The sequence below is a fragment of the Camellia sinensis genome, chromosome 15 (genome assembly GCF_055761805.1).
Source record: "Camellia sinensis isolate YWXY chromosome 15, ASM5576180v1, whole genome shotgun sequence".
NCBI lineage: Eukaryota > Viridiplantae > Streptophyta > Magnoliopsida > Ericales > Theaceae > Camellia > Camellia sinensis.
Window position 1 is genome coordinate 77,607,494 of NC_138975.1, and position 144,179 is coordinate 77,751,672.

The 144,179-nt window shown below is 39.5% G+C and overlaps 1 protein-coding gene, 1 long non-coding RNA gene and 2 pseudogenes across 4 annotated transcripts; 1 reads left to right on the forward strand and 3 right to left on the reverse strand.

Annotated features, from left to right (window-relative positions):
- Positions 1-26,390: 26,390 nt before the first annotated feature.
- On the reverse strand, positions 26,391-46,623 carry LOC145813747 (conserved oligomeric Golgi complex subunit 2-like; annotated as a pseudogene). Its single transcript, XR_014356989.1, has 12 exons — positions 46,005-46,623; positions 42,237-42,450; positions 38,098-38,437; positions 36,615-36,776; positions 36,290-36,389; positions 35,913-36,128; positions 35,711-35,819; positions 32,299-32,493; positions 31,981-32,085; positions 27,322-27,447; positions 27,077-27,211; positions 26,391-26,857 (listed from the first exon to the last, which is right to left on the reverse strand). The product of XR_014356989.1 is annotated as a conserved oligomeric Golgi complex subunit 2-like (transcript).
- Positions 46,624-62,619: 15,996 nt separating this feature from the next.
- LOC114261547 (uncharacterized) lies at positions 62,620-65,559 on the forward strand. Its single transcript, XR_014357307.1, has 5 exons — positions 62,620-62,977; positions 63,129-63,214; positions 63,328-63,373; positions 64,019-64,728; positions 64,815-65,559. It is a non-coding gene; the product is annotated as an uncharacterized LOC114261547 (long non-coding RNA).
- Positions 65,560-84,179: 18,620 nt separating this feature from the next.
- On the reverse strand, positions 84,180-112,568 carry LOC145813077 (uncharacterized). The gene is made up of 23 exons (XM_082908340.1): positions 112,563-112,568; positions 112,439-112,445; positions 112,378-112,400; positions 112,177-112,268; positions 103,675-103,826; positions 103,508-103,578; positions 103,226-103,399; positions 102,201-102,272; positions 97,864-97,962; positions 97,695-97,784; positions 96,993-97,068; positions 96,791-96,884; positions 96,644-96,713; positions 96,316-96,495; positions 95,544-95,666; positions 95,362-95,445; positions 94,918-95,102; positions 94,677-94,815; positions 94,513-94,572; positions 94,204-94,308; positions 86,422-86,519; positions 85,484-85,548; positions 84,180-84,450 (listed from the first exon to the last, which is right to left on the reverse strand). Exons 1-22 carry the CDS (start codon positions 112,566-112,568, stop codon positions 85,485-85,487), a joined length of 2,064 nt encoding a protein of 687 aa, XP_082764466.1. The 3' UTR covers positions 84,180-84,450; position 85,484.
- Positions 112,569-112,952: 384 nt separating this feature from the next.
- On the reverse strand, positions 112,953-113,808 carry LOC145813898 (vesicle-associated membrane protein 721 pseudogene; annotated as a pseudogene). Its single transcript, XR_014357308.1, has one exon. The product of XR_014357308.1 is annotated as a vesicle-associated membrane protein 721 pseudogene (transcript).
- Between the last annotated feature and the right edge of the window lie 30,371 nt (positions 113,809-144,179).

Genomic DNA, 144,179 nt, shown 5'->3' on the forward strand with positions numbered 1-144,179 from the left:
AGTTAAAATGATTTATTTATTCGAACCAAACTATTTATTGTTTAGCCTAAATAATTAACCATGGTGATTTGTATACCCTTATGCTCTTAGTATAATATTTCTTACTCTGCCATGTGCTTATAACTATTAAACCCTTTCAGGTAAAGAAACTTAAGAAGGAATTGTTTTACCCCATTAATTAGGACCCAGACTTGAGATAATTGTGTTTTTTTTTTTTTTTTTGGGTTATTTGTAATTATTGTCTGACTCATGTTAAATAAATTAATGTTCCAAAGTATGCTTTAAATATTTATGTGTACCTTTTATTTTATCCTGCTACATTATTTAATTTGTTTAATCTAGAATTAATCCTTGGTAACTTTAGAAATCAACTAGTTGTGACATCCAGCCCTAAGCACCAAGGTTAGGTCATGACACTCAGATTGTCTGCCGGTTTGAGGATGATAGGCGGCACTAAAAGTCAATTGGGTATCCATAACACTCTGCAAATTCTGCCACAACCGTGCGGTAAAATGAGGGTCCCTATCCGAGACAATACTTGCTGAAACCTCGTGAAGCCGAACGATCTCTCCAATATAAAGCGCAGCTAAGAAATCAACCGAATCCCCCCACATATGTAGGAAGGAAATGAGCTGACTTAGTCAATCCACAACCATCCAAACCCCATATGTGTTCTAGGATGGCTAGAAACAAAGTCCATAGTGATGTGTTCCCACTTCCACTCTGCTATAGGTAAGGGTTGTTGGCAAGTTAGACACTTAGACACAAACAACACTACATCTCATTTCATACTCCTCCACTAAAATTGACGGCTAAGATTATGGTACATTTTTTTACCTCTCGGATGCAACGCAAGGCGTAAATGATGGAATTCCCGAAGAACTTCATCTGTACAGAATTCTGGTACAAAAAGACATTCTGAAAATAGAACACTTGAATCAAAATGTACCCCCAAGCCCTTCTCTTCCTTGCCTTGGGAGGTCTTCCCTTGGATTACCTCCACTTCTGAATCACCCTATTGAGCTTCTATAACTTGTGTGACGAGTGTAAGTTGTGCAAGAACTATAAACAAATTGGCGTGCTTAGGAGACTCGCCAAATGCAAGTCAAATTCACCTAGATCACCCAACATTTCCCACTCTATAATAGCAAGAATAGCAATGGTACTCACGGATTTTCTACTCAAGGCATCTACCACCACATTGGTCTTTCCCGAAAGATAATGCAATATAAAGTCGTAATCTTCCATAAATTCCATCCACCTCCTCTAATGTAGGTTCAATCTTTTTGAGAGAATAGATACTTAAGGCATTTATGGTCTGAGAATACATCAAACTTCTTTGTACAGATAGTGCCTCCACGGTTTTAAGGCAAAGATAACTGTTGTTAACTCTAGGTCGTGAGTTGGGTAGTTTCTATCATGAGTCTTCAACTGACACAAACCATACACCACAACCTTACCCTCTTGCATTAAGACACACCCCAAACCTTCCCTAGAAGCATCGCAGTAAATGGTGTAGCCCAACCCTCTCTCCAGAATAATCAAAATAGGTGGAGTAGTCTACCTAGACTTCAACTCTAGGAAAGATTTCTCACATGACTCACTCCAAACGAACTTGACACATTTTCTGGTTAGTGTAGTCAGTGGAGAAGTTAGGGTAGAAAAGTCTTTCACAAACTGCTTATAATAACTAGCTAGACCTAAAAGGCTACGAATCTCAAAGGCATTCTTTGGTCGCTCCCAATTTTGCATAGCCTCTATTTTTGAAGAATCCACTATGACCGCATTCCCAAAAACTACATGACCGAAGAGCTTCACCTTGAAAAGCCAAAATTCACATTTCTCATACTTAGCATATAACCAATGTTCCCTAAGCAATTATAAAACAATACAAAGGTGTCCCTCATGCTCTTCCTCGGAAGTTGAATAAATAAGGATGTCATCCACGAAAACCACTACAAATTTATCGAGATATACTTGGAAGACTCGATTCATTAAGTCCATAAAAGTGGCAGGGGCATTGGTTAAGCCAAAAGGCATTACAAGAAATTCATAGTGGCCATATCGAGTACGAAAAGTCGTTTTCGGAATAGCCTCTTGCTTCACTCGCAACTGATGATAACCTAACCTTTGGTCTATCTTTAAAAAACACTTGGAACCTTTAAATTGGTCAAAAAGATCATCTATTCTAGGCAACGCATATTTGTTCTTAATAGTGATCCTATTCAACTTGTGATAATCAATGCATAACCACAATGAACCGTCATTCTTCTTGGCAAAGAGAGCCGGTACTCGCCATGGAGAAGTATTGGGGCGTATAAAGCCCTTGTCGAATAACTCTTGTAGCTACTCCTTCAAAACGAACAATTCTGTCAGCATGAATCTATAGGGTGACATGGAGATGGGTGTCGTGCCAGGCACTAAGTCTATAGAAAACTCAACCTCATGATGAAATGGTAAATCGGTAAGGTCCTTAAAAAAGACATTAGAATATTCACAAACCACTCTAGGGAATACACCTCGAATCCTATTATTCTCATCATCGAATAAGGTTGCAAGAAGAGAGCTAAGTTCACCTCGACCATGTGGGTCATACAATGGCTGTAACAATCTATCAGTTCTATTCCCTAGAAAAGAGAAACAATCACCACCCGGTGTGCACACAGTGACTCTCCTATGATAACAGTTTATAACGGCACGATAGGAGGACAACCAATTCATGCCAAGGATGACATCAAAACCCAACATATCTAATAACACAAAACTGAAAAGGAGTCGGTGATCAGCGACTTCAATCACACACCCGTAATATCCCTGATACAAGACAACTTTACCCCCAGCAGGTGACTCTACCATGAGCTGAGATTCTAGTTGTTCACTTTCTAACCCTAAAATGGATGCGAATGCAGATGCTATGAATTAGTGTGATGCTCTACTATTTATCAACACATTGGCCCAAGTATTGAAAATAAGGTATGTACCTCTTACTGCCAACAGCCCAGATGATTGCTCGGATGGGGCAATGGCATGAAGTCGCCCTTCTGGTCCCTGCTTGCTCCGATCTCCCCTCTGGATGTAGGCCGGTTGGACTGATTGTGTGGAAGTGGCCCTTTGTACCGCCCTAGATGCCTATCCAAACTGAACTGGCTGATGAGTTTGCCTTTGACTCTACTTGACTGAAAACCTCACACTAGTCGAAACCCTAAAGCACTAGTCGTCTTGGCTATCCGTGGACCACACCCCTTTGTATGACCAAACTAGCCACACTAATAGCAGATGCATGATTGACCTCTACCTAGTGTTTGGCTCTAAGAACAAGTCGAAGTTTGGCGTTGTTGACTACCCCTTTGGGGACGTGCAATGGACTTATGGCCTTGCTCACCACACTGATAACAAGTAACTCCACTTTGCCCCGTACTATCCGTACTCTTCCCTAGCCTAGGAATCGATGACACGACCTGTAGAGGTGGTGACTGAAAAGACGACAAACCCCTTGACTTTTTGGATGATTTAGTATCCCCCCAAGACTTTGAAAACCCTTGCCTCTCATGCCATCACCTCATTTCTTCAGCCTTCAACATTACTTCCACATATGCTATAGACTCTACCAACCTATCATAATCATGAATCATATTTCACATTACTTTCATCAAGATCCCTGGCCTCAATCTTTTCTCAAACTTTAGGCATTGGCGCCCCTTCATTGTAACTAGGTCAGGTGCAAAACGAGATGGACTAGTAAAGGTAGCATCAAACTCTGCTACAGCAGATTCAAATTGTTCAAGCTCCTCAAATTCCCTCTTTAGATGCTCATTCACAGTAGGAGAAAGGTATTTCTCATAGAAGGCATGTTCAAATGCCTCCCAAGTATGCTCAATTCAACTCTTGGTATACTTCCAGCATTGGCTTGCGTTCCCCTTCAACTGGTAGGTGGAAAGCGTTACTCGAAGTTCACCCTCACGGATATCCAAAATCTTGAAAGACTTGGTGATTTGATGTAGCCATTCGTCGGCCTTCAATGGTTCAGTGCCGCCGTAAAATTTGGTAGGGTTAGAGTGGAAAAACTCCTTTAAAAATGAAGTCCTAGACTCTCTTTCAATAATCCTAGCCACTTTCTTGGCTCTAAGAATATCCATGGACTCTCTAAGAGCCCCGACCATCTCTCGAGCTAACACCCCCATAGCGTCTTGGGATGATGGAGTGACCATATTAGTTTGACCCACTTATTCTTCCAGATGAGGGATTTCCAATTGGGATGGAATGTCCCGACTGCCTCAGCGACGTCTACCACGACCTCTGCCACATCCAGACATCCTATGTAAGATTAGATGTAAAATAGAATTAATTCATAGTTCACATACTAACACAGCACCTCAGACATTACTTCCAATTAAGTCTTGATTTCACTCTAGACACATGGGCACACAAATAATTAGAGCACATTCAAGTCATCCTCCTAAGATATCAACTCGTTCCATGACACTCAAAGATTTCCAAGTGGAAGAGGTATTGATCAAGTGCCTTTCCAACGGGACTTTGATGGTTGTAATGGACACCAGTTATATCCTAGAAACTTGACCCCATACCCAAATAGCACATAAGCACGTAAATAGCCAAACATGTAAGGCAAATAACATCCCATCCTAACATGATAAACCCATTATGGCATGAGCCACATCCCACGAGCTTCAGGTATTCAAACTCGGTTAGCTCTGATACCAATTTGTAATGCCCCCAAATCTGAAACTATAAATTATCCAACACAGCCGAGATGTACATATAATATTCAACTCAAATTCACAATAAATCCCAAATTTTCTCTTTCTCAATGAACTATAATTCCAAGGTTACAAAATACATATTCAAGCTTTCACGGTTCAAGAAGATAGAGAAAAGTTAAACAAATGCCCCACAACGGCTTACAATATTAAATACATGGCCTTTAATGAACAAAAGAGGCCCTTGATCTCAAAACTATATAAAAGTTCGACAATTACATTGCAAATTCAAAATATCATTGACTTTTAAACAAAAGAGTTGGTCAGCTTCTTTTTCAATGGGGTAGTTGCTGTTCAACAAGTCCTGAAATTTGTTAGATAGAAATGAGCAATTTCCTAATAGAGAATATATTTAACCACGTATATAAACATTTGATTTAAATTATGCATAACAATGTTCCTTTACTTATGGACATTAATTTCCTAACCTCATAACCTAATACACATCATTCCATTTAACTCCACATTTCTTGGTCCTCACACGGATGGCCAGTAGACACCTCAAATATTCCACATTTATCATCCTCACACAATCAGGCATGTGGACACCTCAACATTTCCATATTTGTCGCCCTCACACGACCGGGCAAGTGGGCACCTCAATGCCCCACATAGGTAAAACCATATCACACAACACGCAACAATCTAAAAACTCAAATTTCATCTCAACATAAGGGATCTAAACACATATCCAATTTACCCATTAATTCCTCTCTTATTACTCACCAAAATCCATGAACAACAATTAGGGTTTCTCAAGAAATTTAGGGTTTTTCTTTCCATTCCTTAGTTTTCCAAAATTATTGATATATACATTATTTTTTCCTAAGAAATAACCAAATCTCCCACAAATCTTAGGACAAAACTTGTTATCACCATTAGAGTATATATATATATATCACCCATTCCAAATCACATCTTCGTATCATGAGATTAACACATATTCAAACCAAAGCATAGATATACATGGGTATAAATATTCCTACCTCAAAGGTTGTGAGAGATGAGATGAAGACCCAAGGAGTGAGCTTGCTAAATAACACGATCCAATCGGTTCAATGTGTAACTTATGGTGAGATTAACAACTTTGATAAAAGGACAATGATGGATTCTTGCTAAAAATGAGTGAAATATATTGCTTTGATGCTAGGGCTTCCAGAAATAGGTGTTTGCAAGATCGAAAATCCGATATACTCGTAATCATCTCTTATGCCACAAATGACAATTATCCAAAATTTAATTTAATTTATGCGCAAAATATTAGTTTTCGAGAGTAAATTTACAAAGATTTCTCTCAAATGAACAACCTTCCACTAACTATGGTGGGTCTAAAGCTTAATAATATATTAATTCCACATAACAGCATCACAATGTGAATTCATATAAAAAAAAAAAGCTAGATTAATTTAATAATGAAAAAAATTCACTAATATAAATAAATCATGCTATTTAAAATAACAACATACTACAAGTTCTAAATATTTAACATGCTGTATACAGTATTTAAATAATGACATAATAGATTTCTATAATTTTTGGAATTTTCTAAAAAATTACAAGTAATTAATAATCACGCAAAAAATTAGAAATAAATATTATAGCATCTGAAACAGTACAAAAATCATACCGACAAATTGATCTACATCACAGTAGTCTACTACAAAAATTTCAAGTTCAGAATCCCAATCACACTCCCCCAAGAGCAATTTAACATAAAAATATTGAATTATTCATTAATGAAAAATATTTTATTTTTCAAAAAAATATGAACCTTTAACATATTGAGTCTAACGGTATAAGCTATGCTTCAATTAGAATTATAACGAATAATATAGAAGCAACAAATATAGTTTTCAAATTAAAAACAACCAAACAAAGCCTTAACTGTCCTAACGCCTGCATCTACAAATGATGTCATTGTAGACAACCTATTTTGTGCTAGCCTTGAGACTTCTGTGCTCTTTTTTGAGTTCCCGATGATGAAGACGAGATGTGTTAATCTTACAAGTTCTACAACAAGAAGCCTAAGGGTCAAACTTTAAACATTCAAATGTTTGTTTTGGACAAAGTGTTTTTCGACCAAAATGGAAACCTTATTTCAAAATGAGTTTAGTGGTGCAATTCCGAACATTACCATAGTGTTCTGAGGCTCTTATTTTCAAAATCAAAGCATTGTATTCTTTCAAATAAATTGAATAAAGAATATAGTAAGAATGAATGGAAGCAATTAAATCCTTTGAATTACCTATTTCTTCTTTCAATTCAAGCTAAACTTCTCTTGTTGGTCTGACGATGTGCTTTCTAACTAGTCGGACACCATATGTTGGCTGGTCAAAAACACACACCAAGAAGAACAATCGGCTAAATGTTCCAGGTACAAAGCATCAGAAATTTCAGCTTGTTCAACACATTTTCCACAAATATCTTAGATATTTACACCCTAAGCTCTATAAATAGAGCTTGGCAACTCATTTTAAAGGGTTGAAAGTTTGGCCCAAAGCTCATAAGAGCCTCTTGACCCTTCTCTCTTGACTGCATCTCCTACATACCACCATTTAGCTTTGGACATCCAAGCCCCATTAAAGCCTGATCCTAAGCACCTTGCTAAGATTCTTGGACATTAAACAATACAGCTAAAGTGGCTTGGGGGAATTAAAATGGAGTTTGTGAATCAAAAGGACTTATCCTTTTAAAGGTGATTTTCTTACACTTTTAATCATTTTTCTCTCTTTCTTTCTTCATTTCAAGCTTTGTTTTCACTATGTAACTATTGTAGGGATGGAACAAGTCAGCATGGATGTGGAGGGAGTAGATTTAGCCACTCATCCATTGAGTTGATAGCTTTTTATTTATTTTTTTTCTTTTCTTGGCTTTAACTCTTAGTTCTTATGCACCTTGGACCCTTGTAGATGTGTTTGGGAGTAGTTATTAGCCATCCATTCACAAGTTCAATAAGTAGAGTAGTTTTTCTAGTTGTTACACTTCTCTCCTTCACTTATCCTATCTCTCAATACATCAATTCATGTGTTTCAACTCCTTACTCAATGTCAATGAGTGCTAGGGGTTTGTCTCATAGGATTGCTTGGGTGATCCATGGAATTTGATGTTGGAAAAGTTGTCTCATGCCCTTTTCCTTGAGCATTTTGGAAGTAAAACAAGATATTTTGGGTCAAAGGAAGTTGGAAATCCTTTCTCAATCATTTGTGAACATAGAAAAGGGTGTAACAATCCTTGTTAAATGACTAGATAAGAAGTTTTCAATAAATTTGATGAATCCCTTATTTTTTTGGGCTTGAATTGGTTCTTGATTTTGATTCATTTAATTGTTAATTTGTTGCAAAATATCTATTGTATATATTTATTCATATTATTGTTAAGGGTTATAGCTCATCCACCTCTCCCCCAAATGATCCCTGTTAGTAGAGGAGGTAGAAATGATGAGTAACCCCCCTCCAGAAAGTGTCTTTTTCCTGCTGTCCTGGAATTCTGCACTGACCTAAATCCTAGCCGAAAGAAGAATTCACGACCAATTCCCCATTTGGTCGGCCCATTTTGTGTCTGGCCAAACATCTCTTTCCAAAGACAGAGCAAACGGTTTCTAGAAAGTGCTATCCTAGATGGTTCTAGAACTACTGGATGATTTATTTAGTATGATTTGTTAGATTCAATAGTAATTTGGCTGAATCGATTCATTATTGTAATAATTTATTCACCCCCCTGTTTCTCTTATTATTTGTTCGATGTTGTAATAATCTCTCTCCCTTTCTCTTTCTCTATCCTCCTTTCTCATTCAAATTGTTGTAATAATCTTTTAACCCCACATCTTCCTAACTTTTTTATTTACATGCTTTTAGTAATGCAACATGTTTCATTGATCATACCTGTATATTGTATCCATTTTTCATGTATTCAAATCTGGTTCATCCACATTTGTGGAATTTATTAGTTTCAAAAGCTGAATACGTGTGTTGTTCCATGTCTTGAGATGATATTCATGTCATATCTTAGTATCTGGTCTTCTAGGTTCATTTCGTGTATGTATTCCATTAGTCGGTTGTATATAAGTTCATCCATATAAGTGTATATATCTAAACATTTCTTGGGACCCACCTCAGAGTACTAGATGAGGAATTTTGGCTTTAGCATGTTGCATGTGCATGTTCCTTCTCATATTTGTTGCTACATCATGAGGCTAAGTGCTTAAATGAGATATCTGTTTAATACTAGTGGATGAAGGTTGTGTTGTTCATATTGGAATATAGTTGATTCTTAGGCTCTTGAGTTTGTACAAAAATACTTTTCAAAAATGCATGAAATCAAAGAATAACCAAAATTAATGGCATAATCTATACTTGCATGCCTTAGATAGTAATGGTAGTATTATTAATAACCGGAATACAAATATATATTGATTATTAAAACCACATCATGACATAGGAGAGGCCAATCTTCCGATCGGGTGGAGGGGTGCTAAATTAATGACCTTTCTCTCTCATACTTAAGTCCCTGAGCCGAAACACTTTCGTTACGATGGACGGTAACCTTTAGCACGAGTCACAGATTTCCTAATTTTCGTAAAAGATTAGATGGCGACTCTGACTGATGATGTAGTCCATTCCTGGCAAACATTTTGCAATCAAATGGATTTTCTCTAAAAATTAATAGATTTGGATTCTGTAGACGCGCCTATGGGCCTCACACTAAAAATTAATAGATTTGGATTCTGTAGACGCGCCTATGGGCCTCACGCTACAGTTCGAACTCCAATTGTCACGGTTTTGAATCTAGTCTTTCAAAATGCAATACAAGACTGATAAATCACCAAAGAGTCCAAATCTGGCAAATCATTTTGGAAAGCAGATTTTTGTAAAGAAGTGCCAAGCATGGACTGCTTTGCCAGATACAACGTCGCCACCTAAATATTTTGTTTTGGGAGAATTTAGGAAACCCTAACTCGTTGCCTAAGGCCACATGTCCGCCATCACCAAAGTTGCCTCGGCTTGGGAACTTGGGTACGATTGGGGAAGGTCATCTATGAGCACCCCCGTTCGCCCGATCCGAAGATCGGTCTCTACTAACCATGATATCTCATTTTGAAAACATTATGTGTCCCTATTCCAGGTTATTAGCTAGTCTTTAACTACATGATGCGCACAGCAAAACAAGTATAGACTAGATCGCCTAATTTGGAACAATGCATCGCATATCCGTTTGTTTGGAAAATGGTTTGAGGTTTGCTACTCGCAAGTAGACTAAAACACAGATTTCAATGAATTTGATCCAATTCAAGCAACCCAACCTTCACCTACAGGCATTCAGGCAATTATAGCACATAAGCAATTAGCCTCATGGCAAGCATGCCGTCATGTTAACACTCACATACATGCAAGATGCTAAACCATAAACACTTACAGTGTACTCCGAGCCAAAACAAGGAACATGTTAGTAATCAAATGCATGATCCAAGTCCATGTCAAAATGGCTAATGCAACGCATACAAAATGCAGCTAGAATAGGCTCGGCTAATCTACAATGGCATATGAAATGCAACAATTCAACACGTATTCAAGTTGGAATTGAAATACTTATGCAATTAGTATGATGCGTTGAGCCCGGTGCATGCAATATAGATGAATGATGCAAACATGCATAGTGTAAGGTTGTTGATTGAAACGTGCCCTAGAACTAACCATTGAAAGCAGGTAAGTAAAAGGGAGAAAAAAGTGGGGGTTGGAAGACATGCATCACACACACGCACGCTTATTACAAAAGTTCGCCCTCTCGCGGAGGGACCGAAAGAATAGTACAAACCAAATAAATAATTAACTACTCCAGCTAATTAATTATTACAGACCACTTAACTAGTTAAGCAAATTAACTAAGCTAATAAAGCGGTAAAACAGCCTCGGGAAGAGGAATGAATGCGTGCACGCTCGGCTCCGCTCGAAAATCCACCACCATACTCTTGTTGCCTCTGCTTGCACTCTTTTTCTTCTCTGGAGATTGCACACAAGTCCCAAGGATGCTTCTGAAATACTCCCTGAGGGTTGTGGGATGCCACCGACCAAGAGGAATGGTCATCGGCCATGGAAAAATGGTCATCGACCATTAATGTAGCTCTCAGCCAGAGATTTGTGGTCGGCCAGCACTCAATGTGGTCGGTCAGCCATCTATGCCTGTAGAAACCTGTTTTTGCAGCAGCAAAGGGCAAACAAGACATGGCAATGCATTTCAAAGCAAATGTCTGCACAACCAACCTCCCTATCATGTCATGAACTCAAGGGAGTTTGGCTCTCGACCTTCGGGCCAACAATCCTGCATTTCAATGCATGATGGTCCAAGGTGTTAAGTTGTGCATTTGATGTCAAATGAAATGCATACAAACACACAAGGGACCCAACCTCTATCATGCTCGATCAAGAGGCAAGGCATGCATGCTCAATGCAATGCAACCTAGGCATGGAAGCTAAGTATGCACCATGAAAATGTGAACAAGCATGCAAACATGCAAGAACGTGACAACATACAAACATGTAACAACATGTTATGTGACTAAAAAAGAGAATGCATGCCAAATGCATTACAACCTAAGCATGCAACAACATGTCATGGATTAAGTACACAACGGGGCACAATTGAACTAGCATGCTACAACATGTAATTCACTAAACATGCAACAAGTATGTGACAACATACTAGGCAAGCATGCAACAACATGCAGGGATGGTCTTAAACTAATATGGGCAGCTCTCAAATAAACCCAAAATCAGTGGCCAAAATGCTATGGAAATGAGGTCCAAAACACATACAAACATGCATATGTGAAGGCCTAAAGACTAAGGCATAAGAGGGCAACTTTTAAGCACACTTAAAAGGGACAAACATGGACATATGGCAAGCATTTATAAACTCTGAAATCATGTTAAGAATGGTGCCAAACCAACCAAACCATGCAAATAAGGCATGCAACAAGGTCCAAAACTCAAGGCTAGCCAAGGGGCTCAAGCCATGACCATGTCAACCAAGCCTCAAAGGGCCAAAGGGACTCAAAATAGTCCCGAGGCAGACCAAAATAAGGCCAAAGACACACTTAGATGGCATCTAAATGGTCTAAGCATGGAAGCATACACAAAGGTCCAAACATGGAGCATAAAACACAAACTATCCAAAGCACGGAATAGGTGATAAATGCAAGTATTTGAGCATGCTATATGGACTGAAATATCATTATAAGTGATGCCAAACCACTGAAACGATGCAAATAGAGCATGCCAGGGAATCCAATACTCAAAGCCTACAAGCTAGATTGCATGGTAGCTATGTAAAGCAAGTCATGGATGACCCAAACAACCAAAATCAGACCTCAAGCACACCAAAACATGCATAAAAGCTTCACAAAGCTAGGCCAAAATCATGTTAAAAACACATGTTGCAACATGATGCATGTTAAGGCCAAAACATGGGATTACAAGACAAGTGTATGGAGCATACAAGGCATGTCTAAACCAACTTAAAACAGTGCTATATCATGGCAAGACAAAGCCTAATATGCATTGAAATGGAGCTAAAACAAGCTCGGTAAACATGCTACAACACAAGCCATTCATGCAAGCATTAAAGACAACATGGAGAGGGGATGACCCTCTCCCATTTAGGGCCTCAAAACTACCTCTCCACCACTGAAAATACTCTAGATTTTAGTGGTAGAGAGGTCATGCAAAGCTAAGAACAATGGCCAAAATGGATGGCCTAAAACAAGGCCTAACAAGGCCTTGGAGGGGGGGGAAACAACCCCAAACCTCAAAGAGACCTTAAACAAAGATCAAAAGCAAGTAAAAATAGAACTTTTCTTAGTTTATAGTCAAGCTCAAAACAATAAGCAAATAGGTCTAAAACCTTAAGCAAAAATGGGGAAACTAAAGCAAGAACACTCACCCTTGTAGACCTTCTTCAAGAACAATGGTCCAACAGGTTTTTTGAGTTCAAAGCAACCCAAGAACACCAAAATCAACCTCCAAGGATCTCAGCTCCAAGAAGATGGTGTAATGCTAGGTGTTTTTGTGCAAAAGTATGAACAAAACAACCTTATACACACACAGATATGTAAAGAGAGGGGGATATAGAGATAGATAGATATAAACTTCTAACCCTAATTTTCAGACCTCTGGAACTTTTTTGGAACCTTTGAGGAGGGAGGAGAAGCCCTCCCTTTATAGGAATTCCAATCTTGCAAAACTTACAAAACAAGCTAAGCAAGAGGGAAATCCTTCCATACACGTGTATGGAGGGGGTGCATTGTGGATGCCAGCTATCACAGCTGGCATAAAATATCTGCCAAAAGCAGATGAACAGTGGTCGGCCAGCCAAAAATGACAAATTGACCAAAACAATGGTCCATAAAGAGTGCCGACCGGCCATCACCAATGGCCGGTAGCAACAAAACAGGGCCGGTGGCCTTAAGCCATGGCCAGTGAGGTGTGGGGATGGCCAACAAGCCATTCCCTGCCCTCAGAAGCAAAATAACAAGTGTTTGGTGCAAAACCAAACACAAAACAAGCAAGTCGAGAGATCCTAAGGCAAGGCGCGTAGCCGAGACCTCCGAGAACTCAAAACGAACACGAACATGGATGATCACCGAGTGTTCAAACAGTGACGTCTAAGTCTTGAGGACGGTCAAAAATGGGGTGTCTACAAATTCCTACTCTCTGTTTCACATTACACTAGTGACATCAGATCAGAAATCGGGAGTCTGAACTGTTGGGCGCACTTGGTAACCCCAAAGGCATCCTACAGTTTCTGGCAACTCTGCTGGCGACACTAAGAGAGCTTGACTCAAAGCTCATGATATGGATTTTTATTTTCATGTATATTCATTGAATTTCATACATGGTGTGCTAAGTCAATGTATTTTCCATCTAACACCTTGGATGGCTTGTCGAACGTGGGCTTTGTTATGGTAGGAATACAAGCCTCAAATTTGGATCACCAATGTACTATTTGATCCTCCCTTCACTTATAGATGTTGGAAAGGGTAGGTATATTAGGTGTCTTAATGAGGTACCCTCTTTGACCAGATTGACCTAGTTTATATATTCAGCTTTAGAAACTTCCATAATTGTGACAAAATGCTTTCCTGTTTCTAAGATGCGGTGGTACCACTTGTTTGAATAGTGAAGCCCTAGTTCATCTCCAAAACTATAACAGGGTATCCTAAACCCCCATAGAGGTGTTTTGATTGCCTTACTTGCTATATGTTATGTGTGAGTTCAATGTAAGGGCGCGTTGTTCATATCAGTAGTTCAGATACATCAATGGTTGGATTGAGAATAGTTCAATGGGATATACAGTGGTCAGTGGTACAGATATAATGATTGAGCTAAAATGTTACCGGATTGATGTCTGATATATGTGTTGTGAGCCGAATTGCTACCAGATTTGTGTTTGATGTGTGTTTTGTTTTCTTTGTTTGTCTTTTTTTTGCTAGGTAGTTGGTTCATCATAGCTTCGAAAAGTTTTGACACCCCTAAAACCCTATGGACTCGTGTTGGTAGGCTCTACAAAACTACAGATTAGGTTTAAGGTCAGCCAATGTTAGTGTCACTTTCATCAATATCCAAAAAAAAAGTCAGACAAATACAATTGATTCAGAGTCTGCGTCAGTCACCTCTTAGATCTCCTTCACAGGTTTTAAATCAGTCACCCCTTAGATTTCCTCTGTTTAGTACCGCGATAAACGATTCTCTAATCTCTACAATGGCTTAGAATCTGCCAAACATAGTGGAAACGATTGCTAATCTTCAGCGGTCCATGGATGTTATTAATTGTATAGTAGCCATTCAAGGCGATGCCATCCCTGGGATGCAACAATCAGTCAAGGCAATTGCTGCCCATCCACTGCCAGTCAATCATCTAGATCTAGACCTACCTCTACCAATTAAGAATTTCCCAAGTTTTGGCTAACCAGAAGAACTAGCCTAGGCTTCTGATGCTAGAGCCCTGATACATCCATTGAAAGACTATTTTCCTTCGATATCGCCGAGTTTGATCCAACTATGTTAAAGATAGTTAAGTTAGAGAAATTGTTCAAGAAATCCCAGGGGATCAATTTCATTCTTGATATTGAGGACGGGTATACAGAAGTAGCTATTAAATTACCAAAAAGATTCAAGATGCCACATACTAACCGATTTGATGGACTAAAGGACCCTATGGTACATATTCACCTGTTCTCAGATATTTTAAAACCCATAGGTCTGACCCGTCCTCAGAAATTGTCTTTGTTTGAAAGGACTTTATCAAGAATTGCTGCTACTTGGTATGTTAAATTGGAGGATAAAGTGAAGCAAAGTTTGGAGGAATTGGCTGAGATATTCATCGCTCAGTACTCCTATAACACACAAATCGAAGTAACCACTCGGGATTTGGAAGCAACTCGCCAAGAACCAAATGGAAACTTTGTTGAATTCATAACAATGTAGAGGGCCAAGGCTGCCATGATGACTAATAGACCCTCAAAAACGGATCAAATCTAGATAGTGGTATGAAACCTTCACAACAACATGTTACAAAAGATGATAGTTCTCCCGCTCTTTACCTTGAAAGATTTACATGAGATAGGAGTCCAAATTGAAGATGCTATGAAACAGGGGATTATTGTAGATGAGAAAGAACCCATAAGAAAGACTTTCGTTCCCAGTTCCAATGTTGCTAGTAGTAGTAACACAGTTGCGAAGCCATAAGAAATTAGTATTGCCACCACATCAGCTAAAACAGCCAACCCCATTACTGATGCCACCCCACAGCCCTACAATCGAAACTGATTCCTGAACCATGACTTCTATCCACTTTATACGTTGGTGAAAAAGGCCAACTCAAACTTCCTGATCCTCGATGTCTTCCTGACCCACTTCCACCCAAGCATGATACATCCAAGTACTGTGCTTTCCACCAGTAACAAGGCCATGAAACTAACTGATGCATTTGTCTCCGTCACGAAATTTAGGATCTCATAGACCACAAAATCAAGCTCCACCTCAAAAGCCAAATGTCACCACCAACCCATTGCCTACCATGATCAAGTTCTGCCACCTCCATGTCTTAACCTTATCCATACACTATATCCGCCTTTAACCCCCAGCATATACATTACTCCTTTCCACTTACCCAAACTTGAGGTTCACGTTCTTGAGGACATTGATCTGTACATGGTAGATGCACCCCAATCTTAGTTGGAACCCAAATACTCTATTATGGCAGTATCTAAAATATGGGAGACAGTGATAGAGAAAGAAGAGGAGAAGGGCATAAAAGAAGGGACAAAACCTGAGTGATAAAGGTACCTGTGATTGAAATGGAGATATTACCGGATGAAGGATATAATCCCAATAGATGTATTGTGTCAACTGACCGCCCAAAGCCAAAGGTTATCTTACCTGATACATTCTCCATTGATGTCATCAGGGAAGATGTACATGAGCAGGGTTGGACGATTTGGCTGATTTGGAAGAAGACTTGGATAATCTCCATTTCTCCGAAGAGCAAAGCCTGAAGGATGTACAAATAGAGTGGCGGAGCCTGAATAATATGGCTAGTGTTCATGGATGGACAAGCAGTGATAGGGATTTAGAAATGAAGGAGGATGACTAGGAAATAAGAAGGAAAGCGCAAGCCAATAGAAAAACAAAGAGAAAGGGAAAGATAGACGAAAGTAGTAAAATCGGGAAAAGCAGTAGGTCAGAAAAATCCAAAACGGAAGAAATTGAGAAGGAAATGACAAAAGGGGTTGAGAAAGATGAAATTGAAGTGGAAACACTAGAACAAAAAATGTCACGACCCAAACCCGACCCTGTAGGTTTAGTGCCATGACCGGCCTGTAATCTTAGATTTCCTACAGTCTCTATTAACAAAATCAATCTTAGTATAATTTACGGGGCTTAGCAGAAGCAATTTATGACATAAAGATGATCCATTGAGCTGTGCTTATATGAAAACATCCTCATAGCATAATTATACGTCCATTCTTTGCATATGAGCATTCATTCATCACAATAGACTTTTAACATTTAATACACATTCCAAATATCCAAAGCTTTAAAATTTAAAAAACCCCCAGTAACAAAAACAAAAGTAGATCATAAAAAAAAGTGGTTTTGACTTGCTTGGCTCTGCTTAAGCCGCAGATTGCTTCATTCTGGAAGCTCAACAAAAGGCTGACAAAAGGGTAGACTCACGGCTTTCTCTCTAACCTTGATGTGCAATTCGCTCACCTACATACATATATAAATAGTGAGCTAGGGCTCAATGAGTAATAACATAATAAAGAGCTTATATGAATGAAGTTCAGTAACATATCAAATATCAATTCCAATTCTATTTGAATCTCGATATCAATAGCCATTTCAATAAATTTACATGGTACATCCATTAGAGTAACAATGCATCAATGACAATGGGACCATAAGGGTCAATCAATGGGACCACGATGCGTCATTCGATATTCCATATTCAATGTGACCACGTGGGTCTAACATCAGAGATCTCTTTGTTTCAATTACTCAATGAGCCATGGTATTACATCCCCAGGCAAGGGCTTATTAACAATGGGCCATGATATTGTTTCTCCTATGCATAGGCCTCACTAAAAGATGTCACGATTACAATTTCAAAATAGAACTACATTCATTATAAGGAAATAATGTTTCAATAAACCATCCAATCAATCATATATCAATTTTGAGAACAATAACAATTTCGAAAATAAAGATAATTTGAACATATCTTTATAAGTTACTACTCACAGTGGGTTAAATCGTCACTAGGCCTTGGGCGTCCACCTATACAAAATGCATAACAAAAACACATTGAGGTTCCATTTCGATTTAACGTGTAATCTCAATTCAATTCTCATCTTGAATGTCTCTACATCAATTCCTTATTATTGATGTCTTAATCAATGTCTAAGAATGCTTTAGTAAGCATGAGGATGTAATGATGCACTTATGAAAGCTTTTTGAAAGTTGCTGAAAACAGGGTGTTCGCTTGAGCGCACACTTGTCGCTCGAGCGATCCATCAAAATGTAAAGGGTTCGCTCGAGCGCACACTCGTTCGCTCGATCCGTGTGTAAAGACTGCAAATGTACTAGATGCTCAATTTTCACACTCAACGGTCGCTCGATAGTCGCTCGAGCCAAGTACTGAGTAAAAATGGGTTTGCTCGTGTGCACAATCGGTCACTCAAGTCATCATGCAATTGTCTGAAAAACTACTGGGAGCTTGACATGTACACTCGAGCAACACTTCCATCGTTCGAGCAAATTGCTCGAATTTTGGAATTTCCAAAATTGTGTTTAAAGCTCAAAACTCATCTTTTAGGTGTGAGACTTGCGTGGCTTGTTCCAAAAACATAGAAAAGCATTGTAAAACATGAAAACAAAACTAATTTTTAACCAATTGTCCAAAATCGTGGTCCATTTCTTAAATTTGAACTCAAACTTTAAGTTATAAACCATGCATTTCTTAACTTGAGTTCTCTTCCTTCCAAAACATAACAAGATGGCATGAAATCTATAAAACCGTGACAAACCCACAAGTTCTTGTCTTCTAGACCTCATGCATGTATGAAATTCAAGAAATCTTAACTCAAAAATGAAGAATCATGCATGCATGTATATAATTGAACTCAACTCTTCCATGGTAATTCTAGCCTCCATTGTAAACTTACACGCATATGAACATAAGAACTGGATGAAATCAACTTCTATATGTTTTATCTACAAAGATTAAGGGAGGATTTCATACCTAGAGTGTGAATTCAAGAGTCGATTAGCTCAATTCTCCAAGTCTTTCACCAATGCCCTTCAATTTCTCTTTTCTCTCTCTAGAGGTGTTGAGTTCTTCCTCTCCCTCTCTCAAAATCTCAGCCAAGTTATGTTTATGAGTTCATTTAAGCTTATGTAGCTCATATATATATGGGTAATTAGCTTAAGTTAATTAAGCTTACTTAGGACTAATTAATCACACTTAATTCTAATTAATTCCAATCAATTATTCTAATTATTTTGATTTGAATCAAATTTTGATTAAAGTTGCCATAAAATTCTAAATATTCTAATTAGCCTATAGGGCTAGTCAATTTCAATTTTTAAAGCCGTTAAGGCTCTGAATTTCTAATTCTAGGTCAGTTTTCAACAGATATTTTATGCATTAACAGATATACACACTTAAACATATAATTAAGCAATTGAACTCACACAAATAAATATATAAAAATAACGTACGCGTTGGGAATCGTCACATCTCTCTCCTTTAGAAAGTTTGGTCCTCCAAACTTAAGCTACCTCTATCGGAAAACAATTCTAGGTAGCGTTGTTTCATTTCCTCTTCTTTCTCTCACGTGGTTTCTTTTTCTTAATGCTCTTTCCACTCGACTTTTACCATAGGAATAGTTTTGTTCCTTAATCGCTTAACTTGCCTATCAATAATCTGAATTGGCTTCTCTTTATATATCATATCTTCATCTAAAGCAATCTGATGATAATCAATCACATGAAATGGATCTCTAAGATAAACTCGAAGCATAGACATATGAAATATGTTGTGCATCTGTTCCATTTTTGGTGGTAAGGCAATTTGGCAAGCCACGGGACCCATTCTCTCAAGGATCTGAAACGGTCCAATGTAGCGAGGAGTCAATTTTCCCTTTTTACTAAATCTCTATTGCCCTTTCATCGATGTCACTTTATTAAATACATGATCCCCTACTTCATACTTTGAGTCTCTCCTCCGTTGATCAGCATAATTTTTCTGTCGGCTCTGAGTAGTCTTGAGTCGTTGCTGAATAATCTTTATCTTCTCAGTTGTCTGCAGCACAAGTTTGGTTCCATATATAGCTCTGTCACCAACCTCTATCCAACAAATTAGAGATCTACACTTCCTACTATATAGTGCCTCATATGGCGCCATACCAATACTAGCGTGGAAACTGTTATTATAAACAAATTCAACCAATGGCAAATATGTTTCCCAGCTGCCTTGGAATCCTAACACACACATACGAAGCATGTCCTCAAGAGTCTGAATAGTTCTCTCTGTTTGTCCGTCAGTTTATGGATAAAAAGTTGTGCTAAACCTTAACTCTGTTCCCATTGCATTCTGTAGATTATGCCAAAATCTAAAAACAAATTTAGGATCCCTATCTAATATAATAAACACTGGAACCCTATGCAATCGAATAATCTCATCAATGTAGATAGTAGCAAGTCCATAAGCATTAAATGAGGTTTTCACAGCAAGAAAATGAGCAGACTTTGTCAATCTATCAACTATAACCCAAATAGCATTCATACCTTTAGATGTTCAAGGTAAACCGACAATGAAGTCCATGGTTATGTGCTCTCATTTCTAATCTGGAATAGGAAAGGACTGGAGCAAGCCTGGCAGTTTCTAACACTCTGCTTTCACTTGTTGACATTGTAGGCATTTAGAGTTGAATTCAGTATTTTCTCTTTTCATGTTGGGCCACCAATAAACTAACTTCAAATATTAATACATTTTGGTATTCCCCGGGTGCATAGCAAACATCAACTTGTGAGCTTCTTCTAGAATTCTTCATTGGGAATACAAAGTCTCCATTTAAATTTCAATACTGAGTCTTTAATTGTGAATCCCAGTTTAGGTTTAGCTTCAAACTCATCACAAATCTTCATCAGAAATTCATTATTCATTTTCTTTTGTTTGATCTCTTCGATAATTGTCGTTTTTGCGGACATTGCAACTATCTATCCATTTTGTTCAAAAGGTACCACTTCTATTTCAAGCTTTTCAAATTCTTTTAAAAGCTCTTTCTGATCTGTAAGTAAACAGGCTAAACCTCCCACGTTCTTTCTGCTAAGTGCATCTACTACGGTATTGGCCTTGCTCAGGTGGTAATGAATCTGTAGATCACAGTCCTTGATCAATTCAAGTCATCGCCTCTGTTGCATGTTTAATTCTTTCTGTGTGAAAAAGTACTTCAAGATTCTTTCTGTGTAGATCATACTCATTGGGTTTACCATCGTGGTCACCCTTTTTAGTCCTAGTTGTATCAAATGCAACTAGTTGAGGCTCTAACTCCCTCACACTTTTTCAAGTGATCAACGCTTGCACCTATTTATGGTGCTTTCCATTCCCACCCGACCCCTCTGCCCCATATTGACCCTTTGGGTTAGCCACAGTCTGACTCGGTAATTTTCCCTCCTCCCTCCTATTCATGTTGTTAGCCGTTTGACCTAATTGAGCCTCTAGCTTGGTAATGGAGTGAGTATGAGAGTGAACTATGGTGCTAACCCCTTAAGCTCTGAGAGAACTTCCAACACCTAAGTCTCAAAAGCTGACTTTCCTTGAGGAACAGGCGGGGCTTATGGTTTCCGGTAAGGTTGTGGTGGTCAGTAGGAAGATTGGTTGGCAAAATTATTAAAATTCTGCCTTGGTGGTGGAGGATTGTAAGAAGTGCCTTGTGAAGGAGGTCTCCATGAAAAATTAGGGTGATTTCTCCATCCCGAACTGTATGTGTTAGAATATGGGTCATTACTCGGGTTGGAGAATCCTTAAGCCGCATTCATATGTTATTGGACTAATTCTGGAAATTGTGATGCCGAAGGGCACTCATTCAAGTCATGAGCAGGGCCCGCACAAATAGCACACGTCTCATGAAATTGAGGTTGATCTTGCTGTGTAGGGGCATGTCCCGAAGCTAATAATTGGTTCATTTTGTAGGACAATGCCTCTACTTATTAGGCTAACTCTAGGTTTTGCCCTACCTCATAAATGCCCCCTCTTTTCGGGGGCTCCAACTACTAGTTGCCGGACTTGTCGAGCTACGGAGGCGTGGTGAAGGGAATTATCACTTAGGTTCTCAAATAATTGCCATGCCTCAACGTCATTTTTGGACATGAATGTCCCACCACAAGAAGAATCCACCATTTGGCGGTGAGGCTCAATTAAGCCATAGTAAAAGGTTTGAACAAGTTGCTAATCAAGCACTTGGTGGTGGGACACTGTTGGAGAAGGTCATGAAGTCTTTCCCATGTTTCACGAAATTGCTCGCCATCAATTTGAGCAAAATTGGTGATGACTCGCCTGAGTTGGTTGGTCTTACCAATGGGAAAGTACTTCTCCAAAAACTTATGTTGTAAATAGTCCCATGTTGTGATAGAATTAGCAAGTAAGGAGTGTAGCCAATATTTGGCTTTGTCCTTTAGTGAAAATGGGAACAATCGCAATATTAAGGCCTTATTGGTGAAATTTTAGATCCACACTATAGAGCAAATTTCCAAAAATTCATGCAAATGTTTGTAAGGGTCATCATGAGCTAGTCCATGAAACGATGGGAACATTTGGATAGTGCTGGACTTAATCTCATAATGAGCAGCAGTAGAGCCTGGTAACTGAATGTATGATGGTGATGTATATGCAATGGGTGTGACGAAATCCTTAAGAGTCCGGTTGGGCCCATTTAGGCCATTCGGGTTCGCCATCTCTATTGGTTCGAAGTATGAATATGGATATTCAAGCCTAGGAACACAAGAAAAGGCTCTAAGTTTCCTAAGAATCCTTTCTAGTTCAAGGTCCAAACTCCACAATTCAGGGCGACAAGAATGACGCCCGTGCATACACCACTCACACACACAGCAGTTTAATGAAAACGCTTTACTTGTCTTGCAGGTACTTGACGTGTAGACCGTTGTCTCCAACCTCCACTTGAGCTCTTTCTTTCTTTTTAGTACTTTGGAGCTTTGCTTATGAGTATATGCTTTTTTTTTCTTCTTTTGTTAAATCACTTTAGTGCTGCGGTTTGTTTTTAAAGCTCGATTGCGATCTGCTTGTACTTCGGTGATAGCTCTACTTGCAAAGACTCTGCACACTTAGCAACACTAAAATTTAAAATCCTAAACTAAAAATTAAAATAAGAATGTAACTTTAAATTAATTAATTTCGCCAAAAGTCCCCAGCAACGGCGCCAAAATTTGATGGGTCGTTTCACACACCAAAAATAAACACTAAACTATACCAAATTCCTTAAAATAACGGTAAGTCCAAGTATCGATCCACAGTGTCAAACGGGAAATTATACTAATTTAATTGTTAAATTCCTAAATTAATTTTGATAAAAATGATTAAAAGTAGGGTTTGAGATACTGATTTTTGGAAAAATCTTAGGGCAAAGAATTCACCACTAATCACATAAATAAGACTTAATATCGGCCATCAATTGCAATCCGGTTTGAACTACCCAATATTTCACAACTTCAAGTTTGAAACATTGAACAAGAGGATTGTCGCATTCAACGTACAGGCACGAATCATCCCAAGTAGCACGAGTCGTTTGCTCTAAACTATAGTAGCAACGTGACCCGTCTCTCGTGGCATGACTCGTCTCATATTTTGAACACAAACACTAAGAAAACTAATGTATGGAAAGCATTAAACAATCACAGAGAATAAAATACTTGAAGAGATTAAAAGAAAAATTATTATAAACTTCTAAAACATCCATACATTTATTCAAACCATTTCACAATCAAAGCCTAAGAAAATCTCTTTACATGGCTAGGTTCATCAAAACCCTAAAAATAGTAGCCTAGCCACTCATGGAAAAGTGGGAAGAGGTGGAAGAAAAAGAAGCCACCATGAGAGCCATTCTTCAAACTTAAAGTTCTTTTTCTTCCAAACCCTACCCTCTCTCTCCATTTTCTCTGAAATATTTTTGAACCTGATTATAGCCTCTTTTTTCTCCTTTTTATTCCCAGCAGAAAAGCCTTAAATTTTCACGCACCCTAGGTGGGCCGCTCGAATGGTGGTGGGCCGCACATGCGGTGAGGTGGTAGGTTGGGACTTTTGACTACTCGCACCAAGAATCTACTTTTACGCCATTTTTTGCTTGAATTTGCGTATTGACTGTCAAATCTGTACAAGTGCACAAAACATGTCATCTCCACCAAATAAATAAAATTCAAAGACTATAAATGTAACATAAGCGGCCTCAATGTCATACCTCTCAGCCTACATCAATACCCTAACCCCAAATCCAAAATCCAAACCCTAACCTTAACCTTAACCCTAATTCCATCCTCACCACCTCTGACAGTTACCACTACCTTCGACCGTCACCTCCAACAGTCATCTTCTTATTCTTGTTCTTCTTCTTCTTCTTCCGACAACTCCTAAACCAACCACCATTGTTACATCCTTCTCTCTGCCACCCTCTTCCTAGCCCAATTGATGAATCCATCGTGCGACCACCGTCATGGTTTCCCACTACTGGTGGACGTTCTCCCACCACTCAAATCTCCCATCTTTGTCACTAGTCTATCATAGCGCTTACTCGCAACCCTCACAGATTGCGAGAGACAAAGAGACAGAGAGCGAGTGAATAGGTAGGGATAGGCTGAGAAGTGGCTAAGAAGTGGAAGATGACGAGGCTGTGGAAATGGCAGTAGGGCAACGGAGATGACAGGGAGAGTCGCTATGGCAATGCAACGACAACGGCTCAAACCAGGTTCGATCTCAGTCGGTTTACCCATAAAAACAACTACATCGAAATTGTTTTCCGGTACCAACTCAGCTGGAGATCGGCAGAGAGCGCAAGTGGAGTAGAAGTGGTGGTTGTTGCGGTAAGAGGTGGTCGGAGATGGTGGTAACTACTAGAGATGATAACAGTTAGAGTTAGGGTTTGAAAAATTAAGGTTAGAAGGTTAGGAATTAGAGTAAAAGTGGAATTGTAGGTTGGCACAATTTTGGAATTACAAAAAAATTTAAAAAAAAATAGATGAGGTGGCAGTTTTAAGAAGAAAGGTAAGAATTAATAGCAATACTCTAAGGTCATGTTTGATTCACAAGATTAATAGTGAAGTATTAATAATCTTATTAAATTAGTGTGGTATTCACTATCCAATTGGATTAATATCCATTGGATTAATAATCCACCCCTACCCCATTACTAATAATCCTACAAATTTGTTGAATTAATTATCCATTGGATTAATAATCCTAAACTAAAATGTTAAAACAAACATAGGATAATTGGGCCTCCAGATTAATAATCTCAATCCCATACTCTAATCCACCCAATCAAACATGCCCTAAAAGAAAAGATAAAATAAAACATTTTCACATTTTTGCATACTCTCTCAACTGCTCTTTTGCTTAGACCTCTTTACTTTTTGCTTCTTTCCCTCTTACGATGGGCAATTTTAATAATTTCTATTTACACACCATATAAATTTTTAGTACACACCACATAGAGTGTTTAGATATAAATTTTTAAATGAGAGTCAAATATTCGGATATAAATTTATGAACATAAAGCAGTTGTTCCAATATAAATAATTGAACGGAATATATATTTGAACAATGTACTTTTGTTAATAATTTTAAATCCGAACATTTGACATTTGTTCAAAAAAAATTATATCTAAACATCATTTATAGTGTGTGCGGAGATTTCTTATGTTATGCAAATAGAATTTCCCTTTGATAATTGATTCAGATTGATAAGTTTAACTACAAACCAAGACCAATATATTATCTGTGGTTCTATTAAATTTGAAACCAAACCAATTTATGAAAATCTTAGAGCCAATCCGAACCAAACCTCTAAACTATGGTTCAATTTGGTTTAGAACCGCAAATTTTAAAAATATTATAAGTATTCATAATATAAATCACAAAATATTATTCACAACTTAAAAATTACTTATATGATTGTTTAAAAGTAATTCTATCACCATACAAAACTATACTTAATAGTAAAAAGTTATAATATATATATATATATATATTTGATACTAATAAAATATTTTAATATTTATATTCAATAACAAATTATATATATAATTTAAACAGTCCAATTCGATTTCAATTAAATTCATAACTATAAAATCACGAACCAAACCGTAAAATCTGGTTAGCCTATTTAAAAGGCCGAAACCAAACTATGAATTGAAAAAACCAAACCAAACCAAACCGTGCAATTTAATTTAGATCAAACACGTTTTATATTTTTTTTTTAATTTTTCTGCTCAGCCGTAATAACCGTGCAATTTAATTTAGATCAAACACGTTTTATATTTTTTTTTTAATTTTTCTGCTCAGCCGTAATAATTTGTACAAAAATTGCATAGTAATAACAATAATAATAATATAAAATAATTTTAGTGAGAATAGATGAAAGCAATATCTCATTAACGGCTCTGCTGCAAAGTAATCATTTGGTTTCAAAAAAATTGAATTTTTTATTTTTTATTTTTTATTTTTAATAAAAAAAATTTAATATTTTAAGAAAAAATTAATTTTTTAAATACACCTAACCTAACTACACTTAAAAATATAACATCTATGAAAAAATATTTTAAAATTCAATACATTTTCATATTTTTTTTTTTGCATATATTGAATTTTTAAATATTTTTTTACAAATATTTTACTTTTTAAATATATTTAGATTATGTACATTTAGAAAGTAAAAAATTTATCGTTCAAAATAAAAAGTAAAAAATTTACTTAAAATATTAAAAAATAAAAATTTTAATTTTAAAAAAATCAATCAAAACCTGAATAATATTCTATCCATGAAGGTTTGTTGAAAGAATGCTTAACTATTCTCATTTTTATTATTATTCGCAACCAACTAAGAATTATCTAAAATATACAGAACTCTGTATTTCACCCTGTAAGATGAGCTACTGGAAAAGCACGTATCTCAACATGCAACTACTGAAAATAAAAATAAAATAAAAAAATAAAAAAACTGTTACACAACAAAAAAACACCTACAATAGAATAAAAATTGAGCGAAAAAAATAAAAAATGGTATTTCTATGTTACTATGCCCACTTGCTGGCCGCTGCCAAAATGCCTTCTTTCCCCCATTGCGCAAGGTAAACAGCAGCCAAATGCATCCTTGGTGGTGGTATGCTGAAAGCCAAAAACTAGAAACTAATTGTATTTTGACTGTCTGTTGGGGCAACACACTGCCACAAGGAACGGTATGCAGGAATTTTTGCCGCTTCAACCCCAAGCGCAGAGAGGTTGCGCCCATATTCCTGTTCAATAAAACGAATAGCCAAAATATAATCACAACAGTCTTGAAAATAAAATAAAAAAAAAAATTTTAAAAAAAAAAGCAGAAAATAAAATCACAACTGTGAAAAATCTTCCAATCAACCACCCATTGATGACTCCAAGACTTGAACACAAACACGAACAGGAATGTGCATCCACACACAGCCACACACTAAGATTTGTACGAGGATGAGGCTAACCTGAATATCAAGAAATAATTGCATACAGATCTTATCAGTATTGGACACATTATTTTCAGAGACATCAGAGCTTGCTCCACCTCGCCTTTGTGCACCCTGACGAATTCTCTGAAGTGAAGAGTCCGTCTTCTTTGCCTGGTCAACATGTTTGAAAGCTTTTAAATCAAGACTGTCTAAGATAAAAGATTGCTGACAAAAAAAAGTAGAAATCTCAGAAGAGTAGATATTGTGATCTTCATACTAACCAAACTAACAAGATCCGCAACTGATTCATGATAATGACCAGTTATCTCAAAAGCAGCACCATGTAAGAGTTCATCCCTAATATCCCTCATCAAATACGTGTTAGCTCGCTCTCCGTCCAAAAACGCCTGGAAACAGGGAGTGTTTCAACACATGTTTCAATATCTCAAAGTAATCAAGTTGATAAATATGGCCACACAAGTGCACACTATATAGAGGGTTAAGATATCCGGAAACGGAATAAAAATTTCTTTTCTATAGCAAAAAGTTTCCAAACAGGGGCTGAACATGCAAAAAATTAATTAAAAGGAAGATCATGAGCATGTGAATAAGGGTGCACACACTGCGAGGGCTATAAAAAAAAATTACTACAGAACTTTTCATATGTTAATGAAAGGAAATCAATTGTTCAAAGAAGGGTGTCACGTCTGCAATGGGAACCCTTTTTGAAGAGTTTGTTTGTTAAAAACCAGACATGCGTAGTTTGGAAAACAACTTCAACTTAACTTCAATCAGATTTTTTCGGCAACCACGGATTACTTATCCTAAAAAAAATTGGGGCAAACTACACTGACCTCTACTGAAAATTGTCCAAATTACAGTTAACCTCAGTATGAAGAAACGAGACTCAGCTCACCAAATGGGTCTTAAACGTTCTCTATTAACGGGTAACATGAAATGGCAAAAATGTCCTTGGCCATACGAACCCCACTGCCAACTCCTTTCTCACTCTCCCTCTTCAATCTCTCAGACATCACTCTGTCTCTCTTTCTCTCCATTAAAATCGCAAACTCATAGATCCTCGATTTTAAAATCACAATCTCTTTCACCAATCAGCTTTCTGCTACCACTATGACCGTGACTACTATACATAGGCACCCCCATAGATCCTTAATTTTCAATGTGTTTCAAAGAAATGACACTGACCATCATTTGAAACCTAAACAAAATCCCCAAAATTCTAGCAATTTGGTGACTTTAATGATCTGCATTGGTTTGCACTTTCACAACATCAATGGATACAAGACTAGACGTTAATCGCAACAAGAGTATGAGCATCGATGGCGAAGGTGTTGATCCGGTAGTGGCAGGTTTGTATGTGATGGTGGCCATGTCGGTGGGTGGGTGAGATATGATAGAGGTGGAGAAGAAAGAGAGGGACGGTGGTAGTTGTAATACCACGAGTATTAGATTCTAGTTTAACACACAAACACGGGTTCATCGACACAGTTCAAGATCATTGATGCATTAAACTATGTCTTGTTATTGTTATTACTGTTGTAGAAATTGGGGACGTTTTACTCTTAAATGGATTTTGATTGTTGATGGTTGAATCCCGGGACACAAACTTGAGGCATAGAAACCTCCACAATTTTCTGAATCTAACAGGTGCCACTGCACATGCAGTGGGTATTCCCGCACGTGCAGATCCATGCAATGAAGGTGGAGAATTCTGGGAGAATTTCCACAGGTGCGACCTTGGGCCCCACATGTGCGGCAGGCACATTCCGCATGTGTGGCTTTGGGTCCCGCACATGCGGCAAAATGTGTTTTCAACTTTGAAAATTGACCCATTTTCATCAAATTTGACCCCAAAACTCCTTTCTCTCTCATTTCTTTTAACTCGCCTCTCTGCACCAAATCTTCTCTTCCTTTCTACACTCCCCCAAAACTTCTATCCAAGGTTAGATTTCATCTAGTTAGGGCAAGATTTTGAGCATAGTTCTTGAGGCAAATTGAAGAACAAATCAAGGGCTTCCTAGCTACCAAAGAAATCTTGATTTTGGGCAACCTAGCGCTCTAGGGCTTTCTTCTCTTCTCAAGATAGAGGTAGGTTTCTAGTTTTGGTTCAATATATGTTTATTTGTTGATGTGTGGTAAGAATTTGTGTTAAAATGTCAAAGGTTTTTCTCATATGCATGAGGGAGGGTTTTCTTGAAAACAAAATTGTGTCCTATCTCTACAATTCTTCAATAAATATTTGAGTGGTAAAGTAATAATGAAGTTGGCAAGGGGGAAAGAAAAGCCCCAAATTTTCTAGGAAAAAAAACCCTACGTCTTTCTCATATTGGTTTCAAAAGGTAAAAAACTTAGAACTCTTAATTGTTTGTAAGTATGGGGTTAGATTTGATCTTATTATTCTCTAAATATTGAAATGATTGTAAAAATGTTGGTATTGAAGATTTTCTTTAGTTAAGAAAATCATATAACTTTGATTTGGATGCCTTGTCTTTAAATTGTGAGACTGCTATTGAATGTTAAAAAAAAAAAATTAAGTTGAATGTTTGTGCAACGAGTTATTCTTGGGATTTATGGAGAAATTCATCTTGTTATTTATCTATTGATGATATTGAATTGGGGAATTATCTTTGGTTTGAATAATGAATCCGGGTAGTATGAATTTGAGAATTAAGGTGGCGAGAGTGTCCATGTGAAAGACTAAAAACCCGCGCGAGAATAGGTACTACGTGCCTCTGGCTAGCAACCGGTTAAATGGGGGAGTTTTGGTGGTTACTAGTTGAGTACCACTGGCAGAGACTAGCCTAGGATTCATTATGTATATGTTGATGGTTTAATTCAATGAAGATAATTGGTTGTGTTGAATTTCGAGAATGTTGTGTATGTTCAATTATGTTGTGTGTGCTAAACTCTCATTGAAACTATTATATGTATGACTTGCATCATGATCATGTTCAATATTTATGCATATTGCTCTAGTATAAAAATCTCTACTAGACTTTGGTTCACCCTTTGTAGACAAACTTTTCAGATTCAGATGGCATGCCACTATCTCGTTCATGACTTGAAGAGTCGTTGAGCTAGTGTAACCCTTGTTTTTGTGATTTTTGTGCAATCGGCTCAGGCCCTTTTGATGTAATTAATTTAGTATATACTTTCGAACACTTAATTGATGGAGGGAATACCCTCTTATTTTGTGTAAAGCCATAGGGCAGTTGACTTCTTTTGATGGTGTAGTTGATGTAGGATACATGTTCCATATTCATGTTATGTAGGAACATGAATATGGTGGCATGTGTACCTTTTCGTATCCTTTTATTGTGGGTGTGATAATGTATGAATTCGGAGCGCGAAACTCTTAGACTTCCATCGTGTAATTATCGACTTATCCTTCTTTCTTCCATTTCAATTTATGTTCTTATTTCTTGTATGCTTAAATGTCCAATCTTTGTCTATAATTTCAGGGTGTGACAGTGGGTTTGGCACTGGTGGTGCCATGGAGATAGCTATCGAGGTGGTGGAGCTGTTGAATGGTTGGGTGTGGTGCTGTGGCAGTGATGGAGGCAAAAGTAGTGGTGTTGTGTGGTAGTGGTGAGAGAAAAATGAGAGAATATAATGATATCCTATTTTTAAGGTGACGGTTTAGACAACTTAAAAATGGGTATCGAATTGTACCCACATGGATAATCAAGGGTAAATTGGGTATTTTATTGTTAAAAATAATGATTTCATCATTTTCCATCCATATGCTTAACAGCAAGGGGTAAAGTGTTGAGTGAATTTAAAAGAGGAGGCCAGTGTCATTTTCTCATATTAATGGGGTCAACTGTAATATAAGTAATTGACATTGTCCACAAATCTCACAAATCTGTAATTGTCAGAGAGAGTATCAATTTTGAAAAAGAAAAGTTTGATTTAAATTTGACAGCAAGATCCATTATGAATAAAATGAAGGAATTAATACAGTAATTATTTCTCTTGAAAGTTGTCTAAACCATCAACTAGTTCGCCCATATTTTGTACCCTCCATCACAGCTGTGTATCATGTGTTTCTTAGCACGATGAATCAAAATAAACAAATATGTGAGACATTATATATTTATGCCTTGGAACTATTATCCAAGTCAAGCAGCGCACTCCAAACTCTAGGCACTTGTCCACTTAACATAGTAATAAACAGCTTTTACTTCACAAAACCAAAAGGTGCTGGCCATTATCCAGTATCAGTATCATAAAATCCTACCCTCTAGACCATGACTCCAATAGCTATTAGCCCCGTTTGGTAACACTTACACTTCAACTTATTCAGCTTATTTTCTAAAAAACATAAACTACTGGTGTTTGGTTGCAATTTTAAAAAATAACTTATTTGGCCAAAAAAGTGAGCTTTTTTAAGCTACAACTCCTTGTTTTTTTAAACTAATGGCCCTGATTATAACTTTTGAAGGCATTCTGGATATTTTTACACAACCAAAAAGCTATGTGATAGCTTACTTATCCATACAGGTTCAACTTTTTAACAGATTATCAAAAGTTGTACTAAACAGATTTATTACTTATTTTAATTCTTTTAAGCTAATGATCTAAAAAGCTAGCTTATGGGTGATACCAAATGGGACCATTGTATAAGGGCATGACACCACAGTAATTGTATCCAAATTAAAGTGCCATGCTTCTATAACCAAGTAAATCACTTTATAATAAAACATTACAGAAGTCTGATATCAAGGTTGCATCATTTAAATTACAACAGTGCAGCTGACGGGAAGCAAAATGATGCTTTCCGATGGAAGGATCCATGCATTTGTAGAAAAATAAATGGTAACATCATTTGCCATTGAACCAGAGGCATCCACACAAATAAATCTTACATTCAAAACTGAGAAAAAAGTGATATAAAATATACAACGCAGACTACTTACCTTTAAAGGATGTAGTACACCTGACACGTATGGTGAATGCCTAACAGGAAGAGGCTTATTAGTCATCCTGTAAGTCGCAGTTATTCCCTTCAACTGTTTCAAGGCCTAAAATATTTTTGAACAAAATATATTAAAGACAAATTAGGGTGCAGAAACATGGATGATCAATGACAACTTTGGAAGAACCCAAGTAGAATTGCCAGGTCTTCACAGCATTCCCACATTTAACAAAAAGAATCAGATCTTCATAGCATGCCTCCATATATTTTTCATTGCATAATAATTAAAACAGAACCTTCTACAAAGTATGTAGCTTACCTCAACAGACTTCTTAACTACTGCTTCTATTATTGAATTCATCACAATAAGATCCTTTAGAGATTTTGCACCCTGTAAAATGCTTTGCTCTACAAGCTCAAGTACTTCAGTGGAGCATGAACTTAGAAGCCCAATTACATGTCGCAAGAAATCACTGCAAATCTCTGCTACTAGACAATTTAAATCATGAATTATCTGCAACACATGAAATCCATTAACATGCAGCTAAGCATAATTATCTACCGAATATGGCATCAATTAGGCTGCCAACATTTCTCGTCACAAAGATGCGTAAGACTTTTAAATAAGGCAGCAAATAAAATGGGGCTTGTCAAAGTATGCAAAAATAAGAGCTCTTATAGAACACCATAATCCAGGAGACAGTAAAAAATAAAATAAAATAATTGCATAAAATCTGGACATAAAAGTCAATGGAAATGAAAGTCGAGACAAGGATTTATGCCAATTATAACCCAATTAATCATAATTGTGTGGCTCAACCTAAGGCAAGCTTTTATTTGTGTGAATAAAATTAACAATAGTATTGTTGCCGAGAGGAGTAGATGGATCCATACTAACACTAGCACAAAACTGGGAAATATAAAGGTAACACCAAAATGCCATTAATTTGCATCCGCGACCTTGCAGCTCACAATATGGCAGTCAGGTTTAATTAGCAACAAGCAATGCCTATGAGGCAGCCGCATGTACAGGAATATTGAAGCACAGGACGTGATATAATATAAGGTGATTACAGTTGATTACCAAAAGGCAAACAGGGGTTTGACCATAACAAGAACACCTAAGGCAACGAGTAAAGACTAGTTGAAACACAGAATGCAATATAAGGTGACTACTACTTGTTCGCAAACAGAAATCAAGGGTTTGATCACCAAGAAACTATCACTACAAGGATACAACTGAGTATATTTAAAGTGTAATTGGACTAAAAAGCTAAAGATCAACTAACAAACTCAGAAGAGGCTATCATCTCAGAGAGAGAGAGAGCTCTTTTTGTACGTCCATCGTTGGCGGAGTTTACGTGATTGGATGGTGGATCATAAGATCCTACCGAAAAAAGAAAAGAAAAATTCATAATAATTACATCATGAATTAAATTTTTTTAGTAGACACAGAATGAGCCTAAATTACACACACACACACACACACACACACACACACACACACAAAGCAGAAAATATTATGGAAAAAAATAAACCAAATAAATATAAACATTATATAATACAGACCTTGATGTAAAAGTTTTACATTTCATGAAAAAAAAATTAGAGGTGGAGAAGAAGAGCTTTGTAATAGATTTTTTATGCTTTTTTTTGGGGTACATTTACATTGGAGGTCAATGGCACAAAAGAAAAGGTGAAAAATAAATAAACAGAGCTTGATTTAGAAATAGATTGACAATAGAGAGAAATAAAAGAAAAATAGACCTTTATACACAGTAAAAAAAAATCTGAGGTAATTGCATTTGGAAGTAGCAATAAATTAAACAAAGAACAACAAAGAAAAAACGAATTTTGTAAAAAAAAAGAAAAAATATTTTGATTCGTGAAAAGGAAAAAGGTAAAGAGCCGGAAAAGGCGTCAAACAAGAGGTTTGTCGTTAATGTACAATTGTGAAGAAAAAGAAGAAAAGCAAATATAAACATGAAAATGATACTCTAAGAAATCGAAGGGGGGGGGGGGAAAAAAAAAAAAAAAAAAAGAAAAGAAAAGAGAGAATTAAAAAAAAAATTAAATAGATCTAAGGCTATTTGATTAAATGGATAAAACAAAAAAAAGGCAGAGGAAAAGCAATGAAATGAAAGGTTATGCAAGATTATGGAATGAGAGAGAGAGAGAGAGAGGAGTAGGTTAGAGAGGGAGATGGAGATGATTGGATTGTATCCATGTTCCTTTAGCTCTTTAGTTTCCCGGATCGCAGTGACGTATGAATGCCAATTGCCCTAATTTGTTTTTGAGTCTATTTGATTTAACTTCACTTAATTTTTATTTTGTTTGGACCTAGTTTAAAATGAGTATTTAGGCCACAAACAAAAATAACAAAAAGCCAACAAAGTAAACAAGACAAGGCCTAAAAAATGGATAAGGTAAGAACAGGGCCCAAATTGGAATTGCAAGATCCATAATATCCAGCCACCAAAATTGTGTGATCCTACTGTGAGGCGAAGTCCCACATTGCCTAAGTACTAAAGTAATGTTAAGCATATAAGCGTGAGGGCACCCTCACCTCAATAGCTAGCTTTTGGGATTAAGTTCCACCCAATACCATGTAACACCTACCTCCAAGGGATTTTCTACACAATCAAAAATTATTTTTCTAAAACCGATCGTAACAGTTTGGGATTGTAACAACCATATAAAGAACATATAATCATATGCATCACGGCCCCTCGTATATTTCCATTTGTAGGCCACATCATCACATCATCAGGCTGAAGCAATAAGATAATTTGCTAGGTTCAGCTTTGACATATGCTTATCACAATCATATCCTGAAAACAAATGAACAGTCACTTCTGCCACATGCTTTCTCTGGAACTGGAAGATACATCCTTTGACTGTCTACCAAGGTTACTAGATAGTCTAGTATTTTCCAAGACCTTATCATGTTACTTTATTTGTTAGAATAGATTAGGTGCAAGCTGTGTTACATGGACTCTTCTATTTCCCCCACAATACCCGTGTCCACCGGATATGACATGGATAAGGGTGTGGGATATGTGTCCGACGCTCGTACCCAATTTGGACACTCAGATCCTTTAATTTGTGACAATACATGAAGAAAAAGAAACTTGCATTCGTTAGTAAAGCAATATTTTTAGGCTCCCACATGAATTAGATATAGAAATTTCATATTTTTTTCTAAATCATATTTAATTTTTAATATATTTCTACATAATTTAAATCATCTCATCCGAGAATATTATATAATATGCAATATATATGTGCATATGACGTGTCCCCGTATCCATATCCAATTTTGGATACATACCCCAAGATCCTAAGATTTAAATTTATGAAGGTCTGACGCTTGGATACACACCCGCATCTGACACTCGTACCCGAGTCCATGTAACATAGGGTGCAAGTCATGAAGTATATCTCTAATTTTGTGCCAGCATAGAAGTAACTTTTTCTACTATAGCTGAAGAATTTTCATTTGCATGATTCACAGTTTGAATACCAAAAAGATATTGATCTCATGAATATTTTTGCATCAAATGGTCTTCAGTCCTAAAATGATTTGCCAATAACAAATAATATCAACCAACAAAACAATATTGTCATTGGCAAAATGTCTACAGAGAAAAATCAGGAAAGAAGAAGACCACGAATAAGCTCATTCCAACGGAAGAAAGTATATTATGGTAAAATCTAGAAACAATACATACATAAACAAAATCATCTGGAACAGCAGAAATAGCCCATTCAGAACCAGGATTGGAACCTTCATTACCAGCTTTGCGAGCAGCCAATCCAGATGACAACCAATTGGAGTACCTATAAGCATAATGTAGTCACATATTTCAACATGTCAGCAAATTAGACCAACACATGGAAAATGCAACTGCAAAGTTCCAAATACAAACTCACCGAGAAAGAAGCTGTAAAGACAAGCGAAAGAACTTGTCAGAGAAAGAAAGAACAACAACATCTTCTCTCCAGCACGACTTCAAGCATTCCAAAAGAGTAACACTTGGTTTTAATGTTAAATCTTGAGAATTTCTTCTCTCTGAGTGTGAGGTTTGAATTGGGACAAGGCTAGCACCTGCAAGTGCAGAATCTAAAGCCCCAGCTATTTCCTGGAACCTTAGGTAAATTTAAATTATATCAGTCAGTCAGTCATGTCTTTCCTCTTTCCTCCTTTCTTCTTTCCTTTGGGGGGAGTAGAGGAGTACAATTGCAGCGCTAAATTGTAATTTACACAGTTTTGATATTAACAAGAACCATCAAAGAACAGCGTTGAGTACCTCAATGAGAAATAGACTCCAACATTCCACTGCTTCATGAACTCAACGTAGACAGCCTCAGCTCGAAATTTGGCAACAGCAGATCTGGATGGGCAATAGCCTTACATGACAAATGGATGTTATAAACAGGAATTAACAACATATAAGCACAAAACAAGGTGATCATTAGCAGTCGAAAATGTAAATACAGACAGTACAGAAGTAAGTCTTGCAACTATCTTCTAAATCCAGACTCAAAAAAAAATAGAAAAAAAAAAAAAAAAATGAAGAAGAAGAAGAAGAAGAAGAAGAAGAAGAAAACAAAAGAAAAGAAAAAAAACTCTACCTTCTAAATGAGCCAAGAAATCTAGGCTTGATTTGTAATTTTTCAGAAATTCTGTAGGTCTTCCAGGTGAAAAGGCCCATGGTCTTCCCCTTTGGATTGCTGAGAGAACCTCTATAAGGATTGAATTGGAAAGGAAGCTAAAAACATGTAAACCTGAATTTTCTGCATACATCAAACAGTACAACAATTTCATAAATATGGGGGGGAAAAACTAGCAAATTAACATTAAGGCAAATGTAAGAGCATCCCATTTGTCATTTCAGAATATGCTGCAGAAATCCAATTTTCTTTATATGGATTGGATCTATCATCCAAATGAAGGGAAGATTAAGAAAGAAAATGATGAATGAAGAAGAAAAAGAATGAATGGACAGAGAAAGGGTTTTGCTCATTGGTGTAATTATCAAATCCATCAAATAAATAGGGAACAAAAGGAAAATTTGGAAGAACATAAAGCCATCCATGCTTTATTTACAAAAGATCTAGGGCAGTCAAGATGCAACACAAAATGGCCAGATGACAAAGCAAGAAGCTATTAAAATAGAAACCAGTTTATTAAAAGCGTAGGCAGCTCACTGAAGCACCAACTGTTAATTTGGTTTAAGAGAAACCTTAGGACTCGAAAAGTGTCGGGTTGTAATGTATGTTTTGGAGTTTAATCCTTTCTAGTCGCATGTAAACAAAAAAATAATAATAATAAGTGAAATCAATGCTTGTAATTGTAATAAACAAACATTTAAAAAAAAAAATGTACAAGTCTTGCACGTTAAGCTTAAGCCTAAAGCGCACACTTCATGTGCCTTTATGGGGCTTGTTTTACATTGGTTGGCTTGAGATGTTCCAAAGCGCACTGACTGCGCCTTGGTCCTAGGCACGCCTTTAATAACACAAATAAAAACTAGGGTAAATTACAAATACATCCCCTGAAGTTTACTTAAAATATGAATTGTCCCTTATGGTCTTAGAAATTACAAATACCCCATTATCAAAAAATTTTATTTAACAGGATTGACAAAAAAAAAATGAAATTCTTAACTATTCTCTTATACAATAATAAAATTACATAAATTGTTAATTTAAATATAATTTTGACATTATTAAAAACTATTAATTGACTTAACAATTTATTAATAAAATGAGTCATTTGTTATGCAATTAGAAACTTGAAGGGACGGGATGTAATTTCCATGACCACAGGAGGCAATTCGTATTTTAAGAAAACCTCAACAAGTGTATGTGTAATTTACCCTAGAAAATATGATTCTCTGATAAAGGATCCGTTATAAATGTAAGCCTTGGAGCAAAACAAATATCGGTGATTAAACCAACAAAGATTCATATATCAAGAGACACTACTCAAAAGAAAAGCATGATAACGTCATTAGTTTGTGTTTGCATGAAAGAAAAGTATCACCTTTAATAGAAGGTTCAAATAGAATGCAATAGTTGAAGTGCATGTTATGTTGTTTGCATTATTGCATACCTGTAGAGGAAATTTCAAGTAAAAATTTGCAATCTTTCCCTATATATTGCTTGATTTGCTTATAATCCTCTTCAAGTTCATCTCCTGATGCCCCCCCACCAACCACCCCCGATGAACTGTGTGGAATAATTTTCTGAATCAATGGTGCCACAACAGTTGAGCGAAAAATTTCTTCAGCACTCCTGGTGTTATCAATAGCTGCATATGCCCGTAAACAATTGAATATGACATTTGCATCCCTGTGTTCCAGTCTATCTACAAAACAGTGCCCCAAGCTAGCATCCAATAATAGGCTAGCATTTTGTATCCTCTTCTCCATGTTCTCAATAAAAGGCAAGTTCTGTACTGCCATAATATAGAAAAGGAAAATGTGTAAATTATTAATACAACCATTCACAGGTCATTGATTCTTCACATCAGGCAATGTCAACTCAATGCATGCACAAAACCAGCTCAAGCACAAATGAATAAAATAAATAATTATCTATGCCAAAAAAGGAATTGATGAACCACAATTCAAGCCATACTACATTCCCAAATTGGACATGCAATGTTTCACTCCAATTAGCCAGTCTGATTGGAAAAGTATTATCTCAACCATTAAGCATTAGTGGCATACAACAAATCAAATTTGTTTCCATTGCCCCCTACAAAAAGAGACACAAGTTTCCAAAAACAAAATAGTTGCTTTCGAGGAGTGTAGATTACCACCAAAGCAAAGTTGTACAAATTGCCAGCATGGTGAAATAGACAGACAAGCTGAAAACAAACCAGCCCTTAGGGATGTAAGAAAAACCGAAAAAACTGACCAAACCGATTGAACCAGACCAAACCGGCTATATTGTGTCTGTTTTTTAACAAGAATCAGTCTGTGCAGTTTTTAAATTTGATTTTTTTCGGTTTTCGATTTGGTATCGGTTTAAGCACATTGTGCACCGATCCAAACCGAAACCAGCCGCTTCAACATATATTTTATTTATAATATATATATATAATCTAATAATATAATGATATTAATAAGTATAATAAATTATTAACCTTAATTAATTAACCTTAGCATCTTTATAACCTAAGTTTGTAAACTCTTCTTATATATAATCTTAACTCTAACTCATTATTCTTAAAACCTTAGTATTTTTAAACTTTTTTTTGTTTTTATTTTTGTTAATTTAGGAATTGAAAAGTATGCATTAAATGGATGGATTGGATATGTTTGAAATGGCAAACAAATAACTAATTTAATGTTTTTATATAGATTAGTGGTTATATTTAAAAGTGACTTAAGTTTGAAAAATCCTAAACCGATTAAACCACACCAAACCGAACCGTTTCAATCAGTTCGGTTTGGTACGGTTTAATGGGAGAAGCGGCATGTATCAGTGTTCAAAATAATAAATCAAACATTATGGGTTCTGTGTAATTTTTTACCTAAAACCGACCATACCGAACCGATTGCATCCCTACCAGCCCTTCTATCACCAAAAAAATGGTTTTTGGTTGACAATACAATACCAAGATCACCATAAATAGAAAACCTGTTTCATGACTGGAAAGAAAATTAAGATGGGAATTGTAATACAATATCATTGAAAATACACAGATGACCTAAGAAGCACGGACACTTCTAAAAAGGTGGCGTATCCATGTCGTGTCCGTGTCGGACACTGACACTCATCAGACACTCTCCCGACACGTGTCCGACACTCATCCAAATGTGTCTTGATTTTTTATAAAGAATTTAAAACTTGGACACTCTTCGGACACTTGAAGGACATGCGTGTTCATCGACTAGACACACGAAACTAATTATAAGTTTGAACAAAATAACTTAGAATAAGATGATAAAGGAAAAATAACGTTAATTTATAGAAATTAGTGTTATAATGTATTTATTTATTGTCTTAGAATGACGTGTTCATATATATGACATATAATAAATATATAAAATTATATATTTTGTCCGTGTCCCCCACGTGTCGTGTCCTACATTTTTCAAAAATTGCCGTGTCTGCGTGTCCGTGTCGTATCCGTGTCGTGTCACGTGTCCGTGTCCATGCTTCTTTGCAGATGACAAACAAAGTCGAGTCTAGAGGAAACAAAAACAAATGAACTCCTTGATCTTGAAACTTCTTAGCTCTTGTATACGAAATTCAACAATTTTCACATTTTTTTTTTGACCCCCAAATAGCTCTCGGAAATTTTATTTTGCAAGGAAAAACCCTGCTTCTGGGTTTCAGGCAAGTAATAACTGGATTAACATGTGACTGACAATCAATCCAAGAGCACCTACCAAGAAAGATGAAATAAAATAACGATGATGATGATAATCCAAAACCAAACCAAATGCAAACCTTTAAATTTTTACTTTCTGAAACATTTACATACAATCTTTAATGTTGTTAAGTTCACTGATTGTTTTCTATTGTCCCAAATATAAGTCTGCAATTGACTTTTATTGTCTTAGTTTGGCATCAATGTTAAGTTTTAGTTCAGTTTGTAACCAAGGGTTTAAACTTTGGATGGAACAGAGTACTAATTACCAATTGACTTTCAACCATTAGACAATAATTTATAGGATCTTTAGGTAAGAGACTGTGGAGCATAACTTACACGCAGGAGTACATGTTAAAAAGTAGATGTGCAACACTTTCAGTTTATAAACCTCACAGGGTCAGCCTTGACTTTCTGGGGGCCTAAGGCGAACTTAGAAGATGGGCCCTTGGCTCTCATACATATTTTAAAATATATATATATATTGATAAAATAGTATCAATCTTCAATTTATTTTTATTTTTTACCTGTATCTTCTATAAATTTGTTGCATATGTTACACATAATTATTGACATAAATTTCGAACATTTTCAATTGTTAACACTATAATTTATTCACACTTTTTCCTGACGTAGTAAATTAAGTTGTAAAATTTGATTAACTTCAACTTTAAAAAATTTATTTCTGAAGCAATTGTAATTCATATAGTCAAACAATATTCTATAAATAATTCATACATTTGGCAAACAACCATCCATTATTTTTAAATAATTCACCAATCCAATTGTTTGTCTAAACCTTCATTTCTAAACTACTAATACTATAATGTAGTGTTTGGTTCACTAAAATGAAATTGGATTGAATGAAATAGCCGTTCCTTAGTCTCTTTATAAAACTATTACTATTTCCTCACGATGGTGAACGATGATTTCGTTTATAATCTTTTTAGTAAACCAAACGTGAAAATAGACATTATGATAGAATGATTACTCTATTCAACTTTATTTTAATAACCCAAACATAACTTAAGACCAAAATAATTAAACAAAACTTAAGATTGGAATTATTTCGGGGTCTTATTTTTTAGACAGAATTTGGGGGCCCAAGGCAGCGGCTTTGCCCGCCTTACCTCAGAGCTGGCCCTGCTCACAGTGATGCAAATTCTAGGATCTTCTCTGAAAGTTGGTTAATATGGTTCTCATACTTTTTAAGAAAACATTGTTTCAGCCATTTGCATCCTTTCCTATTTCAATTCCCACAAGGGATGTCAGAAGTGCATACAATGGATTGCGTGTGAACTACATCACATATAATTTCTCTCCTTGCTTGCTAGATCCACATTCTTTTCTGCAGAATGACTACTTCCATCCCTGATAAAGCTAATGTCTCAACTTCTTAGACCATCATGGACGAAAAAATGACTCATTGATGTAGCACACTGTAGGGGAAAAAAGAGATGAACAAAGGAGAAGAGAGATGAAGAGAACAATGGCCACAACACAAACAAGCATAGCCTATTCAATATCTCATTAAATCAAAAATTCTGCTCACATCAACCTGGTAAGGCTCCTGAACAACACCAGATAGTGGACTTTGAAATATTCTTGATTCAGTATAAGTTTCAGTTCCAAGATGAAACAGTCATAAAGAGTAAAGACTTACAGATGGATGACTCATGAGTCACAGAAACAGAAGGTATTAAATACATATAGAGAACTATATCGTCAACAAAGATAGTTTAATAACATTATTGCCACATAAAAGATTGAACAAATGTAATAAATGGGATAAGATTGCTGCTGCAACTATTATAACACAAATGTGAGAAAGCTAATGGGGTAGGCATGAGTGCAAGAGCAAGATAGACCTGTGCGTGAGTGATGTAGAACTTAAACCGATTCATTTCGCTGGCAATTCTATCCAAAAAGCATGCTTTGAGTCTCCCTAATATTTGTTTCATTTCCAGTGTGTTGTACGGAGAATCCGTTGCTTAAGTGATCCAGATCCTTCTCTGCAAAATTTACATCGCCATTAGACCAATCAGCAGGCACACTAGGCAGCTCCTTTATCAGTTTCTCAACCTGCATTTTAAAATAGATATATAAAGTCACCACAATACAATGTAAATAAACTAATGGATTCCTAGAATAACTAAAATTTGAAGCATAAAGCTTGCAAATGCAATTTTTTTTTTTTTTTTTTTTTTTTTTTTTTTTTTGGGGGGGGGGGGGGGGGGGGGGGGGGGGTGTTTGTATGTACAGGGTCCAGGGGATGTATTCCCCTTTGTGTAATGAATTTAATTTTACCACGAAAAAAAAATTAGCGAGAGAGAAGGATCTTCTTATTGATATGAAACCGTAGGTTGAAAAAATAAAAATAAATTAAAAAAATTAAAACCTTGAATTTTGAATATTAGAAATTGTTGGAATAGTGTACTAATCATTGACCACTCGATCGATACAAATTTTGAAGCAAGGGTATTTCGGTATTTCTGCACTCGTTTCTCGTTTCCTTAATTTTTGTGTATTTTTATAGTTGAGGGGGAGACAACTATGATATCTTTGTATCTTGTAATTTTCTGATCATAGTAAAACTATAGTAGCTGTGGACATAACCCTAGTTTTAGGATGAACCACGTGTGGGTAAGAGAGGTTAGAGGTTGTCAGTTATGGACTTGTGGGAAGATGGAGAGCATTTCTGATGGAGAATACAAGAAGTTCAAGGAAGGTTAAATTCAAAGAAGTGGTAATATTTAGACATTGGCATGATTTCGAAGAAAAGCTGATAGAATTCATATATAATTATATTTCTAGTATTATTATAGTCCTATTTTATAGTTTCTAGGATTTTTAGGTCAACGGTATTTTGGTAATTTTAATATTTGTTGACATGGGTTTGTGGGTCGTCCATGGGTTGTCTTGTGGGTCAAGTTATTTAATTAGTTTTTATTTATACTTCTTATTTGGTTTTAGATAGGTTCTGGAAGTCAAAATATTAGTAGTTTCCTATTTTGGAGTTTTAGTTGGAAAAGGAAGTCTCTAAGTTTATATAAAGTCATGTAACACTTCTAATTCAATAGAGTTGATATTTTATAGAATTTTTAGAGCTTTGAAGCCTCTTTTGGGTTTGTGTGATCCAACCCTAACTTTAAGTGTGATGCCTATAGGATTCTAGGAATGATTCCTAGATCCATCTTCTTCTTCTCCTTCTTCTTCTTTCTTTCTTACTTTCTTTCTTTCTTTCCGAAATTTCAGTGTTTTCACAGCCCCAAAACTGCCCCGAACAGCGCTGTCCTACATCAATTTCAATGGCTCGAGATCACCGGAGATGAAGAGTAGAAGACCCAGGCAAGTTCAAAGTTAGAGAGGGTGGCAATAAGAGACCTTGAACACTTAGGGTTTATGTGTTGTGATAGATGTGGTGTTGTGTGATGATGTGAGCTGCTGCATATGCGATATGTTAGATAAACTCCATAGTATTGGAGCCCAAGCAACATGTTGGATAGGTGGTGAGCTCTCCTCAACTCGACAAAGAGCTGATACCATCCCTCCTGCCATCTGTAGCTAGCAGGTATGATATTTTTGGGCAACATATCATGCAGGCAGAGGCATGGGTGTAAGGTCAACATCGCCTCCCTCCAAACCTGGTCAAGGTAGAGTTGTCTTGAGAGGAAGACAACCAAGGAAAAACTTGATGATTCCATAGTCTTAGCGTCCAATCCACAATCCTCCAATAATCCCAAGCGGGGGTGCCTAGGCCCTACTACTAGCCTAGGCAATCAAGTGCTGAAGTAGAATGAGTGCACATTAAGGTGGTCCAAGAGCCTAGCCTTAGGCCGCCAAGTAAGCATATGTAGGGCAAGGACCCAAACGTGCACATAGGTGAGCCAAACTGCCATGTGAACATAAGTGAGCCAAACTGCCATGTGAACATGGGTGAGCCAAGGGCCCAAAAGAGAGCGTAGGTAAGTTCGAGGGCCTAACTCATTTATCTTGAAGCGCTCCATACTTGGCGGTGTACATGCCCCCGCTTAGGCTAGGCATGTAATCCCAATTGATCATGGTGCCTTGGAAGCTATAAAGCACCGACACGTCCCCAGGCCCTACGTACGAGTGTCGGACACGTGTCGGACACGGACACGAACCCGCGATGGACGTGCAGTAGACACGTGTCCAACACTCTCTCTAATGTGTCCCCTTTTTTTTTTTGAAATTTCCCAGTCGGACACACCATGGACACTTCGGGACACTTTTCGGACACGCGTGAGTGGATCAAAGAAGCCCTAACTGTTGGAGAGGAGACAAAGAAAGAGAGAAAGAGATCGAGGGAGGAGAGGAGACAGAGACAGAGAAAGAGAGAGAGATCGAGGGACAACAAGGAGCCTAACCTGTTCAGATCAATCGAAGAAGCTGAGGTATGATTCTTCATCTTCTCTCTTCTTCTTCTCCTGCTTCTCTTCGTCTCTGTCTCCATCTTCTCTGTTCTTCTTTTTCTCTTCATTTTCTTCCTCCTCTCCTCCCTTTCGTCTCTGCCTTTTCCGACTCTCTCTCTCACAGCGTTTTTTATTTCACTCTCTCTCCTCTATTGTTTCTCTTTTTCTTGATTCCCGTTTCTCTCTCCCTCTCTTTTTTTTTTCTTTTTCTTTTTTTTTTTATCCTTATTTTTTGTTAAACCTAAAATTCATAGAATAAATTATTTTTATTTTAAAAACTTATTTTTTATTAAAAAATTTAAAAAATGTGTTTATTAATTTTATTATTATTGTAATTGTATAAGAATTAATAATTTTCTTTTTATTTTAGACATATAATAAATAAATAAAATTATATATATTAAACGTGTCCCCAGCGTGTCGTATCACTCATTTTTTGAAAAATTGCGTGTCCGTGTCGTGTCTACGTCCGTGCATCACAGCTTGGAAGTTTGCAACATGGGGGTGTAATGGCGATGATGTGATGCCCGAAGGACTCGTCATGTGTCGGGCATGATAAAATACCACATAAATCATTGTAACCTATGTGTGCGCTTGATTTTCCATTACTTGTTCAAGTTCTTATTTGTATTTTGTGTCTCAACGATCCAAGTTAGGTGTATCATTCAATTCCTAACAGAAATTACCTTCGCAATTAGTACCCCTGAAAATAACACCTTCAACTCAAACAAATGTTAGTGTTGCTGACTTAACATTTAGGTTTCGGCATCACAAAGCTTGCACTGTCTTTTCGCACTTAGGCACACGACGTGCCATTGGTAAAAATGATTCTACTACGGTGCCACAAATTCGCAAGCTGAACAAACTTGAATTCTGTTTTCCGATTTTTGAGGACATAACATAACTATCAAATCCTAAGAACCCCCCTCCCCCAATTCTAATTTGGTAATTTTCCTACTTTGGCTCTGCAAACAAAACAGGACTTGAATTCTATTATTCATTTCAGAATCTAATATACAAAACTTCAACCTAAATGCAAGTTTAAGTCAATTGTGTATTAGGCTCACATATTTTCAACAGAGACAAGAAAATCCATTTTCTTCAAATATATATATATATATATATATATATAGTTTTATCACTACATTTTCTCAAGAACCAAACGGAAAGTAATGTGAAATGAATACATACATACATACATACCTTAGACACAACATGAAACGTATCAAGCAACAACTCCAAGACCTCCCTGGCGGCGGAGGCCTCAGCTCGCTGCCGCAAACCAGTCTGCAGAGCGAGGAGCGAGGCCTCGACGGCGGAGCAGAAGACGAGGATCTTCTCGCGAATCTCGGAGAGGGGGGCGCGCATTCGGACGACGGCGGCGTCAACGTCGACGAGCTTGGTACTGAGGTTGACGAAATCGCCGTAGTCGCGGTTGATGAGGTCGACGAGCTCGTGTTTGAGAGAGGAGAGATGTGAATGGAGCTCGGATCGGAGGGTTTCGAAGGGGACGAAGGTCCTGAGATCGGCGATGTAGGACTCGGAGTCGAAGTTGGGTTGGAGGAAGGAGGATTGCTTGAACCATACCGGGTGGGAGTCGACTGGGTCTCCGAAGAGGTCGGCGGTGGGGCGAGGCGGCCCCGGAGATTGTAGATCCGCCATTGTTATTGTTCGTTTGGATGTAATAATTTTATAAATGTAAAATGTGGAATTTGGATTGTTTACAGATTTGGTTACGGAATGGACATTAGAGAATAGGGAAATTTTGGGTGCGTTTGGTTTGTCTTTTAGAGTAATTTTTGAGATAAATAGTACGAAATTTTGTTTGGTTTGTTATTTTTTTATAAATGATTTTAGAAAATTGTTTTGGGAGAGAGAGTTTTTAAAAAAATGATTGATTTGATGTATATGAGAGAGAATGATTTTGGAAAGTAGGTAACCAAATAAAATTTTGAGATTTTTTTTGAAAAATTTTGTTTGATTCGATTACTCTTGAAAATTTGTTTGTGGAGAATTTTTTCCAAAAATTTTTCTGAAAAACAAACCAAACAAGGTCTCTATTTCCACACACCAAAGTTTCCTTACTCCACACACTTAATGAATTTTTTCAAAATTATAATTTTATCTTTTAACAAAATTACCATCTCACCCACCGCCATCTCACCTACACATCTCACAATTTCTCCATACACATCTCACCCACCACCATCTCACCAACTACTTCACCGCTAGCCATCGCCTTCCATGCCCAAACCTCAACCATACAAAGCGGGGAACAACACCAGATTGTATAACTTCTTCAATCGATGGACTTCATTCTGAAAATAAAATTTGAACAATTAATCTTCCAAAAGTTGAATAGAAGACATATAGCCCCATGTATCAAAACATGATCATATACCTACTGAAAGCAATTTATGGAATTGTGTTTACAAAAGTTGCATTGAAGGGTGTATATTAGATGTCCAATCTCCATTGCCAGTGGAGAAAAGACACATGAAGTTTTATCAATGGGCACAAGCAGATAAAGAATTCTTGAGACTGTTGAGCAAGAACAAGCAAGAGGAAGGCTCATCATCATCATCATCACCATCTTCTTCTTCTCTTTTTGGCTATGCAAGGCCACTCAAAAATCTCCATGAGAGCTATGCTTAGAAACAGAGATATCTCAGAAGTTACACCTTTAGTACCAAGAAACAAACTACTACAGCTAAGACAAAGAAGTGGCTTAGTGCAAAGAAGAACTACTTGATCAAACCCAACAATGATCCAAAGGTCAAGAAAGTTTCTGAGAATGGGTCATGTTCTTTCATTGATGCTTTGCTCAAGTTCGTGTTCCTGTTTATGGCTAAAGTTGATATTCATGAAAATTAAGATTTTTTGAGTGAGAAATGATGGAATGAGAGGATGTGCACAGAGAAGGTGAGGGTATATTTAAAATGTGAAGTGTGTGGACTGAGATAAAGAAATAAAAATCAAATTACTAAATGTGTGGATTGAGAAAAGATGTACACAGAGATAATTTAGTATGTGGAAATAGAATTTCCCTAGAGAATAGTGTGTGTGCGCACGCGCGCGAGAGAGAGATAAGACTTGGAGTTTTTAGGACCGTTTAAAAATCCGTTTAAATCGGTAATTCGGACCAAATCAGATTGAATCGTACGATTTGGTTCAGTTTTATTAAGAACCGGTTTGGTTTTGGTTCAAAAAATATTGAGAACCATAAAACGGTTCGATTAATGAATTTTATGAAAAAATCACGGTTCGAACCAACCCGAACCAAATTAAATTTTAAAATATATATAGATATATATATATATGTGTGTGTATGATATTTAATAAACATCAATTCATAAATTCACCACACTCACGCCATTCTTGAGAGAGAACTCGAAGGGTCTGACCATTTCTTGGCCTTCAAATTCGTCTCCTCGATTCCATCTTCGTCTCTTCATTTCTCTCACACTCTCCTCTTATTTGAATATTACATACTAGTCATGCCATCAACCATCTCTATCTCTCTCAATCTCATCACAACACTACCTTCCACCATTGTTACTGTTAGGACCTCCAAATCTGGCCAACTATCTCCTTTAGTATATGATCTTGCCACCAACAGCTTTCCAATACCATCGGCTATTCACTCTTGCATAATCGTAATACAAGATCAGTGAGTAATTTTTTTACTTTTGTGTTAGGTTTTTTTTTTAAATACATAAATATATTTTGCTTTCCCGTTCTAATTTAGATTTTTAATTTAATTGTTTTGAAAGAGGGGATCAACAGTGTATTTAATCCATGCAATAATAGTAGTATTACACTTTGTAATAAGAACGAGATACTTGGGTTTTAGACCTCTAAAAAAAATAGTAGTAACTGGTGTAAATTTTGATTATAGTATGATGCTGCTAAAAGTAGTTCCATTTATCCCTTGTTGTAATATAACACACAAATTTACAAAAGAAATTGAAAAGGAAATGAAGCAATCTAAGAAGAAAATCAGCAGAGCAATGCCTTTAGCTGGAAGGTTTGATTTATGAAGAAAAAATGAAGATACAAGTTTCAGAAAATAATCCACACCCTTTTTCTGATATCTATTTATACAATATCTTCTTTTCTAACTACTATTCCTGCCCATATTGGTAACTAACATCCAAAACAGAGTAATTAATATTCAAAACATAACTTGACTGCTAGCTAATCTGTAGAAATTTAATGTATAAAGAGAAATAGAGAATTGTATTATTGATTGATTTATGTTTGTATACAATGACTCTCCTATATATAGAAGAGAAAAACATATTTACCTACCACACTCAACTCTCACCTAACACACTTACATCTACCTACCACACTCAACTCTCACCTAACACACTCAACTCTACCTACCACACTTACAGCCCCCCTCAAACTCAAGGAGGATAGAGACTAACCAACTTAAGTTTGGAGAGAGTAACAAAACAGGAAAGTAAACTGATAAATAAAATAAAACAGGATAGGAGACACTGTATGGTCGTGTCAGACCGTTGTAGAAGACTGTATGGTTATGGCAGACCGATGTAGACGACAGTTTATGGGGTCATGTCGGACCGTTGTAGCAGACAATGTTGTGACAGTTGTTGTGACAGTTTACGGAGTCTTGCTGGACCCTTGTAGAAACTAACCGGAATCAATGTCGGGACAGTTTACTGAGTCTTGTCGGACCCATGAAGGAGCTAACCGGAATCAATGTCGGGACAGTTTACAGAGTCTTGTCGGACCCATGAAGGAGCTAACCGGAATCAATGTCGGGACAGTTTACTGAGTCTTGTCGGACCCATGAAGGAGCTAACCGGAATCAATGTCGGGACAGTTTACAGAGTCTTGTCGGACCCCTAAAAAGTCGCACCCTCAAAAGGTGTGCCCAATCTTTCAAAAGGCGTGTCATTAAAAGGCGTGCCCAATCCATAAAAAGGCGTGCCATCAAAAAGCGAGCCCAAGTCATAAAAAGATATGCCGGACATGATGGCGAGACGCGTGACCACATTGGCTTGCGCGCCCGGTTTGTCGTCTGGCGTCAAGTGGCGCGCGATGCGCGTGTCTGCCTCGGCTATTTAACCAAGACGGAGGCTGAGGCTGAGGCAGAAGCTGAGACAGAAAAACTGAGAGAAACCTCTGAAAAATTCTTCCTTTGCTGAGAGAGAAACTCTATAATACGCTGTAACACTCTGTTGCCCAGAAAATGGCTTCGTCTTCCCGTGGGCTGCTCACTCTCTTTCCCGACCTCAATGAGTCAACAAGAGAGAGAACTGGTGCGGTGGCCAGTGAACCTCAACCAAACACCTCTGTGTTTGCTCCGTTGAACTTTCCGATGCGGTCGGTGGAGCAAAAAATGGCGGTGCAAACTGATATTGAGGCCAATCAGTATACTCTGAAGTCATGTGTGGAAACCATGACTGCGGTCACAAACTTGTCGCACCGGCTGCAGAGCAGGACAAATGAGGTGCAACAGTTAAACTCTCAGCTGGCTCTGCTCCAACGCATGTATAAGGATGCGCGAGCAGAGATAAGTGTGCTAAAGGCAGAAAACAAGGAGCTGAAGCGGAAGGCCACCGTGATGTTCCGATTCGGAGGTCCGCCATATGCTGCAGTGGAGGAGCAGGGAATAGTGATCGTGCCCAGCGGCGTGGGAAACACGGAGGCAGCACCGTCAAGGGCCGCCCAGGACGGAGGCAAGAAGAAGAGACCTGCGGCAGAGTAGAGAAGAAAAAATCCCGCCGGTGGATGTGGTTGTTTTGTTTGTTTGTTTGTTTGTGTATTTTTTTTTTTTTTTTTTTTTTGTGTGTGTGTGTAAAAGTGTGATCGGGGTTGTGCCCTGAGATGAATAAAATATGGTTGGTGGTGCAAATTTGTAAATTGTTTGTAATGGTGTTTGGTTTTTTTTTTTTTTTTTTTTAAAGAAGAATAATAATAATAATAATAATAAATAGGTATCATGGAGTGGGCGGTGGTACAAAAATATGATTAAAAAAAAAGAGAGGTGGTGGAATGATGGGTTGGTAGTTTCAATAATAACCTGTCAAAAAGTAGAATAAACAAAAAAGTGCACATGGGTTGGTTCCCGAGTTATAATTTTCTCTTCAACCACTACCTCTTTCTCTTTGTCGGCTGCTGCTAGCTGATAGGGCCGAGCTTGATCTGGAATCGGGAGCTCTGAAGCGACAGCTCTCATTTCTTCCACCGACGCCGCAGTTCGGCGGTTCCGGACTCGACTCGGAGGGTTTGGTGGCTTCTCGGGGGTTTTGAGGATTCATCGAGCTTAGCCCTGTTAGTGTCGTCGTCGAGCTCCATAGTTTTTCCTCACTAGACCTTCCATCGCTTGACAATGGCCGTCGGGAAGAACAAGAGGATTTCGAAGGGAAAGAAGGGTGGAAAGAAAAAAACTGTTGATCCGTTCTCAAAGAAGGATTGGTATGATATCAAGGCTCCATCGCTCTTCACTGTCCGAAATATTGGGAAAACTCTGGTCAGCCGAACTCAGGGTACCAAGATTGCTTCAGAAGGACGCAAACATCGTGTTTTTGAGGTCTCCTTGGCTGACCACAGACAAGCTAAGGTCTCTGGTGACTCAGAGAAGAATCGGTCCGTGATCTCTGTGCAAGTGGCAAACATTGATTGAGGCTTCCACTGTCTGCACACATATATGCCATTCTCCGGCCAAATCTCGCCGGTAAAGTTTCTCTCATATCACACTTAGAGAGAGAAAGTGAGGAGAGAGGGGAGGGACGAGAACAGAGGAAGCTTCAAGGAAGAAAATTGGTGGTGATGGGTTGACTGGGTGAGTCAAGACAGCGACTCGAAGGAGTTGGGCGTGAAGGTGGTGGACTTGAAGAAATTTCAAGGTATGTGTAGAAAATTCTAGCGGACTAGGTTGAGGTCCGGCGGGCGGCCAAGGCGAGGTTGCCGCCCGCTGGTAAAGCGAAAAATACTAAGTTCTTAACCTTGCTCTGATATCAACTTAGAAAAGATCGGTCCAAATGACCACTTCAACCCCTGCCGCTGCCATTCCAGTGACAACGTCCAACTCTCACTCTGTCCAAATCACTACCATCCGCCTAAATGGTGATAATTTTCTCCGCTGGTCACAATCTGTCCGGATGTATATCCGTGGGCAAGGAAAGATCGGTTACATCACTGGTGACAAGAAGGCTCCTGCTGTTAATGATCTGCTGTTCGACAGTTGGGACGCTGAAAACTCCATGGTTATGACATGGTTGGTCAATTCCATGGAGGAGGATATAAGCTCTAATACCATGTAGAAATTTAATGTATAAAGAGAAATAGAGAATTGTATTATTGATTGATTTATGTTTGTATACAATGACTCTCCTATATATAGAAGAGAAAAACATATTTACCTACCACACTCAACTCTCACCTAACACACTTACATCTACCTACCACACTCAACTCTCACCTAACACACTCAACTCTACCTACCACACTTACATAATCTAACCAACTTAGCTTGCTAACTTGACTGCTAGTAATTAATATTCAAAACATAACTTGCTAATTGGCAGCTTCTCTTCCATTAGAAGCACTCCTATCATAATACTAACAAGACAAAACAAAGTATGGATGAGATGATTCATATGATACAAATATATATATATATATATCAATGATTGCATCAATGGGAAACAAGAAAGCCAATAAAGACATTTTCAAAAAATTTGTGACAAACATGATTACTTGTCATGATTTAGGTATTTTTTTATGCACTTTATGTTTATGATTTTATTAGGGGATTTTTTATTTCAGAGATTTTTCAAGCTAAGGAATTTTTTATTTTTTAGAGATTTTTGAAGTTTAGGGATTTTGCTGAGTTAGGGATTTTTTGGGGATTATTATACATTCTGTCATTTGATATATTTGTGTATTTGTGTTTCTTGTTAGATGTCAAGTGTTGAAGAGATTGCAAATCCTGGTAACAGTAGCACCCCTATGGAGCATAAACTTGATGCTTCTATGTCTTCCTCTTAGACAAAGGTACGTCATCCTAAAGAAAATAGTAGGAAAGGTTCAGAGGTTTGGCTTCATTTCACAAAAATTTATAAGGAAGGGTGCAAGAAACCTAAAGGGGCTAATGTTATTACTGTTATAACACATATGCATGGCTGAGTGAGAATGAGACTAGTACTTTGAGAAAACATGTTGCTAATTGCTCGAAGTGTCCTTATAATCATGAGATAAAGAAAAAAAAAACTTTGTCATTTCAGTCAATTAAAGAAGAAGGTTCTGAAAATAGTCTTAGACTGTGGAAATTTGAACAAGATGCATGCAGAGATGCACTTGCTCAAATGATAGTCAAAGATGAGTTACCTTTTAGGTTTGTTGAGCGTAGAGGTTTTTGTCACTTTTGTAGTGTGATGCAACCTAATTTCAAAAAACTTTCACGCATTACAATGGCAAGGGATTGTGTGATATTGTTTAGTAATGAGAAAAAGAAATTGAGGAATTTGTTCATGAAATCAAATCAAAGAATTTGTCTCACTACTGATTCATGGACTTCCCTACAAAATGTTTCCTACATGTGCTTCACAGCACATTTCATCGATAAGGATTGGAAATTACACAAAAGAATTTTAAGCTTTTGTGTAATATCTAGCCACAAAGGTGAGGCAATTGGGAGGGCAGCAGAGGCATGCTTGATTGATTGGGGTATAGAGAAATTGTGCACACTAACTGTTGATAATGCAAGTGCTAATGATGTTGCACTTGCATATTTGAAGAGAAAGTTCTCTAAAAAGAGTGATGCCTTTATTTTAAAAGGTGAGTTTTTTCACATGAGGTGTTGTGCCCATATTATTAATTTAATTGTGAAAGATGGCTTAAATGAAATCAAAGGGTCGGTAACTCAAATTCGTGATGCTGTGAAGTATGTTAGAAGTTCTCCTTAAAGAGAGCAGCATTTCAAGTCATGTGTCGAGAATGAGAGGATTAATCATAAGAGTTCTTTGTGTTTAGATGTTCAAACACGGTGGAACTCTACTTTTCTCATGTTAAATACTGCACTCAAGTTTCAAAAAGCTTTTGAAAGATTAGAAGATAAGGATCTACATTTTTGCTTAGAACTTAATGATATATACCTTCTACCACCCAAGATTGGAATGATTCTAGGCATTTTACTTCATTTTTGGAAAAATTCTATCATGCCATTGTTCATTTGCCTGGTTCTTTGTACGTTACTTCTACTATGTATTTTACTGAAGTTTGTGCAATTGAAGGTTTCTTATCTGAATGTGCAAAGAGTTTGGATCCTTCTTTAAGTGTAATGGCTATGAAAATGAAGAGCAAGTTTGATAAGTATTGGGGAAAAATTGAAAAAGTGAATATGTTGTTGTTGATTTCTGTTGTGTTGGATCCCCGTTGTAAGTTGAGATATGTTAGTTTTTGTTACTCTAAACTTCATGAAGTTGCCACTGTGACTGAGCTTACAAAAAAGGTAAGAGAGGCATTGAATCAAATTTATGATGAGTATCAAAAGCTCGAATTTGGAATGTGTTCTTCTTCTAACCAAACTTGTGTTGAAGTTGATCAACCAATTAGTAGCACAAGTAAACAGTTAATGTCTCTCAAATCAAAGTTTCAAAAACATTTGGCACAAGAAGAATGTGATGGTGGAAAGTCAGAAGTGGATAAATATTTGGAAGATGCTTGTGAAAAGGAAGGCCCAAACTCACATTTTGAAATTTTGAATTGGTGAAAGGTGAATTCCTCTAGATATAAAATTCTTTCTCAAGTTGCCTGGGATATTTTGGCCATTCCCGTATCCACTGTTGCCTTAGAGGCTGCCTTTAGTATAGGAGGTCGTGTCATTGACCAATTTCGTAGTTCTCTTACTCCCAAGCTTGTAGAATGCTTAATTTGTTTGCAGGATTGGTTGCATGCTTCGCCACTCCCATTTGAAGTAGAAGAAAATATTGCGGACATTGAAGAACTCGAACAAGGCAATATTGATTTGGTATTTTGTTATGAAATTTATTTTCATGTATTATGTACTTCATTTTAAATTAATGTTATCATTTTTTGCAATTTCAGCTCTAAATGTTGTGTCTCTGAATGTGATTACTGACTAATGGAGAATGATTTGGCTCTTGGAAAGTTGGAAAAGACCACTGTTGCTGTTTTGCTGGGCTGCTAATGTTGCTGGTTGTTGTTAATGTTTCCATTTTGTTGCTGCTAGAAACTCGGAATGCTCTCTTTTGTTGCTGTTAAGAGTCTTTTGGCTACTGTATTTGCATCCATATTGTTTAACTTGTCTTATGTTTTTGTTGTTTTTTATTTGAAAAAGTTTCTATTGACTGTTTACAATGTTTAGAATGTTTTTAAATGCTTTTGGATGATTTCAAATTTTAATGGTATGTAATGGTTATTATCATATCAAGTTTTATTTTTATTAATTGGTTTTTTATAATTTTAAAATTTTAAAACCGAACCAATCAATTTGAGTAATCAATTTGAGTAATTATTTTGCTAATATTAACAATTTATTCTTATACATAGAAAATTTTGGAACCGTGAACCAAACCGCAACCGAACCGTTATTTCGATTTGGTTCTGGTCCGGTTTTACAAGTGTAACGGTTTGGTCTGGTTCTCAAAATCCCAGAACCGTTAGGATCGGTTTGGTTCTTGGATTTTCTTAGAACCGAACCAATCCGGACCGTGTACACCCCTAGGAGTTTTGGACAAGTTTATGTATGACCAAAGGAGAGTCACAGCCTCAGAGGGATTGTACTATTGTATCAACTGTAGGATTGTAATAGGAGAGAGAAGCTGATCTCATTTATTTTATGGATAATTTTGGGTGTAAGATCATTAGGTTGGTTTGTACACAAAATTTGTTGATAATATTTATTTGTGGTTAATATTATAAAATTTTGTGATTTAGTTTTGACATGGCTAAAAATTATGGACAATTTTGTTAGGTTAATTAGTGGGAGATTATTGTAGCTTAGTTACGATATTTATGATTTCTAAAAATTTTGGATATTTTTGTTGTACCAATTGGTGGGAGATTTTGCATTTTATAGTTATGTTACAAAATTATGTGACTTAGGTACAATATTTGTGGTTTCGAAAAATTTTAACATTTTTGTTATATCAATTAGTGGTTGGTTACTCATTTTGTAATTATTGTTACAAATTCTTGTGGTTTGGTTATTGTGCGGGCTGATTTTTGCAATAAAAAGAGATGAAACTTCGTAGACGAGTACTGGTGCATCGATGGGTGAAGGCCTGCACAAGGAACAGATGGTTAGTCTGTTCGACCAGGGTTTGGTTAGAAACCCCTTTGACAACGAGTAGAGAAAAAGTAAAGAAGAAGAAAATGTATAAAGAAAATAGAGAATTCATTTTTTCCCTACGTAAAGGAGGATCAAGTTGCCTTTGATAAGGAGGGTGTGGGGACTTTTATCTTGCCAAGCTAAGCCTCACACAATTGAACTTGAATAATTGTGCCCCTTTATTTGCCCCCTAGGTTGCACTTAGATTTGTTAAGTAGAAGCTATTTGTTGTATCTCTGCCTAATTTATTCAAAAGTATACTTCAACCTTCGTGCTTATACATAGATCTTGGCTCTCGAGTTCTCAATAAGACGACCATATATATATATTATGAGCATCTCGGCCCATTCACAATTTTTGAGTAGGCTAAGCTGGTATGATGGTTGTTTTGGGTGCCACGTAATTGTACTGCTTGCCAATTCAAATAATTGATCTTGCACGGGTATTCTAAGTGAGTCCCAAAAATCCATTTAGCTCCTTACTTCATTTGTTTGGTCCTTTGTACATGGCCTTTCAAAAGAAACATCTTGAATGCTCGCTTGGGCCCACAACTTTTGACTTTGATTTGTTGTGCCTTATCAAAATGGATTTATTGACAGGTTACAAATTGCATGGTTGGGCCCACATTGGTGGTCTTTGCGTGGTCCATTATTTCATCATCTTGGTCCCACCTTTAGGTACTGCTCGGTCTTGCATTTTTTTTTAAAAAATTTACTTCAGCCCTCCGTATAGCTTGGTCCTTTTTTATTAGTTTTGGGTGTTTTTGTTCGAGTCCAAACCCTCGCCTGTCCATTCTTGCGGCTGTTCCTACGGATCCCCCAAAGTGACGCCGTTTTGGGAAAAATTTCAATTTAAAAAAAAAAAAACCGAACAGAAACAAAGCAGAGGGGGAAAAGAAGGAAGGGAGAAAAAGAAGGCAACGACAGATCTGAGCAAACCAGAGAGGGAGAAGAAGGAAAGAAGAAGGTAGAAGAAGGAAGGCAGCAACAGATCCAAACTTCTTCTCTGGGTCATCCTTGTAAATCGCTAGCTTTCACCCACTGCTATCGCCGCCCACCTGTCCCTCTCTGTCTCTTTCTCCTTCAACGTTGGGGCTCTGATCCGGCTCCCATCTATCCTCTCTCTCTGCAACTTTCTCTCTTCTTATTTTTCTCTCCCTCTCTACACATACATGCATGTATATATGTAAGCCAATTCATGTGTTTGATGAACGAATCACAAAACTGATTTTTTTTATTTATTGATTAATTCTTCTTCAATATTCTAATGAGTGAATCGAAAAAATGAATATATCTGTAAAACTAGTATGACGCAGCGGGAAAAAATTTCAGATCATACCTTAGGTGATAGAAGCGAAGAATCTTGGGGGTAAATCACGTGCTTCAATAAATGCGAACAACGAACTCCCAGTAGTGGTGTGTAGACCGCCCGAACTCCGCTTCGTGCGTGAGGGCGCGAATAGTTGTTCTAGCTACTTCAGTTCGGACTCATGTCACGGTTCTGAATCTAATCTCACAAAGTGCAATGTAAGACTGATAAATCACCAAAGAGTTCAAATCTGACAAATCGTTTTGGAAAATCGATTTTAATAAAAAAGCGCCAAGCATGGACTGCTTTGCCAGATTTTAGAGTCGCCACCTAAATATTTTATTTTGAAAAATTTAGGAAACCCTGACTCGTGCCTAAGGCCACGTGTCCGTCATCACCAAAGTTGCCTCGGCTCAAGAACTTGGGTACGAGAAGGGAAGGTCCTGAAATGAGCACCCCCGCTCGCCTGATCAAAGATCGGCCTCTACTAAACATGATATGTTCTTTTTGAAAACACATGCGTTCTTATTCCAGTTTATTAGCTAGCTTACTATGTGATGCGCACAGCATACAAATATAGACTAAATCACTCGAATTGGAACAAAACATTTCACGTTTGTTTTCGAAAATGGTTTGAAAATGCTACTCGCAAGTAGGCTAAGACGCGGATTTGCCACCCTCAAGTGGGCTTAGAAAACATGATTTGCCACTCTTAAGTGGGCTTAAAACGCACATTTTGATGAATTGTTCCAATTTAAGCAATAAAGCCTTCATCCACAGGCATTCATGCAGTTAAACACTTAACCAAATAGCTTCATGGCAAGCATGCTGTCATGGTAGCACTTACACACATGCAAGATGCTAAACCATAAACACTTACAGTGTACTCCGAGCCAAAACAAAAGCTAGTTAGTAATCATGCATGATCCTAGCTATGTTAAGATGCCTAATGCAACACATGCAAAAATGTAACTAAAATAGGCTCGGGTATCTAGAATGGCATATGAATGCAACTTGATAACAAGTATTCAAATTGGTATTGAAATACAAAGCAGTTTGTATGATGCACCGAACCCGGTGCATGCAAAACAGATGAATGATGCACGCATGCGAAGCATAAGGATGCTAATTGAGATATGCCCTAAACTAACCATCAAAAGCTAATAAGTAAAAGGGAGAAAGAAATGGGGTTGGAAGACATGCATCACGCACACGCACACTTATTACAAAATTCGCCCTCTCGACGAAGGGTCCGAATAAATCAACTAACTAGTTATGCTAAGCTAATTAATTACAAACCGAATTGAAACTAGTTATACTAAGCTAATTAGAATATTGCAAAGACGAAATAAATTAGCTAAATACATTAACTAATTAATTACAAAATAAGCAAATTAACTAGCTAAACAAAGCAGTTAAAATGGCCTCGGGGCGAGAAGTGCATGCATGCTCGATCGCCTCGCTCGGAAATCCACTACCGTGCCTCATGTTGCCTCTGTTTGCACCTTTTTGGACTTCTGAAAATTGTGCCAACTTCCAAGATGCTTCTGATCCACCTTAAGAACATGCTGAGAGATGGTCGGCCAAGGGGAATAGCCATCGGCCAAAGATAATGGTCATCGGCAACTTTTGATAGCCGATCGGCAGACTTGGTGGCCAGTCGGTAGCTCTGATGGTTGGTCGGCCACTGCTTCTTGCAATTTCTCCTTTTGCTGCAACAAAGCACAAACAGAGGCATGGCAGTGTATTTGCAAGGTATGTGTGCACAACCACCCTCCCTATCATTTCTCAAGCTCAAGGGAGTGTGGTACTCGACTCTCGGGCCATCAATCACGCATCTCAATGCATGATGGCCGAAGAAGCCAAGTTTGCACAATTCAATGTCAATAAATGCACAAATGACACAATGAGCCTACACCTCTATCATGCTTGATCAAGAGGGTCGGCGACTGAGAAATGAGGCACGCTCTATCACTTCAAGTATGAAACGTCCCTCGTTTCTCGTGTTCGGATCAACATCCGATCCAAACACAATGCAATGCAACACACATGCAAACAACATGCTATGCAACAACATACAAACAACATTCAATGCAACAACATGCAATGCGACAACATGCAAACAACATGCAATGCAACAACATGCTCTCCTAATAATGCTAGAATGGCATGCACAAGATTCTACTATGCAAACAATGCATGCATGACATATTTGGAGGCTAAAGCATGAAAGCAAGTAAAGAGCATCATAGAAGAGGCATGCAATACAATGCTCCATGGACTTAAACCATATATGGACAGACCTAAGAGGCTTCAAAACAGTGGCCAACACACCAAAAACTTAGGCACAAAAGGGGCAAAAAAACACATGCTCATGTGATGGCTCATCAACTAGGCATAAGGTCAACTCTTAAAAGCGCTTAAAGAGTGAAAAACATAGAAGTGTGACAATACTATATGCTCTGAAATATCATTCCAAATGATGCCAAAACATGCACATATGACAAATGAGGTATGCTAGGAGGCTCAAAGCTTAAGGCTAGCAACGGTACTTGCACCATAGCCATATCAAGCAAGCCCCAAAGGGCTAAGGTGACTCAACACAGTCCTAAGGCAGGTCAAAACAAGGCCAAAAACATGCTTGAACATAGCCAACATATGCTAGAATTAAAGGCATGAAGCATGGGGCATACTAGGCCAACAAAGGGGATTCCACTACACCTACCAAAGCCAAGCATGAGATGACTTCACCAACTAAAATCAGAGTTAAGGCATGTTAAATAATGACCAAAAACATGCTGGAATGAAACCAACACATGCTAGAAAGATGAGCCAAAACCTTAAGCATACAAGGCTAGTTTGTAAGGATTACACTACAAGTGTAAAAAGCATGCATGAGGTGACCAAACCAAGCCAAAACAGAGCTATATCATGGCAAAATAAGGCCTAAGACATGCTGAAATGGAGCCTCAAGGAGGTAGAAAAACATGCTAACTTGGTGAGCCATCAACACAAGCACACAAGATACAAAAGGGAGGGGGGGACCACCCCTACCTATTTTGGGTCTCAAAACACACTTTCCACCATTAAAATTCCTCTGGAATTCAGTGGTGAAGAGGCCAAACAAAGGTGATCCAAAGGCCTAAAAGAGATGGCTCAAAACAAGGCCAAGTAAGGCACAAAAGGGGGTGAGCCACCCCTAGCACCAAAGAAGTCTTAAACAACCATTTTAAACACTTAAATACAGAACTTTTTTCAGTTGAAAGTTAAGCCAAAAGAAGCATGCAAAGGTGGCTAAGTACTCAAGCAAAACAAGGCTTAAAGGGGGTAATAACTCACCCTTGAAGAACCACAGCCAAGCAGCAACTTCTGAGCTAACAAAACAAACTTTGAGAGTCCAAACAAGGTCCTCTAGTACCTTAACAACAAAGCAATGGTGCTGTACTAGGTGTTGTAGTGCAAAAGTGAAGAGAAAACACACTTTTGAGCACAAACAAATGCAAATATAGAGAGAGGGGGAGATATAGAGAGAGATATATGTATCACTCTATATCAATTTTTTTGAACCTCTGGAAAGGGAGAGGGACCTCCCCTCTTATAGAAATCCAAGTCTCAAGTTTGTTGAACAAGCTAGAGGCTTGGTTCAATCCCTCCATACACGTGTGTATGGAGGATGAGTTCTATGCTTACCAGCTGTCACAGCTGGCAATAAAATATCTGCAAAAGCAAATAAAAAGGTCTTGGCCAAAAAGTATGGCCGACCAGCCAATAAAGGTGTCGACCGGCCATTAGTGATGCCGACCGGCCACCACTGATGGCCGATGGAAAGAATGAATGGCCGATAGGCAAGAGGCCTGGCCGATGGGTTGTAAGGCTGGCCAACAAGCCATCTTCTTCCCTCAGAAACAAAGCCACAAGCTCTTGGTCCACAACCAAGCACAAAACAGATAAGTTGAAAGGCTCCAAGGCAAGGCGCGCAGCCGAGACCTTCAGAAACTCAAAACGAACACAAGCATGGATGATCATCGAGTGTTCGAACGATGACGTCCAAGTCTTGAGGACGGTAGAAAATTGGGTGTCTACATGGAGTGATACCACAATATGAGTATCACCCACACAAGTCACAGTGCAAAGGTTGAATCGTTCTCATAATGGAAGAGAGTTAGAGAGAGTATATAAAAATGTTATAGGTAAAAACCACATAACGTATCTGATATAAATATATTATTCAAATATAAAATCAGATATATAACCATATATATCAATCTATCTATATCAGTTGATATGATAGATATAGATATCAAGAGTGGGTTATCCAAATAGGTTTTGAATTCAAATTCAAAACTTACATGGGTAGGGTTCAAAAAGGGTCATGGGTCATGCCACATAGGTTCAGAATGTCATGGGTCATGCCACATGGGCGCCCAATTTCTAATATTCATGGCTATTTGTAGAGAGAATCACAAAAATGAGTGAATCACAAAACCCAAAAATCTTGCCTTTGTAGAGAGAATCAGAGGAGATATGGGGTTGTTTGTGTGGTTGAGAGGGAGAGAAAGTTGATTTGGGTTTGTGTAAAGAGCTAGGATGGGTTTGATAGTTTTTTTTTAGACATCCTCTTCTCCCTTCTTGGTTTGGTTTGCGGATCCTCTTCTTTCCCTCTCTGATTTGGTTTACAGATCCTTTTCTCCCTCTCTTTGGTTTGGTGTGCTTCTGTTTTGTTTTTGTTTTTTTTTTAATTGAAATTTTTCTCGAGATGACGTCGTTTTAGAGGTGTTGCAGGAACAGCAGCAGGAATAAACGGCCGAGGACCCAGACTCGTTTTTGTTCTACCCACCCACCCTTTTTTTATTATTTATTTATTTTACACATTTGGTGCTCTTTATGAACTCCACTCCTTTGCTCGGTCCCTCGTCTGAGTTCAGTTTTCTATTTCTTTCAGCTCGGTCCTGCCAAAACTGTCCACCTGTTAGCTAATTTCGGACATGTGGCATTGGTTGGAGTGTTTTTTTGTTTTTTTGAAATTTGCAGCTATCTTTCCTTATTAGACATGATTCAACTCTATCACCTTTACGTGGTAAAATTATACATTTTATTTATTTTATTTATTTATTTTTTTAAATCTCCAACCAAACAAGCGGTAAGAATTTTCGAAAACAACTCCAAAACCACTTTTTCACAGACGGAAGGCCAAAACCAGTCTGGAACTCAGTTGCTGTCTTCATCTCCAGCAGCCGTCCCGTCGTTGTCGTCGGAGTTCATCTGTTAGCATCGTGTCGGAGCCACCCCACGTGGGCGACAACTCTGTCCTGCTTCACCGTGAGTTTGCCTCTTGCCGCCGCCGACTCACCATTCTTTCCAACGGGTTCATGGTTGATTTTCTTTTTTGATGTTTTCTTCACCGGCGCTGGGTTGTTGCCATAGCGCCGCTACCTTGCTGTTGGCAAGCTTGTATCGCTGGTTTCCAGCTTCGTTTCTTGGCTTCGACTTGATTTTGGTTGTTCATCATTAATTGCAGGGGCCACTTTATTTTGATCCTGTAAGTCCATGAATTCATCATTTTTTTTTTCCCCCCAAGTGTCTGAATTTTTCCACTATTGTTGGAGACTCCCTTCAATTTCTCATTATAACTTGATATGAATCTTGGTTTGAACAAGTGTGGTCTTTGAATTTGTTTCAACTTCTGGCAGGTCGGTCTTGCTGTTGTGGGCTTCACACGACATTCATTGCTTAGTGGTCGTCATTGTTTCGTAGCTTGCAGCATTAGCTTGATATTGTGAGTTCACCCAATTTGCTTCACCCAGTAACTCAATTCCTTCTTCTGTTTTCTTGGTTGGGTTTTGAATTTCCTTTTTGCATCCTCATCATTTCCCTTGAAATTCATGGCAGGTTTGGCTTGACTCCGACATTTGTTTGATGCCCTAATTTCAGCATTGTAAGTTCTTGATCCTCTGTCTCTCCTTTATTTATTTTGTATTCTAGATTTAGGAGATGGGTAAGTTTAGAAGGCTAATAAACACATCATCCAAACTAGCATTTTTTTAGAAAAGTACCATATTCCAAAAGACATTACTCCGGTGTTACGGGGTTTAAACACACTTCGTTCACTGACCGCCGATACCGTGCCCCTTCCTGTAGAATCCATAGTAGAAGGGGAAGTTCGGTTTCCTCTGGACCCCTTGTAGCTTAAGTTTTTCCATTACTTCAAATTCCACCCCATGGAGATATCTATGAATACTTTTAGGGTTGTAGGTGGCTTCATTGCCCTTAACCGGTTGCTTGGCCTTAGCTTAGGAGTATGGGACATACTCCATTGTTACACCTTCTCCTATAACCCAGATTGCACCTACTACCTTAAAATTTAGACCAATGTACCCCAAATGATCCTAGACCTCCCTGATGCCAATATGTTTTCGAAAGACTTCTTCATCATAGGAGGAAACTTCAAGTATCCAACTGGCATAAAGGATCGACTAACATGGGTGTCGCATAAGGGGGGTGGTCCAAGTTAGCTTTGGTCCTTAAGGTTTTACTTTCATGCTTTTGATGTTGGTTCTAACTTTTGTTATGGCTTTGACAGATGCTTCTCAGACGAGAAGGCATATGAACAAAGAACATCCGACCAACCTTGAGACTGCCTTCGCGTACCCCAACCGAACCATGACAGAGCTGCTTGGATACATAACCACTAACAAGCATAAGCTTAACAAGAGGAGGGTTCACGTGATTGATTACCTTAAGGGGTCCTTGGAAAGTTTGGTCGAGCAACAAGCTTGCAACAACACCAGTGCTTCTACTTTCGCTGTTGTTCGGTCATCAAGCGGAACTACGAGTGAGGACCCTTTTCCTGATGAGCAAGAAGCCATGACTCACCAAAAGCTTGACCTTGCAGCTCTAGTTTACAGCACAGACCCTGTTGCTGAAGTGGCTGCTGTGACTATACAACTGGCCAAGCAAAAAGTCTCAGTTCCAAAGCAATCTATGTAGATTACCGAGGAGGTTCTCATTCCTATTCTACCTACCACCACTCAAACTAAAGCACCGAAGGCATCCAAGTGGAAGAGGGATAAGGGAAAAGATGTTGTTGAGGGCTTTGAGGAGCTGACTTTGGTTGAGGAGTGGCTGCCGCCTTTGGAGCATGAGGGTCACCCTATCACTATGTCCGACAATGTGACAGCTTCTCGTGAGTTGGCTTTCAATCTATTCAAGGTGTTACTTCTACCCTTATGGTTGAGAGTAATGTGGACTCTAAATCCCTAAAAATAGGGATCCCTTTAGATGGTGACCGTAGTAAGTGTTTTCTTCTTGATTTGATTGATTTCCTTTATTTTCTCTCTCTAGTGTTTTATCGTGGTCTTTGACAATTGGGCCAACAGTTTCATGTTATGGAGCAACGTCGCTTGGAGCAAATAGTAGACTGTGACCAAACTACGAAGGTGCTAGTTGACGCTGACCTTGCTCTGAAGTCAACCGAGGAGGAGACCGTCGCTGCTAGGATGTCAGCCATTGCTTAGGAGAAGGTGGTGTTGGAGGCTGAGAGAGTTTCTAAGGTGGCTCTGGACACCAAGAAAGAGGTCGAATAGGGAAGGACTGAAATGGAGGTCGAGCTGGAGGCGATGAAGGCTAACCAAGCTAAGCTTATTAAAGAGGCCAACCAGAACAGTTGGGATGAAGCTAAGGCGGATTATGCCCAACAGACGTTGGAGTTGAGAGATGGTTTATTTGTCAAGGGTTGGACAGAGGCCCTTCGTGGTACTGGGATTGAGAAGACCTCTGCTCTTTTCAAGGACATCCTTGTTTTGTCAATAGTTGCTGCTGTAAGGGCTGCCAAAGCAAATGAGGCATCCTTAAAGGCTAAGACTTCGGAGGCCACCCCTTCCGTTTCTCCATTTCCTTCGTCTGCCAAGCCTTATACCGAACAAGCTAGAGCAGCCCCAAGATAAGGACTAACAATCTTCTTCTTCTTCTTCTTCTTTTTTTTTTTTTTTTTTTAAACTTTATTTTGCTTTACATTGCTTTATTTTTGCAAGTGTTAAAGTTTGACTAGCTAGACATGTTTATTTTGTAAGGCCGAGCTTCTCTTTTTGTAATGGATGCATTGTAGTAATGATGTGCTCTTCTTGAATTTTTGCAAGTTTTGAACTTCTATCCTTAATTTTTGCATGTATATGTTATGTTTGCCCTTGACCGAGAATGGGCTCTATAGAGAAGAAGGCCATATGTTCGATCAGACCAGGCTTCATAAAATTGAATTACAAAATTGAAGAATTAAAACTTTTCATGCCCCTCGGTCGAGTAGAGGCTTCGAAACCACACAGGATGTCTGATCAATCAGATTAGGGTTCATGTCACAACCCGGACTAGCCCCTAGAGATTTAGGCCGTGACCGGCCAGTAATCCCAGATTACTTCCGACCGCAAAGACAAAACTGATAATTAATAATAATAAAGGGGCACTGCGGAAGCAATATTAAGATATAAACTCGTCCATCGAGCGGTGTATATATGATAATCATATGAATTTAAAACTCCAACTCCTTCAAAGATACGAATACTAAAGTATATTATAGCATCTTAACACTTATACAAATTATCCATTCATTTCAAGTTCCAAAACAAAAGAAACTAAACAAAAGAAATAAAACAAAGCATCATGATGCACAAGGTTGACACACTTGACGCATGAGACCAAGATCGGCCCATCACGAAGGCACTTTAAAACGGCTGACAAAACGGTGGACTCCTGAGGTTGCTCTATGCTTAACGTTCCATTTGCTCACCTACGTATATATAAAGGAAGAGTGTGAGCTAAAACCCAGTGAGTGATACCAGTATAAAGAGGTCAAATGAATGATGTACATTATTGTACAAAATCATATCATATGAGTTCGAAACAAATAATAAATGAGTACTTGTCATATCAAATTTCACAAATTATATTCATATGTGGCATATCCATTAGTGCACAAAGGGATCACATGGGTTTATATCAGAGATCTCTGTAACGAAAGGCCATGGTATTGTTATCCCCGAGCGAGGGACATATAGCATAAGCCACGGTATTGTTACCCCCAGGTGAAGACCATGTAGCATAGGCCACGGTATTGTTACCCCAGGGCGAGAGCCATATAGCATAAGCCATGGTATTGTTACCATTGGGCGAGGCCTATACTAAGGATGCCACAATTCCATTTCCAAATAAACCATCATTCATTCATAACAAAATAACATTTCAAAATAACACTCTTGTGACAAGCCAAAATATATTTTAATAACATATCTTTACAAAGATACTATTCACAATAGGTTGGCACTGACAATAGACCTCGATTGACCTCCTACACAAAGCACATAACACAAATACACATTGAAACACACGTTCGAACAAGTAACGTATCTTAATTCATTTCCCTTACGTGTGTCTCTAGCTTGTTCGATGACTAAGGATGTTCAAATGATGCAAAAGAATGCCTAAATGGGCATGAGGATGCAAATATGCACTTAGGAGTGTTAATCAAAACTTGTTGAAAATAGGGCCTTCACTCGAGCGCACACTTGGTCACTCGAGCAGTGTGGCCTAACTGCAAAAGTACTGGATGCTCGAATTTTACGCTCGATGGTTGCTCGAGCCAAGTGCTGAACAAAAGTGGGTTTCCTCAAGCGCACACTTGGTCACTCGAACCAACAGCCAAATGTCTACAAAAGTGTTGGATGTCTTCATTTTTCGCTCGAGCGACAGATTCTTCACTTGAGCAAATTGGACGAATTCTGGGTTTTCCAGAATTGTGTTTGAAGTTCAAAAACATTGCTTTCATGTTCAAAACTTGTATGGTTAGTCTCAAAAGCTTAGAAACACTTTATAAAACATGGATTGTTGGAAAATATGAAACCATAATCTCAATTCCCTTTCCAATTCTTCAAAACAAAACTCAAAACATTATGTTCTTGACATGCGTGTAGGAAATCCAACTCTCTTCTTTTTAAAACATGTTTATATGAGATGTTGAGTGCAAATCATGAAGAACCTTAAGAAATAACTCACGTAAGTCCCATGCATGTGTGAATTTGTAAAAAACCAAGTTCAAAAGTGAAGAAATAAGCATACATGTACACAATTCGCTCAAACTCACTAAACTCTTGATAATTCGTGCTCATTTCTTTCAATTACATGCAAATGGTCCTACAATTTGGTGAATTCATCTTCCTACATGGATTAACTTCATGAATTATAGGTAAAGATCATACTTAGAGCTTGAATTAGGCCTTAAATAAACTTAAACTCTTTGATCTCTCCATAATTCTCTTGAATTCTTCTTCTTCTTCTTCTTTGTCTCTCTCTCTCTCTCTCTCTCTCTCTCTCTCTCTCTCTCTAAGATGTTGAGTTCCCTCTCTAGCTCTCAATTTTCAGCACAAGTTAATGTCAAAAATGAAGTTTAAAGCATGATTAACATATATATATAGGTGGATTAGGCTTAGCTAATTAATTGTGATTAAGGCTAAACAATTGGCTTAAGTCTAATCAATTATACTTATTTTATTCTAATTATTTTGATTTGAATCAAATTTTAATTAAACTTACCATACGGTTCTAAAATTCCCAATTAGCCTATTGAATTAACCAATTTTGATTTCTGAATTTGCTTGGGCCTTCAATTTCATATTCTAAGTTGACAATTAAACAGATAATTCACAAACAAACAGATATGTGTCACATAAACACATAATCATGCAAATTATGCCCAATAAAATAATATGTAAAAATGATACAGAGCTCGGGGTTGTTACAGATCGTGTCTTAAAAAATTGAAAGAAAGAAATTCCCATGCCTCCACAGCCAAGCAGAGACTTCGAGGCCGAGCAGACTGTCTGTTCGGATAGAGTAGACTTCGTGCCTGGAAAAAAGTAGTTAAAAAGAAAAATTTTGAAAAAATATGGTGTGCCCCCAATGTGGGTGACACCTTGTAAAAAATTTTTATGTGAATTAGGCAGAGCATTGCGTTGCTCGATCTTTACTTGATTCGTTCAAGTTTAACTCATCATAGAGTGTAACTCAGCTCTTCGTTAAGCGCGAGTTGTTACCATGTACCATGCTTTCAAATAACGACACTTGGCACAAAGTCCACCAAGCTATACCACTTGGCGCCCTACTTTGACCAAAGGGCCGAGCTTGTAGGCTGGGGCGTAGGTTAAAACCCATAACCCGTTCTTGCTCAATTAGCAAGTGAAAACATATGCAACACATATGAAAAAGAATACAATTCGTAGAGAAGAGTTGATTTCGTTGGTACTTGGAAAATTGTAATCACATTCGAAAGATGTTCAAGTCATTACATTACTGATAGTATTTCTTCAAGTTGCAACATTCCAAGGACAAAGAATGGGTTTGCCTGCTAGGTCAGCCAGGTAGTAAGCTCCATTGCCCAAGACTAAGGTGACTTTGTAGGGCCCTTCCTAGTTAGGGTCGAGCTTCCCTTCACTAGGGGCTTTCTTATGATCAATGACTTTCTTTAGCACCAGATCCCCGGGTTAAAATTGCCTAACTAACACATTTTATTGAAACTTCTGGTAGGTTGCCAGACAAATGATGGTGGACTCTTTGTGTTTCTCTGTAGGGTCAAGAGCTTGGGCGATGTCCTCATCATTATTTGCTGGTTCAAAGATTTCTGACCGAATTGTAGGAAGATTGACTTCCAAGGGAATGCTGGCCACCATTCCATAGGTGAGAGAGTAGGGCGTCTCTCTTGTTGATTGGTGTAGTTATGTATGCCGATAAGACATTTGGCAATTTTTCCATCCACTTGCCATTGGCTTTTTCTAGCCATTTTTTTTTATCTCATTGACGATCGTCTTGTTAGATGCTTCAGCTAAACCGTTGCCTTGCGGGTAGACTGGAGTATAGTTTCTGAACTCAATTTCAAGTCAGAGTAGAACTTCTTGAAAGTTTTCCCATAAAACTGGGTGCCATTGTCAGAGAGTAAGACCCTTGGGATACTAACCCAAGTAATGACATTCCTCCATATGAACCTTTTCATGTCAGCTTCCTTGATACATACTAAGGCTTCCATCTCCACCCACTTAGTGAAGTAATTGGTGGCAGCAACGAAGAACCTTTTGTTGGCAGTACCCTTTGCTAGAGGTCCAACGATGTCCAAACCCCACTATGTAAATGGCCACGAGCTAGTAAGGGAAGTTAGGTACTTGGCTGGTTGATAAATAAGTGGAGCAAATCCTTGGCACTTGTCGTATTGTCGGACATACTGTTGGGTGTCTTTCTGCATACGCGGCTATGAGTGAGGGCTTGGTGTGCCAAGGGCCGACCTCCAGTGTGACTACCACAAATCCCCTCATGGATTTCATAGAGAAAATTCTCTACAAGGTTGGGATGAACACAAAGAAGATACGGGTTAAGATAAGATTTCTTGTAGAGCTTACTCGAGGGTGAGATCCAAAATCACGTAGCTCAATGCCTTATTTTATGTGCTTATTTCTTGTCATCTAAGAGGGTACCATTTTTTAGGAAGGCAATGAGAGGGTCCATCCAGCTCAGATCGAGGTCAGTATAGAGAACTGAGTTGGGTGGACTGACAGTTGGTTGAGGAACATACTTGACCCATATCTTGCAGTCACTTCTGGAATCCGCCAAGGAGCCAAGTCAAGCTAAGGCATCGGTATGGCTGTTTCCATCTTGGCCAATTTTCTTAACCTTAATAGCTTGAAATTTACGAATGAAGTGCTTGGCTTGTTTAGTATAGAATGCCATCCGCTCATCGTGAGCTTCATATACTCCAATTAGTTAGTTCGCCACAAGTTAGGAATCGCTATAAACAAGCAAGTCCTCTGCATTAAAATGTTCGGTGTTTCGTAGACCAGCTAGCGGGGCCTCGTATTCTGCCTCGTTATTGGAAGCCTTCAATCCTAGTCTGATGGCTTACTCCCAAACAAATCCCTCCAGTGAAATAAGAACCACTCCTGCTTTAGAACCTTTTTGGTTAGAGGATCCATTAATAAATAGCTGCCAGAAATCTCCAATGAAAAGTTTTCATGCCTCAGTGGGAGTTTGGTAAGTGTTGTGGACTCTAGTTGCTAGGGCCGAGCTCCCTTCGAAGGGGTTGGTCGGTCCTAGTGTGAATTCAGCAACAAAATACGCCAATACTTGAGCTTTAATGGCAGTTTGTGGCTAGAATTTAATGTCAAATTCACCAGTTCTACAACCCACTTTACTGTTCAGGCCGAGATATCAGCTCGGCTGAACACGAACTTAAGAGGATACTTAGTGAGGACATTGATGATGTACCCTTAGAAGTAGTGAGCAAGCTTTCTGGAGGCGATCAATAGGGCATATGCCAATTTCTTTAGTGGCAAGTATTTGGTTTCGGCATCTAGTAGGGTCTTGCTAACGTAGTATATTGGCTTTTGTTCCTTCCCCTCTTCTCTAATCAAGACTACACTCACAACATGATTGCAGATAACCAAGTAGAAAAATAGCTCTTCGTTGGGGACTGGGGTGGACAGAAGAGGAGGGGAAGAAAGGTACTTCTTCAACACTGTGAGTGCTTCGAAGCACTGGTCATCCCATTCGAAGCTTGCTTTCTTCTTTAAGAGCTAGAAGAAGGGCCTCATTCGGTCGAAGGACTGACTAATGAAACGGTTCAATGCTGCGGCCATGCCAGTGAGCTTTTGGAGTTCCTTGGCCTTCGTAGGCGCTCCAATGTCTTGGATGGCTTTGATTTGGTCGGGGTTGGTTTCGATGCCTAGTCTAGTCACCATATATCCTAAAAACTTCCCCGAACCTACCCTGAACAGACACTTCGAGGCATTCAAGCAAAGTTTGTGGGTTTTCAAGATTTGAAGCACTTCCTCCAAGTCTCTCAAATGGTGCTCAGCCAATTTACTCTTGACCATGTCGTCTATATAGGTTTCTATGGTCTTGCCAAGTTGGTTTTTAAACATCTTGGTGACCATCCGTTGATATGTTGCACCAACGTTTTTCAAGCCGAAGGGCATCACGTTATAGAAATAGGTGCCCCTTGAACTGATGAACGCCGTCTTGTCTTGATCAGGGCCGAACATGGGGATTTGGTGATAACCACTGTAGGCATCCAAGAAACCCATTCGTTCATGTCTGGCCCTGGCATCAACCAATTGAACTATCAACGGGAAATGAAAACTATCCTTAGGGCAAACTTTGTTGAGGCTAGTGAAGTCAACGTAGACTCTCCACTTGTTGTTCTTTTTTGTCACCATGATGGTATTGGACAACCACTTTGGATATTGCACCTCATGTATGACTCCTGTTGCTAGCAACTTACCCACTTCTCAAACCACTACTTCAGCATGCTCTGCGGGCGATCGTCTACTTTTTTGGGCTACGGGTCAAGCTTCTAGATGGATATTGAGTTGGTGACAAGCGAATTCAGGATCTAACCCAGGAGTCTCGTATGCAGACCAGGCAAACACATCAATGTTTTTGTGGAGGAGAGTTAGCAATTGCTCATTCTCTTTGACGAGGAGTGAAGTGCGAAGCAAAAAGAACTTGTCCGACTTCTCTTCTTCCACCAAGACCCTTTCAAGGTCCTTAACCATCTTTTCTGCCAGTACTCTACCAATGTTTTCCAATACAGGCTGATTAGGCACTTCGACCATTTGTACTTCCTTGCACGCTTGCTTAGACTTCATTATTGTGATGAAGCAGTGCTTCATCGCAACCTAATCACCTCTGATCTCCTCCATCCATGTTATGTTAAGAAACGGACGGTCTGGTGGTAAGTAGATGGCACCGCTTTTATTGCATGAATCCAAGATCATCCAAGGATTACATTGTAAAGAGACGGAGTATTGATCACCAAGAAATCGACAGATACCACTTTGGATTTTGTTGTGATAGGCAAGGTGATCCGACCATGCGGCCACTCGATTTTCCCATTAAAGTAGACCAGAGAGGAGGTTGTAGGGGTTAGGTGTTGCTCGCTGAGGTCTAGTTTATTAAAAAGTTCAAAGTACATAATGTCGGCAGCGCTTCCTTGATCGATTAGAACTTGCTTCACATCAAACTTGTTCGCCACAATGACGGTGACGATCAGAGCATCGGTGTGGAGGTGTTAGATTTCTTCCAAATCCTTCTCAGTGAACACAATGTTGAACTAAGAAGACCTTGTTTCAGTTCTAGACTTCTTAGGCGGAGGTTCCACTGATATTACTTGCTGTAGGTGTGTGGCTCTTTGAACCTCGCCACAAAGGGCATTTTTGCTTTAAAAGTTGGTTATCCCGTGGATGATGTTGATCACTATCCTCGGGGCTTGGTCTTCTAGTAGAGGAACTAGGGGTTGCCCTTGTTTTGCCCTTGTCTTCTCAATATCAATCCATTGTTAGAGGTGGCCAGCAATGACCAAGTCCTCTACGTACCTCTTAAGGTACCGACAATTCTACTTCTTATGCCTTTTCTTTCGATGGTAGGAGCACCGCCACTCTTGATTGTGCCGAGCAGGGATCATCTTGGGAGTCTAGACGAAGTAAGGCTCTTCTTTGATTTTCTCCAAGAGTCTATATATTGGATCACTGAATTTAGTGGTTATGGCTTTGTAGAATCTGCCATTTTCTTTCTTATTTTCCATTGTGGTTTGTCTATTTCAGCTATATCTCCTTCGCTGGTCCTCCCTCCTTGGCTGCTCGGCCTTAGGTTGCCAAGAGGCCTTAGTGTCGTCATTAGCGACTAACACTTGTATAGAGGCAGTGTCATCTTCCACACGGGCTGGCTCCTCTATCCGGGCCCTCTTTCAAGTCGGAGGCATGTCGTTTCGTCCACGACTGCCTAAGGTTGTGTGAAGGGGGAAGCCTTGTTCGAAATACAGTGCCGCCAATGGCTCACTACAAACATCTTCTTCTAAGTTGCCATATGCTTCCCAGTACCGCCGGGCATATTCACGCAAAGATTCCTTCTTATTCTTCCGGATATTGAACAATGTGTTCAATCCTTTTGGGATTCGATTGTTGGAAATGAACTGTGCTAAGAAGGCCTTAGAGAGTTGAGCCTAATCATAAATGGATTGTGGAGGGAGTTTTTCGTACCACCAGAGGTTGTGCTCACCAAGGCTAGAGGCGAAAACCTTGCACATGAATGCATCATTCTGATTCCAAAGTGACATCATTTGGCAATAGTGGCTGATGTGAGTCAAGGGATCCGACTTTCCATCATACATGATGAATTTCGGTGGACTGTAAGTGACTAGTCGGTTTAGAGCACGACGTTCCATCTGATGAACGGATCGATCTAAATGCTCCTTCTCCCTTTCTAGTCATAGCTCTGCCTCTTTGTTCCACCGTCGGTCGTCCCTCCGGTTGTTGTCCAACTATGACCTCAAGTCATACTGTCTCTCGTCACAACAGCACAAAGGATGAGGGACTACCGAATGATGATTGATGGTCTTTTGTCTCTTGCAAGAGTCTTCTCAATGATTCTTCATTATGGGATTGTTTATTCTACTACTAGCCCCCTCACTGTGTACCAGAATTAATTGGCTATGCTCACCACGAGCAGGTCTTGGATTGGACCCTTTCTTTCATGAAGGCGGAGGTGGAGTACGTATCTTTTGCTGCGACAACCCTCTTCTAGATCTCCTAGGTTCCTCTTGAGGCATCATCTACTTCCTTAGTTGAGCACGTAGCTCCTCAATCTCCAAATTCATATAGTAGATGATGCAGTCATGGTGAAGGCCTGCACAAGGAACAAATGGTTAGGCTGCCCGATCGGGGTTTGGTCGGAAACCCCTCTAATGGTCTGGTCTGTACCAGTGTTTGGTATAGAAAGAGTAGAGAAGAAGAGAGTATATAAAGATAAGAAATAATTCAGTTTTTCCCCTATGTAAAGGAGGATTAGGTTGCCTTTTACACTTGTTCACCAAGCGCCTCCATTACTACCTGGCACCTTTGTCGCTAATCATTGAAGGATAACAATGATTCTGTCTAGCACTTAAGTAAGTGGTTTCGTTATTCGCGGGTGTCATGTGCTCTTTCCACATATTAGATGCTCTTCGTAGTGGAGTAAGGAGCCCACTTTAGAGTGGAGTAAAGAGCCCATTTCGAAGTGGGAACCTTCTTCTTTCTAGGCTAGGTGTGGGAACCTTCTTCACAGTAAGGACCTTCTTCTTGCCAGGCTAGACCTTATACAAATAGAATTGAATAATTGTGCCCTTTTAGTTATGACATTTGTGATTTCCGTAAATTTTCACTGTTTTGTTATGCTAAGTTGTATGAGGTTACACATTTTGTAATTGATGCTGCAAAATTTTGTGGTTTGGTTCAAACATATGTAGTTTCTAAAACTTTTGCATAGTTTTCCTATGTTAAGTCGTGGGAGGTTACATATTTTGTTATTGATGTTATGAAATTTTGTGTCTTGGTACAACATTTGTCATTTCTAAAAAATTTAGATATTTTTGTTACGTCAATTAGTGATTAATTACTCATTTTGTAATTGATGTTATGAAACTTTACGGCTTGGTTGCGACATATGTGATTTATAAAATTTTGAATATTTTTGTTACACCAATTAGTGATGTTTTACTCATTTTGTGTTTGATATTACAAAATTTTGTGAGTTGGTTACGATATTTATGGTTTCTAAAAATTTTGAACATTTTTATCACACTGATTAATGATTGGTTACATATTTTACGGTTGATGTAACAAAACTTTGTGGTTTGACTATGACATTTGTAGTTTTTAAAAATTATAGATATTTTTGTTACACTAATTAGTGATGTGTTACTCATTTTGTGTTTGATATTATGAAATTTTATGACTTGATTATGACATTTGTGACTTTTAAAAATTTTAAACATTTTCATTATGCCAATTAGTGATTGATTACTCATTTTGTGGTTGATATTACGAAATTTTGTAACTTGGTTGTGATATTTGTGGTTTCTAAAAATTTTAAACATTTTTGTTACGCTAATTAACATTTGCGATTGATATTATAAAATTTTGTAATTTAATTACGACGTTTGCGATTTCTAAAAATTCTACACTATAATGGCCTTGCTTGAGAAGTAGGCTATTTTAGTTGACTATTTAGCTTTTTGACTATTTTAGCCTAGTTAAAATAGTTGTGTTTAGGAAGATAGTTGGTTTTTTTTTTTTTTTGTAGTTGATTTGATGGTTGTGAGAGAAAAAGTAAAATGATTATAGGTTGAATGTGACATTTTGTCTTATTAGTTATTTTCGTCTATTTTATCTTTTGGTGGGTTATTTTAACCCAAATGTCTTCCCAAACACCCCCTATGTTATGTCAAGTTATGAGAAGTTATACATTTTATAGTTGATATTACAAAAGTTTGTGACTTGAGTACGACATTTGTGATTTCTAAAAATTTTAGACATTTTTATTATGACAATTAGTGATTGATTACTCATTTTATGGTTGATGTTACGAAATTTTGTACTTTGGTTACGACATTTATGGTTGCTAAATATTTTTTTTTACACTAATTAGTCATATAATTACGCATTTTGTAATTGATATTATAAAATTTTGTGTTTAGTTATAACATTTATAGTTTCAATTTTTTTTTGTTATTAATATGTTCGTTAAATCAATTAGCGATAAGGTTACACATTTATTATTGATGGTGTGTAACTTTGTGATGAGGATATATTGTCCAATTGATTCCTGCCCATTGTTTTTACAAATTGATTGGCCAATTGATTGGCTACTTTTAACTAATTTAGTTTGAGATATTCGGTAACACTCACACTACTCACTTATATTGGGAAAATGACACACTAATTAATTATATTGGAAAGTGTTAGGTTAAATTTTTTGTAGATGTACAGGACAAAAAAATATAAGAATAATGTTATATATACTAATTAATGTGCTAACTAATATACTAACAGATGATATGGCATAATTTTAGAGGTTTTAGATATTTGTAATTTATATAATAGGTGGGGTCAGTAAAAATGGTATAACACTAGTTAATACACCAGTGTATACTTTAATTGGTGCATGTAACATAACCGAAAATATAATGCATTAAATTAATGGACAACTTTGTTCTTCATTTAAGAATAAATTTCACTATTATATCTATTCATAGGTTTCTCTCTTCTACAACTTTGTCTCTGTATGTTACAACTCTCTCTCTCTCTCTCTCTCTCTCTCTCTCTCTCACACACACACACACACACAAAGTTTCACCATCTTTATCGATTGTCTCTTAACATCATCTCCACCATCTCTAGCATCGGTCGATATTGCTCATCGTCATCTCTATTTGTCGTTCTCTCAGATCTATTGCCAAAAGCTACCATCTTCATCATTCGCTGGTGTGGATACCACGCCTTTTGGCACACCTGCATGTCAGATCTGACCTTTTTAAATATATAATCATCAAGGTAAAAAATTGGCAATATATTGTATTTTATCCCACAAATCAATTTAGCCCATAATTGTAAAAAATAGACCAATTCACAAAAGATTAGAGCCATCACCTAATTTTTAGGGAAAACTAAGAAACCCTAACTCCATGTTAATTTAGGCCACTAATCTGTCACAACCAAAGATCTTAGTTCAGGAGTTTAGGTATAAAATGGGAAGGTCATTAATGTGAATACTTCATTAATGTGAAACCCTAACTCCATGTTAATTTAGGGCACTATATTGTATTCTATACATCTTTAACCCCTAGTTCCATATGCCAAAACGTAGAACTCGGCGAGAGCTTCCATTTAATCTAAGTGGATCGTGTTTTTTGTCGAAATTAGATTTTCGGGTTGTCTTATCTTCTTGCTTAAGGTAGGGATTTCTATACTCCTTTTCAATACCTCGTTATAGATATACATGTGGTAGTTTTTATAGCATTTAAAAACAAGTTTGTTAAGAAATTTTACAAAAAGCATGATAGAGGTTTGGGGTTTGGATTTTGGAAGTTGGAATTGGATGAGTTAGGGTGTTTCGATTAATTGAGAGGTAACTGGGCATGTTTGTGTTGAGAGTGGAAAAAATCCTAATTTATCATTGTGGGCTTAATTAATCCTAAAGGGATGAAGATGTGTAATAATTGAGTTATGTGTTAAAGAATTTGAATAGTGATTTAGTTTTATGAAATGAAACTTAAGTGGGTTTAGTAGTGGTTTTTGATTAACTTTGTATTGTAGTTGTATTTTATGAATTATATTGGTTTAAGGAAGAATATGAAGTTTTGGCTAAGGGTGGGCGTAGTTAATGGTTTTAAAATAACGTATTTGGTTTTGGAAATAAAATGGCATGTGTAACTCTTTTCTGCAATGAAATGAGAAATGGTTGATTTGAAAAGGTGAAATTAGTTATGGATTTATATTGTATGAGTCGTGTATCTATTTATATGTTTAGAGGTTTTGACCTTGGTCATTGGTGGAGGATGACATTGTTGTTGTTAAGTAGATGATGTGTATGCATTACACTTGTATGGTGTTATGTAGTTTAGCATGTTGTGTTGTTATTGTGTTATTGTTTGGGGGTCTGTTTCCATCTAGGTGAAGCCGGTAAAGCGTGACGCCTTGACAGAGGTTCCTCGTCCTTTTTGGTTTGTGCCCGGTAAAGTATGAAATGAGGTCCGTTTCTTTCCGTATTGAGCCGGTAAAGCGTGGCACCTTGTGATAGGTTTCTCTCCCTTCCGGTTTGCGCACGGTAAAGTGTGACATTGGAGTCGTTCCCCTCTGGGTGAGGCCAATAAAGCGTTATGTATTATGTGGGTTGCAGCATTTGCCATCCGTACTGTAGACCGGTGGAAATGGAAGTATGTATTACATTCAGTTATTTATATTTAGAAATATGTCTTCTTGGTAACCTATTATGGTTGTTCTTTACCCTTGGGCCTATGGCCAGGGAAGATAATAGATGTGTTGTTACTCAAGTGTGTGTAGTGGGTTGAGATATGGGGTTGGGTTATGACTCGTATGTGAACATGCTTTCAAATAAATGTGGAGACGGAATTCTTTTATTAACGTTGAGGTTTAAATAATCAAGGTTGCATGTGAAGAAATGCTTTTGGAACTAAACTAGATAATTGGAAAGAAAACAAATGGTTTTACACTTTGTAGTGTTCAAATTGATGTTTTTGGAGAAAATGTACTTATATAAGTATATTTTGAACATTAAAGTGTCACATTTTTATATTGTACGTCATGGTGCATTCATGATCATAGATATATTTATGTTGTTATTGTTTAGGATTATGTTGGGATCTCTATTGGACTTTATGTTCATCCCACATTGCTAATACTTTTTCAGGAGCAAATTGAGAGACAATTTAAGATTAGTGATCTTCCTTAAATTGTTGGCCACGGGGCCTATACTTGTTGGTAGAACGCCATTGTTGTAAAAGGGTTGAACTCTTACTTTAATGTAAAGATGTAAGCCTATGGGCATTTTGTTTAAATGTAATTCCTGTTACATTTTGAGAGAAATTTCATTTCTTATGGATGTAATGTATATATAGTTTCGCATATTTTTAATAGAAATGGAATTATTTTAATGGATATGGTAAAGTTATTCGGGTAATAAAAAGTGGGGTGTGATAATACAATGTATAATTATTTGATCTAAGTAGGCTCACCTACAGAAAATTCCTTACAATAAATTCATAGATTAAACTCATGAAACATTTAAAACAAAAAAACGTAACAATGAAATATATGAATACGTGGTATCTAACTTGGCCTACATGCATAATATGCAACCCAAACTAATGATACAATGCAAATAAGCCATAATCTTGACAAAATAATAGTAAAATATTTTATTTTACACGAAAATATATACATGAATACTACCCTAACTATTATCATCTAAATTGAATATGATTGAAAATAATAAATAAAAGAGAAAAGGAAGACTAATTGTTGGTTTGTTGAGTCAAACCAAAGAAAACACTAGAAACTAGCAAAGAATGGTGGCTTGGATGTTTCCCTCAAGTCTTGGGAAGTGTTTTGCTTGATTTGCTGTGATGTCTCGGGTCCTTGACTTGACTTGATTGTGCCATCTTGGACTTACTGAGTGGCCTTCGAAAAGTTGCGTGTCGTGTAATGTGTTGTAACTATGATTTGAACCATGTCTAACCTTCTTTATCGTTTTATGAGTTAGAAATTTTTGAGTTTTGGGTATAAGGACAAAAAACAAAAGCTTGGAATCACCTCGGAAAGTCTTTGTCACGCCCCAAACCCACCCCTAAAAGTTTGGGCATGACCTATTCAGAAACGGACATGTAACCTGGTACATAACATACGGGGCCTTATCGGAAGCACGAAAAAAAAAGGAAATAATGAAACAAGTAACCTCCATCGAGCTACTTCTACATGCCAGGATCTCATTCATCACATGCATTATAGTGGATAGATAAAGTTCCAACTATAACCCGGAGCATATACATACACATTTACAATGCCAGCCCCATGATGGGGCGTATATAAAAAAAACGAACATGAAAGTATATACAACAACCTTAGAGGGACACCCATAAGCAAGTCAACATCTTAACAACTTGACAAAATAAATAGCTTATACAGTGCCTGGACATACAAAGGTTGACAAAAGAAAGCGGGCGTCTTGGCTAGGACTGACCATCTGATTGGTGACCTACAGAAACAGACATAATAAAGAGTGAGCCGGGCTCAATGAATAGTAATACATAAATAAAATGATGCTTAACTTGAAACATAATACATGTCAATGTAATAGTTTGATTCTGTGCTAAGTACATAACGGCCTTAGACCCAATCTTGCAACATAAGCTTGATGGCTATAAGCCCTTGAAATGTGGTGGCACGAGGCCCTTGAGACATTGGCATAAAGCCCTTGAAACTTGTTTGACCTTGTAGTATATTCAAACTCGTAACATATACGTGAAACATACCTGAGCATACTTGAACTTGTAACATACTGGAAACATGCCTGAAACATACTTGAACATCATTCATTAACTCAAACGGAACATATTATAACTAGAGTGTTTCTTGTTGTATAATGTCATTATCGTACGCTTAACAATACGAGACTAATTCACATTCTCGTGAGAGTCACATAATAATGCTAAATTTTGCACTTATATCGTAGATTCTGAATAACTTCCAATTCATAAGCAACATAGCAAAACAACTTCAAATTCATATGGATACACATAGCTACTCTTACATTTACTCAGAATCTATTCTTCAAGAATGAATATAAATTCTTTTGGGTAAATGACTTAATTTACGTGCTCTATTAATCAATAGTATACACTGTTGTTTAATCGTTCTTATCTGTTAACATAGTTGCCTTGCCTTGTAATTAATAGAGTCCTAATGGTAACCGTTACATCATTCCCACGAGTTGACATAATTAACATAAAGTTAACAGGACAAAGTAAGCACATTTTCATTAGATTACAGATGACTTTATCGGTTTCACAATTCCACAGTTCGGTCCTTGGCCTGAGGGGTTCACACATTCACGATAGCCTTTAGTTTCATAGATACACAACTTATCACATCGGCCTTCAGCCCCTTTGGATTCACAAGTTCACAAGTTTGGCCCTTGGCCTCATAGCTTCATAATTTCACAAATGGCCCTTGGCCACATAGGTTCATAGTTCACAAATGGCCCCTGGCCACATAAATTCACAAGTCGGCCCTCGGCCTCATAAATTCACAAGTCGGCCCCTGGCCTCATAAATTCACAAGTCGGCCCCTAGTCTCATAAATTCACAAGTCGGCCCTCGGCCTCATAAATTCACAAGTCGGCCCCTGGCCTCATAAATTCACATATACATAAATTAGCTTTTGGGTTTCATAGGTTCACAATTCGGCTCTTGGCTTCATAGTTTCACAATTCACAATTCGAAAATTCATACTTTACAAATGGCCCTCGGCCACATCGTTTCATATTTCACAAGTTGGTGATCCATACTTCACAAATTCGATATGCATATTTCACAAATCCTTTTTGATGTTTTCATAATTTCACAATATTCACGTAGCATACATAACATACATGTCAACGTAATTCTTATGACGAAGATCATAGCGTCAATAACAATAATCATCAACGGTTAAAGATACATCGAGTACTACTACTCACAGTGTTGAGGCGGAGCGCTACTTCCCCCTGAAGCGTGTCCTACACACATACAAAGTTCACAAATTAACTTCCCTCTTTCCTTGTTAAATTACTTCCTGACTCATTACGTCTCGAATGAATTTACCGCCATCTTAAGATCATCAGAAAAATATTTTAAAAATATCAGAGGGTCGAGCATGCGAAACGGAGCTGAACATTTTTTTCAGCTTGGGCCGCACGTGCGACTGTGAGCCCCGCACGTGCGGCAGTGCTTCCCGCACGTGCGATAGTAAGCCCCGCACGTGCGGCGATCTGGACAGAATGCAGTTCGAAATTCAGACAAAATCCCATTTTTTGGTGAGTGTTCTTAAGGCTCAAATAGGTCCTTTAATTGATGAAGTATGGTTCAAAAATCATGTACATAGACATCATAACACATAACAATCTCAACATAACTTGGGTCTTGATCTTTACTACTACACTATAATTCATTTTCTTTAACATCTAAACACACACATAGATCCATTACACACATAATTGGATGCAAATATGTAGAACTAAGAATAGAATGCAATTTCCTTTACATGGTTCCAATTAACACCATTAATCAAATGATGAAAACACCTATCCAAACCCCAACTTATGTGAATACCCAAGAAATTCTTACCCATATTAAAGAGAGGAGTTAATTAAAGTATAATCAACATACCTTGAGCTTTTAAATCCCTCAAACCTTCTCAATCTCTTCCTTAGAAGACTTCTCTTCTTTCTCCCTCATTCTCCTCTCCTAACCCTCTCAGGAGATATTTTAGTTTTTTTAGGTTCCAAGTCAAATGACTTAAGCATACATATATATTATGTCAAATGGCTAAAGCTATATATATATATATAAATTGAATAGGACAAAACTGATTCAGTTTAATCACTCCGAATTGGCATTTCACAAAAATGCTTATCATGGCTTAAAAATCATGCTGATCTCAAATATAAAATTAATTTCGAGTTATTGATCTCCTAAGGCTTTCAATTCCTGATGCAACCATTTTAATTGTGACAGATATGTTTTCTTATTAAACAGATATAAATCTATAATCATAAAGTTTACTTAATTACACTTAATTCTACATGGAATTTCACAATAAGCATATAAAGGCACAGATTCAGGGACTGAAAGTATACCAGAATCATAAACAAGGGTCGGGTTGTTACAGTCTTGTACTAGAACAGGTAGGCCTGTACGTGCGGATTAGTGCAGGAGAATTTTGGAGTTCAAGGCTTGGTCTCGCACGTGTAAGGACTAAAGCTGCACGTGCGGAATGGGGGTTACATGTGTGAGAAGTTAGGCTGCATGTGTGGTGAGGGTGAGCAATTGAATTTTGGGCCTACAACAAAAACACATGCGGCCAGGTCTGACTCAGCCTTGAATTTTGAGCTTTTCAGCCATTTTCTTGACTCATCTCCCTTTTTTCCCTCATTTCATTATATATCTATCTCTCTAAACTTTTTCTTTCTCTCTCTTCTCTCTATAACCACCGTTTTCTTCATTTTCTCTTCAATCTGCCAAAATCTATTGAGTTTTAGATAGTAGTTCTTAAGACCAAAACGACGAACGTGTCGATGACTACATTTTAAACAATGGAGATCAATTTCCAACGAGTTCAAATTTGGGGGGTTTTGAGCTTGGTTCTCTTCTTCTTTTCAAGAGGTGAGAATTTCTTTGATTTTTTTTATTGTAACTGTTATACATGGATATGTGGTAGTTTCATTACATAAATTTTAGAGATTTTCAAAGCATGTGATATATGAGTTAAGGCTAGTGTTGTGTTTGATATTTATTAAGTATTTCATCATGTATTGTGATTTATGTAAGATTTTAGAACATATGGCAAGCTTGGAATGGAAAAGCCCTAAAATTCTTACAGAGAAACCCTGATATTCTTGGAACCATGTGATTTTGGAAAAATAGAGAGTTGTTGAATCATTTGAGAAAATTGAAATTGAAATTTTATTCATTGAGAAAATGATAAGTATAGAGAGTTCAAGTTTTAAATGAAATTGTTGAAGTTTATAATAAATTAGAGAAATTAGAAAATAATGTAAATTGATAAATGGTCAGAAATACCTATCTATATGTGTTGGATTTTATGATTTAACTTGGCAATTTTGGATATGTTGATTTATGGAATGTTTGAAGCATGTTGATACATTAAAATGAAAAGCCTTAATTTTCTTTTAGAATGGTATGAATTGGGAAAATTTGAGATTTATATTCACTTAAGAGGATTGAATTTAATTCTGTCAATAGATGGGACAATGACGAGTATCAAGGAATTATAAATTGGGCAAGTAATGAGAATTGCAAATGGTTTAAAGAATATTGTATAAGATGTGTGGTTGATCAAATTTATAGGTTGAATGTTATTTATATTAAAATAAATTGTGTAAAGATATCTGTTTTGACAATCGGTAAAGGATTGCATTGTTTGTTGTAGAATTGATGTGGAACTACGTGAATCAAACCCTTAGAGCATCTTCAATGGTTTGCCATTGGAGATGCCAAAGCCATTTTATAGCAGGTGTTAGTGAAAAGTGTTCTCCAATGGCAAGTTTCGGCAGCTGCTGTGTAACGCCCCAAATTTCTAGCCCAAATGATAAGACAACAATCATGGCTCTTTCAAGGAAAACCATATATAAATCTCCAAACTTACATTACATGATACAATAGTTCTTCGTGCAACAATACATTAATCCAACATGTAAATACCCCCAAGGGTTTACAAGTTTCCAAGGCTTGAGCCTGGTTACGCAAAACGATTATTCAAACCCACACAAACACAGCCCTTGGCTTACACACAGAGTCACAGCAAAATGAGAGCATTGTACTCCTAACACACATACTTCCATGCCTCTAGTTTGGTGGGATCACCACATCTTTTCCTGCACAAAAATCTCGTAGGTGAGCATAAAGCCTAGTAGGAAATTCTAGCAAAGTATATACATTTTATACAAGTCTCAAGAGATGAAATGCACATGCCATGCTATGCGCTTTTTGAAGATAAATCACATTTTCATCTTTTGAAAATCATCACGCTCAATAATATCATGCAATTTCAATTGTTCAAAACTTAACAATTTATTTCAAGAGCAGTAAATACGACTCTGTCCTAGGTCGGTGACTGCAAGTAGACTATACAAGTACTACCAAATTGTCATTTTTACCGGTATTAACCGGAAGGCTCGACACCTATCCGCACGGATTTTTGGTCTTTCACCTCAGACTCTCAGGTCAACTTATTCAATATCATCTACACCACCTATCAAGACTTACCAACGTATTTACCCCAAAACCATTCCATGAAAACTTGTTTCTCAACATTCTTTTCTCAATGCAAGTTTTCAAATCAACTTTCAAAGTTTGATGTAATCAAATGAATTGATATGTCAATTTCACAAGATGAATATAAATACTTTTATTCCAATTCATCATCCAAGGAATAACACAATTCCCTCTTCTCAAGTATCCTCGACAATTAGTTATTTCAAGACTATTTCAACGTTTTGAATAATAATTTCCAAAATGAACAACAATTCTCATATTCCCTGAAATTCATCATTTATATAAATATAAATAAGAAATTTTCCAAACATCCATTTATTTTAACACACAAAATAATATAACAATATCATTCATGGGTTTTCAGTCTCTTTAAATTTTTTTTTTCAAATTCTAGGTTTTCTCATCAAAACTATACAACTCAAATCTTTCGAAAGAAAATTTCCAAAATCATCTTTTCTTCAATCAATGAAGATCAAAACTCATAAGATCATTTTAAAAGAACAAGAGACAAACCCACTTTCAAAATCGCTCAACTTCTTGAATCAACAATCAATTTTCAAAGCTATTGAAAGATGATTTCAAAAATCATATAGATCTTACAAAATATATATATAACTCTAAGAAAATCCCTACCTCAAGTTTTGAAGAAGAAATGAGATGAAACCCTCAAAATCAACGGTGTCGAAACTCGATCTTCACTGCACACAACGAAGCCCTCGAGAAGTTAACCAACTTTGATGAATAACATATGGCAGAACTCCAATGGATCAAGAGAAATCAAGCTTTTGATCCAATTTGGCATAGAGAAATGTAGAGAGAAGAGAGAGGAAAGAGTTTTTAGAGAGAGATATACAAAAGTGATCTAAATATCAGATTCATGAACTGATATAATATGGCTTGCTCGAGCATGAAAAGCCCCGCCGGAGCGTCACATACACTTTCCCAGTACTTTTGCAGATAGGTCAAACTTGTGGAACCTAACATTCTCTGCTTGAGCGCATAAACGGTCGCTCGAGTGAACAAGTAACTTCTAATGCATTTTACATTTTTGCTTTGGGGGCGCTATCCCTCAACCTCGCCAAGGCGCTGCCCTAGGACCCGCCAAGGGGCGTTCCCCTTGGACCCCTGCGAGCTGACCGGGTAGCTCGATCCCCGCCAGGGCACTGCCCTTGGACCCGCCAAGGAGCATTGCCCCCTGGACCCCCGCGAGCTGACCGGGCAGCTTGATCCTCGACATACTCAGCGAAGTGGAAAAATTGGGATCGCTACATGCTATCTTTGTCAAATGCCAAAACTTGTGTCAAATATGGCATAAGCTTTAGTAGCTGCCAAAGTTGCCAAGTCACCAAAACCAACCGTTTCCCCCTCCCTGCCTCCCTCATCATCCTTCCTAGCAAGTATTTTCCAAAACAAAAGCAAACATTCACCCAAAAAAAAAAAAAAAATTCTAAAGCTAAAAATTTCAAAATCAATAATATGAATGAATCAATTTCAACAATTTCAAGTAATGAATTTCAAAAATAAAAATAAAAATAAATTGAATTTGAGCAAGATAATATCATAAAAAATACCTACAATTTGAAAAGGAATTTGGCTTCATCTTCTTCATCATCATCATCGTCATCAACAACAACAAAAAAAAAACCCTCAAATCTGATGATATATATACCTATAAAGACAAAGAACAGAGATGAGAGTATTCAAATTAATTAAACTCAAAACTAAACATGATATGCATATAGATACATTATATATATATATATATATATATCATACATACATATATGGAAAACTAAAAAAAAAAGAACATGGGAGAGAGATAAAGAGATCAAGCACATGGAGAAAATGAAAGCTTCTGCGTAAGGTATATATATATATATATTTTCTATGAAAGCTACTACTAAAGGTATGTATATATATATTCTATGAATGGACTCCTAATTTTCTTGGTATTTCATGAAATTGAGCTTTGACTCGCCAGAGGAGCTAAATCGACGGCCACGCGGTCTTCTTTGTGCGTTCTGACACAAAAACCACTATCATCTCATGCGTGTGGGTCAGATCTAAGCTGATATAATTTTTCTCTATTTTAGATTGAGAAAAAACTACATAAATCCACAACGACAAAAGGAGGTTTGTGTAGCTTGCAGAGGCGTGAGATCAGGAAGCTTCCGTATCTAAGAGAGAAAGAGAGAGAGAGAGAGAGAGAGAGAGAGAGAGTTTGAGGAAGAATGGCTTGGTTAGGGTTTGATTTGGAAGATCTGAGGAGAGGAGAGGAGAAAAGAGGAGAGAGAGATGAAGACTGGTGAGAGGAATGAAGAGAGAGCAGAGAGATAGATATAGAGAGAGCTTGGTGTCATAAACAGACTTGGGAGATGATTGTTCTAGAGGGTAGATAGATAGATAGATAGATAGATAGATAGATAGACATTGGAATGCACATGGATTGTTCTAGATAGATAGATAGATGAGCTGTTGGATTATATAATCCAACGGTGCAATTTTGTTATTGGAATGCACATGGGTTTGAGCAACGACTCTTTTTCTTTCTCTTTCAAAGAACAACTATAAATTAACGGTCATTTTCTACAAACGGTCATATTTTGTATTTCTATAAATAAAAACTCTTAATCTCAATTTCATTTCACACCAAACATTTCAAATTTCATTTTTCTTTTCTCTTCTCTTCATCTGAATTTCATTTCACACCAAACTTTACAAATTATTTTCTTCTTAGTTTTTTCACACAATCATTATGGAAGGTTCATCAAAAATAAAGAGAGAAAAATCATTCGCCACTCAAGAAGATGTGACAATTTATAGAGCTTTGTATCACATTACTGAAGACCCAATTGTTGGGAATTCACAATCTCATGCTCATTTTGGGGGAAGAATTTTTGAAAATTATTGTTCATTGCAGAATGATCACTTAAGAACGTAAGTGTCTATCTCATCTCGATGGGGTGTAATCATGAAACGTTGCAACAAATTTCGTGGGTGTTTAGCGCAAATCGAAAATCTACACCCTAGTGGGATGTCTCAAGTTGATATAGTAAGATTTCATCTTCATTTTTTTTTTTATTTAATATTTTATTGATACAAATGCTTCAAGCAAAATTATTATACCATCAAGATGAAAACAAATATTTTGTTTTTGAACATTGTTGGCCAATCTTGCAAAACAATATCAGGTGGCAAGATTAAGCTCCTATGAACACGGTGAATTCAAGGATACATATACCGTTTTCTCTTGATTCAGCCCCCGATTCTCCTACGGATAACTGTATTTCTCTTGAAGATGACACCAGTCCAAGTGTTGGTAACAATCCAACTGTTGGTAACAATCCAACTGTTGGTGAGGGCAGTGTCTCTGCAAGGGGTAAAAGACCTATGGGTAGGAAAGCTTCAAAAGAATTATTTCGGAGAAATCAAGTCGTTGAAGTTGAAGTCCAAAAAATAAGCATACAATTGGAGACATTTAACCAACACCTTGCTGAGAAGGAAAAGAAAAAAGATGAAAGAGAAAAAAGAAGGATTCAAGCACTGCAGGAAATGAAAGAACTTAAGATCAAAAAACAAGAACATGAGATAATGACTACGGACATTTCTCTTTTGGACCCTCAGACGAAAGCGTATTACACAATGCAAAAAAATGAGATATTTGCCAAGTGGTCCTCAAATGTCAGCAGCCCAAATTACTATTTCCCCATGCCTCCTGATGAATAATTACGGGATAATGTATTTTTTTGCAATGTCATTTATTTTTTTAATGTAATTGTTAGTCTTTATTTACAATGTCATTTTTTTTTTTTTTTTTTTGGTAATGAAATTTCTTTTCTTTTTGTATTTTTGAGTTTTTTCTACAACAGAATGGTAATATTATTTTTGCAATGTATAATGTTGACTATTTTTGAAATGAAGGCAATAAAAAGATTAAATACATTTTTTTCATTAAATATATTTTTTTTCCCAATTTTTTCAATTTTTATATTTGTCTAGTCGGGAATAATATAAATATATAATTTTTTTTACAAACAGTTAAAAAAAATCACAAAAGACAAAAAATAAACAAAAATAAAATTACAAAAAAACTTGTATCCAAACAACACATACAAACTTAGAGGGAAAGTTAATTAGGATTTGCTAAAATAGCAAATGACCATTGGAGCACCATTGCTATAATTTGGCAAAATAGCACTATTTATTGCCAAATTATAGCAATAGCAATGGCAATATAGCAACAACCATTGGAGATGCTCTTATGTGTTATGTAGTTTTGATTATTTAATTACGCAATTGATGTGGTATGTGATGAGAGTGCTATATAGAGGTCCCAATTTCCTTCCAGTTAGCAGCCAATAAAGTGGTTACGCTTTGAATGAGACGTACAAATTTGCTTCCAGTTAGCGCCTGGTAAAGTGGGATACACTTCGAATGAGAGGTACCAATTTCTTTCTAGCTAGCGTTTGATAAAGTGATGCGTTTCTAATGAAGTTCCTTCCAGGTAGTGCCTGGTAAAGAGGATGGTTATGGCTTGACCAAGCCGGATTGTGTTATGTGAGAATTCTGTTGTTTATATATGTGTATGTGTTGTAGTGGATGACCCTTTTACCCTTATGCTTATGACCAGAAAATATGGGAAATGTCTTAATAGAGTATTGTGAATTGGAATGGTAGTTGAAGTTCGTGTGAGTTGTATGATGTGATAGATGGTTGTAAGCTATTTATAATTTATGTGAAATCGTTACTGTTTAATTGTAGTATGGTTGTTGTCATGGCTTTAATTGATTTACCTTAGGGAAACGGGAAATATTTTAACAAATGATTTTCAAATGTTGGAAAGTGATGAAATCTCTTTAAGTTATTGAAGATGAAATGGAAAGTTAAGGACATTGGTCCCTTTTAAAATATTAAAGAACTAATATTTTATTTTTTAAGGAAAAGTATACCTATGTATCTGCATATTTTGGATATGAAAAGAGAACATTACTTATATATGTAACATATGGAGCATTCATGATCATATACATGTCTAGGCTGTATTAATAATAATTATTGGGACCCCTATTGGATGTTATGTTCATCCTACATTGTTAAACCTTTTTCAGATGCAGGCACGAAGGACTTCACTTGGGTTGAGAAGTTTGTCACATGTTTTCGATCACAAGGTTTCTTTTGTGTAGGTTGAATGCCATTGTATTTGTTATGGGTTAAGCCCCGTTTATTTATGTAAATTGTATGCCTAAGGGCATTTCTTCAATTGTAATTAAATGCTTCATCATTATATATGTGAGAGAGAATATTTATTGATTATTTAAGTGAATGATTGTAGCTTCCGCTTTATGATTATGGAAATAGACCCTAATAAGGAATATGGTAATGGCATTCGAGTAATAAAATTTGGGATGTTACATTTTCTTTGACTAAGCATTGCCTAGCTTGTTTTATATGCGAATATGTACGTGTATTTTTGGATTTGTATGTGCCAGGGAGTAAAATTGGCAGATGTTGGCTGTGTTGAGTTCTCTCTCTCAAAAAGGAGGAAGGTAGGCGGTATATATAGGCCTAGGAGCCTTAGGGAGCAAATTTATGCATATTAGGGCTAAAATTAATGAGTATACACTTTATCTTGTAGTGCCTCTCTTCTGATAAGGCAATAAGATCTTCCAAAATCGAATATGCAAAAATTGAGATCCTTATGCGGCCACACTTTTGCATGTACAACTACACAAAGGTTATGCAGTCGCACAACATAAATTGTGTGGCCGTAAACCTATAATTTGGGCGCAAGTGGAATCTATGGGTAGACCAAAGATATGTGGTCTTAAGTAGAAAAGCTTGCGAGCCTACTATGATTTTGGGTCCACACTTCAATTCTTGGATTCTCTTGTTACACAAGAAAGCCCCATTAAACCCCAATTGACATTTTGGATCATAAGTTTGGCTATTGTTTGTAAAATTTGTCAACTTAGGATTGGTTTGGCGTGTCCAAAAAAAGTGCACTTTTTGTCTTTTTACGAAAAGATGTGCAGAAAAGTAGAGAGGTGATGTGATGGAAAAAAGATAAAAAGATGGATTATATAGTCTATGCCAAACCAGCCCTTAATTTTAATTGGGTCTCTGTCCTCCTCATCTTTCTAAAAGATACTAAAATGATAGATGTTTTGATGGAAAATGGTTTTTGGGAATAAAAAGTGGTTGAACGAGCCGAATAGTGGCCCAGACATACTTATTCATCAAAGTGTACTATTTTTATCATTAGGAAGCATCCAAATGTTTAGGTCTTAAGGTCAGTCAAAATGAGATGTCTATAGTTGGCGCTACTTACTATCTCTACTATAAATTGCCGTATCAAATCTATCATCGACGACCACCATCTTCACCATCAACCTTCATCGTCATAGATCTGGTATTAACAAACTCAAATATGAGACTAACGACCATAGATCTGTTAGAAAAAGGCCATTTGAGTTGTCCATTCCGTTTTTGTAGCAAACAAGAAAATTTTACTATCAACATGGAGTAAAATTTTACTCTAGAAATGTTTTGATAATTTTTTTTATTTAATATTTCTACTAGCAATGGTAAAATCATGTACTCTTCATTTTTCACTAGCTAAAATACCCCAAAAAAAAAAAAAAAGTAATTCTTCTTTATTTTATCTATTTATACACACAAGTTGTTTAAAGAGCCTCTTAAGACCCTTCAAATGTAACTAGTCTTGAAGAATTTTGTTAAAATAGCTATTGTAATAGCTAGCTCATTGAAGTGACTAAAATATGATAATCTTAGCTATAACAAGCCTCATTTAAAGAGTCACTTGAAAATGCTCTAAGTGTGTTGATTGGTGATGTTGAAACGATGTTGAAATTTTTTATCATTTAAATGTTAAATTCATATAGTAAAATTTTACTGTCATTGACACAGTAAAATTCCACTGTCCAATATACAGTAAAATTTTATTATTATAATAGAGTAAATTTTTATTGTCTATAAAATAGTGAGGTTTAAATAATTTTTTTTGTTATTTGCTAAGTGGTGGTTATAGGGTAGTGGTGGTGGTGGTGGTTGTCATTGAAAAATGGCCGTTGGAGATTCATTTGAAAAATGGTGGCCAGTGATCAATGGTCAGAAAGCAATCTTCGACGACCGCTAAAGGTAGTGGTCATTGGTGGCTAGTCACTGGCGGTGGTGGTAGCCTAAGATGGTGGGGGAAGAAACTAGTAAAACTTTGAGTATTTTTGTCATATTTTAATGATATTATGATATTTGTCCTTAATGAATAAAAACATTTTAGCTTATCCTCTTTGCAAGAAAAGTTGAGTGACCTTTCACCAAAAGCCCAAAATGCCAAGTAATTTTTTTATTTTAATGTTAATTCTACTTTAACAAATTTAGTTTTAATAAATTTTTGAAAAATATAATAAAATAACTTCCCACGCGGAGGTTTCAACATGCGAATGACATATCATTTGGTGCCCATCTGTTTTTTTGATCCAATTTCCAACATCTCATATCCCCAAGGATCAAATATTGCTGGTTCCCGCCTAGATGGTGGGATATTGACGGTGCCCACATCTACAAGAGAAGTGTGGATTTTTCGTGATCAAAATGAGTTGTGCTTGCAAAGTGACACAGGTACCAAGCACTTCAACCTTGGGATGAAAATAAAATAAAATAAACTAAGTGCTTATAATCACGACATATGGTGTACTTAGGCTCATTGAACTCAAGAATTCTGAGGTACGTGAAGGCTTCTCCTAAAAAGGGTCTCTATTTTTCAAAACATAGACATCTTAGTGTGAAGGCATTTACTAATGCGGATTGAGTTGGATCAATCACTAACAAACGATTACTTTCTAGATATTGCACATTTGTTGAAGGCAATCTCGTCACATGGAGAAGTAAGAAACATAATTTGGTTACTAGATCTAGATAGATGGCATTAGATATGGAATAATAAATGATATAGTTTGGGTTTTGAGAACGAATTTTGTACAATGGAAATTGAATTTGGTGGACAGTTAAAAAGTAGTAAATTTACAATATGTTACTTTCCATCCCCTACTCAACAACTCATTCTAAAAGAGGAGGTCGGTGTAATTTCAAACACTAGATGGCAAATCTATACATTTGTCAGAAACCTTAAGGCGGACTATGCCTTATTGACCCTTTATTTATTTATTTCAAGCAAAAAATTTTTAAATGGTTGAAAACATCCATCCTTTTCATATTGGTGCAAAAACAATTTTTAAAAATTCAAAATTAACTTACAACTGTTTCCTAAAAAATGAAATGTCTACAAAAAATATTTCCAATATTAGTTTGTCAAATAGGTTTTCTTTTTTCCAATTTTGTCTAAAAACAAAAACAAAAACCACACCAAAACCAAATTTAGGACTGAACTTCGAATGAAAAGGGAAAAATTGGTGCAAAGAAACATTATGCATTTTTGGTATCTGCCAGGTATTACTTCTAAATTAAAAAATGAAAATAAGTATTGGTGATGGTATTAATATTGGTACACCAAGGTCAGCGGTCTGTGATTGGGACTAATCAGAGAGTTGATCGCAGAAAAAAGAAAAGAAAAATGTATACCTACTGAGGATGATTGTTGCATAACAAAATTTCATAAGCTTGCATAAACAAACACTTGTTAGCACGCATAATTAAACATGCATTCGAAAAATACCAAAAAAAGTACAAATCATAACCATGCAGATTTCTTATTGTTTGATTGGATTCTAAAGATCATCATTAAGAATTGACTACAAATATGTGTACAAACTATAGATTTTTATTTGTTTATTTTATTATTATTTTTTTCTTCACTAGAATAGAGCAGTGGTTCTCTTCACATCGAGAACAAGGAGATGGGAGGGACCAAACAAAAACTAAGCGATGCCAAAATTTGCAAGGCTATACAACCTTCATACCAACTATCTTGTAAGTAAACGATATAAAAATGTAGCTTAATTAACCTAATTTTAAAGACAAAATGGCTTCACATCAGCTCTGAGAGAGCAGTGACTAAGCTTGGCCTATAGGAGAGAGGAGAAAATAAAGTACAGAGAGTTGAGGAAGAGAAAGAACCATTTGTACAGAGATGACAAGCCTTCACATGAAGTAACTGAGACCCTTCTTCCTTCTAGAACCCCCTTTGCCATAGAGTTCATTCCACTGTAAGAGCTCCGTCATGTTTATAGATTCAGATGAAACGCTTGCACAAACCTAGTATGGTAATGGGTAAGAAGGCGAGTTCAAAAATAAAATAAAATAAATAAAACTGAAATAATATAAGATGATTGAGTGAATTATAAATCATATGTAATCTTCAGTTGTTTCCTCTTTACCTGTTCGTGAGCATGTTTGAAGTCGTCCATGTTTAAAGGACGGATATCAGCACTGCCACTCAATGCTGGAGCGGGTTTACCTTCGGATAGTGCTGCAGCTCGCTCCTGTCAAATTTTCAGTGTTCATTTTAATTATTTCCCAGCCAGAAATAAAATGGAAAACACATTGATGAGGACAACAATCACCAAACATTTGGGCAGTAAATATGATTATGGCACAAGTATAATTTCAGTTGTTACTATACACAAATGATATCATTCTATTTCCAATTCAATAAGCTGCTTATTCATTAACCGAAAGAAACAAACCTTCTTTTCCTTTTCCAAAATCTCTCTAATTGGGCAATGGGCAGCGGTTACACATAGGTTCTGCAATGTAAAAAATTTACTTTTTGAGTGTGGCAGAAACACAGCACGCATCAACAATAATAAGAGTTCATGTTATGCGAGGAAAAAAAGAGACCAAAAGCTACCTTAAGGTCACTTCCAGAATATCCCCCTGTCATACTTGCAATTGAATCCCAATCAACATTGGGAGACAAATCCTCTTTGGCTAGGATCACTTTCAATATCTTTCCTCTATTTGGAGCATCCGGCAGGTTGACCATCAATCTATTTGAAAAACACACGTCACAACCTAAAAAACTCCCAAATGCAGGGGCAAAGATAAGTCAGCATTTTAATTTTTGGGCCCATTTTGAACTGTGGTTTTACCTACGCGGCAGCCTTCGGATAACAGCCTCATCAAGATCAAATGGCCTGTTTGTAGCTGCAAGTACCAGAACTCGTTCTGTATCTTTTGTTCGCAAGCCATCCCAGTTCATCATAAATTCATTTTTCATCTTACGCATGGCCTCATGTTCCCCTGGATTTTCGCTCAGGCCCAACATGCTATCAACCTTTAGAAAAAAAAAGACAAGCAAAAGGATTCAATAAGTTGACGCAAATCAAAATCCAAAATATTAAGGCTGTGTTTAGATCAAAGATTTGGATAGAGATGTTCAAAGAAAAAAGAAAAAGGCAAAGCAAGTGGAGGAAAAAATTAGCTTATGCTTCATTCACATTTCTCTCGGCTTTTCCTTTCCCTTTCCGAATTCCTATCTAAATCCATAAATCATGATCCAAACACGGCCTAAAGGAGTCATAAGCAGAGCATACTTCGTCAACAAATACAACACTAGGGGCAATTTTACTAGCTAGTGAGAAGACAGCTTTCACATATTTTTCACCCTCGCCAAACCACTGCAGTAAGATGGGGACAGAAGTGAGTTGAAAACTAGTAGGTGAAATCATCAAAGAGATATAACCATAGTTAATAGAATCTCCTGATCAGTATTAACCTTAGATGTGATGCTTGACATAGAAATATTGATGAAGTTTGCACCAGCTTCAGTGGCCACAGCCTTTGCAAGCATTGTCTTTCCAGTTCCAGGGGGCCCAAATAAAAGAATACCCTTGCATGGCTGTAAATCAAAGCATCAGAATTGCATACTCTTGGTGACTCATAAAATCATCTCTAAAAAAACCAACAGAAAGGAAGTGCCAAAATCTGGTAAGGGCAAAAAACACAATATACCAGACATGAATCCTAAAACCATGGGCGCACACACACACACACACACACAGATCTTTATATGCCAGTTTTAGAATAATTATATACTCTATAGACTACTTCAAAGCATATGGTATCAATAAGCAATTAGAGTGTCGTGTTCATGCATGAAAATGTGCGGTGCCTGACTCCAAACATAGGTCAACAATACCCATTCAGCAGAAACACATCAAAAAATGATGTTTACAGGAATATGGTCAACAAAAGCATTTGCACCAGAACAGAGAAAAATAAAAAAATAGTACAATAAATTAGATAACCAACCATATTTTGTCAAAGAATCATTGATTGAAAGAGAAAAAGCTGGTGATTTCAAACAAGTGTACATTTATAATTTATTTTATTTTATTTTTTAATAATCTCATCCGCACCGTAGACCACAGAAAACATTTTAACCAAAACTACATGACGCATACGAACACCACAATTTGTTATAGCCTAAACTATTCTTCAGCTAAGGCAACCATTATCAACGCTGAAAAAAGGAGAGATGTGAAAACCTTTGTTAATTGACCCTTGCAAAAAAGCTCAGGCCTCTGTAAAGGGAGCATCACCAACTCCTTTAGTGTGTCCTTGACATTTTCAAGAGCTCCGATATCATCAAAAGTCAGTCCAATGTCACTGGGTGGAATAACATCAGCTAAAAGTCTTTTCTCAAATTCATTTTCTGTCACGACATCCTGAGATTAAGCCCAAAAATTTAATTAATATGTAACCCTAGAAAAGAAATTAAGAAAAAGCTTCACACCAGAATTTCCTTTATATTTATGCATGTATAAATAAAATTTTATAAACATACATCTGGACTTCACAATCCAAAAATAATACCTTTAGCGACTTCTTCAAGCTCTTGGATTCATTCTGGATAGCCTGTAAAATTCCAATCCCATACTGGATGCTGCCAGAATTGCAATATGTCAGTATCAAACACATAGTAACAAATACTCCAATTTACACTGGCAAGATCTCTATTACCTCTCACTAGACAAAACAAGCCTTCCATCAGCATCAGCTTTGGGGTTCTGCATTAAATGGTGGCTCAAAGCCCACCCAATTGCCTTCGCTGCACCTTCAATACATGCCAATACATAATTTTACTAAGTTGTTGTTTATTCAGGAATTATTCATTTATAAGGGCAATACTGGATTTCCTTGTGTGACAAAAACCAAAACGTACTTTCATTTGTAAGTGTTTGGTTCTTGATGGACAATGTCTCAAATCCATCACATTCCAACCCAATCCGATTCAGGACCTATGCAAGACAAAAACAGCAGATTATAAATGTGAATCATTTCTAAATGTGACATCTTTAAGCATCAAACCTTGAAGAAAATACCCTACACTATAAAACAAAGTATGAAATTTTTTAACATGCTTAGAGCCTGGGCATTCCTAGATTCCTTTATTGCCTTTTGCCAAGACATAGATACATAACAATACAATGACAAAAGGTCTTTCTTTTTTTTCCCTTTAATTTTTTTCCCTTTAATAAACAGCATGACAATGATGTCAACACTGATGTGTTGCATTTCACGATATTTTGAAACTTAAATGCCCAAGAAGTTAAAAATCAAAGACAACATCAATTGAAAAATTAAGTTTAAAGGTCTTCAAGTTAACTATAAGTTGGAATTCTATAAAGTTCGAGGAATTAGTCTGAAGTCAATGTCCCATTTCATGGAGTAAATTTAGGTGTATTAGTATAAAACTAAACATTCAAAGACTTAACCATTTGGAGCAAGACTAGAAAGTTTAATAAGTTTGTGGAGGAAACTTGAAACTCCATCCATAGAGCAAACATATACACTAATTTGATAATGTTAAAAAACAAGACGACTTCATAATACTCAATAATCTAGTTATAAAAGAATTGCTCACCGTACACAGCTGATTCAGATTTCCCTTCATTTTAAGAGTCTCAGCATCTCTATCCAATTGATGCTTCCAGCTCACAAGAAGTCCCTCATCCTGCAATGGCTTATAACCTACTATTACATATTGTAAAAAACACAAGCCAACTGATTTTCCCAGAACAGCAAGGACATACCTGTGGCATGTGAATGGTTACTTTATTGGGGAAAAGTTTTGTCAGCTTTGTTTCCTTGGGAACCGCCTTCCCCTTCTCATGCAGTCTCCCAAAACTATCCTGAGAAAACAAACTACAATAATATCAAGTCTCTGACCCTCTGCAAATGGAAGCTAAGACAAGCACAAGCAGCAGGAGAACCAGTTCAGTCAAACATAATGAAAAAATGTCAAACCAAATGCCTTATGTACTCTGACTCATTTAGCGAAGACATTACAAAGAATGCCTACGATCAGAAAACTTACAGAATCAAAAACCCAGCCAAAAAAAAAAAAAAAAAAAAAAACTATAGAATCAAAAACTACAAAAAGATAATATATATATATATATTGAAGGGAGAGTAGATTATCACTTCTAGGTGAACTTTAATTAAACATCACCGAAACAAGATTGTTTGTTAGCAGAACTGCAGACATGAATGTAATCAACTTGAGTATATATGTGCCTTATGCACCTCTCCTCTATATCCTCTCTCTTACTCATCCCAGACACTCACGAACTAACTACATTAACCAGAATGGGAAGCTGAAGTGGGAGATGAAAGTGAAAAATGGCTTAGGAAAAGACAGAAAAGATGAAGTAGGGAATGATCCGGAATCAAATGGGAAGCTCTTGGGAAAATGTGCTGAAAAACATTTTAAAAACTAGTACTACCACAAGGAAAAGATCAACAAAAAGTATTAAACTTTTGAAAACACTTTAAAAACTTGTAAGGAAAATTGTAGATTATAACTGCAAAAATAAAAAAGGATTCATTTTATCTTAGCTGGTTTCTGGTTTCAATGCCAAATCCAAAAATCTCACAGCAGGTCAATGGGTTTTTCCTTTTTAAAAATTAGTCAAGATGCCGCGGGACAATAAAAAAAAAAAAAAAGAAGAAGAAGAGGAAAGTACTGAATATAAGGCATCTCAAATGGAGTAACAAAATTAGGGAAAAGTTAATTGTGACGATCATTTTCACCCCCCAAAAGGAGGAAGGACCGCCAAAATAAAGGGACAAACGAGATATTATTACATACTCAAATTGACTTAAGGACAGGATATCTTGAGATTGAAACCATGAAGGGACAAAGGAGATTATTACATACTCAAATTGACTTAAGGACACAGATCGAAACCCTTCTCTTCCAATTCAAATCAATGATAAGCAAATTCTCAATGAAGGGAACTAGGCAATAACAAGTAGAATGAAATAAATAATGATGCATCCTAATCACAAGGATCCATACAAACTAACGGTGAGTTCAGGAATCAACGTCTCAAACTAGGGTATAGATATCTAGGAATACCAAGGAATCAAATATTCCCATTTAAAGTTTGGACATGCTAGGAATATGGCTTGAAAAGAAAACCTCACAACCAGTTATTGTAATGTTCGAAGAATCTAAAGTGGAGGAAAGTGATAGGAATTTTATTAAGAGCATTTAGGGAACTAAACATAGGAAATAGGCTTCTTTGCCATCTTGTGGTACATCTGGGGGTATTTTGATTATATGGGGTGAGAGAATTATTTTAGATTGTGAGACTATTATGGGGGAGCTTTCATTATCAATTAGGTTTGGAAACCATGACAATAATCAATGGTGTTTGATCGTGGTTTATGGCCCTAATTCACCTTCTAGGAGAATGGAATAGTGGGAGGAATTATTTGGACTTTATGGTTGTGCTTTCCAAATTGGTGTGTTTGAGGAGATTTTAATGCAGTTAGATTGGTCTAGGAGAAACTTAATGGAACTTCAACTAATAGAGGTACGAGGGATTTTGATTCGTTTATAAGAAAGTGTGTTCTAGTGTATCCTCCTTTGTTTAATGTTATGTTTACTTGGTAACCTCTAGGAAAATCTAGTACGCTGTAGATTGGACCGGTTTTTCTTTTTATTGGTATGGGAAGAGTTTTCCCCGAACTTGAGACAGGTCTGATCATTGTCCGGTGGTATTTGAGAGTTGACCTCTCAAATGGGGGCATCACTTCTTCAAAGATAATTTTAAGATTGGTGGACCAACAATAGGTGTCAAGGATGGGAATGTTTTAAATTTATGAAGAACTTGAAAATGATCAAGGATAAAGTGAAGGAATGGAATGGGGATGTCTTTGGTGACTTGAAGTTCACAAAGAGCGACATTAGTCGTTGACTTGAAGAGGTGGATGCTATTGAGGTTAAGGAGGGTTTGGATGACTCAATGAGGAGTGCAAGGGAGGAGCTAAAATTAAAATTGGAAACGATAATCTTTAGGGAACAAATTTTTTGGGCTCAAAAAGGAAAATTAAAACAGATGAAGGAGGGGGACATTAATTTAAAGTTTTTTCAAAAGGTTGCATATGGGAAAATGAAAATGAAATTCATCAAAAGACTTGAGGTGAGTTAAATTGTAATTGTGGAAAGAGATCAAATTGCTAATAAATTTTATAATTTTTATTCAAATTGTACTTGGAAGGGGAGGTGATGAGACCAAGGATTGAAGGCATTAGAGAGGCAGTATTTGATTGTGAGAGAGATAAAGCTTTAGGGTCAGACGGGTTTTCCATGGCAGTTTTCCAAGAATGTTGGGAGGTGGTGAAGGCGGATTTGATGCGAGTCTTTATATTATACACCAATGCATCATTCATATGCTTAATTCCTAAAAAAGAGAACTCATTAAGATTAGTGATTACAAGCCTATTACATCTCTTTATAAGATTGTGGGGAAGGTTTTGTCTAAAAGATAAAGGACATATCTGTGGGGGATACTGTATCTACAATTTAGGGTGCCTTTGTGAAGGGTCGATAAATTTTAGATATAGATTTGGTGGCAAATGAATTGATCGAAGAATATAGGGATTTGAGGAAGATATGTCTCATTTTTAAGATTGATTTTGAGAAAGCATATGATCATGTAGATTGTCATTTTTGGATTTTGTGATGCAAAAGGAGGGATACGAAGAGAGATGGAGGTGGTGAATTTGGAGTTGTCTTTCGACATGAAACATGTCACTTATTGTAAATGGGAAGCCAGGAAAATCCTCTCCTTTTTCTTTTTTACCCTAGTGGCAGTTCTCTTGGGTAGAATAGTTAACGGGGTGAGAGGCATGATTAGTTGACGGTTTTGTGATTGGAATGGACAGAATTTGTGTCTCACTTGTAGAATGTGAATGATACCATTTCCTTTTCTTTGGGATAGCACCTTGTCCTCCTTCCTTTTGTAATTTTTTACTTTTCAATTGATATTCTTTGTTGTTGATCAAAAAAAGAAAACCTCATTTTCATCTTTTATATTTGGTTTAATACTATATGTAAACAAATAATAGAATCAATTACAAACTAACTTTATCAACCAAAAAATGCTCAAATAGAATGAGAATGGGAATGAGAATACCACCCCACTGTATCGTAATGAGAACCCACCATATAAGGTTATCTCATTCAAGTACAAATGGTATTCCCATTATCAAAACTACACGATAAATATGGCGAAATACGTGAGAAGCATGAACACGGACACACGACCCGACACAAACACGTCAGCATGACAATTTTTTAAAAATACAAAACACCCCACATGGAGTACACACACAAAATATAGAGCTTTATATATTTATTATTAGTCATATATATGAATATATCATTCAAAGAAAACAAAATATAACAAAATACTAGTTCCTATAAATCTACATTGTTTGTGTCTTTAAGTCATTTTGTTCGAACTTCTTAGTAGTTTCATGTGTGTAGTGATGGACACATATGTCCCCCATAGTGTATGAAGAATGTCCGGATATAAAATCATTCAAAAAAATTATAGGACACATTTGGATGAGTGCCAAGAAGTGTTTAATGAGTGACGGAAATGAACATGCCACCTTCTTAAAAGTGTCCGTGCTTACGGCGAAATGGGAATAAGTCCCATTCCCATCCTTGATTAAACAAAAAGACAGTAGAAAGAAAGAACAAAGGGCTCATTTACAATTTTATTAACTATTGTCCTTATTATAGTTGATATTCTGTTTAGTATTTAGTATTCTTTAATATTTACTTTTCCTATTTTATTAGGATTTAGTTTCCTAATTTAATTATGGTTAGTGGTTTATAAATATTAGGTTTTTGACATTGTATTAGACAATTTTGGATTTATAATATTGAGCTTAAGGCTATAACCAATGTGATTAGGGTTGTGGCCCTTGTGTTCTTCCTCTCTCCCTTTTTCTCTCTCTTCCCTTATAATGTTCTACAACACATGGATATGCAACAATTAGAAACAAAGCATTCAACACTGCAACTGAAAAATATTATGGGGAAAGCCAAGTCAAAAAGAGTAAACATTACCGGGGAAGCAAAGTCAAGAAGAGCAGTTTGGTTGCTGCCAAATTTTGTAAAAAGCAAACCACCAGGGTGTGACTGCAAGAGAAGCAAATGGAATTTGTTTACGAAGATACTATGAGGTAAGCTAATAGATAGTTTTTCATAACTTGTTGGGCCCACAAAAAAGGTATGGTTTTTAAGGTATTCGAGGCTCGAGCCATGAGTCTCTCCTAAGAGAGGTTCCAAGAAAAAGTAATTCAGGTTAGACCATGGAGTCTTGGATTTCCAACAAAGGTATGGTTTTTAAGGTATTCGAGTTTCGAGCCATGAGTCTCTCCTAAGAGAGGCTACAAGAAAAAGTAATTCAGGTTTAGACTGTGGAGTCTTGGATTTCCAAGGTCTGCGTCACTCTAATACATAGAAAAATAAGTGCAGTATAACAATTCGAATAATAAAAAAAAGTAAACCCTATTTAGTCCCCATCTGATGGGGGTCTAGGAGTAGATTGGGTACAGTCTACAAACCTAACTTTTGGCATAATTGGCACCAAGTGGCTGCCCTTGGTTTTGAATCCACTGCCTCAAGATTAGTAGGCCAAGTTTCAACCTCAAGATTAATTGAACAATTTTAATAGTATTTCATAAAACAATTCCCCTTTGAAGGCCTGGGACTTCACTAATGAATCTAGAACAGAAGACAAACTTAACAATATTAACAGTTTTGGGTTTCTTTTCCACTCTACATATTAAAAGAAATTAGGCAACTAGTCTGGTGAGCACTTATTCCAACTCTCTGCCTTTTTCCTTTCTTCAAAGATCTACTTTGGATGCAAACCTTTTAAATCTAATTCAGAAATACAATTTTAAGAATGAACACCATTTTGACTTTCCTTATTTCAAAACCAAAATCATCAAAAATGTAAAGAACATTTGCAGCATTTTAGAAGAAGCTTGACTCTCATGCTTATAAATACTCTCCTTCGCTTTTTTAAACAAAAATCAAACTAAAGTCACCATAACAGGAGCTTCTCAAAATTAGACTATAATTACCTTTTCCTTACTAATGTCAGTCTGAGTGTGTGAACCAATAATGACGGTGTTATCAGGGAGTTTCTCAAGTTTGTTTTTAAATGTTGCAAATAATTCTGAATTTCCTACAATGGACTTCTCGGCGTCTTTCACAAACAAAATAAATGGAGAACTTCTGCTCTCACTAAACACAGTCTGAACAAGAAAAAAAAAATGGTGTTAGATGAGAAGCTCATGAATTGGTGATGAGCATAAAACTGACATACAACAGACCCAATTATTCAAACAAAATGAAAACCCCACCTCAAATAACATGTTAATGAGTAACTTGTCCAAATCTTCCACCCCTGTAGTTTCCAGACGAAGATCATTACCTAGAGAGAGAGAGAGAGAGAGTAAGAAATTATGAGAACAAAACATAATTAACAAGAACCTGGGAAACAGAAATTAATAGCACATTAGGTCTTTACCATTGCAAAAGAATCCATGACCTCCCTCACATAGGGCCCCAAGGTCAACCCCATCAGGTATGGGTTTATCAAATCTTACACCAATTTTTGACCAAGGATTATCTTCAAAAGGTAGTAGAACCTTTCCTTGAATTCCAAAAGGTGGCCGCCCCCTAAAGGTTTAATTTAAAAGGCATGAACAACATCAGGATCATAGTAAATTTCACATTTCATAAAAAATAGACAAGAGAGAGGTACAACATAAGCAAATTGCATGTTTAACATGGATTATAAATGCATTGCACCAAATTTGGAAAGAAAAAAAAGTATGTGGGATAATTAGATGTATCTACCCTGAGATTTTTGACAATTACATGTGGACCACCCTCATGGTTTATGAAATCACACTAACTTCCCTTGTTAGAGTTGTAGATTAATAAATATTGACAAACATATACTTTTCACACTTTGGTCCTTGTACAAAATTATAATTCCACAGTAGATGGATCCCACTATTCTTTCTCCTTTCCCCTCTTGTGACCAAACACTCAAACCAACCAAATTGAATCCATTTTAAGTATTCAATCCAAACAATGTTATTTTGTAACTTAAAAAATTAATAATGTAATTGTTTTGAAGTAATAAGCAAAAAAATTTCCATTAAATCTTTACTCCAAATTAATACTATTTGTAATTAACTTAAAAATAAACTTATAGTATTCCAAAAAAATACACTCTTATAATTAACTTAGTAGTACATAATCTACTTAACTCCCTCCCTCCCTCCCTCCCTCATGCAAACCACTACCACCATCTTTCAACATTTCTCACATCACTTCCACTGAATCCTTGACTGCAAGCATTGACAACTCCCATAAAATTGTACCAAAGCATTCGCTACAAACAAATCCAACTCGAAATGCCAATACCAGCACTACCAACTTCTTCTCCATCCCATCAACCTCTTTTGTTTTTTTTCCCCCCTTAAAGAAGCACTGCCAACACTTTAATCTAAGATGTCCCAATTTAGATGAAAAGCTTATGTCTTTGTCAACATCTTTGATCCCATCCCCTTCTGGTTTATCTTCTCCAAAATCATCAATTTGTAAAGGAGGATGCATTAGTATAAATTTTGGGCACAAACCAATGGGGTGGCAGTGGAGGCCAATTGTGGGTGCAACCTTTCTGTGTTGTGTGAATAAACCGAATACAATGCTTTTAACAACTATTACCTTCAATAATGTATACCAAACTGAGTGTAACAAAGACCTATAGATGCAACAGTAAAGAAGATTGATATGATCACCATAAATGGGAATGTTACGGGAAGGGGAAGACCTAAACTTACATGGGATGCATCATTAAAAAACATATGAATTTGTTTAATTTAACTAAGCATATACCCTTTGACAAAGAAGAAAAGCGAAAAAAGATTCATGTAGACAACCTGACTTGAGTGGGACACAATGCTTAGTTTGGTTTGGTAATGTATACCAAACTGATGCTACATATAGTTAGGTTGATAATCGTGTATCAATCCACAAGAGACTTTGATACTTTCATTAGGGATTGCGATTTGATTGATCCCTCATTGTTGAGTGTTTCATTTACTTGGTCCAATTTTCAGAAAAATTTGGTTTGCAACAGATTAGACAGATTGTTATTTTCATTGGGTTGGGAAGAGTCATTCCCTAGTGTAAGGCAAAAGGTACTTCCTAGAGTGCTTTGTAATCATTGCCCATTGGTCATGGAAAGCAATCCTCTTAAGTGGGGCCCTACTCCATTTAGATTCGAGAATATGTGGTTGGATGACCCTTCATCCAAAATGAATTTTAAACAATGATGAGAGTGTTGTAGGATTAATGGATGGCAAGGTTTCAAATTCATGAAAATTTTGAAAATGATCAGGAAAATTAAAATAGTGGAATAGAGAAGTTTTTGGAGATTTAAGAGTTAAGAAAAGTGAGATTGCGAAAAAGATTGAGGTACTTGACTGTCTTGAATCTAGGGGAGAGTGGATGAGGCACTCATGAGGGAAAGATTGAATTTAAGAAAGTGGCTTATATAGAATCAGTGTAGTGGTTACTAGTGGAGACAATACTTCTAAATTATTTCATAAGGTGGCAAATGACAAGCAAAGCAAGAAAAGAATTAGGCAACTACAGGTAAGGTGGTGAATAGAGAGGATTAGAATGTTAATGAAATCCTTTTATTTTACTCAAGATTGTTTTCTTGGATGGGATTCCAAGGCCGAGGATTAAAGGTCTTGATTGGCATTCAATAAGTAGTACTAGTTCTGCTTTGCTAGAAAGACCTTTTGAATAAGTAAATGGAAGTCAAGGAGGTAGTCTTTGATTTAGAGAGACAAGTCTCCAACTCTGGATGGTTTCACTGTGGCAGTTTTTCATGATTATTGGGAGATGAACAAAGGGGACGTAATGAAGGTTTTTGAGGAATTTTTTTAAAATGTGATTGTCAATGCATGTACAAATGCTTCTCTTTTCTGTTTAATCCCAAAAAAAGTCAACTCCTTAAACATTGGTGATATTAGACCGGTTAGTTTGGTTGCTTCATCGTATAAAGTTTGGCTAAAGTTTTATCTAGAAGATTGAGGGTGGTTTTGGGCAACAGTATTTATAAGAATCAAGGTGCTTTTATAGAGGGCCATAACATTTTGGATGTAGCTTTGATTACAAATGAAGTGGTTTTGGAGTATAGAGCCAAGAATAGGGAAGGGGTGATTTTTAATGCCAATTTTGAGAAGACTTGTGATCATGTTGAATGGGAATTTCTGGATTTTGTTTTGGTGAAACCAGGTTTTGGCGAGAGATGGGGAAAATGAATTTATGTTGTCTTGCTTCATCCAATCTCTCGGTTCTATTGAATGGGAAACCAGGGAGAACTTTTGAAGCTTCGAAGGGTTTAAGGTAAGGGGATCATTTATCTCTATTCTTGTTCACCGTAGTTGTTGACGTGCTGAGTAGGATGGTTGATACGGCACTCGAGGCATTTATTGGACAACTTTGAGATAGGAAGAGATCGTGTCTTAGTATCACGCATACAATTTGCAGACAATACCATCTTTTTCCTTCAGGAGAGGAGAATAAAATGGTGAATTTGTGTTCCATCATTTTTGTTTGAAATGGTTTTTGGGATTAACTTGAAGAAGAGTACATTAGTGGGGAAATCTTTTGCATGATAGGTTGAGTAGAATGGCGGAAATCATGGGATGCCCAGTTGAGTCTTTACCAATGAAGAATTTAGGCTTGCCCTTAGCAAGGGATCTGAAGAGGGAAGACTTTTGGGCACTAGTCTTGAAGAAGATCGGAAAAGGATTGGATGGGTGGACGAAGGCATTCATTGGAGAAGGAAGACACAAGCATCTGGTGGGTCACATTGTTGAAAAGAATATTGCATTGCTAGATAAATGGTTATGGAGGTTTTCGAGAGAAAGTCTTCATGGAATGTAGTTATCAAGAGTATGTTTGGGCTCCAGGCTAAGGAATGGTATTCGAATGTGGTGCAAAGGGGGGCCTATTGTGCTCCTAGAAATTTATCTCACATGAACTTGCTAGGTTCTCTCAATTCAAAACGTCTTTTTGTTGAGAATGTGGAATTCAATTGGTTTTGGGGGTATCCTTGGAGCGGCCATTTTTCAGTTATTCCCTCGCTTGTATCGGACATCTGGATCTCATGATTTTTCTATTGCTTCCAAGGTGTCCTCTTCTTCATTTTCTATCTTGTGGAATTTTAAGTTTTTTAAGAAATGTTAATGATTGAGAGAAGCTTTGGAGCTTGTATTTTAGTTGACAATTCTTGAGAATGTTTCTTTGTCTTATTTCTCTCTTGATAGGTGTGGTGGCCATTCATTTGTTTTCTTGTAAGTCCCCTATTTTGAGAAGCTGATGGATGTAGAGTGCAATGGAAGAAAGAGAAGGGAGGAAGAAGAGGGCCACAACCCTAACACGTGGCCACAACCTTTAACACTCAAATTCTCATTAATCAAAGCTATCTATTAAATTGCAAAAACCTCAAATATATAGACCACGGAACCCTAATTCAATATAGTAAACTAAATCATAATATGGACTATGAATAAAACTTAACTTAGGCAACTAAATCCCCAAATATAAGAAATCAAATATTATTAAGATCCTAATGAACTACAAAATAAATAAAAAAATAAAGTATTAAAGACATAAATAAATAAATAAAATCTCCATAAGCCCCCATGAATATTTTGCATCATTCTCCCCAACTAAAAAGAAGAACTTTTCCCCGAGTTCCTCTTTAAATACTGAACTTGGCCATGCCAACAAATCAAATATTTCGAATAAGCCAATTATTTGATTTTATCCTTGTTCCAACTAATCAGTTTGATCAAGCTATTGATGAGCCCCAACACGGGTTAAACATGCAAAGAAAATCCTTAATACCAACAGAGTCAATCAACTCTATCTTGATAAAATAATCGGTTGGAGGCACGTCCAAAGGATTTGACAAGTGAGTGTGCCTTCATCTTCAAGAACTTCTTTATGTAGGATCACTGTCTTCAGGAGCGGCTTCTTGAACTTCCGGATTTTCTTCCAAAATAGGTTCACTTACCTCGGATGTTGGAACGACTTGATCAACAAAGTCCACATGTTCTTCACTAGCACTTTGAGAAAATCTTGAATTTTCTACCAAAAAATGGACCACCAAGTTATCCAAAGTTGATTGGATTTGGAACAATTGAGTTGACATTTGGTTGTGGGAATTTCTTTTAGGTCTTGATGGAAAGCATCCAAATGTGAATATACCTCTGCATTAGTTACCAAGATTAAAGGGGTCAAAGGGCTTCTTTTTTTTTTTTCCCCTGGATTTTTTGGCTGGGCTCAACTCGGATTGGTTTCAAAGGTTTGAGATAGCAGTGTAGACTTGAGTTGAGTAAGGAATCCGTAAAATTCGTAATTCGATTCAGTTCAGTTCAGGCCAATCTGATAAGTTTGGATTGATTTTTTGAATCTGTGGTTCGGTTTCGGATTGAAGAATTAAAAATCTATAGTCCACGGATTGGTTCCGGATTGAACCCCACGGTTCCGGATTGGAACCGATCCAGACCATATGCAAATAGTGTATATTTTTATTATACATCTTCCCTCATAGTATCTTCTCTTATTCTATATAAAACCTAAACTCAAACCTAAACCCGTATAATATCTTTTTTTATTACTTTTATTTATTAGTTTTTAGTTTTAATTTATAATGGTCTAAATTTTTATGGTGAAACCAATTTTCTTATGGTTGTTTAAATTCTAGAACAGTATGTCGCTATTATAGAAAAACATGTTGCTATTGTGGAACTAATATAGCGCTATGTTTCTGTTTTTATGAAATTAAAATGTTACATATACATTTTTTTGTTATTTAATTATATGAATCCGTGATCCTAAACCGATCCAATCCGTGTTTAAATAAGCTGGTTCGGATTGGTTCCATGATTTAAATGGATTGGATTGGTTTTAATTTTTTAGGAACCGTAGATAACGGATTGGTCCTGATTTTACCTAAATCCAGTCCAATTTTACCCAAATCCTGTCCAATCCGGACCATGCTCACCCCTAGTGTAGATGTAGGTTAGTTGGGCTAGATGTGGTTTGGGCATAGGGAAGAAGTATGTGGTTGGGCTCTTTATTTTTATTTATTTATTTTTATTTTTTCTTTTATTTTTTTAATAAAGTGTACCTGGGCAGAACCACCAAAGATCCTCTAGAGTGAAATTTCTCTAAAGTTTCCTAGAGTGCTACATTGTGTGGTTGAGATTTACTTGATGTGACTTGCCAGTAAATCTCAACCACACAATGTAGCACTCTAGGAAACTTTAAGGAAAAATCACTCTAGAGAATCCTTACTCGGGCAGAACAGGGTGATGTAGCCTGATTGGGGTGACCTGGGTGTTTGGGTTAGATGCTAATTTAAATAGGTGAGCTTTGGGCCACATTTAAGGCTTAACAGTGGGCTGGATTTGCTTGAAGTCTACCTGGGTTTAGTTTGGGTTTATTGGGTTTGGGCTGGTCTGAGGTTGGGCTAGAGTTAAGGTTTAAGTGGCTGGATTTGGGTTAGATCTAGCTGGTAATTTTTGGCACAGGTGCTTGTGGCTTGGTTTATTGTGGGTTATAAAGCTGGTCAGGTTTAAACAATGGATATGGGTTTGGATTCAGACAATGGGTTAAATATTGGATAAGTTCAAGTTTGTTTTGTTTTGTTTGTTTGTTTTTTTTTTTTTCAGTCTTCTCATAGAGACAATGCGAAGAACCCACCTGCAAAGGTGAATCGCAGCAGAGAGAATGGGAGGAGACTGACAGAGGCGATGACAATGTGATGCAAGTGGAAACGGTGATCGTGGGTGACGGTGACAGTTGTGACTGTGTTGATGATGGCCATTGCTGGCGACGGAAGGCAATGGCAGTGATGGAATTTTTTGGTAGTGTGACAATGATAGCAAGGCAATGATGGAGTGAGCCCGACCAAGGCTGGTCAAGGCAGTGAGAGAGAGACCGGAGGCAAAAGGGATCGGAGCTTCTGCTCTGATACCAAATTGATGTAGAGCGCAATAGAAGAAAGAAAAGGGAGGAAGAATAGGGCCACAGCCTTTAACAGTAAAATTTTCATTAATCAAAGCTATCTATTACACTGCAAAAACCTCAAATATATGTCACAAAACCCTAATTTAATATAGGAGACTAAATCATAACATAGAGTCTGCATATAACTTAATTAACTTGAGAAACTAAATCCCCAAATATAAGAAATCAAATATTGGGTGTGTTTGGGAAGCTTAGTTTGAGGATAAAATAGCCTCAAACTAAAAAAAAAGAAAAAAGGCCCAAAAGCCCCTAAAAAAAAAAAAAAAAAAAAAAAAAAAAAACGGTGGGCTGTCACAGTGACAGTGTATACTACTGTCACCGTTGACAAGTTGTCCCATTATTGGTAAATGACGATTTTACCACTTTATATTAATTTTGAAAAATGTGAGATTAGGGATAAATTTGTCATTTTAACTTTAAACATCATTTCAACACATTTTTCAATACAACACTTCAAATAAAAATCCATTCCATCTTGCTATTCCATCTTCCCAAATACAAAAATTAAAATAGCCTATTAAAAAAGCTAAAAAGCCTCTAAAATAGCCACTTCCCAAACACCCACATTATTAAGATCCTAATGAATTATAAAATAATAAACTATTAAAGACATAATAAAATTATAAGACTGTAAACAAAGTCTCCACGAGCCTCCATGAATGTTCCGAATCACTGACTGATTCTCCAAATGTTTATTTCTTTTCCTCCTAACAACATGGTCTGGGATGCTTCCTTGCTCCTTAAGGTTAAAGTGTCTATAATTGGCTCAAAAGAAGCTTAATACTAATGACATGATCCAAACAAGGCAGCCTAATTGTTACTTGTTCCCACAATGGTGTGTTATGTGTAGGAGGTTGAGGAAAACATGGATCATCTTTTATTGCATTGTTCCTTAGCTATTTTCTTATGGTGGAATTTTTATTTGGCAGAGATTAGCATTTGCTTCGCATTGACTTTAAGGGGTTTGTATCAAATGACAAGGCACAGGATTTATGGAAATGTGTGTTCGGATTTTATGGCTCGAGATGAATGCTAGAGGTTTTTTAGGAAATAATTTTTTTGGGAGGCCTCGTTTTCGTGTCAGTGGCTCCTCCTTTGAAAGTGGTTCCAGGGATTGGAAAGCGATTTGTAGAATGTGAGATTGTATTTTCCTTTTCTCTTCTTTCTTTTTTCTTTTCTTGGTGGACTTCTTGTCCTCCTCCTCTTGTACTTTTTCTTGCTTCTTTTAATAAAATCTTTTCTTCTTGTTGGAAAAAAAAAAAAAAAAAAAAAAACAGATGCAGATGAAAACAGGTCCTTGTAAAATTATACCTGATGGAGATGATGTTGAATATAAGCTTCCAGAAGAAGAACCGACGAATCTCACTCTATCACCTACAAGTTTCATGATTTAATTCAATTAAAAATAGTTCAGCCAATGTCAAAGATATAATAACGGTTACAGTATACTAGAGAAGGTTGAAAAGTGAACTATGAAGGCGTCCCTGGCATGGAATCAGATGTGAAATACCTGTTTTAAACAAAGGACTCTTAGATGTCCCAAAAGAAGAGGGTACAGTGTTATTCTCCATTTTTGGTTGGGACTCCAGGCCACAAGAAGGAACATTTGACAAGATGGGCGTATCTACCTCAGTTGCTGAAGGACCCATGCCCTTAGCGAGCTCAGTGGCTCCAACACTTGGCTTGTTAATGTTGCAGGATTTATCTGCATTATATCCCTCTTTCCGTAACCCTGCTTCCTTCGATAAACCCTAATAACATCTAAACAAGTCAATAATAAGAACAACCAAAACAAGCTATAACAAGAAATGATCCTCCATATGCCACATGATGCAAAACTTATACAAAGAAGATGATATTCTTGTATCAGAGTCAATTCCAGAGATTTATATCTTACACCCAGAATTGAATGTCTATCAAAAATAAGCAATTTAGCCCCAAAGTATCTGGCAAGTGCCTTTGCCAACATCTCCTGGTATATCTCAGACCCTGCCCAAAAAACAATATCAGAACTGAAACTAAACCCTTACACAGCATTTCTTAAACAGGACAAATTACAACCCCCAAATAAATTGAGAACTTAAAAATACTCACAAACCTGCAGGACCAGAGAGCAAAATCCTCGGGTTCATGGCAGAAAGTTCAAAGGTATATTTAACTTGTTCTCTGTGTTTGAAATGTATATACAAAGGTGCAATCAACACATTTTTTGTGTTTTCACTGCGAGAGGGGAAGAAAGTATAAAAATGTTAACATATTAATAATGTTCCATTCAGGATTAACAATCATCAATGCACCATTCAGCAGTCAAAGAATGGACATAAGAAATCAACAACCATGGGTGTTCACAGAAAGAAAGCAACCACTTACCAATGGTGTTAAAATCCACCTACTCTCCACCTACTTCACCCACTTAAACCTACTCCACTAAACCTAACCCACTACACCACTACCACCTCACCTACTCCACTAAACCTAACCCACTACACCACTACCACCTCCACTTCACCTACTTCTTACCTACTACACACTCACCCTCTTCTATATATATAGGAATCATGAATCATTGTAATATGAATTAACAACAATATAAGATATAAATCAATAATACAATCAATTTATTCTCTCTCTCTTTTCCTATACATTAATTCTAATATTTGTTTCTCTCTCTCTTTTCCTATACATTAATTTTAACATGGTATCAGAGCTTTATCTTCATATTCTGTAACCACATTTTCCTCCTCATTTGGGTACCCTGGGTCCTGAAGTCTTGTGCCTGAGAGCGAAGGTTCTCTGTTTTATCCACTAGAAGCTCAATCTTCTCTCCACGATCCAAAACCTTCTCAATATTTTCCATCATCACTCCTTTGACTTCTGAAACCTGAGCCTTTACTTTGGAAAGCTTGCTGATCTCCTCTGGATGATCCACACAGTACTGTATCTGCTCCTTAAGTTTGGGTCCAAACTCCCTATTCAGGCTATTAGCAGCAGCAGTTGCAGCTTTTCCACCACCATATCTCTTGGTGAAATCCTCCTTAACTCGTTCAAGAAATGCCATTGGAATCTGTCTGCCAGCAGATTCCACAGCGACGACACAATAAGTGAAGCCGTCTTCGACGAGATAGTTGAAGGTGTGGCCATCGCAGTTGTAGGTGAACTTGTTGTTGGAGGAAGGGAGTTTCTGGAGGCACTGAGAAGCGATGCTCGTGAAATTTCCAGTGAATTCGGTGAATTCGGCGAGAACCACTGTTCCTCTAGCCACGAAGCTGTAGATCAAAGACTGTTGCCCCATCTCTCTCACACTCAAAACCCTAAAACTTAGAGAGACAAAGGGGTAGAGAGATAAACGGACGGAGAAATTTGTAGAGAGAGAAAGTGATGTGCCGAGAGGGAGAGGGAGGTTTGAATTGGTTGAGCTCCGGCGGGCGGTCAAGGCAAGGTTGCCGCCCGCCGGAAGGCGAAGAACACCAAGATCTTTAACCTTGATATCAACAACTATATGATCGAATTGCATATTTTTATATTATTTTTCAAAAGAAAAACTTCTTGTTTGTTTTTTTGGTTATCAATCATATAGTTATTGGTATCCGATTAATATGATTTTTGGTAGGCTTGAAGTACTCAACAAACCCTACAAAATGAACGGTTCAGATCATAAAAATAATCCCATAATGCATCACAAAATGAAGCACAACAGTCACTGCTGTGCCTTTGCCACAGCAGTGACCCCAATTCCTTGGCAATTATGGGGCGTCAACACCTCGAATTCAAGTTTCTTAAGGAACTAGTTTGCCTAAAGTGAAATCTGGCTCTAACTCCCAAACAGGAAACCCGATTGGAGTCCTGTCTTCTCCCACAAGTTTCTCGTGCCTAGGCGGTAGTGTGTGGCAGGTTTTGTGCGAAACCGACGCCTTTTGGCGATTTTAGGGCGTCAAAACCTCGAATTCAAGTTTCTTAAGGAACTAGTTTTCCTAGAGTGAAATCCGGCTCTGACTCCCAAACCGGGAACCCGATTGGAGTACCGTCTTCTCCCAGAAGTCTCTCGTGTCTAGGCTGTCGTGCGTGCCAAATTTCGTGCCAAACCGACGCTGTTGTGGTGATTTTGGGGCATCATCACCTCGAATTCAAATTTTTTAAGGAACTAGCTTGCCTAGGCCGCAATCCGGCTCTAACTCCCAAACCGGGAACCCGATTCAAATCCGGTCTTCTCCCACAAGTTTCTCGTGCCTAGGCGGTCGTGTGTGCCAAGTTTCGTGCAAAACAGACGCCGTTTGCAGATTTTGGGGCGTCAACACCTCGAATTCAAGTTTCTTAAGGAACTAGTTTGCCTAGAGTGAAATCCGGCTTTAACTCCGAAACCGGGAACCCGATTGGAGTACCGTCTTCTCCCACAAGTCTCTCGTTCCTAGGCGGTCGTGTGTGCCAAGTTTCGTGCCAGACCGACGCCGTTTGGTGATTTTGGGGCATCAGCACCTCGACTTCAAATTTCTTAACGAACTAGCTTGGCTAGACCGAAAACCGGCTCTAACACCCAAACCGGGAACCCGATTCGAGCCCTGTCTTCTCCCACAAGTCTCTCGTGCCTAGGCGGTCGTGTGTGCCAAGTTTCGTGCAAAACCAACGCCGTTTGGTGATTTTGGGACATCAACACCTCGAATTTAAATTTCTAAAGGGACCGAAATCCGGCTCTAACTCCCAAACCGGGAACCCGATTCGAGCCCCGTCTTCTCCCACAAGTCTCTCGTGCCTAGGAGGTCGTGTGTGCCAAGTTTCGTGCTAATCGAACCCCGTTTGGTGATTTTAAGGTGTCAAAACCTCGAATTCAAATTTCTTAACGAACTAGTTTGCCTATAGTGAAATCTGGCTCTCGCTCTCAAACTGGGAACCCGATTGGAGCCCCGTCTTCTCCCACAAGTCTCTCGTGATTAGGCGGTCTTGTGTGCCAAGTTTTGTGCCAAACTGACGGCATTTGGTATTTTGGGGTGTCAACACCTCGAATTCAAATTTTATAAGGAACTACTTTTGCCTAGAGTGAAATCCGGCTTTAACTCCCAAACCGGGAACCCAATTGGAGTCCTGTCTTCTCCCACAAGTTTCACGTGCCTAGCCGGTCGTGTGTGCCAAGTTTCGTACGAAACTGACGCCTTTTGGCGATTTTTGGGCGCCAACACCTCGAATTCAAGTTTCTCAAGAAATTAGTTTGCCTAGAATGAAATCCGTCTCTAACTCCCAAACCGGGAACCCGATTGGAGTACCGTTTTCTCCCACAAGTCTCTCGTGCCTAGGTGGTCGTGTGTGTTAAGTTTCGTGTCAAGCCGACGCCGTTTGGTAATTTTGGGGCGTCAACACCTCGAATTCAAATTTCTTAAGGAACTACTTCTGCCAAGACTGAAATCCGGCTTTAACTCCCAAACCGGGAACCCAATTTGAGCCGTGTCTTCTCCCAAAACTCTATTGTGTTTAGGCGGTCATGTGTGCCAAGTTTCGTGCCAAACCGACGACGTTTGGTATTTCGGGGCGTCCACACCTCGAATTCAATTTTCATAAGGAACTACTTTTGCCTAGAGCGAAATCCGGCTCTAACTCCAAAATCGGGAACCCAATTGGAGTCCTGTCATCTCCTACAAGTTTCTCGTGCTTAGGCGGTCTTGTGCGCCAGGTTTCGGGCGAAACAGACGCCTTTTGGCAATTTCGGGGCGTCAGCACCTCGAATTCAAGTTTCTTAAGGAACTAGTTTGCCTAGAGTGAAATCCGTCTCTAACTCCCAAACCGGGAACCCCATTGGAGTACCGTTTTCTCCCACAAGTCTCTCGTGCCTAGGTGGTCGTGTGTGTTAAGTTTCGTGTCAAGCCGACGCCGTTTGGTAATTTTGGGGCGTCAACACCTTAAATTCAAATTTCTTAAGGAACTAGCTTGCCTAGACCGAAATCCGGCTATAACTCCCAAACCGGGAACCCGATTCGAGCCCCGTCTTCTCCCAGAAGTCTCTCCTGCCTAGGCAGTCGTGTGTGCCAAGTTTCGTGCAAAACCAACGCCGTTTGGCGATTTTGGGGCATCAACACCTCGAATTTAAATTTCTAAAGGGACCGAAATCCGGCTCTAACTCCCAAACCGGGAACCCGATTCGAGCCCCGTCTTCTCCCACAAGTCTCTCGTGCCTAGGCGGTCGTGTGTGCCAAGTTTCGTGATAATCGAACCCCGTTTGGTGATTTTAAGGTGTCAAAACCTCGAATTCAAATTTATTAACGAACTAGTTTGCCTATAGTGAAATCTGGCTCTAACTCTCAAACCGGGAACCCGATTGGAGCCCCGTCTTCTCGCACAAGTCTCTCGTGATTAGGCGGTCTTGTGTGCCAAGTTTTGTGCCAAACTGACGGCATTTGGTATTTTGGGCCGTCAACACCTCGAATTCAAGTTCCTCAAGAAATTAGTTTGCCTAGAGTGAAATCCGTCTCTAACTCCCAAACCGGGAACCCGATTGGAGTACCGTTTTCTCCCACAAGTCTCTCGTGCCTAGGTGGCCGTGTGTGTTAAGTTTCGTGTCAAGCCGACGCCGTTTGGTAATTTTGGGGCGTCAACACCTTGAATTCAAATTTCTTAAGGAACTAGTTTGCCTAGACCGAAATCCGGCTCTAACTCCCAAACCGGGAACCCGATTCGAGCGCCGTCTTCTCCCACAAGTCTCTCGTGCCTAGGCAGTTGTGTGTGCCAAGTTTCTTGCCAAACCGACGCCGTTTGGCAATTTTGGGGCGTCAACACCTCGAATTTAAATTTCCTAAGGGACAAAATTGTCTAGACCGAAATCTGGCTCTTACTCCCAAACCGAGAACCCGATTCGAGCCCCGTCTTCTCCCACAAGTCTCTCGTGCCTAGGCGGTCGTGTGTGCCAGGTTTCGTGCCAATCGAACCCCGTTTGGTGATTTTAAGGTGTCAAAACCTCGAATTCAAATTTCTTAACGAACTAGGTTGCCTAGAGTGAAATCTGGCTCCAACTCCCAAACCGGGAACCCGATTGGTGCCCCGTCTTCTCCCACAAGTCTCTCGTCTTTAGGCGGTCATGTGTGCCCAGTTTTGTGCCAAACCGACGGCGTTTGGTATTTTGGGGTGTCAACACCTCGAATTCAAATTTCTTAAGGAACTACTTTTGCCAAGAGTGAAATCCGATTTTAACTCCCAAACCGGGAACCCAATTCGAGCTGTGTCTTCTCCCAAAACTCTATTGTGTTTAGGCGGTCATGTGTGCCAAGTTTCGTGCCAAACCGACGACGTTTGGTATTTCGGGGCGTCCACACCTCAATTCAATTTTCATAAGGAACTAGTTTTGCCTAGAGCGAAATCCGGCTCTAACTCCAAAATCGGGAACCTAATTGGAGTCCTGTCATCTCCTACAAGTTTCTCGTGCTTAGGCGGTCTTGTGCGCCAGGTTTCGGGCGAAACATACGCCTTTTGGCAATTTCGGGGCGTCAACACCTCGAATTCAAGTTTCTTAAGGAACTAGTTTGCCTAGAGTGAAATCCGTCTCTAACTCCCAAACCGGGAACCCCATTGGAGTACCGTTTTCTCCCACAAGTCTCTCGTGCCTAGGTGGTCGTGTGTGTTAAGTTTCGTGTCAAGCCGACGCCGTTTGGTAATTTTGGGGCGTCAACACCTTAAATTCAAATTTCTTAAAGAACTAGCTTGCCTAGACCGAAATCCGGCTATAACTGCCAAACCGGGAACCCGATTCGAGCCCCGTCTTCTCCTACAAGTCTCTCGTGCCTAGGCAGTTGTGTGTGCCAAGTTTCTTGCCAAACCGACGCCGTTTGGCAATTTTGGGGCGTCAACACCTCGAATTTAAATATCTTAAGGGACCAAATTGTCTAGACCGAAATCTGGCTCTTACTCCCAAACCGGGAACCCGATTGGAGCCCCGTCTTCTCCCACAAGTCTCTCGTCTTTAGGCGGTCATGTGTGCCCAGTTTTGTGCCAAACCGACGGCGTTTGGTATTTTGGGGCGTCAACACCTCGAATTCAAATTTCTTGAGGAACTACTTTTGCCTAGAGTGAAATCCGGCTTTAACTCACAAACCGGGAACCCGATTGGAGCCGTGACTTCTCCCAAAACTCTATCGTGTTTAGGCGGTCATGCGTGCCAAGTTTCGTGCGAAACCCACGGCGTTTGGTATTTCGGGGCGTCCACACCTCGAATTCAATTTTCTTAAGGAACTCCAAAATCGGGAACCGAATTGGAGTCCTGCCATCTCCTACAAGTTTCTCGTGCTTAGGCGGTCTTGTGCGCCAGGTTTCGGGCGAAACAGACGCCTTTTGGCGATTTCGGGGCGTCAACACCTCGAATTCAAATTTATTAACGAACTAATTTGCCTATAGTGAAATCTAGCTCTAACTCCCAAACTAGGAACCTGATTGGAGCCCCGTCTTCTCCCACAAGTTTCACGTGCCTAGGCGGTCGTGTGTGCCAAGTTTCGTGCGAAACCGACGCCTTTTGGCGATTTTGGGACGTCAACACCTCGAATTTAAGTTTCTTAAGGAAGTAGCTTGCCTAGAGTGAAATCCGTCTCTAACTCCCAAACCGGGAACCCGATTAGAGTACCGTCTTCTCCCACAAGTCTCTCGTGCCTAGGCGGTCGTGTGTGTCAACTTTCGTGTCAAACCGACGCCGTTTGGTAATTTTGGGGCGTCAACACCTCGAATTCAAATTTCTTAAGGAACTAGCTTGCCTAGACCGAAATCCGGCTCTAACTCCCAAACCGAGAACCCAATTCGAGCCCCGTCTAGTCCCACAAGTCTCTCGTGCTTAGGAAGTCGTGTGTGCCAAGTTCCGTGCCAAACCGACGCCGTTTGGCGATTTTGGGGCGTCAACACCTCGTATTTAAATTTCTTAAGGGACCAAATTGTCTAGACCGAAATCTGGCTCTTACTCCCAAACCGGGAACCCGATTCGAGCCCCGTCTTCTCCCATAAGTCTCTCGTTCCTAGGCGGTCGTGTGTGCCAGGTTCGTGCCAATCGAACCCTGTTTGGTGATTTTAAGGTGTCAAAACCTCGAATTCAAATTTCTTAATGACCTAGGTTGCCTAGAGTGAAATCTGGCTCTAACTCCCAAATCGGGAGCCCGACTAGAGCCCCGTCTTCTCCCACAAGTCTCTCGTGTTTAGGCGGTCATGTGTGCCAAGTTTTGTGCCAAACCGACGGCGTTTGGTATTTTGGGGCGTCAACACCTCGAATTCAAATTTCTTAAGGAACTACTTTTGCCTAGAGTGAAATCCGGCTCTAACTCCCAAACCGGGAACCCAATTGGAGTCCTATCTTCTCCCACAAGTTTCTCGTGCCTAGGCGGTCGTGTGTGCCAAGTTTCGTGCGAAACTGACGCCTTTTGGCGATTTTGGGGCGTCTACACCTCGAATTCAAGTTTCTTGAGGAACTAGTTTGCCTAAAGAGAAATCCGGCTCTAACTCCCAAATCGGGAACCCGATTGGAGCCGTGTCTTCTCCCACAACTCTATCGTGTTTAGGCGTTCATGTGTGCCAAGTTTCGTGCCAAACCGACGCGTTTTAGCGATTTTGGGGCGTCAAAACCACGAATTCAAGTTTCTTCAGGAACTAGTTTTCCTAGAGTGAAATCCGGCTCTGACTCCCAAACCGGGAGCCCGATTGGAGTACCGTCTTCTCCCAGAAGTCTAGGGACGAGAGACTTGTGGGAGAAGACGGTACTCCAATCGGGTTCCCGGTTTCGGAGTTAAAGCCGGATTTCACTCTAGGCAAACTAGTTCCTTAAGAAACTTGAATTCGAGGTGTTGACGCCCCAAAATCTGCAAACGGCGTCTGTTTTGCACGAAACTTGGCACACACGACCGCCTAGGCACGAGAAACTTGTGGGAGAAGACAGGATTTGAATCGGGTTCCCGGTTTGGGAGTTAGAGCCGGATTTCGGCCTCGGCAAGCTAGTTCCTTAAGAAATTTGAATTCGAGGTGATGATGCCCCAAAATCAACACAACAGTGTCGGTTTGGCACGAAATTTGGCACGCACGACAGCCTAGGCACGAGAGACTTCTGGGAGAAGACGGTACTCCAATCGGGTTCTCGGTTTGGGAGTCAGAGCCGGATTTCACTCTAGGAAAACTAGTTCCTTAAGAAACTTGAATTCGAGGTTTTGACGCCCTAAAATCGCCAAAAGGCGTCGGTTTCGCACAAAACCTGCCACACACTACCGCCTAGGCACGAGAAACTTGTGGGAGAAGACAGGACTCCAATCGGGTTTCCTGTTTGAGAGTTAGAGCAGGATTTCACTTTAGGCAAACTAGTTCGTTGAGAAACTTGAATTCGAGGTGTTGACGCCCCATAATCGCCAAGGAATTGGGGTCACTGCTGTGGCAAAGGCACAGCAGTGACTGTTGTGCTTCATTTTGTGATGCATTATGGGATTATTTTTATGATCTGAACCGTTCATTTTGTAAGATTTGTTGAGTACTTCAAGCCTACCAAAAATCATATTAATCGGATATCAACAACTATATGATCGAATTGCATATTTTTATATTATTTTTCAAAAGAAAAACTTCTTGTTTGTTTTTTTGGTTATCAATCATATAGTTATTGGTATCCGATTAATATGATTTTTGGTAGGCTTGAAGTACTCAACAAACCCTACAAAATGAACGGTTCAGATCATAAAAATAATCCCATAATGCATCACAAAATGAAGCACAACAGTCACTGCTGTGCCTTTGCCACAGCAGTGACCCCAATTCCTTGGCAATTATGGGGCGTCAACACCTCGAATTCAAGTTTCTTAAGGAACTAGTTTGCCTAAAGTGAAATCTGGCTCTAACTCCCAAACAGGAAACCCGATTGGAGTCCTGTCTTCTCCCACAAGTTTCTCGTGCCTAGGCGGTAGTGTGTGGCAGGTTTTGTGCGAAACCGACGCCTTTTGGCGATTTTAGGGCGTCAAAACCTCGAATTCAAGTTTCTTAAGGAACTAGTTTTCCTAGAGTGAAATCCGGCTCTGACTCCCAAACCGGGAACCCGATTGGAGTACCGTCTTCTCCCAGAAGTCTCTCGTGTCTAGGCTGTCGTGCGTGCCAAATTTCGTGCCAAACCGACGCTGTTGTGGTGATTTTGGGGCATCATCACCTCGAATTCAAATTTTTTAAGGAACTAGCTTGCCTAGGCCGCAATCCGGCTCTAACTCCCAAACCGGGAACCCGATTCAAATCCGGTCTTCTCCCACAAGTTTCTCGTGCCTAGGCGGTCGTGTGTGCCAAGTTTCGTGCAAAACAGACGCCGTTTGCAGATTTTGGGGCGTCAACACCTCGAATTCAAGTTTCTTAAGGAACTAGTTTGCCTAGAGTGAAATCCGGCTTTAACTCCGAAACCGGGAACCCGATTGGAGTACCGTCTTCTCCCACAAGTCTCTCGTTCCTAGGCGGTCGTGTGTGCCAAGTTTCGTGCCAGACCGACGCCGTTTGGTGATTTTGGGGCATCAGCACCTCGACTTCAAATTTCTTAACGAACTAGCTTGGCTAGACCGAAAACCGGCTCTAACACCCAAACCGGGAACCCGATTCGAGCCCTGTCTTCTCCCACAAGTCTCTCGTGCCTAGGCGGTCGTGTGTGCCAAGTTTCGTGCAAAACCAACGCCGTTTGGTGATTTTGGGACATCAACACCTCGAATTTAAATTTCTAAAGGGACCGAAATCCGGCTCTAACTCCCAAACCGGGAACCCGATTCGAGCCCCGTCTTCTCCCACAAGTCTCTCGTGCCTAGGAGGTCGTGTGTGCCAAGTTTCGTGCTAATCGAACCCCGTTTGGTGATTTTAAGGTGTCAAAACCTCGAATTCAAATTTCTTAACGAACTAGTTTGCCTATAGTGAAATCTGGCTCTCGCTCTCAAACTGGGAACCCGATTGGAGCCCCGTCTTCTCCCACAAGTCTCTCGTGATTAGGCGGTCTTGTGTGCCAAGTTTTGTGCCAAACTGACGGCATTTGGTATTTTGGGGTGTCAACACCTCGAATTCAAATTTTATAAGGAACTACTTTTGCCTAGAGTGAAATCCGGCTTTAACTCCCAAACCGGGAACCCAATTGGAGTCCTGTCTTCTCCCACAAGTTTCACGTGCCTAGCCGGTCGTGTGTGCCAAGTTTCGTACGAAACTGACGCCTTTTGGCGATTTTTGGGCGCCAACACCTCGAATTCAAGTTTCTCAAGAAATTAGTTTGCCTAGAATGAAATCCGTCTCTAACTCCCAAACCGGGAACCCGATTGGAGTACCGTTTTCTCCCACAAGTCTCTCGTGCCTAGGTGGTCGTGTGTGTTAAGTTTCGTGTCAAGCCGACGCCGTTTGGTAATTTTGGGGCGTCAACACCTCGAATTCAAATTTCTTAAGGAACTACTTCTGCCAAGACTGAAATCCGGCTTTAACTCCCAAACCGGGAACCCAATTTGAGCCGTGTCTTCTCCCAAAACTCTATTGTGTTTAGGCGGTCATGTGTGCCAAGTTTCGTGCCAAACCGACGACGTTTGGTATTTCGGGGCGTCCACACCTCGAATTCAATTTTCATAAGGAACTACTTTTGCCTAGAGCGAAATCCGGCTCTAACTCCAAAATCGGGAACCCAATTGGAGTCCTGTCATCTCCTACAAGTTTCTCGTGCTTAGGCGGTCTTGTGCGCCAGGTTTCGGGCGAAACAGACGCCTTTTGGCAATTTCGGGGCGTCAGCACCTCGAATTCAAGTTTCTTAAGGAACTAGTTTGCCTAGAGTGAAATCCGTCTCTAACTCCCAAACCGGGAACCCCATTGGAGTACCGTTTTCTCCCAGAAGTCTCTCGTGCCTAGGTGGTCGTGTGTGTTAAGTTTCGTGTCAAGCCGACGCCGTTTGGTAATTTTGGGGCGTCAACACCTTAAATTCAAATTTCTTAAGGAACTAGCTTGCCTAGACCGAAATCCGGCTATAACTCCCAAACCGGGAACCCGATTCGAGCCCCGTCTTCTCCCAGAAGTCTCTCCTGCCTAGGCAGTCGTGTGTGCCAAGTTTCGTGCAAAACCAACGCCGTTTGGCGATTTTGGGGCATCAACACCTCGAATTTAAATTTCTAAAGGGACCGAAATCCGGCTCTAACTCCCAAACCGGGAACCCGATTCGAGCCCCGTCTTCTCCCACAAGTCTCTCGTGCCTAGGCGGTCGTGTGTGCCAAGTTTCGTGATAATCGAACCCCGTTTGGTGATTTTAAGGTGTCAAAACCTCGAATTCAAATTTATTAACGAACTAGTTTGCCTATAGTGAAATCTGGCTCTAACTCTCAAACCGGGAACCCGATTGGAGCCCCGTCTTCTCGCACAAGTCTCTCGTGATTAGGCGGTCTTGTGTGCCAAGTTTTGTGCCAAACTGACGGCATTTGGTATTTTGGGCCGTCAACACCTCGAATTCAAGTTCCTCAAGAAATTAGTTTGCCTAGAGTGAAATCCGTCTCTAACTCCCAAACCGGGAACCCGATTGGAGTACCGTTTTCTCCCACAAGTCTCTCGTGCCTAGGTGGCCGTGTGTGTTAAGTTTCGTGTCAAGCCGACGCCGTTTGGTAATTTTGGGGCGTCAACACCTTGAATTCAAATTTCTTAAGGAACTAGTTTGCCTAGACCGAAATCCGGCTCTAACTCCCAAACCGGGAACCCGATTCGAGCGCCGTCTTCTCCCACAAGTCTCTCGTGCCTAGGCAGTTGTGTGTGCCAAGTTTCTTGCCAAACCGACGCCGTTTGGCAATTTTGGGGCGTCAACACCTCGAATTTAAATTTCCTAACGGACAAAATTGTCTAGACCGAAATCTGGCTCTTACTCCCAAACCGGGAACCCGATTCGAGCCCCGTCTTCTCCCACAAGTCTCTCGTGCCTAGGCGGTCGTGTGTGCCAGGTTTCGTGCCAATCGAACCCCGTTTGGTGATTTTAAGGTCTCAAAACCTCGAATTCAAATTTCTTAACGAACTAGGTTGCCTAGAGTGAAATCTGGCTCCAACTCCCAAACCGGGAACCCGATTGGTGCCCCGTCTTCTCCCACAAGTCTCTCGTCTTTAGGCGGTCATGTGTGCCCAGTTTTGTGCCAAACCGACGGCGTTTGGTATTTTGGGGCGTCAACACCTCGAATTCAAATTTCTTAAGGAACTACTTTTGCCAAGAGTGAAATCCGGTTTTAACTCCCAAACCGGGAACCCAATTCGAGCTGTGTCTTCTCCCAAAACTCTATTGTGTTTAGGCGGTCATGTGTGCCAAGTTTCGTGCCAAACCGACGACGTTTGGTATTTCGGGGCGTCCACACCTCAATTCAATTTTCATAAGGAACTAGTTTTGCCTAGAGCGAAATCCGGCTCTAACTCCAAAATCGGGAACCTAATTGGAGTCCTGTCATCTCCTACAAGTTTCTCGTGCTTAGGCGGTCTTGTGCGCCAGGTTTCGGGCGAAACATACGCCTTTTGGCAATTTCGGGGCGTCAACACCTCGAATTCAAGTTTCTTAAGGAACTAGTTTGCCTAGAGTGAAATCCGTCTCTAACTCCCAAACCGGGAACCCCATTGGAGTACCGTTTTCTCCCACAAGTCTCTCGTGCCTAGGTGGTCGTGTGTGTTAAGTTTCGTGTCAAGCCGACGCCGTTTGGTAATTTTGGGGCGTCAACACCTTAAATTCAAATTTCTTAAAGAACTAGCTTGCCTAGACCGAAATCCGGCTATAACTGCCAAACCGGGAACCCGATTCGAGCCCCGTCTTCTCCTACAAGTCTCTCGTGCCTAGGCAGTTGTGTGTGCCAAGTTTCTTGCCAAACCGACGCCGTTTGGCAATTTTGGGGCGTCAACACCTCGAATTTAAATATCTTAAGGGACCAAATTGTCTAGACCGAAATCTGGCTCTTACTCCCAAACCGGGAACCCGATTGGAGCCCCGTCTTCTCCCACAAGTCTCTCGTCTTTAGGCGGTCATGTGTGCCCAGTTTTGTGCCAAACCGACGGCGTTTGGTATTTTGGGGCGTCAACACCTCGAATTCAAATTTCTTGAGGAACTACTTTTGCCTAGAGTGAAATCCGGCTTTAACTCACAAACCGGGAACCCGATTGGAGCCGTGACTTCTCCCAAAACTCTATCGTGTTTAGGCGGTCATGCGTGCCAAGTTTCGTGCGAAACCCACGGCGTTTGGTATTTCGGGGCGTCCACACCTCGAATTCAATTTTCTTAAGGAACTCCAAAATCGGGAACCGAATTGGAGTCCTGCCATCTCCTACAAGTTTCTCGTGCTTAGGCGGTCTTGTGCGCCAGGTTTCGGGCGAAACAGACGCCTTTTGGCGATTTCGGGGCGTCAACACCTCGAATTCAAATTTATTAACGAACTAATTTGCCTATAGTGAAATCTAGCTCTAACTCCCAAACTAGGAACCTGATTGGAGCCCCGTCTTCTCCCACAAGTTTCACGTGCCTAGGCGGTCGTGTGTGCCAAGTTTCGTGCGAAACCGACGCCTTTTGGCGATTTTGGGACGTCAACACCTCGAATTTAAGTTTCTTAAGGAAGTAGCTTGCCTAGAGTGAAATCCGTCTCTAACTCCCAAACCGGGAACCCGATTGGAGTACCGTCTTCTCCCACAAGTCTCTCGTGCCTAGGCGGTCGTGTGTGTCAACTTTCGTGTCAAACCGACGCCGTTTGGTAATTTTGGGGCGTCAACACCTCGAATTCAAATTTCTTAAGGAACTAGCTTGCCTAGACCGAAATCCGGCTCTAACTCCCAAACCGAGAACCCAATTCGAGCGCCGTCTAGTCCCACAAGTCTCTCGTGCTTAGGAAGTCGTGTGTGCCAAGTTCCGTGCCAAACCGACGCCGTTTGGCGATTTTGGGGCGTCAACACCTCGTATTTAAATTTCTTAAGGGACCAAATTGTCTAGACCGAAATCTGGCTCTTACTCCCAAACCGGGAACCCGATTCGAGCCCCGTCTTCTCCCATAAGTCTCTCGTTCCTAGGCGGTCGTGTGTGCCAGGTTCGTGCCAATCGAACCCTGTTTGGTGATTTTAAGGTGTCAAAACCTCGAATTCAAATTTCTTAATGACCTAGGTTGCCTAGAGTGAAATCTGGCTCTAACTCCCAAATCGGGAGCCCGACTAGAGCCCCGTCTTCTCCCACAAGTCTCTCGTGTTTAGGCGGTCATGTGTGCCAAGTTTTGTGCCAAACCGACGGCGTTTGGTATTTTGGGGCGTCAACACCTCGAATTCAAATTTCTTAAGGAACTACTTTTGCCTAGAGTGAAATCCGGCTCTAACTCCCAAACCGGGAACCCAATTGGAGTCCTATCTTCTCCCACAAGTTTCTCGTGCCTAGGCGGTCGTGTGTGCCAAGTTTCGTGCGAAACTGACGCCTTTTGGCGATTTTGGGGCGTCTACACCTCGAATTCAAGTTTCTTGAGGAACTAGTTTGCCTAAAGAGAAATCCGGCTCTAACTCCCAAATCGGGAACCCGATTGGAGCCGTGTCTTCTCCCACAACTCTATCGTGTTTAGGCGTTCATGTGTGCCAAGTTTCGTGCCAAACCGACGCGTTTTAGCGATTTTGGGGCGTCAAAACCACGAATTCAAGTTTCTTCAGGAACTAGTTTTCCTAGAGTGAAATCCGGCTCTGACTCCCAAACCGGGAGCCCGATTGGAGTACCGTCTTCTCCCAGAAGTCTAGGGACGAGAGACTTGTGGGAGAAGACGGTACTCCAATCGGGTTCCCGGTTTCGGAGTTAAAGCCGGATTTCACTCTAGGCAAACTAGTTCCTTAAGAAACTTGAATTCGAGGTGTTGACGCCCCAAAATCTGCAAACGGCGTCTGTTTTGCACGAAACTTGGCACACACGACCGCCTAGGCACGAGAAACTTGTGGGAGAAGACAGGATTTGAATCGGGTTCCCGGTTTGGGAGTTAGAGCCGGATTTCGGCCTCGGCAAGCTAGTTCCTTAAGAAATTTGAATTCGAGGTGATGATGCCCCAAAATCAACACAACAGTGTCGGTTTGGCACGAAATTTGGCACGCACGACAGCCTAGGCACGAGAGACTTCTGGGAGAAGACGGTACTCCAATCGGGTTCTCGGTTTGGGAGTCAGAGCCGGATTTCACTCTAGGAAAACTAGTTCCTTAAGAAACTTGAATTCGAGGTTTTGACGCCCTAAAATCGCCAAAAGGCGTCGGTTTCGCACAAAACCTGCCACACACTACCGCCTAGGCACGAGAAACTTGTGGGAGAAGACAGGACTCCAATCGGGTTTCCTGTTTGAGAGTTAGAGCAGGATTTCACTTTAGGCAAACTAGTTCGTTGAGAAACTTGAATTCGAGGTGTTGACGCCCCATAATCGCCAAGGAATTGGGGTCACTGCTGTGGCAAAGGCACAGCAGTGACTGTTGTGCTTCATTTTGTGATGCATTATGGGATTATTTTTATGATCTGAACCGTTCATTTTGTAAGATTTGTTGAGTACTTCAAGCCTACCAAAAATCATATTAATCGGATATCAACAACTATATGATCGAATTGCATATTTTTATATTATTTTTCAAAAGAAAAACTTCTTGTTTGTTTTTTTGGTTATCAATCATATAGTTATTGGTATCCGATTAATATGATTTTTGGTAGGCTTGAAGTACTCAACAAACCCTACAAAATGAACGGTTCAGATCATAAAAATAATCCCATAATGCATCACAAAATGAAGCACAACAGTCACTGCTGTGCCTTTGCCACAGCAGTGACCCCAATTCCTTGGCAATTATGGGGCGTCAACACCTCGAATTCAAGTTTCTTAAGGAACTAGTTTGCCTAAAGTGAAATCTGGCTCTAACTCCCAAACAGGAAACCCGATTGGAGTCCTGTCTTCTCCCACAAGTTTCTCGTGCCTAGGCGGTAGTGTGTGGCAGGTTTTGTGCGAAACCGACGCCTTTTGGCGATTTTAGGGCGTCAAAACCTCGAATTCAAGTTTCTTAAGGAACTAGTTTTCCTAGAGTGAAATCCGGCTCTGACTCCCAAACCGGGAACCCGATTGGAGTACCGTCTTCTCCCAGAAGTCTCTCGTGTCTAGGCTGTCGTGCGTGCCAAATTTCGTGCCAAACCGACGCTGTTGTGGTGATTTTGGGGCATCATCACCTCGAATTCAAATTTTTTAAGGAACTAGCTTGCCTAGGCCGCAATCCGGCTCTAACTCCCAAACCGGGAACCCGATTCAAATCCGGTCTTCTCCCACAAGTTTCTCGTGCCTAGGCGGTCGTGTGTGCCAAGTTTCGTGCAAAACAGACGCCGTTTGCAGATTTTGGGGCGTCAACACCTCGAATTCAAGTTTCTTAAGGAACTAGTTTGCCTAGAGTGAAATCCGGCTTTAACTCCGAAACCGGGAACCCGATTGGAGTACCGTCTTCTCCCACAAGTCTCTCGTTCCTAGGCGGTCGTGTGTGCCAAGTTTCGTGCCAGACCGACGCCGTTTGGTGATTTTGGGGCATCAGCACCTCGACTTCAAATTTCTTAACGAACTAGCTTGGCTAGACCGAAAACCGGCTCTAACACCCAAACCGGGAACCCGATTCGAGCCCTGTCTTCTCCCACAAGTCTCTCGTGCCTAGGCGGTCGTGTGTGCCAAGTTTCGTGCAAAACCAACGCCGTTTGGTGATTTTGGGACATCAACACCTCGAATTTAAATTTCTAAAGGGACCGAAATCCGGCTCTAACTCCCAAACCGGGAACCCGATTCGAGCCCCGTCTTCTCCCACAAGTCTCTCGTGCCTAGGAGGTCGTGTGTGCCAAGTTTCGTGCTAATCGAACCCCGTTTGGTGATTTTAAGGTGTCAAAACCTCGAATTCAAATTTCTTAACGAACTAGTTTGCCTATAGTGAAATCTGGCTCTCGCTCTCAAACTGGGAACCCGATTGGAGCCCCGTCTTCTCCCACAAGTCTCTCGTGATTAGGCGGTCTTGTGTGCCAAGTTTTGTGCCAAACTGACGGCATTTGGTATTTTGGGGTGTCAACACCTCGAATTCAAATTTTATAAGGAACTACTTTTGCCTAGAGTGAAATCCGGCTTTAACTCCCAAACCGGGAACCCAATTGGAGTCCTGTCTTCTCCCACAAGTTTCACGTGCCTAGCCGGTCGTGTGTGCCAAGTTTCGTACGAAACTGACGCCTTTTGGCGATTTTTGGGCGCCAACACCTCGAATTCAAGTTTCTCAAGAAATTAGTTTGCCTAGAATGAAATCCGTCTCTAACTCCCAAACCGGGAACCCGATTGGAGTACCGTTTTCTCCCACAAGTCTCTCGTGCCTAGGTGGTCGTGTGTGTTAAGTTTCGTGTCAAGCCGACGCCGTTTGGTAATTTTGGGGCGTCAACACCTCGAATTCAAATTTCTTAAGGAACTACTTCTGCCAAGACTGAAATCCGGCTTTAACTCCCAAACCGGGAACCCAATTTGAGCCGTGTCTTCTCCCAAAACTCTATTGTGTTTAGGCGGTCATGTGTGCCAAGTTTCGTGCCAAACCGACGACGTTTGGTATTTCGGGGCGTCCACACCTCGAATTCAATTTTCATAAGGAACTACTTTTGCCTAGAGCGAAATCCGGCTCTAACTCCAAAATCGGGAACCCAATTGGAGTCCTGTCATCTCCTACAAGTTTCTCGTGCTTAGGCGGTCTTGTGCGCCAGGTTTCGGGCGAAACAGACGCCTTTTGGCAATTTCGGGGCGTCAGCACCTCGAATTCAAGTTTCTTAAGGAACTAGTTTGCCTAGAGTGAAATCCGTCTCTAACTCCCAAACCGGGAACCCCATTGGAGTACCGTTTTCTCCCACAAGTCTCTCGTGCCTAGGTGGTCGTGTGTGTTAAGTTTCGTGTCAAGCCGACGCCGTTTGGTAATTTTGGGGCGTCAACACCTTAAATTCAAATTTCTTAAGGAACTAGCTTGCCTAGACCGAAATCCGGCTATAACTCCCAAACCGGGAACCCGATTCGAGCCCCGTCTTCTCCCAGAAGTCTCTCCTGCCTAGGCAGTCGTGTGTGCCAAGTTTCGTGCAAAACCAACGCCGTTTGGCGATTTTGGGGCATCAACACCTCGAATTTAAATTTCTAAAGGGACCGAAATCCGGCTCTAACTCCCAAACCGGGAACCCGATTCGAGCCCCGTCTTCTCCCACAAGTCTCTCGTGCCTAGGCGGTCGTGTGTGCCAAGTTTCGTGATAATCGAACCCCGTTTGGTGATTTTAAGGTGTCAAAACCTCGAATTCAAATTTATTAACGAACTAGTTTGCCTATAGTGAAATCTGGCTCTAACTCTCAAACCGGGAACCCGATTGGAGCCCCGTCTTCTCGCACAAGTCTCTCGTGATTAGGCGGTCTTGTGTGCCAAGTTTTGTGCCAAACTGACGGCATTTGGTATTTTGGGCCGTCAACACCTCGAATTCAAGTTCCTCAAGAAATTAGTTTGCCTAGAGTGAAATCCGTCTCTAACTCCCAAACCGGGAACCCGATTGGAGTACCGTTTTCTCCCACAAGTCTCTCGTGCCTAGGTGGCCGTGTGTGTTAAGTTTCGTGTCAAGCCGACGCCGTTTGGTAATTTTGGGGCGTCAACACCTTGAATTCAAATTTCTTAAGGAACTAGTTTGCCTAGACCGAAATCCGGCTCTAACTCCCAAACCGGGAACCCGATTCGAGCGCCGTCTTCTCCCACAAGTCTCTCGTGCCTAGGCAGTTGTGTGTGCCAAGTTTCTTGCCAAACCGACGCCGTTTGGCAATTTTGGGGCGTCAACACCTCGAATTTAAATTTCCTAACGGACAAAATTGTCTAGACCGAAATCTGGCTCTTACTCCCAAACCGGGAACCCGATTCGAGCCCCGTCTTCTCCCACAAGTCTCTCGTGCCTAGGCGGTCGTGTGTGCCAGGTTTCGTGCCAATCGAACCCCGTTTGGTGATTTTAAGGTCTCAAAACCTCGAATTCAAATTTCTTAACGAACTAGGTTGCCTAGAGTGAAATCTGGCTCCAACTCCCAAACCGGGAACCCGATTGGTGCCCCGTCTTCTCCCACAAGTCTCTCGTCTTTAGGCGGTCATGTGTGCCCAGTTTTGTGCCAAACCGACGGCGTTTGGTATTTTGGGGCGTCAACACCTCGAATTCAAATTTCTTAAGGAACTACTTTTGCCAAGAGTGAAATCCGGTTTTAACTCCCAAACCGGGAACCCAATTCGAGCTGTGTCTTCTCCCAAAACTCTATTGTGTTTAGGCGGTCATGTGTGCCAAGTTTCGTGCCAAACCGACGACGTTTGGTATTTCGGGGCGTCCACACCTCAATTCAATTTTCATAAGGAACTAGTTTTGCCTAGAGCGAAATCCGGCTCTAACTCCAAAATCGGGAACCTAATTGGAGTCCTGTCATCTCCTACAAGTTTCTCGTGCTTAGGCGGTCTTGTGCGCCAGGTTTCGGGCGAAACATACGCCTTTTGGCAATTTCGGGGCGTCAACACCTCGAATTCAAGTTTCTTAAGGAACTAGTTTGCCTAGAGTGAAATCCGTCTCTAACTCCCAAACCGGGAACCCCATTGGAGTACCGTTTTCTCCCACAAGTCTCTCGTGCCTAGGTGGTCGTGTGTGTTAAGTTTCGTGTCAAGCCGACGCCGTTTGGTAATTTTGGGGCGTCAACACCTTAAATTCAAATTTCTTAAAGAACTAGCTTGCCTAGACCGAAATCCGGCTATAACTGCCAAACCGGGAACCCGATTCGAGCCCCGTCTTCTCCTACAAGTCTCTCGTGCCTAGGCAGTTGTGTGTGCCAAGTTTCTTGCCAAACCGACGCCGTTTGGCAATTTTGGGGCGTCAACACCTCGAATTTAAATATCTTAAGGGACCAAATTGTCTAGACCGAAATCTGGCTCTTACTCCCAAACCGGGAACCCGATTGGAGCCCCGTCTTCTCCCACAAGTCTCTCGTCTTTAGGCGGTCATGTGTGCCCAGTTTTGTGCCAAACCGACGGCGTTTGGTATTTTGGGGCGTCAACACCTCGAATTCAAATTTCTTGAGGAACTACTTTTGCCTAGAGTGAAATCCGGCTTTAACTCACAAACCGGGAACCCGATTGGAGCCGTGACTTCTCCCAAAACTCTATCGTGTTTAGGCGGTCATGCGTGCCAAGTTTCGTGCGAAACCCACGGCGTTTGGTATTTCGGGGCGTCCACACCTCGAATTCAATTTTCTTAAGGAACTCCAAAATCGGGAACCGAATTGGAGTCCTGCCATCTCCTACAAGTTTCTCGTGCTTAGGCGGTCTTGTGCGCCAGGTTTCGGGCGAAACAGACGCCTTTTGGCGATTTCGGGGCGTCAACACCTCGAATTCAAATTTATTAACGAACTAATTTGCCTATAGTGAAATCTAGCTCTAACTCCCAAACTAGGAACCTGATTGGAGCCCCGTCTTCTCCCACAAGTTTCACGTGCCTAGGCGGTCGTGTGTGCCAAGTTTCGTGCGAAACCGACGCCTTTTGGCGATTTTGGGACGTCAACACCTCGAATTTAAGTTTCTTAAGGAAGTAGCTTGCCTAGAGTGAAATCCGTCTCTAACTCCCAAACCGGGAACCCGATTGGAGTACCGTCTTCTCCCACAAGTCTCTCGTGCCTAGGCGGTCGTGTGTGTCAACTTTCGTGTCAAACCGACGCCGTTTGGTAATTTTGGGGCGTCAACACCTCGAATTCAAATTTCTTAAGGAACTAGCTTGCCTAGACCGAAATCCGGCTCTAACTCCCAAACCGAGAACCCAATTCGAGCGCCGTCTAGTCCCACAAGTCTCTCGTGCTTAGGAAGTCGTGTGTGCCAAGTTCCGTGCCAAACCGACGCCGTTTGGCGATTTTGGGGCGTCAACACCTCGTATTTAAATTTCTTAAGGGACCAAATTGTCTAGACCGAAATCTGGCTCTTACTCCCAAACCGGGAACCCGATTCGAGCCCCGTCTTCTCCCATAAGTCTCTCGTTCCTAGGCGGTCGTGTGTGCCAGGTTCGTGCCAATCGAACCCTGTTTGGTGATTTTAAGGTGTCAAAACCTCGAATTCAAATTTCTTAATGACCTAGGTTGCCTAGAGTGAAATCTGGCTCTAACTCCCAAATCGGGAGCCCGACTAGAGCCCCGTCTTCTCCCACAAGTCTCTCGTGTTTAGGCGGTCATGTGTGCCAAGTTTTGTGCCAAACCGACGGCGTTTGGTATTTTGGGGCGTCAACACCTCGAATTCAAATTTCTTAAGGAACTACTTTTGCCTAGAGTGAAATCCGGCTCTAACTCCCAAACCGGGAACCCAATTGGAGTCCTATCTTCTCCCACAAGTTTCTCGTGCCTAGGCGGTCGTGTGTGCCAAGTTTCGTGCGAAACTGACGCCTTTTGGCGATTTTGGGGCGTCTACACCTCGAATTCAAGTTTCTTGAGGAACTAGTTTGCCTAAAGAGAAATCCGGCTCTAACTCCCAAATCGGGAACCCGATTGGAGCCGTGTCTTCTCCCACAACTCTATCGTGTTTAGGCGTTCATGTGTGCCAAGTTTCGTGCCAAACCGACGCGTTTTAGCGATTTTGGGGCGTCAAAACCACGAATTCAAGTTTCTTCAGGAACTAGTTTTCCTAGAGTGAAATCCGGCTCTGACTCCCAAACCGGGAGCCCGATTGGAGTACCGTCTTCTCCCAGAAGTCTAGGGACGAGAGACTTGTGGGAGAAGACGGTACTCCAATCGGGTTCCCGGTTTCGGAGTTAAAGCCGGATTTCACTCTAGGCAAACTAGTTCCTTAAGAAACTTGAATTCGAGGTGTTGACGCCCCAAAATCTGCAAACGGCGTCTGTTTTGCACGAAACTTGGCACACACGACCGCCTAGGCACGAGAAACTTGTGGGAGAAGACAGGATTTGAATCGGGTTCCCGGTTTGGGAGTTAGAGCCGGATTTCGGCCTCGGCAAGCTAGTTCCTTAAGAAATTTGAATTCGAGGTGATGATGCCCCAAAATCAACACAACAGTGTCGGTTTGGCACGAAATTTGGCACGCACGACAGCCTAGGCACGAGAGACTTCTGGGAGAAGACGGTACTCCAATCGGGTTCTCGGTTTGGGAGTCAGAGCCGGATTTCACTCTAGGAAAACTAGTTCCTTAAGAAACTTGAATTCGAGGTTTTGACGCCCTAAAATCGCCAAAAGGCGTCGGTTTCGCACAAAACCTGCCACACACTACCGCCTAGGCACGAGAAACTTGTGGGAGAAGACAGGACTCCAATCGGGTTTCCTGTTTGAGAGTTAGAGCAGGATTTCACTTTAGGCAAACTAGTTCGTTGAGAAACTTGAATTCGAGGTGTTGACGCCCCATAATCGCCAAGGAATTGGGGTCACTGCTGTGGCAAAGGCACAGCAGTGACTGTTGTGCTTCATTTTGTGATGCATTATGGGATTATTTTTATGATCTGAACCGTTCATTTTGTAAGATTTGTTGAGTACTTCAAGCCTACCAAAAATCATATTAATCGGATATCAACAACTATATGATCGAATTGCATATTTTTATATTATTTTTCAAAAGAAAAACTTCTTGTTTGTTTTTTTGGTTATCAATCATATAGTTATTGGTATCCGATTAATATGATTTTTGGTAGGCTTGAAGTACTCAACAAACCCTACAAAATGAACGGTTCAGATCATAAAAATAATCCCATAATGCATCACAAAATGAAGCACAACAGTCACTGCTGTGCCTTTGCCACAGCAGTGACCCCAATTCCTTGGCAATTATGGGGCGTCAACACCTCGAATTCAAGTTTCTTAAGGAACTAGTTTGCCTAAAGTGAAATCTGGCTCTAACTCCCAAACAGGAAACCCGATTGGAGTCCTGTCTTCTCCCACAAGTTTCTCGTGCCTAGGCGGTAGTGTGTGGCAGGTTTTGTGCGAAACCGACGCCTTTTGGCGATTTTAGGGCGTCAAAACCTCGAATTCAAGTTTCTTAAGGAACTAGTTTTCCTAGAGTGAAATCCGGCTCTGACTCCCAAACCGGGAACCCGATTGGAGTACCGTCTTCTCCCAGAAGTCTCTCGTGTCTAGGCTGTCGTGCGTGCCAAATTTCGTGCCAAACCGACGCTGTTGTGGTGATTTTGGGGCATCATCACCTCGAATTCAAATTTTTTAAGGAACTAGCTTGCCTAGGCCGCAATCCGGCTCTAACTCCCAAACCGGGAACCCGATTCAAATCCGGTCTTCTCCCACAAGTTTCTCGTGCCTAGGCGGTCGTGTGTGCCAAGTTTCGTGCAAAACAGACGCCGTTTGCAGATTTTGGGGCGTCAACACCTCGAATTCAAGTTTCTTAAGGAACTAGTTTGCCTAGAGTGAAATCCGGCTTTAACTCCGAAACCGGGAACCCGATTGGAGTACCGTCTTCTCCCACAAGTCTCTCGTTCCTAGGCGGTCGTGTGTGCCAAGTTTCGTGCCAGACCGACGCCGTTTGGTGATTTTGGGGCATCAGCACCTCGACTTCAAATTTCTTAACGAACTAGCTTGGCTAGACCGAAAACCGGCTCTAACACCCAAACCGGGAACCCGATTCGAGCCCTGTCTTCTCCCACAAGTCTCTCGTGCCTAGGCGGTCGTGTGTGCCAAGTTTCGTGCAAAACCAACGCCGTTTGGTGATTTTGGGACATCAACACCTCGAATTTAAATTTCTAAAGGGACCGAAATCCGGCTCTAACTCCCAAACCGGGAACCCGATTCGAGCCCCGTCTTCTCCCACAAGTCTCTCGTGCCTAGGAGGTCGTGTGTGCCAAGTTTCGTGCTAATCGAACCCCGTTTGGTGATTTTAAGGTGTCAAAACCTCGAATTCAAATTTCTTAACGAACTAGTTTGCCTATAGTGAAATCTGGCTCTCGCTCTCAAACTGGGAACCCGATTGGAGCCCCGTCTTCTCCCACAAGTCTCTCGTGATTAGGCGGTCTTGTGTGCCAAGTTTTGTGCCAAACTGACGGCATTTGGTATTTTGGGGTGTCAACACCTCGAATTCAAATTTTATAAGGAACTACTTTTGCCTAGAGTGAAATCCGGCTTTAACTCCCAAACCGGGAACCCAATTGGAGTCCTGTCTTCTCCCACAAGTTTCACGTGCCTAGCCGGTCGTGTGTGCCAAGTTTCGTACGAAACTGACGCCTTTTGGCGATTTTTGGGCGCCAACACCTCGAATTCAAGTTTCTCAAGAAATTAGTTTGCCTAGAATGAAATCCGTCTCTAACTCCCAAACCGGGAACCCGATTGGAGTACCGTTTTCTCCCACAAGTCTCTCGTGCCTAGGTGGTCGTGTGTGTTAAGTTTCGTGTCAAGCCGACGCCGTTTGGTAATTTTGGGGCGTCAACACCTCGAATTCAAATTTCTTAAGGAACTACTTCTGCCAAGACTGAAATCCGGCTTTAACTCCCAAACCGGGAACCCAATTTGAGCCGTGTCTTCTCCCAAAACTCTATTGTGTTTAGGCGGTCATGTGTGCCAAGTTTCGTGCCAAACCGACGACGTTTGGTATTTCGGGGCGTCCACACCTCGAATTCAATTTTCATAAGGAACTACTTTTGCCTAGAGCGAAATCCGGCTCTAACTCCAAAATCGGGAACCCAATTGGAGTCCTGTCATCTCCTACAAGTTTCTCGTGCTTAGGCGGTCTTGTGCGCCAGGTTTCGGGCGAAACAGACGCCTTTTGGCAATTTCGGGGCGTCAGCACCTCGAATTCAAGTTTCTTAAGGAACTAGTTTGCCTAGAGTGAAATCCGTCTCTAACTCCCAAACCGGGAACCCCATTGGAGTACCGTTTTCTCCCACAAGTCTCTCGTGCCTAGGTGGTCGTGTGTGTTAAGTTTCGTGTCAAGCCGACGCCGTTTGGTAATTTTGGGGCGTCAACACCTTAAATTCAAATTTCTTAAGGAACTAGCTTGCCTAGACCGAAATCCGGCTATAACTCCCAAACCGGGAACCCGATTCGAGCCCCGTCTTCTCCCAGAAGTCTCTCCTGCCTAGGCAGTCGTGTGTGCCAAGTTTCGTGCAAAACCAACGCCGTTTGGCGATTTTGGGGCATCAACACCTCGAATTTAAATTTCTAAAGGGACCGAAATCCGGCTCTAACTCCCAAACCGGGAACCCGATTCGAGCCCCGTCTTCTCCCACAAGTCTCTCGTGCCTAGGCGGTCGTGTGTGCCAAGTTTCGTGATAATCGAACCCCGTTTGGTGATTTTAAGGTGTCAAAACCTCGAATTCAAATTTATTAACGAACTAGTTTGCCTATAGTGAAATCTGGCTCTAACTCTCAAACCGGGAACCCGATTGGAGCCCCGTCTTCTCGCACAAGTCTCTCGTGATTAGGCGGTCTTGTGTGCCAAGTTTTGTGCCAAACTGACGGCATTTGGTATTTTGGGCCGTCAACACCTCGAATTCAAGTTCCTCAAGAAATTAGTTTGCCTAGAGTGAAATCCGTCTCTAACTCCCAAACCGGGAACCCGATTGGAGTACCGTTTTCTCCCACAAGTCTCTCGTGCCTAGGTGGCCGTGTGTGTTAAGTTTCGTGTCAAGCCGACGCCGTTTGGTAATTTTGGGGCGTCAACACCTTGAATTCAAATTTCTTAAGGAACTAGTTTGCCTAGACCGAAATCCGGCTCTAACTCCCAAACCGGGAACCCGATTCGAGCGCCGTCTTCTCCCACAAGTCTCTCGTGCCTAGGCAGTTGTGTGTGCCAAGTTTCTTGCCAAACCGACGCCGTTTGGCAATTTTGGGGCGTCAACACCTCGAATTTAAATTTCCTAACGGACAAAATTGTCTAGACCGAAATCTGGCTCTTACTCCCAAACCGGGAACCCGATTCGAGCCCCGTCTTCTCCCACAAGTCTCTCGTGCCTAGGCGGTCGTGTGTGCCAGGTTTCGTGCCAATCGAACCCCGTTTGGTGATTTTAAGGTGTCAAAACCTCGAATTCAAATTTCTTAACGAACTAGGTTGCCTAGAGTGAAATCTGGCTCCAACTCCCAAACCGGGAACCCGATTGGTGCCCCGTCTTCTCCCACAAGTCTCTCGTCTTTAGGCGGTCATGTGTGCCCAGTTTTGTGCCAAACCGACGGCGTTTGGTATTTTGGGGCGTCAACACCTCGAATTCAAATTTCTTAAGGAACTACTTTTGCCAAGAGTGAAATCCGGTTTTAACTCCCAAACCGGGAACCCAATTCGAGCTGTGTCTTCTCCCAAAACTCTATTGTGTTTAGGCGGTCATGTGTGCCAAGTTTCGTGCCAAACCGACGACGTTTGGTATTTCGGGGCGTCCACACCTCAATTCAATTTTCATAAGGAACTAGTTTTGCCTAGAGCGAAATCCGGCTCTAACTCCAAAATCGGGAACCTAATTGGAGTCCTGTCATCTCCTACAAGTTTCTCGTGCTTAGGCGGTCTTGTGCGCCAGGTTTCGGGCGAAACATACGCCTTTTGGCAATTTCGGGGCGTCAACACCTCGAATTCAAGTTTCTTAAGGAACTAGTTTGCCTAGAGTGAAATCCGTCTCTAACTCCCAAACCGGGAACCCCATTGGAGTACCGTTTTCTCCCACAAGTCTCTCGTGCCTAGGTGGTCGTGTGTGTTAAGTTTCGTGTCAAGCCGACGCCGTTTGGTAATTTTGGGGCGTCAACACCTTAAATTCAAATTTCTTAAAGAACTAGCTTGCCTAGACCGAAATCCGGCTATAACTGCCAAACCGGGAACCCGATTCGAGCCCCGTCTTCTCCTACAAGTCTCTCGTGCCTAGGCAGTTGTGTGTGCCAAGTTTCTTGCCAAACCGACGCCGTTTGGCAATTTTGGGGCGTCAACACCTCGAATTTAAATATCTTAAGGGACCAAATTGTCTAGACCGAAATCTGGCTCTTACTCCCAAACCGGGAACCCGATTGGAGCCCCGTCTTCTCCCACAAGTCTCTCGTCTTTAGGCGGTCATGTGTGCCCAGTTTTGTGCCAAACCGACGGCGTTTGGTATTTTGGGGCGTCAACACCTCGAATTCAAATTTCTTGAGGAACTACTTTTGCCTAGAGTGAAATCCGGCTTTAACTCACAAACCGGGAACCCGATTGGAGCCGTGACTTCTCCCAAAACTCTATCGTGTTTAGGCGGTCATGCGTGCCAAGTTTCGTGCGAAACCCACGGCGTTTGGTATTTCGGGGCGTCCACACCTCGAATTCAATTTTCTTAAGGAACTCCAAAATCGGGAACCGAATTGGAGTCCTGCCATCTCCTACAAGTTTCTCGTGCTTAGGCGGTCTTGTGCGCCAGGTTTCGGGCGAAACAGACGCCTTTTGGCGATTTCGGGGCGTCAACACCTCGAATTCAAATTTATTAACGAACTAATTTGCCTATAGTGAAATCTAGCTCTAACTCCCAAACTAGGAACCTGATTGGAGCCCCGTCTTCTCCCACAAGTTTCACGTGCCTAGGCGGTCGTGTGTGCCAAGTTTCGTGCGAAACCGACGCCTTTTGGCGATTTTGGGACGTCAACACCTCGAATTTAAGTTTCTTAAGGAAGTAGCTTGCCTAGAGTGAAATCCGTCTCTAACTCCCAAACCGGGAACCCGATTGGAGTACCGTCTTCTCCCACAAGTCTCTCGTGCCTAGGCGGTCGTGTGTGTCAACTTTCGTGTCAAACCGACGCCGTTTGGTAATTTTGGGGCGTCAACACCTCGAATTCAAATTTCTTAAGGAACTAGCTTGCCTAGACCGAAATCCGGCTCTAACTCCCAAACCGAGAACCCAATTCGAGCGCCGTCTAGTCCCACAAGTCTCTCGTGCTTAGGAAGTCGTGTGTGCCAAGTTCCGTGCCAAACCGACGCCGTTTGGCGATTTTGGGGCGTCAACACCTCGTATTTAAATTTCTTAAGGGACCAAATTGTCTAGACCGAAATCTGGCTCTTACTTCCAAACCGGGAACCCGATTCGAGCCCCGTCTTCTCCCATAAGTCTCTCGTTCCTAGGCGGTCGTGTGTGCCAGGTTCGTGCCAATCGAACCCTGTTTGGTGATTTTAAGGTGTCAAAACCTCGAAATTCAAATTTCTGAATGACCTAGGTTGCCTAGAGTGAAATCTGGCTCTAACTCCCAAATCGGGAGCCCGACTAGAGCCCCGTCTTCTCCCACAAGTCTCTCGTGTTTAGGCGGTCATGTGTGCCAAGTTTTGTGCCAAACCGACGGCGTTTGGTATTTTGGGGCGTCAACACCTCGAATTCAAATTTCTTAAGGAACTACTTTTGCCTAGAGTGAAATCCGGCTCTAACTCCCAAACCGGGAACCCAATTGGAGTCCTATCTTCTCCCACAAGTTTCTCGTGCCTAGGCGGTCGTGTGTGCCAAGTTTCGTGCGAAACTGACGCCTTTTGGCGATTTTGGGGCGTCTACACCTCGAATTCAAGTTTCTTGAGGAACTAGTTTGCCTAAAGAGAAATCCGGCTCTAACTCCCAAATCGGGAACCCGATTGGAGCCGTGTCTTCTCCCACAACTCTATCGTGTTTAGGCGTTCATGTGTGCCAAGTTTCGTGCCAAACCGACGCGTTTTAGCGATTTTGGGGCGTCAAAACCACGAATTCAAGTTTCTTCAGGAACTAGTTTTCCTAGAGTGAAATCCGGCTCTGATTCCCAAACCGGGAGCCCGATTGGAGTACCGTCTTCTCCCAGAAGTCTAGGGACGAGAGACTTGTGGGAGAAGACGGTACTCCAATCGGGTTCCCGGTTTCGGAGTTAAAGCCGGATTTCACTCTAGGCAAACTAGTTCCTTAAGAAACTTGAATTCGAGGTGTTGACGCCCCAAAATCTGCAAACGGCGTCTGTTTTGCACGAAACTTGGCACACACGACCGCCTAGGCACGAGAAACTTGTGGGAGAAGACAGGATTTGAATCGGGTTCCCGGTTTGGGAGTTAGAGCCGGATTTCGGCCTCGGCAAGCTAGTTCCTTAAGAAATTTGAATTCGAGGTGATGATGCCCCAAAATCACCACAACAGCGTCGGTTTGGCACGAAATTTGGCACGCACGACAGCCTAGGCACGAGAGACTTCTGGGAGAAGACGGTACTCCAATCGGGTTCCCGGTTTGGGAGTTAGAGCCGGATTTCACTCTAGGAAAACTAGTTCCTTAAGAAACTTGAATTCGAGGTTTTGACGCCCTAAAATCGCCAAAAGGCGTCGGTTTCGCACAAAACCTGCCACACACTACCGCCTAGGCACGAGAAACTTGTGGGAGAAGACAGGACTCCAATCGGGTTTCCTGTTTGAGAGTTAGAGCCGGATTTCACTTTAGGCAAACTAGTTCGTTGAGAAACTTGAATTCGAGGTGTTGACGCCCCATAATCGCCAAGGAATTGGGGTCACTGCTGTGGCAAAGGCACAGCAGTGACTGTTGTGCTTCATTTTGTGATGCATTATGGGATTATTTTTATGATCTGAACCGTTCATTTTGTAAGATTTGTTGAGTACTTCAAGCCTACCAAAAATCATATTAATCGGATATCAACAACTATATGATCGAATTGCATATTTTTATATTATTTTTCAAAAGAAAAACTTCTTGTTTGTTTTTTTGGTTATCAATCATATAGTTATTGGTATCCGATTAATATGATTTTTGGTAGGCTTGAAGTACTCAACAAACCCTACAAAATGAACGGTTCAGATCATAAAAATAATCCCATAATGCATCACAAAATGAAGCACAACAGTCACTGCTGTGCCTTTGCCACAGCAGTGACCCCAATTCCTTGGCAATTATGGGGCGTCAACACCTCGAATTCAAGTTTCTTAAGGAACTAGTTTGCCTAAAGTGAAATCTGGCTCTAACTCCCAAACAGGAAACCCGATTGGAGTCCTGTCTTCTCCCACAAGTTTCTCGTGCCTAGGCGGTAGTGTGTGGCAGGTTTTGTGCGAAACCGACGCCTTTTGGCGATTTTAGGGCGTCAAAACCTCGAATTCAAGTTTCTTAAGAAACTAGTTTTCCTAGAGTGAAATCCGGCTCTGACTCCCAAACCGGGAACCCGATTGGAGTACCGTCTTCTCCCAGAAGTCTCTCGTGTCTAGGCTGTCGTGCGTGCCAAATTTCGTGCCAAACCGACGCTGTTGTGGTGATTTTGGGGCATCATCACCTCGAATTCAAATTTTTTAAGGAACTAGCTTGCCTAGGCCGCAATCCGGCTCTAACTCCCAAACCGGGAACCCGATTCAAATCCGGTCTTCTCCCACAAGTTTCTCGTGCCTAGGCGGTCGTGTGTGCCAAGTTTCGTGCAAAACAGACGCCGTTTGCAGATTTTGGGGCGTCAACACCTCGAATTCAAGTTTCTTAAGGAACTAGTTTGCCTAGAGTGAAATCCGGCTTTAACTCCGAAACCGGGAACCCGATTGGAGTACCGTCTTCTCCCACAAGTCTCTCGTTCCTAGGCGGTCGTGTGTGCCAAGTTTCGTGCCAGACCGACGCCGTTTGGTGATTTTGGGGCATCAGCACCTCGACTTCAAATTTCTTAACGAACTAGCTTGGCTAGACCGAAAACCGGCTCTAACACCCAAACCGGGAACCCGATTCGAGCCCTGTCTTCTCCCACAAGTCTCTCGTGCCTAGGCGGTCGTGTGTGCCAAGTTTCGTGCAAAACCAACGCCGTTTGGTGATTTTGGGACATCAACACCTCGAATTTAAATTTCTAAAGGGACCGAAATCCGGCTCTAACTCCCAAACCGGGAACCCGATTCGAGCCCCGTCTTCTCCCACAAGTCTCTCGTGCCTAGGAGGTCGTGTGTGCCAAGTTTCGTGCTAATCGAACCCCGTTTGGTGATTTTAAGGTGTCAAAACCTCGAATTCAAATTTCTTAACGAACTAGTTTGCCTATAGTGAAATCTGGCTCTCGCTCTCAAACTGGGAACCCGATTGGAGCCCCGTCTTCTCCCACAAGTCTCTCGTGATTAGGCGGTCTTGTGTGCCAAGTTTTGTGCCAAACTGACGGCATTTGGTATTTTGGGGTGTCAACACCTCGAATTCAAATTTTATAAGGAACTACTTTTGCCTAGAGTGAAATCCGGCTTTAACTCCCAAACCGGGAACCCAATTGGAGTCCTGTCTTCTCCCACAAGTTTCACGTGCCTAGCCGGTCGTGTGTGCCAAGTTTCGTACGAAACTGACGCCTTTTGGCGATTTTTGGGCGCCAACACCTCGAATTCAAGTTTCTCAAGAAATTAGTTTGCCTAGAATGAAATCCGTCTCTAACTCCCAAACCGGGAACCCGATTGGAGTACCGTTTTCTCCCACAAGTCTCTCGTGCCTAGGTGGTCGTGTGTGTTAAGTTTCGTGTCAAGCCGACGCCGTTTGGTAATTTTGGGGCGTCAACACCTCGAATTCAAATTTCTTAAGGAACTACTTCTGCCGAGACTGAAATCCGGCTTTAACTCCCAAACCGGGAACCCAATTTGAGCCGTGTCTTCTCCCAAAACTCTATTGTGTTTAGGCGGTCATGTGTGCCAAGTTTCGTGCCAAACCGACGACGTTTGGTATTTCGGGGCGTCCACACCTCGAATTCAATTTTCATAAGGAACTACTTTTGCCTAGAGCGAAATCCGGCTCTAACTCCAAAATCGGGAACCCAATTGGAGTCCTGTCATCTCCTACAAGTTTCTCGTGCTTAGGCGGTCTTGTGCGCCAGGTTTCGGGCGAAACAGACGCCTTTTGGCAATTTCGGGGCGTCAGCACCTCGAATTCAAGTTTCTTAAGGAACTACTTTGCCTAGAGTGAAATCCGTCTCTAACTCCCAAACCGGGAACCCCATTGGAGTACCGTTTTCTCCCACAAGTCTCTCGTGCCTAGGTGGTCGTGTGTGTTAAGTTTCGTGTCAAGCCGAC

Coding starts and splice junctions, on each gene's coding strand:
- LOC145813077 (XM_082908340.1), bottom strand. Junction 103,827..112,176: donor ATAGACATTCAATTCTGGGT/GTAAGATATAAA, acceptor TTAAACCTTTAG/GGGGCGGCCACCTTTTGGAA. Junction 97,963..102,200: donor TTCTTGACTTTGCTTCCCCG/GTAATGTTTACT, acceptor TTGTTTTCTCAG/GATAGTTTTGGGAGACTGCA.